The following is a 144,179-nucleotide window of genomic DNA, read 5'->3' as shown; positions in this document are numbered from 1 at the left end:
GTGATTTGGAGTAATAGATTGTTAAATTTGGTTAACCCCTGAGCTACCCTCACTTTTCTCATGGGCAGGGATTTTCAACACTTTGTCATGTTAGAACACTTTTCATCCCATCCAGTCTGGCACTAAGGGTCAGAACAGAGAAAGTAGCAAAAGGAAATGTTTATGTTGATGGGTGTGTCCTCGGGTCATTCGCCCCAGCTTATTTCTTTCTGTCCTCTGACCCAGCTGTTCTCTGTATGTTTACTTACAGAGTCAGAGCTAGAGTTTAGTATAAATAAAATATATGACAACATTATCAAATAATGTAATGGGGCATGTTAATGGGATATTCTAGCACTTGTATGTGTCTGGCATTGAGGAAAATAATAAGAACTCTGTATACACATGAAATTGATGGACCGTTGAGATCCTGTGCTACTTTTTAAAGCAGAAAGCAATCTGGGCAAGTAATTTTTACCAGCAGGTGAGATCTCAGGTTCAAACACTTAGATTAAATTTTGCAGACATTCACACGCAAACTTCAAAACAGGTACACAGCAAAATCATAGACCAGACTCTGCTCTTAATCCTCCCTACCATATACTTAGGCACACATACATGTTAACACATGAGTTTGTCTGGCAGTACTCAGAGAACATAGGCCAGCTTCTTGAGCTCTTGACTCTTTTCTCGAGTGCTTACTAGCTCACAACCTAACACTTAATTATGCCTAACTTTGAATACATGTGTTTGAAGTTCTCTAATCCAACCAGACTGTAAGATTTTTAATAGCCACACGACATCTTACACTTGGCTTATATTCTCATTTGTGCCTAGTATAAAACTGAACAAGATATGGATAGGTACTAAGTGGATAACATATCAGATAAACAGAGATGATTGTCTTAGGCTGAATCCAAGCAACAACAGAGTCCTTCTTGTCTCAGGTTACCAGCTATATCACCTTCTCAAGGGTTTGACTGGCCCATTGTAGAAGTCTATCTGCTCCCCAGAAGTTGTACTTGTGTTTGTAACTCAAATTATCGTCACATAATGTGAAGGTAATTCTACAAATTTCCACCACTGCCAGAGTAGGGCCAACTGCCTATATCCTTTAGCAGAATCCAATTCATTTGAAAATGGGGATGGAAAGACACTTTCCTTGGGGTGATGGGCATACAAAGCAGTATGAAATGCGGTTTTATTTAATTGTACACTTGAAACCTGTATGGTTTTGTAAACCAATGTAACCCTAATAAATTCAATTTAAAAATCCAGTTTATTTCAACAAATTTTGTTATCACTTGGGCCAGCTGCCAATGGTGCCAACTGAAAGCCAGGCCTAACCATGAGGATTAAGTCAACTCAAGTATTGTCCAGTACGTCTCTTTATCTGAAAGGCCCATGAACAGTGTGAGGGTGAGAAAGCCAGCACTAGAGATCCTTATTAGTCTCAGGATCAAAAACTAATGCCTCATAATATTCTAGCTTATTATAACCAGAATCAGAGAATGGATGTTGCCTTTCAAGCTGAAGAAGCTTACACCTACCTGTCCAGCCTCATCCTAATTCCTGAAAATAATACCTACTATTTGCTGAGCATTTAACTATATGTGCTAGTGCTTGTCATGCTTATCTCATTGAAACTTCCTAAGCTTTATGTTTTAGATACTGCTTTTAGTTAGTCTCATTTACCAAGGAAGAAATAGATGCAAAGATCAATTAATAACATTCTGAGGGTCACATGGCTGGTTAGTGATGGAGTTGGATTCACACCCAGGCAGTCTGATTCTATGGCTAGCCCTCCTAACAGATTTTTGCCTCCTTGGTCACCTACCTCCAGTGAATATAAGGGACTTTCATTTACAAGATATTGTATGTGGGCTTAGAATTATTAAGGATATAAAAAGGGCCCCTGAAAATGGGCTCCTGCCCTCAAGTATATACAGCCTTGCAAAAACAAGACTCTTCAAACAACTGGAGGACTAGCCAATATATAATCACATGAAAGCATGATATGATTGTCTAAGAGAATGGGAGAATGAATGACATAGTGACATAGGAAAAGAGAAAAATATTGCCAGGTAGCATTAAAAGCCCATTCAAGGTTAGTTATGATATATTCAAAATGAGACCAGTTGACATGGTGACATTTTTCTAGTTACGTTCAGCCATGTGAGTGCAATGGCTCCACAGGCAGAGAGTTGGAAATATACCTGAATTGGGGTTTTGCTAAGCAAGTATTAGAAGTAGGAGTTGAAAGTATATTCAAGGGAGTGGTAATAATATCAGGTATAGAGGGAAGACAAAATGGGGACAGTGAAAATGTATCAATGAATATTAGATCCCAAGGGATACAGGGATTGTTGGAGTCAGGGTATGAGATGGGCAACATGAGTCTTGCAAATATAGGTGCTGTAGAAAATCAGAGGTACAATTCATATGGGACAGAATAGTTGGGGGAGGTTCCTTTGAAGGTGATAAGTAGCATTTAGGCTGAGAATAAAGGACAGAGAAAAACTCAGGTTGATTAGACAAATAATAGCAGATGCTATGTAGTAACATGTGCTATATCATGTGCTATATAGCACCATTTTGGTCAATGATGTAATAACATCATGTGTTCTATAGTAACATTTTGGTCAACAATGGATCATATAAACAATGGTGGTCCCGTAAAGCTATAATGGAGCTGAAAAATTCCTATCACCTAGTGACATCACAGTGCAATGCATTACTCATGTGTTTATTGTGATGCTGGTGTAAACAAACCTACTGTGCTGCCAGCCTTGTGAAATTATAGCACACAAAATTATGTACAGTACATAACACTTGATAATGATAATAAGTGACTGTTACTGACTTACGCATTTACTATACTATACTTTACAGTTATTTTAGAGTGTACTCTCTATGTATTAAAAACGTTTTCTGTAAAACAGTATTCCATGTAATGCTGAAAGCAGCCTCATATATCTCATGTTTACCACATGTCTTGATTGCATAATTTCCTATGTGCTTGACTTAATTTCATGTTGTTTTGTACAATAACATGCTGTACAAGTTTGTGGCCTAGGAGCAATAATCTGTACCATTAGCCTAGGTATGTAGTAGGCTATATCATCTATGTTGGTTAAGTATACTCTATGATATTTGCACAACATGAAATCACCTAATAACGTATTTCTCAGAACGTATCCTCAATGTTAAGCAGCACATGAGTGTATTCCAAATTGGGGGCAAAGTTGAACAAGATCATGGAGCGTGCATTAAAGTTAATGGATTTAGGAAACCAGCCTTACTTGAATATAAAGTTCAGGTTGGGGAATGGTAGGGCATACATTTTGATATGTATTTCTAGATGATGACTCAGGGACAGGGAGGATAAGAACTATTTCCATTTAACAAATGTTCCAAAACAAACCTGTAATCTTTATTCCTTTGTTTGCCGGTGACTATGAATAAGACTTCTGCAATTTAATTTGACAATATCACCCCTGTTTGAAAACCTTGCCACATTTTATCAGTAACTTCCCCCTCTGTTTTTAACTCATTTTTTGGCCCCATATGGTGAATATATGTGTTTGCCTTACAATGTTCTGTGTTGAATAATTTAGTGCAGCTACAGTTGACTGAAGCAGAGATTTAATAGGCATTTCAAAGCCTCTAAAAATTTAAACAAAAATGTCCAACTGAGTAGATTTACACGATGACTGAGAGATGGTCATTGCCATTGCCCATTAAAAACAACCAAACACAAGCAATTAAACTTTATATAACCAAAACCAGTTTTCCATGTTTCTCTACATTATTCAGTCACTCCTTCAGTCAGTCAACATTTGAGCACCAACTGTAAGCCAAGAACCATGGTAGGTATTGGGACTTAGAAATAGAAATGAAAGGAATATCCTTTCCCAGGTTAGTGGACAAGACAAACAAATAAAAAAGATAGTAACAATAATAATAACATAAGTACTCCAATGAGATAATACAGGGAGCAAATAGGAAAGGTTCTTTGCCTGGACCCAGATGGGAATCCAGGAAAGGTGTTTGAGAGGCACTGACATCTGAGCTAAGTTTTGAAATCCCAGCAGTAGTTACCTAACCAGCTGCAAAGTGGCAGGGTGTGCTTCTGGTGGAGGAAGGAGCAAATACGAAGGCTCAAATGAGAAAGGCTGACATAAGAGAGTAAGAGAGCTTTAGGGTAATTTAGCATCTTGGGATATCAAGTGGAGATAGTGAGAAAATTGAGGCAGGAGAAATTAGCAGGGAAACACACACACACACACACTCACATACACACACACGCTCACACACACACACATAAAACCTGTATGTGTTCTGCAATGGATGCAACTTGGAGCCATTGATAAACATTAAGCCAAGGAGGGACACTGTAGAATATAAACTAAAAAGATCATTCTTGTGGCAGGGTAGAAGATTGAAGCAAGGAAATTACTTAAGAGACTTTTGCAGTCATTCAAGTGAGAAATGATAAGGCCTTGAGCAAATGGGGATGTAGAGGAGCAAACCAATACCACAATCATCTGGGAAGTAGAGTCCATTAGGTTGGAGACTGATTATACAAGAACTGATGGAGGAAAGGAAACAAGTGATGTTTTCCATCTTTCAAAGATCTCACTGGGATACAATATCAATTTATTCCTTAGATCACTGCAGAAGTGTGAAGTTTGAGTACTAAGTTGAGTTATGAAGCTTCTTTTATCCAAGGGAGAATGAATTTCTCTAGATTTGGGCTTTGGCTTTGTAGCCTCCAAAAGAATGTTTGGACAGTCTTAAAAAAGAGAGCCTCAAAGAAGTTGAACCCAAGGAAGCACACACCAAGGCACATCATAATTACATTACCGAATACTAAAAGTAAGGAGAGAATCTTAAAAGCAGCAAGAGAAAAGGAGGCTTTGGCTTTGTAGCCTCCAAAAGAATGTTTGGACAGTCTTAAAAAAGAGAGCCTCAAAGAAGTTGAACCCAAGGAAGCACACACCAAGGCACATCATAATTACATTACCGAATATTAAAAGTAAGGAGAGAATCTTAAAAGCAGCAAGAGAAAAGGAGACGGTTCCCTACAAAGGAGTTCCTTTGAAAAAAAAACCTTGCAGGCAAGAAGGGGCTGGCAAGAGGTATTCAAAGTCATGAAAGCCAAGGACCTACATCCAAGATTACTCTATCCAGCAGAGTTATCATTTAGAATGGAGGAGCAGATAAAGTGCTTCCCGGATAAGGTACAGTTAGAGTTCATCATCAACAAGCCCTTATTATATGAAATGTTCAAGGGACTTATCTAATAAAAAGAAGAAGATCAGAACTATGAACAGTAAAATGACAACAAACTCACAACTATCAACAACTGAACCTAAAACACAAGAACAAAAACAAACTAAGCAAACAACTAGAACAGGAACAGAATCACAGCAATGGAGATCACATGGAGGGTTATTAGTGGGGAGTGGGAGGAAGGAGTATGGAGGAAAAGGTACAGGAAATAAAAAGCATAACTGGTAGGTACAAAATAGACAGGGGCAAAGTAAAAATAGTATAGGAAATGGAGAAGCCAAAGATCTTATATGTACAACCCATGGACATGAACTAAGAGGGAGGAATGCTGGTGGGAGGGAGGGTGCAGCGCAAGAGGTGGATAATAAAGGGGAGAAAAAAATGGGACAACTATAATAGCATAATCAATAACAAATATATGTTTAAAATAGTCTAAATTTATTTTTTGAAGTTATTCCTTTTATAATGTTAAAAATAAATTGGCAGCCATCTTATACAGGTTTATTATCTTTCTGTTTCTCAGACCTTTCAAATGCTATCTGGGTAGAACTATTCCATGTACATAAACTCTATAATATGTTCCTTATCTGATTAACATGAGGTAGAGTAGTAGCTCAGCTGTCTTTGTCAGCTTCAGAGGATGAGGAAATAAGAACGAGCAGAGTTTTCTAACGTGTTTGATACGATGAAATCACATTTGTCCTCAAAACACGGACTATTGTTGGCATTTTTATGGTTTGATTTTTTTTTAACTAAAAATTCATCCATATGTGCTCAGATTCCAAATGACAAAAGCCATTCACTCAACTACTTCAAATGAAATGGAGTCATTGTTTGAAGAAAAGATTACAGGATCATAGCCGGTAAGGCTTTTCCACCAGGAACTCTGTGGCAGTTTAGCAGGGACGGCGTGGCTGTGCCACATGGCTGGGTCGCAGCACACTGCCTCAGTCCAAGGGTGGAGCTGACACGGACTGAGAGGCAGAACTCACCAAAGAAAAAGAGAAATCTGTCATCATAAAGAAAAAAAGAAAGAAAACTTCCCAAACTCCAACTTTTAGATTTAAAGAGACAATGCAAGATGTACAGCTGTGAGGAAAGCTGCTTCATGTCACATTTCTCTTGTGACAGTTGCCATTTGGGTCCTGCCGGTTCAGCTTCTGTCTCGCCTTTCTTTGCAAACCCCAGGCAAAATGCTGCAATGCATGCCTGGGAGAGTGATCTCAGTCCCAATGCCAAATGGATGACTAAAATAAACTTAAAAAAACCAAATCATTGTCTTTGGACTGAAACACCCATTTTGCTCATTTGAGGCTTCTGACTTCCTTTTGGAACCACTTTCTTGAGATGTCCAGATGGGGCCTTCAAAGTCTCTTTCTTGTATGAGTTTTTTTTTAAAAAGTGATACATGCCATATGTTCAAGAGTCAAATAACAGTACTTTCACTGGTTGCAGCTAAAGGATGAATAGAAGTCCAATACAGGACAAGAAGATGAAAACACACACACACTTAGCTGCATCTTTTGAGGAATTGAAGCTGTTTCAAAATCTGTGCTCATAATTCCTTGCCTCATTTTGGGTGGAGTAACTTGAAAGTTTTAGTATCTTTGCCAGCATTTTTCACATGTGGAAAGGAAACAGACTAGTTAAGCAAGACTGCCTTAAAATTTAAAAATATATTAGGGTCCATGGATTTTTTTTTTAATAAACCATTATTGAGCCTTTGATTCTTCCATGGAGTTTTTACTCTAATGTTACTGTGTTTGCTTCATCCCATGATATTAGACTGAGATTATGGTATAAAAGCCTTTCCCAGCTGTTGGGAGAATATAAAAACCATCTAAGATGCAGCCGTATCATTAAAACTGTTTTGGTCACAAGTGACAGAAATTTTCCTCAAGTTGGCTTAAGCAAAAAGGAGAACTTATTGGCTCATATAACCAATAAGCCTAAGAGCATACTAGCTTGAAGCATAACTGGCTCAAGATGCTTAAACAATGATGTATGGAATCTTTTTCTTCTCTAAGTCACTAGATCTGCTTTCCTTTATGTTGGTTTCATTTCTGGTGTGGTGGCAAAATGACCACCAGCAGCCTCAGGCTTGGCAACACCAGTAGAAAGAGATTTTATTTCTTTATAATCCTTTTAGTAATTTTAGATAAGGCTCTCATTGGCCTGACTTAGGTCATGTGCCATCTTTGAGCCAACCACAGTGGTCAGGGGCATGTAATATTGTCAAACACGCTCTCACTGGAACCAAAGGAGGGTCCAGATTCATTCAAAGTGCAAAGATAGTTTGAGGAAATGCATAATTCCTCGAAGGAAAATTGGATTACTGACAGCAAAATGGCAACGGCTGCTGTAGCAGGCAGTGTTGGCTACCTGTCTAAAATCCACTTTCTTCCTTTTCTCTGCTAACTGAAGCCTAGTATGTATAGGTATTTACTCCCTACTCATAGCTCTGGGCTTCAGGTAAGGGTGGGAGTAAGGGTGGATGGGCACAAAGAGTCAGAGTCCAGGCAAATGAAGAAGGTAATCTGTTCACATAACAACACTGACAGCAAGTCAGAGCCTAAGTGTAGTGAGGCAAGCATTCAAGCAAGGAAAAAAGTGGCGATGGCTTATGGGAAATTGGTTACATACAGGGGAATTGATCAAAGAGGTAATATATTACAAATAATTGGAGCCAGATTTCTCACTGTTGGAGAAGGGAATTACAAATATGGAAAAGGAGAAAAGTAGTAAACCGTGTAGTATTGGATTGGAATTGAAGGTACTATTGTGAATTCATGCATTTAATGAATATATATATACATATATATATATATATATGTATATATATATATATAAAATCTGTCCAGAAAGAGTCCAGCCATTGTTAATATGAGAATGGTTTGCGGGACATCAATGTAACCTGGCAGCCAAGGAGAGTGGACTGGAATGTGCATTCATGAACAATGCTGACTTAACAGTACTAGTCAATGGGGGCAGTAGCTGCCATTGAGTGAGCATGTGTACTGTGTGGCCATCACATTCAAAATGACCAAGTAAGTAAAGCAATGAATCTGCATTAAATTTTGCATTAAGCTTGAACATTCCTCTGCAGAAACTACTGGGATGATTCAGAAGGCCACAGCTGTGGGCAACTGGTGTTTGGCAGCTTCATCACAACAATGCGCCTGCTCATGCATCACAGCTCATGCATCACATCTCATGCAGAGTTTTTTGGTAAGACATCAAATCACTCAGGTGATTCAGCCCCCCTACAGCCCAGATTTGGTGCCCTGTGACTTCTGCCTATTCCCAAAACTAAAATCACTTTTGAAAGGAAAGAGATTTCAGACCATTGATGAGATTCAGCAAAATATGACAAGGCAGCTGATGGTGATTGAGAGACCTGTGTGAGGTCCCAAGGTGCCTTCTTTGAAGGGGACTGAGGCATAATTGTCTTATGTACAATGTTTCTTCTATCTTGTATCTTCAGTAAATGTCTCTATTTTTCATATTACATGGCTAGTTACCTCCTGGACAGACCTCATATGTTGAAACATATATATGCAAATACAGGAACAGTAATATCTCACAGCAGAGAACAAACCTAATGCTCAAATGTTATCTAAATACTACTCTACACTAAAGGGAATCAAGGTTTCTTATCAATGGTGAATCCATCTCTGAGTGAAGAAAGTAGAAGATGAGCCAGGGATATTTTGTAGTGCCCCCCAAAAAGAAAGTGTTCAAAAAACGATGAGGGCATCTTGAAGGGACATAGAAACCAATGTTAAGGGATTTCTTAACATTGCCAGTATGGGACAATCTGAGCAACAAAATAAATATTTTAGCAACGAAGCATAACCCATTAACTAAAATAAAAATTTGAGTGCATAATATAAATAAATAAATAAACGAGGAAGGAAAGAAAGCTCTCCCATTTATAGAATTCCAACTAATAACTATAGAAAGAATGGTGAGAATAGAAAATCACCATTTGACAAACACTTTAGTAATAATTATTCAGGCATGAATTATCAATGGATCCTCAAGTTTAAAAAAATATATAATAAGCATTTTGCCTCCATAGTCTCAAAATGTCTCTCCACCAGTTAGTCATTTAGTAACTTTACTTTGGAAAAACCTAGCAAACGCCACCTGAATCAAGTGATTAAATCAACAGTAATGGGAAAAATCGATAACATGTAATTCACATATGATGCAGCAAGGATACCGCATCACAAAACAGACTTTAAAACAAAGACTATAATAAAAGACACATATGAGCATTACATAAAGATAAAGGGATCAATCCAACAAGAAGATATAACATTTGTAAATATGCATGCGTCTAACATAGGAGTGCCTAAATATATAAAGCAAATATTAACAGATCTAAAGGGAGAAGTCAACAGTAATACAATAATAGTAGGGGAGTTTTATACCATGTACATTAATGGGTATAGCATTCAGACAGAAAATCAATAAGGCCTTAAACAACATATAAGACCAGATGGAATTAATAAACATATGTAGAACATTCCACCCAAAAGCAGTCCAACACACATTCTTCTCAAGTGTACATGGAATATCCTCCAGGATAGTTCATATGTTAAGGTACAAAACAAATTAAATAAATACGAAGTGAAATAAAATTTAAAAAGACTAATGAAAATGGAAATACAATATTTAAAAATATAGGCTGCAGCAAAAGCAGTTATAAGAGGAAAGTTCATAGTGATACAGACCTACCTCAAGAAACAAGAAAAATCTCAACTAAAAAATCAAACATTACACCTAAAGGAGCTAGAAAAAGAAGACCAAATAAAGCCCTAAGTGAGTAGAAGTAAGGAAATAATAGATATCATAGCAGAAATAAATAAAATAGAGACCAAGAAAATAATAGAAAGATCAATGAAACTAAAAGCTGGCCCTGGCTGTTGTGGTTCGATTGGTTGGAGCATCACCCCAGAAACCAAAAGGTTGCCAGTTTGATTCCCAGTCATGGCACATACCTAGGTTGTAGGTTCGATTCCCAGTTGGAGTGCATATCGGAGGCAACTAATCAATGTTTCTCTCTTACATCTCTCTCTCTCCTTGTCTCTCTCATTACCTCTCCCTCTTCTCTCTCTAGAAGCAATGAATAAAAAGACCTCAGGGAAGGATAAAAAAAAGAAAGAAACTAAATGCTGGTTATTTGAAAAGATAAAGAAAATTGACAAACCTTTAGCTAAATTTGCCAAGAATAAAAGAGAACTCAAATAAGTAAAATAAAAAAAATGAAGACCAGAAATATTGGGGTGAACACTTTTTAAAGTGTATGACTATCTAACCGCTATGCTATATGCCTGAAAATTATAGAAAATAATATTAAATATAAATTGTAATTGAAAATATTTAAATTTAAAAATTAATTAATAAAAAATGAAGGAGAAATTGTGATACCACAGAAATACAAAAAGATCATAAAATACTACTATGAAAGGTTACACACCAAAATATTGGACAACCTAGAATATATGGGTAAATTCCTAGAAATATGCAATCTTCCAAGACTGAGCAATGAAGAAGTAGAAAAATCTGAATAAACCAATCACCAGTAAGGAGATTTAATCAGTAATAACAAACTTCTCAGCAAACAAATATTCAGGAACAGACAGTTTCATTGGTAAATTCTACCAAACATTTAACGAAGATTTTTTTAAAAATATTATTTATTTATTTTTAAAGAGAGGGGAAGGGAGGAAGAAAGAGAGGGAGAGAAACATCAGTGTGTGGTCACAAATCCCCAACTGGGGACCTGACCCACAACTCACGCATGTGTCCTGACTGGAAATCAAACCAGCAATCCTTTGGTTCACAGGCTGGCGCTCAATCAACTGAGCCATACCAGCCAGGGTATCAAAGAAAGTTTAATACCTAGCCTTCTTATACTGTTTCAAAAAATTGAGGAGGAGGAAACATTTCAAAACTCATTTTCTGAAGCCAGAAAGGATACCACAAAAAAAGAATATTACATATCAATATTCCTGATGAACATAGATACAAAAAAATTTTTTAAACAATCCTAAAATTTCATCAAAAATCAAAACAAATCTAAAAAAGAAGAATGCTGAAGGCATCATGCTCCTTGACTTCAAACTAAATTAGAAAGATATAGTAGTAAAACAGTATAACAGATTGATAGAACAGAATAGAAAGCCCAGAAACAAACTCATACATATACGGACAATTAACTAACAACAAGAGCCAAAACAATACAATGGGGAAAAGATAGTCTCTTCAATAAATGCTGTTGGGACAACTGGACAGGCACATGCAAAATAATGACACTAGGCCATTTTCGTACACCACACACAAAAATCAACTCAAAATGGTTTAAAGACCTGAATGTAAGATCTGAAACTATAAAAGTCCTAGAAGAAGACATAGGCAGTAAATTCATTGACATTGGTGTTAGCAGTGTTTTTTTAAAGATTGGAGTACAAAGTCAAGGGACACAAAAGCGAGATTACGTCAAACTGAAAAGCTTCTGGGCAGTAAAAGTAACCTTCAACAAAATGAAAAGACAACTTACAGAATTGGATAAAATATTTGCAAATTGTATATCCATTACAGAGTTAATATACAAAGTATATAAAGAACCCACAGAACTCAACAACAACAACAAAAAAACAATTAAAAATGGGCAGAAGACTGAATAGACATTTTTCCAAAGAGGACACGTAGATGACCAACAGCCACATGAGAAGATGCACAATGTCACTAATCATCAGAGAAATGCAAATCAAGACCACAGTGCAATATCACCTTGCACCTGTTACAGTGGCTATCATCAATAAATCAGTAAACAACAAATGCTGGTAAGGTTGTGGAGAAAAGGGAAACTTAATGCACTGTTTGTGGCAATGCAGATTGGTGTCGCCAGTATAGAAAACAGTATGAAGATTCCTCAAAAAATTAAGAATAGAACTACCATATGATTCAGCTCTTCCACTTCTGGGTATTTATCGCAAGACTGAAAACACTCATTTGAAAAGATATATGTACCCCTGTGTACTTGTAGCATATTTACAATAGCCATGATAAGGAAACAACCTAAGTGTCCATTGATAGATAAATGGATAAAGATGTGGTACATATATACAATAGAATATTACCCAGCCAAAAAAGAATGAAATTTTGTCATTTGCAACAACATAAATGGACCTTGAGTGTATTATAATAAATGAAATAAGTCAGACAAGGCAGAGAAAGGAAAATACTGTAAGGTTTCTCTTATATTCGGACTCTCAAAAAAAGCAAAACAAGCAAACAAAATAAAATTTTTAAAAAAGTCTTAGATACAGAGAACAGATTGATGGTTACCAGAGGGAAACGGTTTGTGGGGAGGGCGGAAGGGGTGAAGGGGATCAATTGTATGGGAATGGATGGTAACTAGAATTATAGTGGTGATCACTTTGTAGTAGATACAAATATTGAATTATAATGTTGTACAACTAAAATTTATATAATGTTATATCCCAATTTTACCTCCATAAAAAGTTAATTTTATGTTTCTTTTTTAATTTTTTAAACATGATTATTAGAAAATTTCAAATTACAAATGTGGATCTCATAATTATCTTTATTTTTGGCTCTCATTACATATTTTTTGACCAACACTAATCTAGATCTAGATGTCCTCCTGGTGCTCTGGGTCACTCACTCACTCACTCACTGTGAACAGCCTCCTAGTTAACCTTCGGACTGCAATGACCTGGAGCCCACACTAGTGAATACACTCAGGGGACTTTTACTGAGCCTCGCGGAATGGCAGTCCTAGAGTGGGGTCAATAGGATGGTACACCTCTGAGAACTGATTCTTGCTGACTGGCCCTTGGAGTTCTCTATCCCCTTTGTTGTGGTTATGCTTATTACACTCATCTAGGAAAAGGATGAGATATCGGTGAGACACGCCACCCCAAACCTGAAGTCAGATGACTGGGACTCTCATTCATTTGTCTCATCTGTTTGTCCCAGCCAGTACTACCACAGTAAAGTAAGGAGTCTTAGACAATAGTTAAACAGTTGTTAAAACAGAGTCCTAGGAGCTTGAGTTCTACCAAGCTGTCTGGAGCAAGGAGGTAGTTCAACCTGGTTTTGTTTTATTTTTTTTCCAGAAAAGGAAAGCATTGCTGGTATACTTCAAATAATGTGCCAGCATTCACTGGGTTAACATTCTTTTTTGTGCCTTTGGAGAATACACTCTCCATGGTATGTCTGAAAGCCAAACTGTTGTAATCTTTAGGAGAAAAAAAAAAGCACTTTCTAGATTTTATCATCTTGACAGGTAAAGCACATCTGCTGTAATCAACTATTTTTTTAGGATGTTAGTCTCACCACGCAGATTTAGAAACATGCCTTCCTTCTTTTTAAGTGAATTTATTGGGTCTAATGTCAGTTTACTGAACAAAGATCCTGGCAATGTCCATGAAATGCTCTAACATTCTTACATAAATAGGTAGTTTTGGAGGCAAAAAACCCCCCACTGGTCTAGCTGCTTAGCTGGCAACACTTGCAGAAAATCCCTTTATGCCATATTGATGTAGCCTTTGTATACAGAAGCTAAAGGAGCAGCTGGAGTAAATAAGTATATTTCTTGTCATGCTGGTTATGTCACCCTTCATATGCATTCGTACAGGTCAATTAAAAAATATCCACTACAATGATTTTTGTATAAAGAACAAAATTTATTTTAGAAGAATCCCCAAATTATAACATTCATTAAAGATCTCAGTTTGCCCGAGTCTTCCTATGTTGGGAAGAGCAGTGTGTTAACATGCCAGGGCATTAGGGATATAAAGAAAGGTGCAACTTGCCTTTCTTGAGTTTCTCGATTGTTATAGGGATGGAGGGAATGTGCATGTGGAAAGAGCTGGTAAATCCCCCCCAAAACAAAGAATGACCAGTAAATATATTACAAAGGAAAAAGGGAAGCCTAGATTTAGAAAAGATTTTCAAATTCTTTTGATATTTATACCCTTACCCCTGGAGACTGCTATTTTTATCATTAAAAAGTATTCATAAATATTTGTTGAATTTATGGTCCTATTCAAGTTTGCTTCTACATCTAAGTGACATTTGAACCATATGTATTGCAAATGCTTGATGAGCTTAGCTGGAAAAAAGCAAAAACAAGACAGTCACAAACTGGAGAGTTTTTGATTATTAATAGAGATGTATCTTCAGTGTTACCTTCATACCTGAATATTATGATTGAGTTGAATGGCCCTGTTCTCAATTTGGTTATCTGATGAAAGGCTTTGGACTATATTAAAGTATTATGTCATGGGCTGCATAATATCCAACCTCTTATACCTAGATCTCTTCTGGACAGAGCAGGAAAACCATTTGTGGTTTTCATTTGGGCTTCTTCAAAAATCCCCTTACCCAGATTTGGAAGCTGATGATGATGATAATGAGTCTTGGAATTCATTAGGCATTTACTTTTCTACTTGCACCTAAATCTACAGTGTTTATGCATTCCTGTTGGTCAAATCCTGGGCAGAAATTTCTCAGAGAAATTTCTCCTATCTTTGCACTCTAATAAAAACCTATCTATCTTATAATCTTACTGCAACAATAAAAGGAAACCTCTTCTCATTGCAGCAGTCAAGAGTGTCTCCTCTGGTTGTTCGAATCTGGAGAGGCCTGCTCCCGGGCTTTCTGTCCTTATTTCTTTGGCACCGTGGGTACAGAATGCCCTAGAACCATGACCGCCAGACCTCCCTAGGAACCTGGAATGAGTTGCTGGCTGGGTTCAGCAGTAATGGAAGCTCCAAGCAGAGCAAAGTCACAGGGCCAGGGCCCCTCAGGCAAAGTTCATACACTTAAAGCCACTGTGTAAACAAACCTCATTTGGCTCAGACGTTATGGAATTGATCAGTTTCTTTTTTGTGTGTTTCTTTATAACTAGAATCTATATAATCTGGTAAAATCCAAAGAGAAAATTTTGCCTAGTGAGATTTCTTTTAAATGATGTTTGCTGGGAGGTGTGCCAGACAGAAGTCCTTTCTTCCACGGTGGATTCAGTGCAGGCAGCAGCAAGCTGACCTTTCCCACCCTTTTCATTCACACAGTTCTAAGGAGAGAACCTACTTTTGTGCCCGGTGCTCATTCAGCCCTCAGCCTCTCTGCTGAGCCTACCAATTAGTGCTAATAATTGTGGCCAGAGTTTGAGGTCTGGACTTGGGAACACAGCTGAGAAGATGGATTCGTTTCAGGAGCTAGACTACTAAGAAGGCATGAGATGGAACATGGAGGAAGCAGTTCACGAGGCTTAAATAATAGCCTGGGGAAATCAGGGTTTCAGGTTTGGAAACTTTCTCTATCAAAGCTCTTTCATGTTACACCCAATCAACTCATTTTTGATCAAATCAATTTGCCTCACATCTTATTGGCTACAATTGGGATAGTATAACAAAGCCAGGCATTTGTTTATAAATTTTCAATAACTTACAAATTTACCTTAAAATATCAAAAAGATATTCACAGACATTTAAAATTCTATACGTGGAATCAGGGTAATATTTTTGAGAAGCTCAAAGTCCATTTTGTTTGTTCTCACCCTACCATTGGGATGTGTTTAGGAAAGAATAGCTATAAATCTATAATCTTTTAAAGAAGGTAACTTTAAGACCCAGTAACATGAAATAATTTGCTGTAGGTTACGTGAGCAGCGGGATAGATGTCAGGCTCCGTGAGCTCAGCCTGCACAGGGAATGCGGTGGAGTAATGAAGTGCCTGAGCTGTAGCACCAGGCTTGCCTCAGTTCAAGTGTCAGTTGGCTGACCTTAGGCAACCTACTTAACTTCTCTGTGCCTCAGTTTCCCTCCTCTAAAACAGGGCTAGTAGGAGTTTCTCACCTGCAGGTTTGCTATGAGAACTAATTGAGCTAATGTGCATCAAGTACCTCCAACAATTTCAGATATGCGCTATTTCAGTGTTTATTAAACATAAAATGCAATGGAATGGTGAAGTCCTTCTGTTTTGCTCCTTAACTACTCACATGATCTTTAAAAAAATGTTTCTTAGAAACTAATTTGTACAACATTCCTGGGATGTTGAGTGATTACAGAAGACCCAGGGTAGGATCTGGCTGCCTGTCAGACAGAGCTATGGTGGAGTTGTGACTTGTAAAGCTCGTTGCACAGTTTCCTGTGTCCACCGCCAGAACTTATTGCTCACTGTAATTAAAACAGGCTTTTCATCACCCAGTGTTAATGAGTATCATTGCATCCTTTGATCACTGTTCTTGCCTCCAAAGATGGATTCGTATTTCTGAAATTTTAATTCAAAAGAACATAAACTCTTTGTCTATTGAGCATATATATTATGTAGTTGTGACAACTCTAGAGCTATAAAGAAGCACACACACATGTTTAATGTGCAAATTACATGTGAGAAGTAGCTCAAAGGCAACACACAGGGGTCCAAACTTCCAGTTTTGGAACTCATAACAGAAACCAATGAAATATTTATGGCAAGAAAGTCAGTCACAGATGTCATATGTACAGATGTATATTCCACCATGAACAGACAATTTATGCATACATTCACACACACATATTCACATACCTGCATATAAAACCTATGATATTTATTCCTACTTCATTTGTCCTGTTCAATAACAAGTAGCCCTTCAAATGAAACATCACAGGAAAAAAATTCTGGAATTGCTAGGTCATAGTTGGCATATAATCAGGCTCTGTATCAATTCCCTAAATTCCAAGTTGTACTTATACTTATCTTTCTACTTCATTTATATAGCTGTAGTTTTGTTTGGAAATTATAATGGCATATTTGAAACAATATGAAGAAAGATCAGAGGTGGGCGAGGATACTTATACATGTGCATGAGTCAGAAACTCTGACATGCCACTGCAGTTCACCAACAGCTTACTTCGCAGTGATAGGTGTGAATGTCAGAGTTCTTCCTTCCCAACATCCTTGGGGCACAGGGTGGGGGATTTCCTAGTGCTCAATAAGGAAAAACACATATTGCCCTATTTTCATATTTCCCATGGAGAGATGAGTAGACAACAAATGTCTTCAGCCTCCCTCCAGCCCTCACCTCTCTACCTCCTGAAAGAGAGGACAAGTTTGAAGGGCATGTCAGCTGGCCTGGGCTTGCCTCTTCTGGGATTTCCTGAGCCAGTCTGGCCATGTGATTCTCCCATTCTGGTTTGTTCTCCATGATGTGATAGCCTTAGCAGGCACATTTCTGCGAGGGAAAGTTTAACCTCTGAGGAGGTGAGGAGGCGTGGGGTTGTTAGCAATCTCTTTGGCTGCAGTTCTAAAGCTAGAGCTGCAAATCAGTAATAAAGCTGACATTCTATAGTAAAGCTGACATTTTCATCTTCATCTGTTTATCTCTGTGCCTTCATTCTTACATAGTCTGAACTCAGCAATCTCAGTTTGGACCCATAAAATGCTCAGCATTGCAGAATGATGAGTTAGGATCATGAAACGTGCACATTAGCTGCCTCCTTCAGCCCCTAATAATTCTGTCACATAGCACCTCTAAGAGTTCTTGGGTTAAGTAGGGAGGGAAATATAGAACCAATAGAGGAATCTCAAGAAACAGAAGGCCACTGATTCATGGTTAGGAGCAGAGAGATAATTTCGGCGGGGGGGTGGGGGACTTGACCAAAATACAGTGGTGAAAAGATCCATAAGATTTTGAGGAAACTAAATCCCTTTGGGGAGGCCAATAAAAAATCTGTAACAGATGTCGATGGAAACACTCTCCCAAGTAAACCAGAGATCTATCACACCTTAAGGATAAGTCGTAAGCTTCATATCACTGCAGTATCAAGGTCAACACTCAACAATAATGACAAGGTCATATTCTGAGACAAGGGCAGCAGAAGCAGTTGCTAATCAAAGTTACCAGATGGCAGAAAGCAACATTAATAGTTGAAGCAGGAAAACTTGAATATCTGGGAATCAGCCAATGGGTGAGAGAAAACTTGGAAAGCTACTGCTGTTAGCATTAGAAATCTTAAGAATATCCTTGAGAGTCTTCCTTTAGCTGGGGTAGCCTGAAGGGAACACAGTTATATGTTTAGCTTCTGTGGTACCTATTCTCCAAAAATGGTCTCCCAGTGAGGTATGGTTTCCAGTACACATGCCCTTATGTGTTCCCTTCTCTTGAAGTCTATGTGTTATCACATAATAGGATACAGTGCAATTGATACTGCATCCAAGGCTAGGTCAGAAAGCTTGCAGCTTCCACTCTGGTCTCTTAGAATGCTTACTCTAGGAAAAAACAGCCATTGTATGAGGATTTTGACTAGGTTGAAACTTCTATGCTATAATGAAGCTCAAGCTAGCTGTATGGAGAAGCCATGTGGATTGACATGTCCAAGAAGCCCCTAGCCATTCAAACAATCTCAGCCTAGGCACCAAGTGTAAGTGAAAAAACTGTCAGACATCTAGTAGAGTCCTCAATTACTCCATCCCTAGCCAAAATAGAACTTCAACTGCATGAGAGACCTCAAACTAGAATCACCCAGCTGAGCCCAGTAAGCACACAGATTTAGAAGAGATAAGAATAAGTTACTTAAAAATCATCAATTGTGTTGTCATCTATAGCAGCAGGTAATTGGAACAGCCTTCACAACATGGGATATAAAAGTGTTTATAGTACAATAATATCCCTGGACTGCAACAGCCAGGGAAGATTCCAGGTGGAATTGCAATAAAGTGTCCTCCATGTTTTACCCAATGGGAGGGGGATCCATTTTCAGTTTGGATTCCAGTCATGAAGTTGCTCTTCTAAAAGAAGCAAAAACAAACAAACAAACCAGAAAAAATCAACCTTCCCAGGCGTTGCTCAGAAAACAAAAGGCTTTAATGATTGACCAGCAAATAGAGTAATTCCTGGGAGACTAAGCAACTTGTAGAAGGTATTTCCAGGGAATCTTTGAGAGTTTAACCTTTTTAAAAATAAATAAGTATATACATAGATAAACAAACAAACAAACAAATAAATGTTTTGCCCTGGTTGGAGCATCATCCCATAACCGAAAGGTTGTGGGTTTGATTCCCTGTCAGGGCACATACGCAGGTTGTGGGTTCAGTCCCCAGTCCTGACAGGTACAATCCCGAGTCTGGGTATGTACGGGACGTAACCAATTGATGCTTCTCTTTTGCATTGATGTTTCTCTCTCTCCCTCTCTTCCTATCTCTTTAAAGCAATGAAAAAATGTCTTCAGGTGAGGATAAAAAAAATTATATATACATATATATTTGTATGTTTAAATCCAATACATAAAATGCATTTGGCACAATTGCAGATGGAAACTGAAAGTCATGCAAAAAGTAATAAAGTTCTGGCATAAGAAAAGAATACCCAACATAGACCACACTGGAACAGGAAACAAGCAAAATGCAGATGAGGAAAATTACATTGAGCTCAAGAGCTTAAGGTTTGGAATTATAGGTCCAGTTTGAGTCTTGTTACTGCCACTTATTAGTAGTGTGATTTTGGTCTAGTAACTTAACTTCCTTGAGTTTATAATGGATAATCTTCGTACCTAAGTACAGAACCATAAATGAGTATTAAATGTGGTGATAAATGCAAAATATGTATTACCATGCCTAGAACATAGTAGGTCATTAATATAAAGTAGCAATTATATTACACTTTAATGATTTCAGTAGTTTTGTGTATTTTTACTTGAATAATTTAAGGACATATTCACCTAAGGATTTTCCCAATTTCTTAACTGTAGGAACTTTACATCTCACTGTGTGTTTGTAGACTGTTGTATGAAATTATAAGTAAAGTATATTAGTTACTACCATTGAAATTAAAAAACCCTGAAGTTTCAGGAAATTAATGTAATATTTTATTTCTTGCTCACTCAGCATCCAAAATGGGTACTGCTTGTTTGTGGTAGGCAACTCTCCTTCAAGGGACAATTCAGGACCTGACCTTATTACACTTTGTCATTTTGCCATCCTGAATGTGACTTCCATATTCACTTAGATTTAACTGTACAGAGAAAGATCATAGAATTTTATTACATATGGAAGACTTTTTGGAACCAGGCTTGGAGGGGCCAACATCATTTCCAATCACATTTCATTGACTAGAAATTAGACACATAGCCAAATCTAACTTCAAGGGATTTTGAAGTTTAGATAAGAGCTCAGGAAATTTGGTAACAGACAGCAGTTTCTGCCTCATAAGCTATATAAACCAAATGACAAATAAGTGACACTAACAACCACAAAAAAGGAAGAATATATTGTATAGCAAAGAGTATATATACTTTTTCCCCTCTGTTGAGTATTCAACCATGCTCTACTACTCGTAGTATTTTTATTTTCAGTGTAAAAAACCCTCTAGATCAAGATGTAGATTTGCATTCCTTAGCTGGCTATCATTATCAAGATTCTGGTGTGCAGAGCAGGAAGAAAGAGATGTGATATTTTTAAAAGATGGTTGTTATAAAAAATTACTTTCTCTGCAAGTGTCTTATACAAGATGGGGCAAAAGTTGGTTTACAGTTCTGAGTATATGAGTGCAGAACTAATTACTGTGTTATTATTTACTATTGTATTATTTTCCATGCAAACAACTGTAAACCTACTTTTCTGCCACCATGTTACATTGTACAAATACATAAATTAAGAGCTAGCTAAGTTTATTTTAAATTATATTTTATTGCTTATGCTATTACAGTTGTCTCAAATTTCCCCCCCCGCCCCCCTCCAACCAACATCCCCCACTCCCTCAGGTAATCCCCACACCATTGTTCATGTCCATGGGTCATGCATATGCATATAAGTTCTTTGGTTCTTTCCTATACTGTACTTCACATCCTCATCGCTATTCTGTAACTACATATTTGTGCTTATTTTTTAAAAAAAAATATTGTACTTATTTATTTTTAGAGAGAGGAGAAGGGAGGGAGAAAAAGAGGAAGAGAAACATCAATGTGTGGTTGCCTCTCACACATCTCCCTCTGGGGACATGGCCACAACACAGGCATGTGCCCTGACTAGGAACTGAACCAGCAACCCTTTGGTTGCAGGTTGGGACTCAATTCACTGAACCACACAAGCCACAGCTATACTTCTTAATCTCCTCACCTCTTGATCCATTTCCCCACACCTCCCTCCTGTCTGGCAACCATTAAAACACTCTGTATCCATAAACTGTTCTTCTTGTTTGGTTAGTTTGTTTTTTAGATTCAATTGTTAATAGGTATGTATTTTTGCCATTATACTGTTCATAGTTTTGATCTTTTTGTTAAATAAGTCCCTTTAACATTTCATATAATAATGGTTTGGTGATGATGAACCCCTTTAGTTTTTCTTGTCTGGGAAACTCTTTATCTGCCTTTTGATTCTAAATGATAACTCTGCTGGGTAGAGCAATCTTGGCTGTTAAGTCCCTGCTTTTCATGATTTTGAGTATTTTTTCCCAATGCCTTCTAGCCTGCAATGTTTCTTTTCAGAAATCAGCCAACAGTCTTATGAGAACACCTCTGTAGGTAATTCACTTCTTTTTTCTTGCTGCTTTTAAGATTCTTTCTTTATCTTTAACCTTCGGCATTTTAATTATGATATGTCTTGAGATGAGTCTCTTTGCATTCATCTTGTCTGGGACTCTCTGTGCTCCCTGGACTTGCATGTCTATGTTCTTCACCAAGTTAGGGAAGTTTCCTTTCATTATTTTTTCAAATAGATTTCCAATTTCTTCCTCTTTCTCTTCTTCTGACACCCCTATGAGGCCAATGTTGGACACTTGACATTGTCCCAGAGGCTGCTTATACTATCCTCATTTTCTTTGGATTCTTTTTTCTTCTTGTTTTTCTGATTGGGTTTTTTTTCTTTCTTATGTTCCAAATCATTGATTTGATTCTCAGCTTCATCTACTCTACTGCTGTTTCCCTGTAAATTGTTCTTTATTTCAGTTAGTGAATCTTTTGTTTCTGGCTGGATCTTTTTACACTGTTAAGGTCCTAAATTCCTTGAGCATCTTATAACCAATGTTTTGAATTCTGCATCTGATAGATTGCTTATCTCCATTTCATTTGGCTCTTTTTTCTAGAGTTTTGATCTGTACTTTCATGTGGGCCATGTTTCTTTGTCTCCTCATTTTGGCAGCTCCCTGTGTTTGTTTCTATGTATTAGGTAGAGCTTTTTTTGACTTCGTGTCTTGGTAGTGTGGCCTAATGCAGTAGGTGGCTTATAGGGTCCAGTGACACAGATTCCCCTATCACCCAAGCTGTGTACTTGAGGTGCACTCTGCGTGTGGGCTGAGTACACCCTCCTCCTCTAGTTGAGCCTTGGTTGCTGTTGGCAGATCAATAGAGGGATTTACTCAGGCCAGTCAGCTGTAAGGACTGGCTGTGAACACTTGCCACCAGGCTCTGCCCTCCGTGGAGGATCAGTTGTGTAGGGGCACGGTCGTGGTGTTCCAACATGGTCAGTAGCTGTCCATTGGGTGTGCAGGCTCTGCAGTTTCCTGGGTGGTGCAGGCCAAGATCAGCCCCCACCTGTGTTTTGCCCTGGGGCCACCCTGCCTGAGTTAGAAAGCAGTCTGAGATGGCTGCTACTAGTGCTGAGCTTGGAGATTTTCAGGTGAAGCCAAGCTGTGACCTAGGCTGCTTGCTGCTAGTGCCTGGCCTGGGGAGCAATATGGCCAGCTATTGCTTGCTTGAGAGGATTTAGGAAGTTCTGCAGTATAAGCCAAGACCAGCCATTCATATGGAAAAGAAGCCTGAGTATGCACATTGGCTGGGTGGGGCAGAGTCTCTGATGATCTCCAAAGCAGGTCCAACAGTGTTAGCCAGGCTGATGGAATCTCAAATATGACACTAGCCTGCAGGCTCTGTGGCTCTGCAGGGGGAGGGCTCAGAAAAGCGACAATGGCCTCTGCTTACCCTGACATCAGACACTTTAGCCTCTCCCAGTGTGCCACTGATGTCTTCTGGCTGCCATGCTGGCACTGGAGCTCAGGGGTATGAGTCTGAGTAGATGAGTCCATGTGTGTGTTCTTTAAGAGGAATTGCTTGCAGTTCCAGCAGTTTCTTCCACAGACCCAATCCCTGCTGATTTTTTCAGTTGTGGGGACTTATCTTCCTGGCACTGGAATCCTGGGCTGGGTAGTCTGGTGCGGGGCTGGGACATCTCACCCCCAAGATCTCTCTCTCAAATTTTTATCCAGCACACATGGATGTGGGACCAGCCCATTCCACATCTGTGCCCCTCCCTCCAATCTGGATGGATGTGGTTTCTTTAATTCCATAGTTGTCATACTTCCATTCAGCTTGATTTCTGACAGTTCTGAGTGATGGTTGTTGTATATTTTAATTGTAATTTTGATGTGGTTGTGTGAACAGTTGAGACGTGCCTGCCTATGCTGCCATTCTGACTGGAAGTATTCAGTTATATATTTTAAAATTCTTCTTAAAAGCTTAAAGCCAGGAATTTGACCAACTGCTTTTCTCTATCACCCCAGACTGGAGGGGAGTGCATAGAAAATAGTCTTGATGCTGTTTAAATGATCAGGAAATGATCAGGGTAAATTAGACTTTTTTCAAATACATGACTAAATATCAATTTTTTTCTGCTGCTGAAATCTAAAAGGTTAATTCATTTAAATAAGTTACTTTTACTTAAAACGGTGAAATTAGAATTGTTCTGGAAAATCCCAGTTGTATAGCAGCCATTAATAGCATTGTACAAATGATAAAATTTGAGGGAATTCACTGTTTAGTAAAGGGCACCAGAGGTCAGAAAGCTATGTGATTAGCCTCCCAGTTACTGCCAGCATGTAGTTGTGCCAATGTACAGATGGGCCTTTGTGTTCTCTTTAAATTCCAAAAGGCAATACATGTGTATGTGTGTTAAGTAACATTCCACTAGTATTGAATTGATGGTTCTCACATTTACTGCTCAAAACAATCATTCAGAGAACTTGTTTAAAAATGCATCTAATTAAAGAATGCAGGCTCCTGAACTGATCTCCAGAGATTGATTGAGTAAGCCAGGGTGGGACCCACTGAGCAGTTTTAACAGACACCAAAAGGATCTCAATTCAGGTGGTCCTGAGACCACAGCTTTAGAAACATCTCAGATCAGGATTGGGAAAGGTTCATTAACCCAGTTGCCTTGTTCCACAACAAGACTGCTGTAACTCAACATCATCAATCACCACCCACAAGCATGGCAATGATTCTATGGCTTGCCAGGGTTCATTTAGAGATCCTACCTGCTGGGACATGTGGGTGCCCACCCACAGTATCCCATGCAGAATCAGCATCTCTACCCTACTTGTGATTCAAGGACTTGCTCAGCATTTTGGCCATCTGGACCCAAATTCACACAGCAGATGGTGATGGGATTGCCAACTAAATTTCCTATACAGCAACAAGTTTTCCTTTAGTAATTGGCCAGCTTTTGTTCCTTGACAATAAGTTATCATTTTTAGAGACCCAGTTTTTTTTCCCTATAGTAAGATACTGTCTCTTAATTCTCTATAAAATTAGCTATTATATGTGAAATATTCTTGTTGCTATCAAAACACCCTGAAGATTACACTCACTTTATTAGAATAAGAGGTATGATAGGAAGATAATATTTGTCTTCATGAACAAAAGCAGGACAAGTGAAGCCACTGATGATTTATTGTTAAGATTTGGTGTTGTTGCTGCTGCTGCATTGCTGCTAGAATTTTTAAAGGGTCAGAATTCACAAGAACAATCTCATTTCTGAGCATGTATGAAAACATGAAATACATACTTTTTTCCTCATTTACAATACCAATAGCTCCAAAGATTTTCAAAGGGTGTTTTATTTATTCTAAAGGTGCTAGCTACATTTCCAAACATTCATCTAGGTGAAACAGTCAGCATTGTGCTGACTCAGATTGGTTGTAATAATTGCACCAAGAGAGCTGGTAGGTAAAATATTGGACTGGAACAAAATAGAAAATTTTACAGAGCTTTGTGAAAATACAGTTGTGCTTATTTCAAAAGTGCCTTACTGGGAGAGAAATTATTTACTATCATGAGTTACAAGCAATGAGGTGAAATGAAATAAAATGGTAATATGCAGGAAGCCTATCTGACTTCCTGGTAGAGAGACATTTAACGGTGAGGTATGTTCTGCCAAGAAAAAAAAAAATTCACATCAAATGAAGCGTTGAAAACCAGCCTAGACAATGCACTAGAAAATAGATGGTAAAACCCTTTCCAGACAAAGGGGAAATCAATGGACTAACCAAACTTACCATACCCTTCGTGCTCCATCTCATTCACCCTTTTTCAGCACTTTAGGGTCTAATGTTCCTAAAGAAATTGTTTCTTCTGATGCATATGTCAGCACAGGAAATTATTAAATCCAAAAGTCTGCAGAAATTAATTTTAAAATTGCTAGGATACATAGTGAAAATGGAGGTAATAGACAATATCCAAGCAATAGACTCAATAGGCAGCCCATAAAGAATTGCTGGGCTTTGCCACTGTTAAACTCTATCTACTTCATTTTCCACTGCTTTCTTCCCTCAGCTTTCCATAGCCTGGTCCACAATTTCTTTCAGCCTTGTCCCAGTCCTTAGGTAATTCAAATACATGGCCTTATCACTTTTTCTCCTGTCTCCAGAAGAGAAGATTTAAATATTAAGTCCATATTCAGGCTAGGGCTCTGGAGACTCAGTGATGACTGTTGCATCCATGGGTTCCTTGTTCAGAATCTTGAATCCCTGCTCATATTTCCTTATTGCCATGAGTAGACAACCATCATGATCAGGCAGGTTTATGCCTAGGCCCTACGTAATGACTACTTTTGCTGGTACTTCCTACTGGTGTTACCCATGCATGGCTCCTGGGCCTTATATTTATGTGCTAAGGTGTTAAGCCCTTTCCTAGTGTCTCCCATAGTCCTTCTTAAAAAACAATGTACCACTCGTTTGCAAGAACACCACCTTACTATGAGGCTGAGTGTCTATTAGGATACATTCCAAAATATAGGTCCAAATTTGTCCACATGAGTAAGATTTTAGTGGACCATGGTTTTAGATACGTATGCCCAATCCTTTCAATTCAAACCTTTTTAGATTTAGGCTGTTTGTTTTTTGTGTTTTATTTTTTGTTTTTTCCTATCCAACAAATCTGTCTCTGCTTAAGCTCACCTGGCCACTGAAAAAATAGTTGCTCTACCAAGTTCTTAAGAATCTGTCAAGTCCTGGCTAACATGGCTCAGTGGACTGAGTGCTAGCCTGCGAATCAAAAGGTTGCCAGTTCAAATCCTGGTCAGGACAAATGCCCGGGTTGCAGGTTTGGTTCTGGTCAGGATGCCTATGGAAGGCAATTAATTGACGTTTCTCTCTCACATTGATGTTTCTGTCTTTCTCCTTTCTTTCCACTCTCTATAAAAGTAAATATATAAATTCCTTTTTAAAATTTTTAAAAAGAGTCTGTCAAAACCTCAAGTACATTTTGTCCAACATTTTTGCACCATCAGTTTCTATGTTGCCTCTAATCTTTTCACCGACTGTGCTCCATTCTAACTTTCTTTCATTCCTTTCTCTGATTCTCCTCTTAACTTATCTCCTCATTTGAAGGCCCACAACCCACGGGTCTTTCACTGGCACCTGATCTCTCCTGGCTGTATAGACTATGACAGCCAAAATAGCATATAGTAGCACAGAAATTCCCAGACAAGACTATGAGGTATGCAGTGCACCACACACAAGCTGTAGACTTAGATGGGAGGGAGACATTCCCAAAATAAACAAATTTAATTCAGGCCATAAAAAGACTAATATGGACCTAAATTTAATATAATTGGATTTGTCTCAAATGTAGGCATTCAAAAAGAAAAATGGGAATAGCCATTCAAGAGAGTGGTACAATTAAATAGAATGCCAACACATAGGACTGATGGGGATGAAGGAAAACAAATGCTTTCATGTATGCTTAATAGAAATGGAAAGCAGCATGAATTTTGGAAAATATATTTAGCAATATCCATTGAAATGTAAAAAGGTGCATGCCTTTGAAATGCAAATCAAAACTACAATGAGATACTGCCTCACACCTATTAGAATGGCTATTTTTAATAAGGCAAAAAACAAAACAAAACAAAACAAAAAAAAGAAGTGTGAGTGAGGATATGGAGAAATGGAAGCCCTTATACCCTGCTAATGGGACTATAAACTGGTGCAGCCACTATGGAAAACAGTATGGAGCTTGCTCAAAAAAATTAAAAATAGAGCTACCTTATGAGCCCATGGTTCCTCTTCTCGACATCTACCTGAAAATATTGAAAGCATTTATTCATAAAGATATATTCTCCCCTATGCTTATCACAGCCTTTTGCTTGGTGGCCAAGATATGAAAACCATGGAGTCCTTTATGGATGATTGGATGAAGAAGATATGGTTCATAGATTGTACTGAGTGGATCTTGTTCAGAACCTGACCTCTCTTCCAAATAACTTTCAAATTTAAAAACAGAGTATTAAATGGTACCAAGAAATAGTGGTAAGAGTGGCATTGTAAATATAAGAAAGTTAATATTTTTAGAGATGCATACTGAAGTACATAGAGATGATCAATGGGATTTGCGTGAAGACATTTCAGAAAAAAAAATAAAGGGATATCCTTGGCTGGTGTGGTTCAGTGGATTGAGCACCAGCCTGCAAACTGAAAGGTTGCAAGTTTGATTCCCAGTCAGAGCACATGTCTGGGTTGCAGGCCAGGTCCCCAATTGGGAACCTGTGGGAGGCAACTAATCAATGTGTATCTTGTGCATCAATGTTTATCTCCTTTTCTTTCTCCCTTATTTCCCTTCTCTCTAAAAATAAATAAATTAAATCTTTTTAAAAATAAAATAAAACGATATAAATAAATGCACATTTGAACTTCCAGTCAAGATGGAGGCATAGGTAAACATGCTTCGCCTCCTTGCCCAACTAGAAAAAATTACAATTAGACTACAAAACAAATATCACCCAACTATTAGAAAATCAAGCTGTATGGAAGTTCAGCAACCAAGGATTTAAAGAAGCCACATTCATCCAGGCTGGTAGGAGGGGCAGAGGTGCAGAAAGAGATGGAGAAGCAAGGAACTGCAGGAGTGGTGCAGAGAGGTGATGCAATGGGGAGGCCCACATTCATGAGTGGTGGATAAAAATTGTGAGGGATGCCTCAGGAGCAAGGAATTCCAGCCCCAAACCAGACCAACCAGCAGCCCAAGGTTCCAGTGCCAGGAAAATAAATCTCCACAGTTCCTGGCTGTAAAGACCAGTGTGGGTGGGGACAGCAGAAGAGACTGCTGGATTATCAGGAGATTCCTCTGGGAGGGCCCGCATGGACTGAGGAATTACAAAGACCCACCCTCTCTGGGATTTAGCACCAGAGCAACAGCTGAAAGGGCACACAAGGCATACAGGGAGAAAGTGAAAGGATTGGAAACAGGGCCAGTGCCAGGAAACACCTTCCTCCTGGGAAAACCTCCTGAAGGAAGGCAGCAGCATTGTCCTCTCTCTGAGACCTCCCTCTACACATAGCCACAAAGCAGTGAAATGGGTTCCCCCACCCTGGTGATCACCTAAGTCTCTGCTCCACACAATTTACAATTCTGGTCTTCTACATTAGGCCACCCTACTAAGATAGTGAGTCAAAACACCTCTACCTAATACACAGAAACAAATATAGGGAGGCTGCCAAAATGAGGAGACAAAAAAATAGGAGGCCCAGTTGAAAGAACAAAACAAAACTCCAGAAGAAGAATTAAACAAAACAGAGATAAAAAACCTATCAGATGCAGAGTTCAAAACACTGATTATCAGGATGCTCAAAGAACTCACTGAGTATGGCAACAGCATAAAAAAGGCCCAGGCAAAAATGAAATTTACATTAAGTGAAATAAAGAAAAACCTACAGGGAACCAATAGTGGAGAGGATGAAAATGAGAATCAAATCAATGATCTAGAACATAAGGAATAAAAAAAAATAAGAACAGCAAGAAGGAAAAAGAATTTTTTTAAAAGAAGATAGAAAAAGAAGCCTCAGGGGGCATTTCCAAATGTACCAACATCTGAATCATAGGGATCCAAGAAGAAGAGGAAGAGCAAGAAATTGAAAACTTACTTGAAAAAATAATGAAAGAGAACCTCCTTAATTTGGTGAAGGACATAAACATACAAGTCCAGGAAGCACAGAGAATCCCAAACAAGTTGGACCCAAAGAGGACCATATCAAGACACAGCATAACTTAAATGTCAAAGATTAAAGATAAAGAGAGAATCTTAAAAGCAGCAAGAGAAAAGCAGAGATTTACCTACAAAGGAGTTTCCATGAGACTCTCAGCTGATTTCTCAAAAGAAACTTTGCAGGCAAGAAGGGACTGGCAAGAAGTATTCAAAGTGATGAAAAGCAAGGACCTACACCCTAAGTTAGTCTATCCAGCAAAACTATCATTTAGAATGGAAAGACAGATAAAGTGCTTCCCAGACAAGATAAAGCTAAAGGAGTTCATCATTACCAAGCCATTATTATATGAAATGTTAAAGGAGCTTAAGAAAAAGAAGAAGATCAAAACTATGAACATTAAAGTGGGAACAAATTCACAACTATCAACAACTGAATCTAAAAAAACAAACCAAGCAAACTGCCAGAACAGGAACAAATCACATATACAGATATTATTTGGAGGGTTATCAACAAGGAAGGGAAGGGGGAAAATGGGGGAAAAGGTGCAGGGATTAGGAAGCATAAATTGGCAGGTACAAAACAGAGAGGGGGATGTTAAAAATAGTATAGGAAATGTTCAATCCATGGACATGAACTAACGTGGGGAAATTGCTGGAGGGAATGGGGGTGCAGGGCAAAGGGCGACAAAGGGAGAAATGGGGACAACTGTAATAGCATAATCAATAAAATATATCTTAAAAAATAAATGCAAAATTTTGATACTTGTTAAATCTGAGTGATGTGTGTAGAAGTTTATTTTATGACTCTATTTTTATGTGTTTCAAGTTTTTCAGAATAATTTTCTTTAATTTTATCCCCTCTGTTTCTTCAGAAAGTGTCTCAATTTCCATTTAATTAGATGTTAAATAGAACCATGACAGGGCTTGCTTACCTAGGTCAAGGTCCATTAATTTCCCAGTCTAACCCATTACAGAAACAGGATTTCAATGAACTCACTGGTACCTAAAAAAGAAAAAAAATAGACATGGTTCATATATATATAGTGGAATACTACTAAGCCATAAGAAAGGATGAAATACTGCCATTTGTTACAGGATGAATCTTGAGAGTATCATGCTGAGTAAAATGGGTCAGATGGAGGGATAAGATTTTACTCAAATGTGGGATATAAACAGAGAGCAACAAGTGAACAAGCAAGGCAGACAAGAAAAACACATAGACACAGAAAAGAGTATGTTGGTTACCAGAGGGGAAGATGGATGGGGGAGGTTGAAGAGGGTAGAGGATATCAAATATATGGTAATGGAATGAGACCAGACTTTGGATGGTGAGCATACAGTGCAATATACAGATGATGTGTCATAGAATTGTACAATTGAAACGTATGTAATATTATTAACATGTCACCCCAATAAATTTAATTTTTTAAAAACGATTCACTTCTTTGATCCAAAACTCATCTGTGTTAGGAACTACAAAAACCATATTGAACAAAACAGAGAGGTCCTAACTCTCATGGAGCAAATATTCATAAAGGAGGCAAATTAATCAAATCACCAAGGTTATTAATGTAACTAAACTACAACTGTGATGTATGCTATAAAAGAAAGGTACATGATGCACACATATGGGGGACCTGATCACATCTGCAGGGTCAGGAAAGACCTCCCCCAGAAGTGAGATAAAAAATGAGCAGATATATGCTGGGTACAGAGGAAGGAAAATATTCCTGTTTCCTGGGATAGTGGTAGCAAGAATTAGTTGACTAATTAGGAGACAGGGAGATGTATGCTGGGTAGAGAGAGGGTAGAGAGGAAGGACAGAACAGCATGTACAAGCATTTCCTTAATCTATTCATTTGTCACCACATCCACCCTTACCACTGTGGTCCAATAAGCCACGATCACTCCCATGTTAGGGCCTTTGCATTATTTGTTCCCTTTGCCTGGAAATCTCTTTTCCATAATCTCTGCATGGTTGACTATGTTTTCATTCAAATCCCAAATATAAGAGAGGCTCCTACAGGACAGTCTTCCCTGACCACCCAATAAGGAGGATCCAGTTACTAATTCTCTCTTCTACCAGATTCAACTTATTCTTAGTATAGCAGTTAATAATTACCACTCTCTGATATTTGTCTTATTTTTTTTACTTTTTAAAAAAGATTATATTTATATATTTTTAGAGAGGGGAAGGAAGGGAGAAAGAGAGGGAGAGAAGCATCAATGTGTGAGAGAAACATTAATTGCACACCTCCAGCTGGAGACTGACCTACAACCCAGGCATGTGCTCTGACCAGGAATCAAGCCATCAATCTGCTGCTTCACAGGCTGGCACTCAACCACTGAGCCACACTAGCCAGGGCTTGTGTTTGCTTTTTCTGTCTCTTTTCCCACTTATTCTTCTAGAATGTAAGATCTTTTAGAAGAATAAACCTTGTCTGTCTTTTCACTGATACAACCGTAAAGTCTCAAAGTAAACAAATAAAAATGTACTTCAGATGGAGGGAGCATGGAAGAACACTGGAGAAAATGAAAGAAAGTTGGTGTGGCTGAAAGGCAGCCAATGAGGAGGGAAGTCAATCTGACAATAAATGGGAATGTGATTAGAGTAGGGCAAGAATAGATAGCAAAACTCAATCAGAAGATATTATAGTGATTAGAGATAGTGGTAGCAAAAATTAGTTGACTAATTAGGAGACAGGGAGAAATGGATAGATTGAAAAAATATTTACAAAAAAGACAAGATGTCAGAGGAGTGAATGGAAGTCACAGTGACCTCCTCCCAGGACCAGTCTGGTATTACAACTAAATTGTGGAGAAATCGCCCGGAACAAACAACTGAACAACAGCAAGAGAGAAGCCTTATAACCTCGAACAGAAGAATCAGCATTAGCACAACCCAACTGGTAAGGAGTGCAGTAGAGGATCAAGAAGGTGAACTGGGAACCCATAGGCAGCAGCGCCAGAGGGATATTTAAGCAACCAGTTGGATCCCCCTGAGAAGAGTGGGGTCTAAACCATAAGCAGGGATCCCCAGCCTACAGCACCAGAGCCCAAAAAGTACACATTTAACAGCCAGCTGTGAAAAGCAGCAGGGTTGCTCTTGGCAGAGATGGGCAGCTGGAGACGCAAATAGCCATTTTAAGGGCTAATGTCTAAATTTTTATTTGCAGCCACTTACCCTGGGCTCTGAAAAAGGCAGGGGCAGATTGAGCTAGAGACACTTGAGAAGGGTCTTGAGACAGAGGCTTTGGCGAGAGAAAAGAGAGAGTAGCCAAAGTGATCCTGGTGCTGACTCCTCTCGCATATGGCAGCAGCCATCTTGCTCAGACAGACCACTCCCCTGAGTGGCAACAGTGTGGAAGGATACAATAGCCCCACCTCCAGGAGGGTCTCTATCCTGGCCCTGTGATGTTTCAGCCTGACTGCTGAGTACAGAGTGTCAACCACAGAGAGTAGATCCCTGGCTAACAGGGGCACAGAGTAGTCTAGAGGCACTTGAGGAGAGACTGGAGATAGGTTTTGGGGAAAAATCTGAGAGAGTAGCCACCAGGATCCCAGTGCTGAGACATCCCTCATATGGCAGCAGCCATCTGGCTCATGTAGATCATGCCCCTGAGCAGCAGCAGCATCAGAGGAAACAATAGACCTGTCCCCAGGAGGGACTCTGCCCCACCATGTGGTACATAAGCCTGAATGCTGAGTGCAAAATGACTGAATTAACAATTGAAGGAAACAGCCATAGGCACTAGATTCCTGGAAGTCTCGAGCAGACTGCCTAAGGTCAGACATCACCAGGGGCAGATCCAGAAAGAAAAAAACAGCGGTAAATACTAGAGGCCACTGAGAAGAAATCAACTGTGGTCTTCTCCAAGATTTGAGATATTTTCTTTACTACATAGCTTTTCAACATTCATTTCAGGTCCATCAAGTTTGCACATATTAAGTCATTAGATTTTATACTAATAGTTTATTTCTCTCCTTCCTTATAATAGTCTTAATCTCTTTAAAGCCTTATTAAGACTGGTTCATTTGCTGTTGATAGTGGGATCAGAGGGGGTAGTTATTTTCGTGGGGGTGGGTTTATTTCCTGGACTTTGTGGTTTTGTTCTAGAGGCACCTACACAAAAACACACAAGACATGGTGGGCAGACTGACCCTCAGTCACCCAGCTGGAGGGTAGGACCCACCAAAAAACAACCAAGCAACAATCAAAACCCATTTACTTCCAGAGCGCCAATATATACTGCATAAAAGGCATCCAAAGAACATTAAGCTCAGGAGATCAAGGAGACTGCACCACTGAATTTCACAGGTCTCCTACCATAGACATTTACACCACAAAGTCAGAAAGTTAAGACAGATCAATTTAAGAAGCAGAAGCAAAAATAAGAGTCTCACAAATAATGGGAAGACAAAGAAACACGCCCCCCCACCCCCCTTTGAAAGGAGAGGAGGAATTCCCAGAAAGAGAACTAAATGAAATAGAGGCAAGTAAACTATCAGATATTGAGTTCAAAACAATGGTTCTAAGGAAGCTCAATGAGCTCAGTGAGCTCAGAGAGAATACAAAATACTGCAGGGAAACTGCAAGGAACTTACTGCAAACTTAATCCGCATGAAAAAGGACATAGAAATTATCAACAAGAAGCAGAAGAAATGAAGAATACAATTTCTGAAATGAAGAACACAGTAGAAGGAATCAAAAGCAGGCTACATGAAGAGGAGGGTCAAATCAGTGATCTGGGGGACAAGGTATAAAAAAACTTCCAGAAAGAACAAGAAAATGAAAAAGGACTCAAAGAGAATGAAGAGGCATTTAGGGAAATGCAGGACAACCTGAAATGAAATAATATCTGTATAATAGGAATAACAGAAGGAGAATAAGAGGAGGAATGGATAGAGAACATGCTTGAAAAAAGTAATGATGGAAAACTTCCCTATTTTGCAGAGGGAAAAAACCACACAAGTCCACAAAGCACAGAGAATCGCATTCAAGAGGAAACCAAAGAGGCCCACTCCAAGACACATAATTAAGGTGGCAAATATCAAAGACAAACAGAATCCTAAAGGCAGCAAGGGAAATAAAGGTAATAACATACAAGGGAGCCCCAATACGGCCAGCAGCTGACTTCTCAACAGAAACACCAAAAGCCAGGGGGGAATGGCAAGAAATATTCCAAGTCATGAAAAGCAAATGCCTGCAACCAAGACTACTCTATCCAGCAAGGCTCTAAATGAAAATGGAAGGCGAAATAAGGAGTTTCCCAGACAATAGAAGCTAAAGAATACACCTCCACCAAACCAGCACTGCAAGATATACTAAAGAGACTGATTTAAAAAGATGAAGAAAACGAGTGAGAAAGAGAAGAACACAGGTACAACAGGAAAACATGAGTAAGTACCTATCAATAATAACTTTAAATGTAAATGGACTAAATGCTCCAATCAAAAGACATAGGGTAGCTGAATGGATAAGAAAACATGACCCACACATATGCTGCCTACAAGAGACACACCTCAGAACAAAGGATCTACACAGACTGAAAATAAAGGGATGGGGAAAAAAAATAATCCAAGAAAATGGACAGGAAAAAAAGCCAGGGTAACAATTCTTATATCAGACAAAATAGATTTCAAAACAGAAGCCATAAAAAGAGACCCAGAAAGGCATTTCATAATCCTCAAAGGAAGAATCAATCAAAAAGACATAAACATTGTAAACTTATATGCACCCAACATGGGCGCACCCAAGTATATAAGGAAAATCTTGGAGGACTTCAAGAAAGAAATAGACAGTAACACACTGATAGGAGGGGTTTTTAACACCCCACTGTCAACAATGGATAGATCATCCAAACAAAACATCAACAAAGATATTGTCAAACTGAACAACGCATTAGATCAAATGGACTTAACTGATATATATAGAACCTTTTGTCCCAAAGAAGCAAAATATACATTCTTTGCAAATGCACATGGAACATTCTCAAAAATAGACATGATAGGCCACAAAACATGCCTTAAAAATTCCAGAAAATTGAAATCATAACAAGCATTTTCTCAGACCACAAAGGCTTGAAACTAGAAACCAACCTTAAGGGAAAACTCAAAAACATTCAAACTCATGGAGACCAAATAGTATGCTAGTAACGAATAAATGGGTCAATATTGAAAACAAAGAAGAACTCAAAAAGTTTCTGGAAACAAATGAACATAAACACACAAGAGTCCAAAACCTATGGGACACAGCAAAGGCAGTTTTGAGAGGGAAGTTCATAGCAATACGGGCCTACCTAAAAAAGATAGAAACATTTCAAATAAACAACCAAACCCTACATCTTCAAGAACTGAAGGAACAACAACAAACAAAGCCCAGAGCAAGTATAAGGAAGGAAATAATCACAATCAGAGCAGAATTGAATGAAATAGAGACTAAAAGAACAATTCAAAGGACCAATAAATCCAGGAGCTCCTTCTTTGAAAAGATAAACAAAATTGACAAGCCTTTAAGCAGACTCATCAAGAAAAAAAGGGAGAGGACCCAGATAAGTAATTTCAGAAATAAAAGAAGAAAAGTAACAACTGATACCACAGATATACAAAGGATTATAAGAAATTACTATGAACAATTATATGCCAAGAAATTTGAAAACCTGGGTGAAATGGACAAATTTCTAGAAAAATATAACCTTCCAACACTGAATGAAGAAGCAGAAAGACTGAACGGACCAATAACAGCTGGTGAAATTGAAGCAGTAATCAAAAAACTCCCAGCACACAAAAGCCCTGGGCCAGATGGTTTCACAAGAAAAATTTACAAAACATTTAAGGAAGAGCTAACCCCTGTCTTTCTTAGACTATTCCAAAAAATCCAAGAAGAGCGAATACTCCTAAACTCTTTTTATGAGGCCAGCATTATCCTAATCCCAAAACCAAGTAAAGACACAACCAAGAAAGAAAACTACAGGCCAATATTTCTGATGAACATAGACGCTAAAATCCTCAACAAAATATTGGCAAGATGGATCCAGCAATACATTAAAAAAATCATCCACCTTGATCAAGTGGGATTGATCCCAGGGAGGCAAGGATGGTTCAATATTTGCAAATCAATAAACATAATACATCACATAAATAAAAGAAAAGACAAAAACCACATGATCATATCAATACATGTGGAGAAAGCATTTGATAAGGTACAGTACCCATTTATGATAAAGACACTCAGCAAAGTGGGAGTAAGGGGGGCATATCTCAACATAATAAAGGTCATATATGAAAAACGTGCAGCCAACATCATACTCAACAGGCAAAAACTAAAATCTTTCCCATTAAGATTGGGAACAAGACAAGGATGTCCACTATTACCACTTCTATTCAACATAGTATTGAAAGTCCTAGCCACAGCAATCAGACAAGAAAAAGAAATAAAAGCCATGCAAATTGGAAAGGAGGAAGTAACATTGTCCTTGTACGCAGATGACATGATAGTGTACATAGAAAACCCTATAGACTCCACCAAAAACGACTTGACCTAATAAGTGAATTTGGCAAAACAGTAGGATACATAGTCCATATTCAGAAATCAAAGGCATTTTTGTACACCAACAATGAAATATCAGAGTCAGAAATCAGGAAAAAAACCCCACCCATTTTCTATAGCAACAAGAAAAATAAAGTACCTAGGAATCAACTTAACCAAGGAGGTAAAAGACCTGTACTCAGAAAATTACACAACACTGAAGAAAGAAATTAAGGAAGACACAAATAAATGGAAGTTATACCATGTTCATGGATTGGAAGAATCAACATCATCAAAATGTCCATACTACCCAAAGCAATTATAGATTTAATGCAATTCGTATTACAATACCAATGACATATTTCACAGGTATGGAACATTATAATTTAAAAAAATATATTTTTATAATTTGTAAAGAAATTATAAAATTTATAATTTCTAAAATATTTATATGGAACCATAAATGACCCTGAATAACTACAGCAACTTTGAGAAAGAAGAACAAAGTAGGAGAGATAACAATACCTGACATCAAACTGTATTACAAGCCCACTGTAATCAAAAGAGTCTGGTACTGGCATAAGAACAGACACATAGATCAATGGAACAGAACAGAGAGCCCAGAAATAAACCCATGTCTCTATGGTCAATTAATATTCAACAAAGGGGCAGAAGCATAAAACAGTAAAAATAGCTTCTTCAACAAATGGTGTTGGGAGATCTGGATAGATAGCTACATGCAAAAAAATGAAACTCAACCACCAACTTACACCATATACAAAAATAAACTCAAGATGGATAAAAGACTTAAATATAAGTCGCGACACCATAGAAGTCCTAGAGGAGAACACAGGCAGGAAACTCTCAGACATTCCACTCAGCAATATATTCACCAATATGTTCACTGGAGAAAGGGACATAAAGGAAAGAATAAACAAATGGGACTTCATCAAAATAAGAAGTTTCTGTATGGCTAAAGAAAACATCAGCAAAATGAAAAAGGAACCAACCATATGGGAAAATATATTTGCCAATGATAACCCAGATTTTGATCTCCAAAATATATAAAGAACTCACACAACTCCACTCCAGGAAGAAAAATGATCCAATTAAAAAATGGGCAAAGGATCTGAAAAGACACTTTTCCAAAAAAGACATACAGAGGCCCCAGAGATATATGAAAGGATGCTCAGCATCACTATTCATCAGAAAGATGCAAATTAAAACCACAGTGAGCTACTCTTCACACCAGTCAGAATGGCCATCATAAACAAATCAACAAACAAGTGCTGGCAAGGTTGTGGAGAAAAGGGAACTCTAGTGCACTGTTGGTGGGAATGCAGACTGGTGCAGCCACTGTGGAAAACAGTTTGAAAATTCCTCAAAAAGCTAAAGATGGGAATGCCTCTTGACACAGGAATTCCACTCCTGGGGTTATATCCTAAGAATCTTGAAACACGAATTCAAAAGGACCTATGCACCCCAATGTTTGTAGCAGCAGAATTTACAATAGCCGGTGCTGGAAGCAACCTAAGTGCCCATCACTAAATGAGTGGATCAAAAACCCATGGTTGGTACATTTACACAATGAAATACTACGCAGCAGAAAGAAAGAAAGAACTACTACCCTTCGCAGCAGCATGGATGGACCTGGAGAGCATTATGCTAAGTGAAATAAGCCAGGCAGTGAAAGACAATACCATATGATCTCACTTTCAAGTGGAGCCTAATCAACAAAACAAGCAAGGAAGAAAAATATAACCAGCAACGTTGAAAGGAAAAACAAACCAACAGTAACAAGAGGGGAGGAGAGAGGGGGGTAAAGGGGAAAAGAAGGGAAAGGATCAGGTCAAGGAATATGTATAATGGACCCATGGACAAAGCCAAAGGGGGAAGAATTGAGGGTGGGAGGTGGGGGTGGGTGGGGCAGGGGAAAGTGGTGGCAGAAAAATGGAGACAATTGTATTTGAACAGTAAAAAAATATTAAAAAATATTTTCAAAGTAACACTGTATGGCAATGAATTGTATATGGGTAGTTATTTCTACTGTGCAACTATTTGAATGACAGTATCATTCACTAAGATAAAAAATACTGGAGAGAATTGAATTTGATGGAGTTATGAGTTCGGTTTTAGATAAAATGAGTTTGTGGCAGTAGGGTTTATGGGTCTTAGGTTACGAAGAGAGGTGTGAGGTAGGAAAATAAATCAGAATTTAAAAATAAAAAATGTGTTCCAATCTGCATGGTTCTGGAATCGAGAGGTCTGTGGTAAAGACATAAATATAGATACCATTCTTGTATGCTTGCTAATTAAAGCATTGGTTATTGATGAGGTTGTTTAGAGACAGAACATAACGTGCAAAGAGAAGAGCACCTAGACTGAACTTGAGAAGGGTGCATTGAAGGAGAGGTGGTGGCAAAATAGATTGAGAAACAGCAGCAAAAGAGGTCGGAAAAAAGCAGAGAGCCTTCTACAGAACAGAGAGGATGCTAAAGAAATGTTTCATTAACTCTAACATCATACGGGTTATGGTGACTTTAGTAAGAACTGGTCTGTGGAGAAATGTATTTTACATAAGTGCTATACAAGCACATAAAGCTACATGATGATCCCTGAAATAGTGTCTGTAGTGGCATAAACGAAAAACATCTACCTGAAAACAATTTAAACCTCAGCGGGGAATCCCTGCATAGATTATAATACACCCATACACTAGAATGCATGCAATCATTGAAAGTGAGGAAATCTATTTATGATGATATAGATAGATGTTCGGATTTATAAATAAAGGGGGAAGTACATTACAGATAAGTATGGCTGTCCTGATCCTTTTTTTTTTTTTTTTCAAAACCTGTATATATTGATACAGCAGTAAGAAAGGAGAAATTAAAAAGAATTTGTAGCATTAAATTCTTAACACTGGGCTCTTTTTGAAAGTATAGCTAAATAGCAGGAATATAGGGATGGGGTGAAACTTAAATGGTGAGATCATAAATACTTTAACTTTTTATGTATTTTAGATATTTAAAAAGCTGGTTATGGTGTAAAAAAAAACACTGTTTAAAATCCTTACCCAATGTAAAAGCTGAATCTTTAAAAAATCACTACTTCCCAAAGTATGTCAGGCAAATGGATAATGTCACAACCAAGAAAGTTCAGCTGTCACATTTACTAAGTAGAACTTCTTTTGGGGTACCAAACAATTATTTTATGATTTTAAGTCAAATGCTATACATACCCAAAGCGGTAGCCTTCCTTAATAAATACTTTTTTAAAAAAGATTTTATTTATTAATTTTAGAGAGGTGTATGGAGGGAGAGAAACATCAATGTGTGGTGGCATCTTGCGTGCCCCCTACCGGGGACCTCACCTGCAACCCAGGCATATGTCCTGCACTGGGAATCAAACCAGTGACCCTCTGGATCACAGGCCGGTGCTCAATCCACTGAGCCACACCAGCCAGGGCAATAAGTACTTTTTATCCAATTAAATTCCCAAATCGTATACCTTCTTATCAGAGATCTATGCTTAGCAAGCATTTTCTTGGATTAAGTGGTTTTATTTAGTCTATTTTAAAAATTAATTAATAGATTCTATTTTAAAGCAAGCAATGATGAAGAACAATCCAGTATTTACGGACTTATTAATTTTCCTTTACTTTGGCATATGTCTGGTGTGTGTATATCTGCATGGGGGCAGTGGGAAAAAACAAGGTATTTAAAATTCCTTTTTCTCAGGAACTCCTTTTCTAAGGTAAACTAGAAAGAAACAGTAAAAGAGGACTAAAAGGAGTTTAAAACATTTCTTTTTAAATAAAAAAAATATGGATATTCTCTTAGGGAATTTTACTGTCCTGAGTCAATTACGAGTGTTGGCTTGAGCTGGAAGCTCAGCCTGAGCGAACTGCACTCCGGAAGGCGCTTTCTTCCCCGAGGGTGAACGGGCTCACAGTTGCTAGGGACACCCAAAGTGCTCTACGGGGCAGAATCCGAAGGGAAGGTGGCTCCGAGTTCACAGCTCTCGCTTGGGTGGGCTCAAGCATCTGCCCTCTTAGAGGCTTTTCCAGCCTATTTTGGTCTCCCCTTTCTTTACTGTAAACCCCAAGGTCTTATAAGAAGCAAACAAGGGAAAGCACTCTGCATGTGTAAAGCGGTATAGAATTTTAATGTCTTTGTTGTTCATTACCATCCCCAGGTTTACCCCCAACCGTTCATCTTCCCTTTCTGCACCCCTCCTTCTACCACCACACTTGTACACTTACAAACCCTGGAATTTCAGATTATTTCTAGAGGGCCCTGTTCTGTACCAATCAGATAAACAAACCCAGCAAACCCAATTACCATTTATTATCACATTAATATATCACCACTGTTACATTTGCATTTTAAAAGGAACTTTCTGCAGATAAAAATCTTATACAAGTACTTTGGTGAGCCAGGGGACAAGGTAATTTTTGTTCAGAAAGTTAGGTCTCATTAATAGTTTACTCATGACAATGAGAAAGTAAGGAAAGAAATCATTACCTTTGTAAAAAGCATTTATTTCTCCATGGAAAATGCTAGTATGCTGGTTGGTAAATTTAGAGTGCATTTATTCCTTTTCAGCCTCTAGTGCACTGTTTAATCCCTGTTATTCTTACTTCTGTGTTAAAGAAAGTGAAGTTAGTTATATCATTCTAAGTGCTAATAAAATTGATGCTGAAAATCTGACAAAACAGATGGGTTTTTTCCCTCCAAAGATCCATCAAATCTCTGTCTGCAGCCAGGCCTTGTTTCCTGGATCCTATATGTTTTATTGTTGGATGCAATTGAAGACATATCATGGACACAATGAAAATGGCCAGATTGATTTTTTTTTTCTGGGAGGGCATTCTCTCACACTCATGTTACTTGTTTGTTACATTTCAGGACAGTCAGAGGACAAATTTCTGAGCTACAGAACAGTAGACTATCTCAATTCTATCCCAAGATTTACCATCACAAACTCCAGGGCAAACCACCTGATTTTTCTTAATGCAGATTCTAATTCAGTAGTTTTAAGTTGGGGCCTGTGATTCTGCGTTTCTAACATACTCCTTTGATGATGGTGCTGGTTCTCAGATCACAGAATAGTAAGACCAAAGATTCCTAACTCACGTGTGTAAATAACTATTGTACTTGCTACACAGTGCAACTGTGTACCGTAACAGTTGAGAAAAGATTTGGAAATTAAAAACCTATGTAAATAGGAAGTTTGTTACTTAAGATATTTTAGCACCTTGCTTTTGAAACAAACCCAATGCAAAAATCTAACTTTGCAAAATAGATCAATAATTAAGAAATAACTTACCTTTCTTGATGATTCTGTGCTTTATAGGAGATGCCATGGTGATTTTTTTTCTAATTATTGAGATCTCTTAATGTATTTAAGGTGACTCAACATTAAAATTACACTTAATTCATGGCTGTTTGTGAGTACAACCATTTCATAACTCTGCATGCCTATAATTTATCATAAACTTAAATGATATCTACAGCCAGATTCTATTTAATACGCAGATGATCATTCTGTTTCTGTCTATCTGATCTAAAGTCTTAATGGAACTCAATTCAAAGAACTAATTTGACTGTTTTTCCCCACTGAGTGGATGAAGGTCAGCTGCAACACTTTGTGTATTTGAAGAGAACGTGCATTTATTATTGGATTGAAGAAATCAACTCTGGCCAGAGCAGTAAATGCACCACCCTAGAAAGAATGAAGTCTATTATTTCAGAAAAATAGATTTGAGAGACTCACAAAGGCAATATTTCTTCATTAGTTTGTAAAATTTCTTTATATCATTTAAAGCCTATACCTAGCTCAATCCAGGATTTATGATGAGATATTAAAAATAAATAGTTCTGAATTGGTAAAGTATATGAAACCAAAATCTTTCAGTTTATGAAGAGAATAAGAAAGAGGGCACTGAGTGTATGTGTGTGTTAATGTGAGAACTAGTTTTTGCCAACTACTATAGTTCTTACAAATTTACATTGAGCCAGTGAACCTAAGAATGAAAACAGGACATGGATCATTAGGGACTGCTTAAGCAGAGAAACGAATAAAACCACAGATGTCTTGGATATGTGGATCAGGAGTTGGCATGAGGTATTTATTAAGCTGTATCTAAAAATTATAGCATCAGTTCGAGTGATTTTGCAATTTGGCCTCTGAACAGAAAAACAAATATAAAAGTAAAAAACCTAGTTCTTTTAAAAGTCATAATTTAAAGAAGAAAAAATACTTCTTTGCTGCCCTAATTGATCTGAGTAGCAATAGCCTGGCACTTCCATCTTATTCCCCTTTAAGCTGAGTAGGTAATTGATCCATTGGAAATATTTTGTAAAATGTAGCCTTTTCTTTTTTGATGTTAATAGCTCTTTGTTTATATGACTGTATATGGTATTGATTATAAAGACATTTGTTGGATTCTAGTTTTATACTTATACATTTATAGGAACACAGCAAGGATTAGGAGAGACTTGATTATTTTCTCAATTTATTGAGTAGTAAAACCAGGAACAAAGAAATAAGAGAAGTCAGAGATTAGATGGCAATGTACTGACTTTGATTGAATCCAGTACAGGAAGACAGTTAACTGCTTCCAAAAGTATTTATAAAAGTCTTGGCCATAAACTGTATATTTGAGCCATATTTGACTAGATACTAAAAGCTGTTTGATGTACACACGTTCTTAACAGCACTAGTTACAATAGCCAAAAATGGAAACTGCCTAAATGTCCACCAATAGATGAATGAATGGAGAAACAAATTGTGACATATACAATATTCTATTATATGTTATATATAATATTATGGTATATATTATATATAATATCTTCTAGGTAATATATATCATAAATATAATGGAACATTATTCAGACAGAAAAAGGAATGAAATGCTAATACCTGCTGCAACATGGATAAATCTGAAAGCATTATGCTGAGTAAAGAAGCCAGACCAAAAAAAAAAGAAAAAGGGTCACTTATTGTATGATCTTATTTTTCTAAAATATCCAGAGGCGGTAAAGCCATAGACACAGAAAACAAATTGGTGGTTAACAGGGGCTTAGAGAGGGGACAAGAGGACTGATGGTTTACCAGGTATGAGGTTTCTCTCTGGAGTGGTGAGGACGTTTCAGAACTAAGAGAGTGGTTGTACAGCACTGTGGATATAAGTACTGAATGCACTAAATTTCGCCTCAATAAAAACTGTTTGAGAACAAACAAATATAAGTGCAATTAATGAACACTTAATGCATAATTAGCATAATGCCTGGACAATAGTAGGTATTCAATAAACATTCACTGAGTAATGAATGAATAATAAGATCAGAGTTCTCTTGCTACATGGTCTTTTTTCAGAAAGACAGCTTTCAGATTTTTGGATGATTACCCCTTAAAGAAACAGCAGTCCCCGAGCATTATTAAAATCACAGGATTTAGAAGGGGAAGAAATGTCAGATGACAAAGAGTCTAACCTCACTACTTCACAAGGCCCTCAGATGTGACTGGCCTTGATTAGATAACACTGCCATTTAGTCTCATTAGTAGACTAGAATAGGAGGCTCCAGATTTCTAGCTCTCTTTGCTACTCCCCACTCTTCAGCCATGACCCAAGATCCCTGAGAAGGGTGGAGCCTGGTGGAGGAGGGAAGAGTTGGCCAGACAATGGCTGTAATAAAGTTAGTTTACTCTTGTGATCAGGACCCAGGTCATATTCGGGTGTGGAGGGAACACAGCTCTCCTAAGAAGAGGAAAAACAAAGTGGGTGGTAAATAAATTATGAAAAGTGTAAAATGCAAATATCCCAATGGTGGATGCAATTCTATTCCCAAGAGGAAAATATTTAGAATTCTTAACTCTTATTCATAAGAGAAGTTAATTTTGCTTGAAAGGAGAAAGATGGAGGTTGGTCCCACGTAAAGCCAAGGAAAATAAATACATGTACACCTCATACAAATTTATTAAAATTATTTAAAATTTGATAGAATATTACAATAAAGGTCTATTTCAGAGGAAATTTGGCTAACAGTAGGATTTATACTCCTGTATTTTGTAATAATGCAATTTTCTTGAAGGTGAGTTCATTTTTGATTTCTTATCCTTAAAGATATTACTTTAGAATTTCCATTTTAGAAAATCCATCACAGGGAGGCTTTTCCTATAATAAGATTCAATGACAAGAGATCAAAGTTAACATAAAAGGAATATTAGAGTATTTCTTCTCCTTCTCCTTCTTTCTTCTTTCTTCCTTCCTTCTTCTTGTTTATTAATCCTCATCTGAGGATATGTTTATTGATTTGAGAGAGAGAGAGACATCAATGTGAGAGAGTAACATCGATCTGCTGCCTCCAGTATGTGCCTGGGGATTGAACCCACAACCTAGGTATGCACCCTGACTAGATCAAACCCACAGCCTTTTGGTGTACAGGGGGACGCTCCAACCAACTGAGCCACCCTGCCAAGGCTCTTCTTTATTTTTATGAATGCCAAAACAAATGTGAGCTGAGCTTTTAAAGTGTGTGTGTGTGTTAAAGTTCACTGCTGATGGAAATGGGCCAAGGACTGTAGTGCTAAGAACTGGCTCTTTGCCAAGTGCCTTTGGTCTTAGAGAAGGCGAGCGGGAGACTGCAGAGAGTGCTCTCAGCACTGGTGGGAGGTTGTTTGAAGTTGAAGGGGTCAGCCTATTTGATGCCCAGGAGCGGAAAGGAACAATGGTTCTCTGATAATTAGGACAGTGATCCCAGCAGGGGAGCCCATCAGCTTTGTTTTCCCTCAGACGGCAGTGTCTCCCAGCTAGCTTAATCTTGCCAGGACTCTAACTTTGAGGCTCATGATATCTTTGTAGGCTTCAAATTGATTCTGCGTGCTAACTTAGCAAACTTTTTCTTCCATAAGCAGACGTTATAGAAGGTGAAGTTTTATGACTTGATCCTTGTTCAAAGCATTTTGTAAACCATAGCAGCAATAACACTGCTAAATCACTAAGATAAATGCACAATTCTTGTCAGCCTACTTATATATGTTTAATTCTCTTTTCTGTCCTTCATTCCTTTCTCTTTTGATATCTTTCTCTTTTTATATAATGCCAATAGATTCTGTTTTCCTTTTCCCCAGGCCCTTCTTCCCTCTGTATTCTCATTATTAAAATACTTTACCAGCTCTGGCTCAGTGGCTCAGTTGGTTATAATGTCGTCTGGAAATGTCAAGGTTGAGGGTTCAATCCCTGGTCAGTGCACACACAAGAATCAACCAATGAATGCATAAATGAATGAATAACAAACCTCTCTCTCTCTCACCAATAAATACAAGAAAAAATTAAAATACTTTCACTGGCTTGATCCTTAGTTGTACATAAAATGATTCTTATTATCCTAGAACTTCCTAATCTTAAATTTTCAAGTCAAACGTGAAGTCCCACTTCTAGGATTTCTTATCATGCCATATGTACTCATAGGGTCCAAATCTGGCCTATGCTGTTTTTTTCTTTATCTATATCATTTATAGTCATATTTCTGTGATTTTCTTTATTGATCTGACCCTTCAATATCATCTTTTTCATTGAGAAAAGTTCAGTTTTTACGTTAAATATTCTTTTGACAGAGACCGTAACACTCACATCTTAGTGATTTACATATATTCCAATTTAGTGGTATTGTTTGAATTGATCTATTTTTAACATTTAGTTTACCTCCTATTTCTGCAAGTTTAGCTCTTACATAGAGCTATATCCTGTTATTGCTGAGGCAGCAGTCGCCTAAGTCTTTGGACAAAATAGAACAAACACTTTGAAGCCAGTTAGCAGATGCTCATGTCTAGATTTTGCTCCTAGAATTTCCTTGGTACTTCATCAGAGCCTGAAACCCCAAGTGTGATAAGCTAAGTTCTCCATTACAGATGCTTTTCTGACTCACAGTAAACAACAAAATGTTGGGTGGAAAGATGCCACCACAGCAGAAACAAATGTTAATGGGGGAATACTGAAAAGCAGCCTCTTACATGCAACAAGTTCAGGAAACAGTGAACAGTAGGATGGCGGACACCACACACTCACTCTGCTTAGAGACGCTGATGGGTTCTGCACATACTTTGCATTTAGGGGAAAAAAATTTAGATATGAGTATTCCATGAAGGATAATAAAAATACTTTAAATTTGCAGAAATCCTTTTCTCCCAAGAGATCACATTACTCTATTACACCTTAAAGCCAAGGACAGATTATTAAAAGGAAAATTGAAAAGCTTAGAAAAGTTGAGTTGACAAAGCAAGTCAGCGGCCAAAACGTAACTGAAATTTAGGTCTTTACTTATTTTAGAGAGTTGACAATTACTCAGTGATTTTAGGAAATATAGACAAACAATAAAATGTCCCTTTTTCCCTAGATCATTCTGACTAGCAACTGGGGCCTTAAACTATGCACATAAAATTAACTGGCTAGACAGAGATTCAAAACAAATGCACAAAACCTTGCCACTGCTTAATCTTTACAATATAGGGAAAATATGACATTTCATGAATATTTTGTTACTAAGGTTTTTATTAAAAAAGATTTTATTAAAGCATGATTGCATTAAAAAAGAGAGAAAAGCTCATAAAGCATAAGAACCTATGTATGTTTGAGAAACAAATGTGTCATAGTGGTTGTTATATCATTTTATGCAAAGTTTATGCAGCTTGCTGAAGCCAAGAGAATCCTATGTGTTTTTAATACCTATTTAACTTTTAAGTTGAAGATTCTCCCAATTACTGTACAATAAAAGTATACCAATGAAAGTGACAACATTATATGGAATTACTCTAAGAGGCTAATAGTGGAAACGAATTTAAACTTAAGCTAACAATAACATTTATAGAGAAGCAAATAAGACATTTATGTCATTCTGTAAATGTATAACATAAGAATCTTTCCTTAATTAACATAAATGGCAGACTGAGCAAATTACTAATTCAGTGTAAATGAGCTGGCTGTATAACTGGTTACTTGACATTCAGTTATTTTGCACATTTAATTCCATTTTATTTTGAGTTAAGAATAAAATGCATAAAATTAAACATTTAAAAAATCCTTTGGGAAACAATTGGCTTCTTAGAAATTATAACGAAAAGGTAAAATAGCTATAAATGAAAGTTAAAACCCTAAATAAATTCCAGTTACTCAAATTTTGATTACCAAAAATGGGGCTGTGTCTTCTGAAGTATATATTTCATTAAAATTTCTCTTGTTCAGTCAAATTTCCAATTATTAAATGAACTCAATCTCCTTTCCTTGACCTATGATTAGCTGGGAAACTATTTACTTTTTTATTAGACTTTTAGTGATTACCATAATTATTATGACATTTGTGATTTACCAAAATGTGATATTTATTTGTACTTGCACCATCTTTCCAGAAAGTGCTACGATCTTAGGACACTTTAACAATGTTTATCTCTCCTAAAATACTATCGTTCTTTATTTCTCTCTATATTTTAAAGACCAAAAGTCATTATTGCTGTTTACACAGTAAGTACTCACTTAGATTTACTCTAATGTTTAGATCTCATTGTTTTCACCGCTATACACATCTCCAATTGGGATCATTTTCTTTTTCTACCTAAAGAATACGCAATAGTATCCCCTTTAGTGGGATACGAATGTGACTAATTCTTTCCGTTTTTGTTTGCATAAAAATGTCTTTATTTCCCCTTCATTATTGAAGAATATTTTCACTGTGCATGAATTTCTGGTTTTACTGTTATTTTCTTTCAGTGCCTTGAAGTTATTGTACCATTGTCTTCTGGCTTCCATTGTTTCTGTTGAGAAGTTAGTTGTTGGCGTTTAGTCTAAATATTGCTCCCTTTGACAGCAATCTCTTTTTTTCCTTTGGCTGCTTCTTTCATATCCTTGGTGGATTTTTCTCTTTATCTCTCCTTTTCACAAATTTTTCTGTAATAATCTGAGTGTGAATCTCTTCTGTTTATCCTCTTTAGAGTTTATAGGAATTCTTGAATTTTAAACTTAATCTTTCATACATTTTGGGACAATTCGCAGCTATTATCTCTTTAGGTAGGTCTCTTCTTAGTCTCTCTCTTCTTCTTAGATTCAATTATATCTATGTTTGCTTTTTACAATTTATCCTGTATGACTCTTACACTTTTGCCTATAATTTCCACCCTTTTGATTCTTGTTGCTTCATCCTTAATATACCTTTTGTACTAATGTGTCTAACCTGAGTTTTAATTCCAGCTATTAATTTTTTTTATTTCTTTGATTCTATTTGAAACATTTTCAAGTATTTCATTTTCTATATCTCCCAAAACTTTTCATCTTACCTCTTACCTTCTTAAACATGGTAAACATACTTATTTTAAAGTTCATTTCTGGTAACTATAATGGATCCTGAGGACCTGACCCTGTTGTCTACTATTTCTGCTGGTTCTGAATTATGTTGTCATATCCTTTGGGGTACCTGGTTATTTTTTATTGTATGCCAGACATTGCATTTGAAAATTCTTATGCAAATAATTTGATGTTTACAATAATATTATCATACTGCATAGGAAATTCATTTTTCTTCTGCCACGATCTGGGATACTAGCAATCTTGAATAATCTTAATCAAATTCTAGGGATTAAGGTAACACAAAACCTTGTCCCTGAGAAATGATTTATATTCTGTTCACTAGTTTTCCCAGGGTTCAGCCCTTTGAGATTCCAACACAAACATGGAGAGTGGTTTACTATGGCTACTCCTCCCTCGCAGATCCTTCCAGATCTTGGTCTCCAACTTTTGTCATCCTAATTCCATGAGGATATTAAAAGTACTGATCAGACACTTGATTTTTCTTCTTTAATTGGCAAATGTTTCCAGAGGGAAAGTAACTATGGATAATAACCTTACTTTGGATTTTAAGCTTTTCTCACATATTGCCCTTGAAGTCTTTATTTGAATTTGGTGTTTTCAAACAAATTTATTCTGGAGTTTTGTTTTATTTATTTATTTTTCTTTGTTTGGTTTTTAGCATTTTCCTAGCATTTAAACTTATACTCAGTGAGAGACTTGGTCCAAATTACTTAGTTTCTAATTACTACAGGCAGAACTTAATCTTGTAGTTAAACACTTTAGACACAGTCAGCTAAAAATAAATATGTGAATTCAAAGACCCCTAAGCATCACCTCATTCTCAATCTAATGCATTTTCCTAGAGACTCCTAGTTACTTAAGAATGCAAGTTGATTTAAGACCAATTAAGAACTTTGGTTTTGCTCTAGAATTCACACATTGTAGGTAGAATGTCAGTTCTCATGATCACTATAGAACTGGGTATTTTGAAGTGTCTGTCTATATATTTGGTGTCTTCCGTGTTAAAATTGTCTTCTAGAAATGCATATAGACTTTGCCCTAGGTATTTGCTTCATAAAATTAAATCTAAGTTGATTATATATTTACACAGGGGTTTCTCTGATAAATAAATGAATTCAAAACAAATCAAAGACCTAAATGCCATAGCTAAAATAATAAAAACTTAGAAGAAAAGATAGGAGTAAATCATGACCTTGGATTCAGCAATGCTGTCTTAGATATGACACCAAAAGCATGAGCAGCAACAGTAACAAAATAGATAAATTTAACTTTATCAAATATAAGAACATTTGTATGTCCAACCACACTATCAAGTATGTGAAACAACAACTCACAGAATAGGAGGAATTTTTAGCACTCTATGTATTGAAAAAGGACTTTTATTTAGAGTATATAAAGTACTCCTACCACTCAATAATAAAAAGACAAATAAGCCAGTGGGTTGGGCACTGTCCAGCAGACCAGAAAGTCACTGGTTCAATTCCTGGCCAGGGCACATGCTTGGGTTGCAGGTTTGGTCACCGGCTGAGGGCATGCAGGAGTCAAGTGATTGATGTTTCTCTCACACATCAATGATTCTCTCCCTCTCGGTCTCCTTCCCTTCCCCTCTCAGAATAAATAAATAAAATCTCTGAAAAATTGATCAAAAGATCTGAATAAATGTGACCTTAAAAAAGATATATAAATAGCCAATAGCACGTAAACAGATTCTCAACATCATCAGAGAAATGCAAATTAAAACCACAAAGAGATATCGCTTCACACCCATTAGAATGGCTATAGTAAAAAAGATAATGAAAAGTGTTGGTAAAGTTGGGCAAAGGACCTGAACAGACACTCCTCCAAGGAGGACATACACAAGGCCCAAAGACATATGAAAAGATGCTCAGCATCACTAGCCATCAGAGAGATACAAATTAAAACCACAGTAAGATACCACGTCACACCTGTCAGAATAGCCGTCATAAACAAATCAACAAACAACAAGTGCTGGCGAGGCTGTGGAGAAAAGGGAACCCCAGTACACTCTTGGTAGGAATGCAGACTGGTGCAGCCACTGTGGGAAAGAGTTTGCAATTTCCTCAAAAAGCTAAAAATGGAACTTCCTTTTGACCCAGCAATTCCACTGCTGGGATTATACCCTAAGAATTCCAAAACACTAACTCATAAGAACCTATGCACCCCAATGTTCATAGAGCACAGTTTAAAACAGCCAAGTGCTGGAAGCAACCTAAGTGCCCATCAATAAATGAGTGGATGAAAAAACCATGGTACATTTACACAATGGAATACTATGCAGCAGGAAGAAAGAAAGAGCTACTACCCTTTGCAGCAGCATGGATGGAACTGGAGAGCATTATGCTAAGTAAAATAAGCCAGGCAGTGAAAGACAAATACCATATGATGTCATCTATAAGTGGAACCTAATCAACAAAACAAACAAGCAAGAAAAATAGAACCAGCAACATTGAAAGAAAAAACAAATGGAAAGTAACCAGAGGGAAGGAGAGAGGGGGGTAACAGGGAAAAGAAAGGGAGGGGTCAAATCAAGGAACATGCATAAAGGACCCATGGACAAAACCAAAGTGGGGAAAGATGAAAGATGGGAGATGGTGGTGGGGTAGGGGAAAGTGGTGGCAGGAAAACGGAGATAAATGTATTTGAACAAAAAAGAAAAGAAAGAAAAAAAAGTATTGGTAAAGATATGAAGAAATCAGAACCCTCATACTGTTGATAACAATGTATAATGTACAGTTATTTTGAAAACAGCCTGACAATATCTCAAAAGTTAAACATGGAGATGAACCTTGAGTCTGGCCAAGATGGAGGTGTAGGTAGATATGATTTGCCTCCTTGCACAACCAAAAGAAGGATAACAACCAATTTAAAAAGAAAAAACAGCCAGAACTTCTAGAAAATTAAACTGTATGGAAGTCTGACAACCAAGGAGTTAAAGAAGAAACATTCATCCAGACTGGTAAGTAGGAGGAGCTGAGATGGGCAGCCAGGGCTGAGAAGACACATGTGTGGCAGTGGCTGGGGGACCGGGAGTTCCTAAGTTCACATGCAGATAAAAACTGGGAGGAACACCTGAGAAGCAAGCAATCCCAGCCCAGGACAGACTAAGCAACCCAGGGTTCCAGTGCCAGGAAAATAAACCTCATAACTTCTGGCTATAAAACCTGTGGGGGTTGCAGTGGTGGAAGAAACTGCCAGTCTCTCGGGAGAGTCTGACAGACCCACAGAGTCCTAGAATGTACACAAGCCCACCCACCCAGGAATCAGCACTAGAGCAGCAACTGGAAGGGTGCCAGTTGCTTGCAGAAGCAGGGTAAGTGACTGAAAGTGGGGTGAGAGTCAAGCAAGCGGCATTCTTCCCTCTCTGACCCCTCCCCCACATACAGCACCACAACACAGTAAAGTGGGTTGCCGTACCCTGACAAATACCTAAGGCTCTGCTCCTTACAACATAACAGGTATGCTGCGATGAAGAAATATGGCCTAAATGAAAGAACAGATCAAAACTCCAGAAAAAGAACTAAGCAATGAGGAGAAAGCCAACCTATCAGATGCAGAGATCAAAACACTGGTAATCACAATCCTCAGAGAAACAATTGAGTATGGCAGTAAAATAAAGGAAGAAGTGAAAGCTATACAAAGTGAAATAAAGAAAAATATACAGGGAACCAACAGTGAAGGGAAGGAAACCAAGACTCAAATAAAGAATTTGGAACAAAAGGAAAAATAAACATTCAACCAGAATGAAGAAAAAAAGAATTCAAATAATTGAGGAGAGGATATGGAACCTCTGGGACAACTTTAAATGTACCAACATCTGAGTGATAAAGATGCCAGAAAGAGGACAAGAAGAGCAAGAAATCGAAAACTCATTTGAAAAAAAATTAAAGAAAACTTCTCCCATCTGGCGACAGAAGTAGACATATAAGTGCAGGAAGCTCAGAGAGTTCCAAACAAGTTGGACCCAAATAGGGCCACACCAAGACACATCATACCTAAAATGTCAAAGGTGAAAAACAAAGAGAGAATCTTAAAAGCAGCAAGAGAAAAGGAGACAGTTACTTACGAAGGAGTTTCCATAAGACTATCAGCTGATTTCTCAAAAGAAACCTTGCAGGCAAGAAGGGGCTGGAAAAAAGTATTCAAAGTCATGAAAAGCAAGGACCTACATCTAAGATTACTCTGTTCAGCAAAGCTATCATTTAGAATGGAAAGGCAGATAAAGTGCTTCCCAGACAAGGTAAAGCTAAAGGAGTTCATCATCACCAAGCCCTTATTTTATGAAATGTTAAAGAGACTTATCTGAGAAAAAGAAGATCAAAGACATGAACAGGACAATGACAACAAACTTGCAACTATCAGTTAGGTTGCAATAACTGAACCTAAAAAAAAACAAAACAAACTAAGCAGACAAGCAGAACAGAAACAGAATCATAGAAATGGAGATCACATGGAGGGTTATCAGTGGGGAGGGGAAAGGGAGAAAAGATACAGGGAATAAGAACATGATTTGTAGGTACAAAATGGGTAGAGGGAGGTTAAGATAAGGTAGGAAATGGAGAAACCAAAAAACTTATATGTACAGACCGTGGACATGAGCTAAGGGGGGGATTGCTGGAGGGAATGAGTGTACTGGGTAGAGGGGGACAAAGGGGAGAATAAAGATGGGACAACTGTAATAGCACAATCAATAAAATATACTTTAAAAAAGTAAACACAGAGCAATTCCACTTCTATATATATACTACCCCCAGAAATGAAAACATGCCCATACAAAAAACATGTACATGAATAGTTATAGCAACATTATTCATAATAGCCAAAAGGTGGAAACATCCCAAATGTCCATCACATGTGGCATAGCCATACAACAGAATATTCTTTGGCCATAAAAATAAATACTAATACATGTTACAACAGAGATAAACCTTGACAACACTATGCTAAGTTAAAGAAGGAAGTCACAAAAGAGAACATATTATATGATTTCATTGATATGAAATGTCTAGAATTGTCAAGTCTATAGAAGCGAAAAGTAGATTAGTGATTGCCTAGGGTTGGGTAAGGGGTGGGAAGATTGAGGGGTGGGGACTAATCGGGACAGAATTTCTTTATAGGATGATGATAAGTTTCTAAAATTGATTGTGATGATGGTTGCATATATCTGTGATACTAAAAGCCATTAATTGCATGCTTTAAATAGATTAATTGTATGTGAGTATATTTTAATAAATCTTAATAAAGCTGTTACCAAAAATTTAGATGATAAAAGGTGGCCCTTTTTCATACTGACATACCATAGTCATCGCAATAACTTTTGTGCAGAAACTGATAGTAGTAAATGTAACACGTCTTGAAAGTTAGTCTAAATAATGCAAAATCTGGAAAAATAAGGTGAGGGAAATCTGTACTTAATTTGACATTGCAGTTAAGGGAAGAATACATTAAGTCCTTACTTAAGGTCACCATTAGGGTCTGTGACCTTAAGTGAAACACATAATGAAACCAATTTTGCCATAATTAATATAAACAAGGGTTTATATTACCAAATCTCATTAATGTTATAATGAATCAATGTTGAACAAAATGATATTATTTGAAGACATTATATACAAGTAATTTCAGTTAAAAAGAGCCCTAATTTAACTTATTTTATTGCCTACATGCTTTAGTAATTTTTTCTACAGTTACTCTAGCTGAATATATCATGCACATCTAATTCAGAAAATAAGATGTTCCCAGAAGTTTGGAAACATGTGATGTCCCTTTAACTGAGTCACAACCACCTTGAATAGGTATGAACACTGCAAGACAGCCTCTTCTTAATGTTTGCAAACTTTATACCAATGTAACTATAAAACTTGCCTAAAATTCTGAAACTTATGTGTTCAATATTGTGAGTTGCTATGGATAGGTCAAATCATAAGCCTTGCATTTTTTAAATTTTGAATGCAATGTAAAAATGGATTTGAATGCTTCTTTGAAAATGGCAGATGGCTTAACTTTGATTCATTGGTGTATTTTATGAAACAAATGCAGTACTTCAGTAGCACTTTTTATAAGACCCTGATCTGATTTTTCACATCCAGCTGTGTGATGTTGGTTTGATCATTTAAACAAAATTGTGAAATGGAAATATGTCAATTCACTTACCACATGGAAAACATAAGTATATATGAAGAAAGTGACTTCTTCAGGAGTCAGAACAGAAAACCAGCCTGGGCAGGGATTTGGAGGCTACAGTTAGGATTCCTTGATCTGCCAGAAATAATCTCTTTCAAGGGACATGAGCCAAGGTTCTTTGTTAAGGTCTTGGTGTATCATCACATGGGCATATCACTGCAGTCATTATCTGGTATCCAAAATTGTTCACTGCTTCATACTGAGTCCTTTATATTAGAAGATTTCTTCATAGAAGAAAATTTAGATAGTTTTTGGCTAATAAAGACCAAGAATTGTTGTCATTGAGGACACTGGTAGGATACATGATTAAACGTAAAATATCAAAATTTTGCAAAGTAATAGTGCCTGGAGATTCCTATATGTATACTGGCAACCCATATCTATTTTCATAAGTGAAATTACCATTAAATGTAACTGATTTCATCTGGAATATTTTCAGGGCGATTATTAGGAGAGAACAGGTGGAACCTGAAAACAGGATTTGACAGTGGGGCTCAGCAAATTGTGAAGCTCGTGCTCTGCTATGGTTTCCACAGTTAACTTTCTGATTCCCTTTCTCTCCTTTTATTGCCTAAATATCCTTCCCAGTTGTCCACTTGAGACTTCAGGCTGTCCTTTGTTTCTGTTTTGGGGGAGAATCTCTGATAAAAGAATTCACTTTAAGATGCCAGCAGCCTGAAGCTGTCCCTCTAGAAATCTTTGTATGTTTGAAAAAGCAGTCCCCTCCCAAGGAAAAAAGTAGGAATTCAGACTTATGTGGGGTCCCTAGTTCAAGAAAAATCTTGGCATGTAATTTCTTTCTTCTTCAGAAGTCAATTAGTTTGTTGCCCAGCATAATAAAAAAATCACAATTCATCAATACACCTAACTTTATGAAATCCTTATTTTGATATTTAAACTGTTAAGTGCTTAAATACGAAAGTACCATCAGCCTAAAAATAAATACACCACAGAGATAGATAAAGGTAGAATGAAGAAGGTCATCATGGTGCATTGGCAACACTTTTTCCTCCACATACTAATCAAAAGCAGGATAAAGACAGGAAAAGTAGCATATTTATTATATGCAGAGTTTCTTCCCACTTATTTATAATGAAGAGAATTGAAGATATTGTTGAATTTCTAGTGAAGATCAAAGTGGTAGACTCATAGCAGTAGATCTGGGGAGGAAACAGATTAGGTTAGTCATCTGTGTTTTCCAATCTGGCATGTGATTTCATGCTCTGTTCATTTTGAATGTCTGCAATTACTGGAAAAAAAGTTTGAACAATTTTTCATATGTTTATGAGCCATTTCTGCTTCATCTTAGCAAAATTTCTGGTTATTTCTGTTAACCATCTTTCTATTGGAGCATCTGTATTTTTCTTATTGAGTCACAGAAATTCTTTGTACGTTTTGGACTAATTCTTTGTTGGTTATATTTGTTTCAATGATCTTCTTTTCACTCTTTTTTTGATACTGTCTTTTGATGAACAAAAGTTCTAAACTTTAATGTAATTGGTTCATTTTTTTGTGTGTGATTTTTGGCATTTTTTTTTTAGCTGAATATGATTTGTTTAGGGGTTTTGCGTTTCAATTCATGAATGACATTGGCTTGACCAGAAATTGAGCCCACAACCTTTTGGTGTATGGGATGGTGCTCCAAGCAAATAAGCCAGCCCTTTGGGGCAAATGTGGTTAGTTTTTATATTTTATCTGGTTGTGTAACAAGTAGAAAATTGTAACCCATCCCACCATTCTTTTGACATTGTTTCTGTAAGTGCTGACTCTGGCTAATCCGTAGCTTGTAGATGAACAGCATGTTTGTATAAGAATCCTAGGAACTAACTTTGAAAAATACAGACACGGACCTTCAGGCGTCCCAGCTCCAAGAGATTTGCTGACCTTAATGGAGTCAGGATGATAAAAAACCAGAATGCTGTGGAGCCAGGTTGGCTAAAACAGGGTGATGCACACTGGACCATCACTTGCCGTACTGGAATGGACTATGCTTGTCTGTATGTAGAGAACATTGCAGCCGCCTTCTTTGATCTTAGTTCTGTTCCCCTCTCACTCCTTATAGAAACCTCTGCTTCCACTGAGCGGGGGAGATGGACTTTGAGATGTGAGTTCCCATCTTTCCAGGATAGAGGCTTTGAGACACGAATCCCCTATCTTCCCAGGAGATGGGCTTTGAGACAAGAGTCCCCCATCTTCCAGGTGGCCAGCACCTGAAAATAAACCACTTTCCTTTACATTAGCACCTGCCTCTCAAGTATTGGCTTTCATAGCAATAGGCAGTCAGACCTGCGTTTGGTTACATTTGGAATTTCAATCTGTTGGGAGTTTATTCCTCTATGCTGGGAAAGAAATTTTTCCATATCTTAAGTTACAAAATCATATTTTAAGAAGAGATGTTCGCTCAGTAGACTCTTAAAACCTAGTGATAATTGAGGGGTGTAAAATGAGCCCCAGTACGACACATTTAGTGATGAGAGAGAGTACTTTTGCCCATTGCAGCAATGCCACAGTGGCCACCCCACTCAAAGGCTTCTTAGGGTTGTTCCTAAAGGCAAGAAGGACTATGAATAAGCTGGGGTAATTCTGTCATAAGCCTTTCAGATGTGTCTCGCAGCATGGCTTATTGTGACTCACTGACCTTCAGCGTGGAGAACTAACCCCTCGGAGACAGCTCACAACTTCTGGCTTTCTCATGATCATCGCAGTCACCAACGGATTAATAATGTTGCAGTAACAATTTCCTAGAGCAGACATCACTTAAAGAGTGCTTTTTTAGGTGGCAGAGGTCATTTACTTCAGAGACATTTTAAAAGCATTCATTACTGTATTTTTGTTTTGAAGGATGGAAGGGTGAATTGCCTGAAGGCTGTACAAATCACTGTGGTTAATGTTCAGAGGGATAACCATGGCCCCCAGGAGTACTAATAGCATGTTAGAAGGCATATAATGATACATTGTACAGGATGTTGGACATCTATAAACACTAAACTTGTCAGAAACATTATTTTTTCATTGTTCTCATGTTTACTAAGGAAATAATCTCGAAAAAAACTTGGCAAGTCTAGCAATAGGACTCCTGGTCAAGATGGAGGCATAGGTAAACATGGCTCACCTCCTCACACAACCACAGCAAAAATTACAACTACAAAACAATTATCACCAAGAATCATCAGAAAATTGAATTGTATGGAAGTCCAACAACCAAGGAATTAAAGAAACCACATTCATCCAGACAGGTGGGGAGGTAGACATGGAGACATGCAGAGAGGAGTGGAGATGTGGAAATGTGGAATGGGTGGTCCCACATCCATGTGTGGTGGATAGAAATTGGGAGGGATACCTTGGGTTTGGGGGATCCCTGCCCCAGTCCAGATCACCCAGCCCAGGGTTCCAGTGCCAGGAAGATAAGTCCCCACAACTTCTGCCTATAAAATCAGTGGGGGTTGAGGCAGCAGAAGGAACTGTGGAATTCTCGAGTCTCCTCTTAAAGGGCTTAGGACATACACAGACTCACTCCCTCTGGGCTCCAGCACTAGGGCAAGCACAGGAAGGGCACCAGTGGCATACGGGGAGAAACTGAAGTGTCTGGCAACAGGGCGAGTGCTGGGAGACAGCTTCCTCCTGGACAAAACTCCAGAGGCCAGGCAGCAACATTGTCCCTTCTCTGAGCACCCCCCACCCCTTGCGCACAGAGCCACAGAGCAATGACAAGGGTTGCCCCACCCTGGAAATTAACTAACGCTCCACCCCACCCAACTTACCAGTGCACTCTTCTACAACAGGCCATGATACTAAGCAGAGGGTCAAAGCAGCTCTACCTAACAGACAGAAACAAACACAGGGAGACTGCCAAATTGAGAAGACAAAAAAATGTAGCTCAGATGAAAGAAAAGAACAAAATTTCAGAAAAAGAACTAAACAAAATGGAGATAAGCAATCAGATACAGAGTTCAAAACACTGGTTATTAGGATGCTCAAGGAACTCACTGCATACTTCAACAGCATAAAAAAGACCCAGGCAGAAATCAAAGTTGCACTAAGTGAAGTAAAGAAAAATTTACAGGGAATCAACAGTGGAGTGGATGAAGCTGAGAATCAAATCAATTGTTTGGAACATAAAGAAGAAAAAACATTTAATCAAAACAGCAAGAAGAAAAAAGAATTTTAAAAAATGAGGATAGTATAAGTAGCCTCTGGAACATCTTTAAATGTACCAACATTCAAATCATACAGGTGCCAGAAGAAGAAGAGAAAGAGCAAGAAATTGAAAATTTACTTGAAAAAATAATGAAAGAAAGCCTACCTAATTTGGCGACGGAAATAGACATGCGTCTAGGAAGCACAGAGGGTCCCAAACAAGATAAACCCAAAGAGGGCCACACCAAGACACATCATAATTAAAATGCCAAAAGTTAAAGATAAAGATGGAATCTTTTTTAAAAAATATTTTATTTATTTATTCTTAGAGAGAGGGGAAGGGAAGAAGAGAGGGACAGAAACAGCAATGTGTGGTTACCTCTCGCGCGTCTCCCACCAGGGACCCGGCCTGCAACCCAGGCATGTGCCCCTACTAGGAATCGAACTGGTGACAGTTTGGTTCACAGGCCAGCACTCAGTCCACTGAGCCACACCAGCCAGGGCAAGATAAAAAGAGAATCTTAAAAGCAGCAAAACAAAAACATAGAGTTACCTACAAAGGAGTTCCCGTAAGACTCTCAAAAGAAACTTTGCAGGCAAGAAGGGACTGGCAAGAAATAGTCACAGTCATGAAAAGCAAGGACCTACAACCTAGATTACTCTATCCAGCAAAGCTATCATTTAAGATGTAAGGACAGATAAAGTGCTTCCCAGATAAGGTAAAACTAAAGGAGTTCATCATCACCAAGCTCTTATTATATGAAATGTTAAAGAGACTTACCTAAGAAAAAGATCAAAAGTATGAACATTAAAATGGCAAAAAATTCACAACTATCAACAACTGAATCTAAAACACAAACTAAGCAAACAAGCAGACTAGAAACAGAATCATAGATATGGAGATCATTTGGAGGGTTATCTGTTGGGAGGGAGGAGGTGGAGAACGGAGGTAATGTGCAGGTATTAAGAAGCATAATTGGTAGGTACAGAATAGACAGGGGGAGGTTAAGAACAGTATAGGAAATGGAGTAGCCAAAGAACTTATACGCATGACCCATGGACATGAACTAAGAGGGGGACTCCTAGAGGGAATGGGGAGTACATTGTGGAGAGTGGCAAAGGAGGAAAATTGGGACAACTGTAATAGCATAATCAGTAAAATATATTTTTAAAAACTTGGCAAATAAAAATGTTCCAAGATCCTTAAATTGGCCTGTATTTCTTATAATGATAGTTATGAGTAAAAGATAATGTTCATGATTGTGGGAGAAGATTGTATCCTTTAGATTTCACATCTCGCGTGTACTTTAGTAGGCAGTTTTATATCATGTTTAAATATTTTAAAGCAGTGTTTCTTAAGATGTGGCCCAGTGATATCCTGCATTAAAATCTTCTGTGATATTGCTTAAAAATTCATATTCCTAACCTTGCTTCAGCCCTAGAGAATTAAAATCACAAGCAGGGAGGGTAGGAGAGAAAGGACCCTTCATCTTGCTTTGTCAGCAAGAGAATCCCATGCTCATGAAAGAACTACATAGGCATACCTCTGTTTTATTGTGCTTTGCTTTATTGTGCGTCACAGGTGTTGGTGTTTACAAACTAAAGGCAAGACCTTCCCCCAGCAAACAAGAATACAACTCACTTTATTGCCATATTCACTTTATTAGGGCGGTCTGGAACCAAATCTACAACATCTCTGAGGTATGCCTGTATAGATTCTCAGGAAGATATTTGTCAGCATAAAGATGACTGTAAAATGGTTTAATAGATTCTGAGATTTTTTTCTTGTTATTTAATGCATTTACTGTATATCTTCAAAGTATAGAACGCTGTGCTAGGTACTGGTGGGACATAAAACATGGAAGTTCCAGTACTCAAGGCAATTCTTGTAAGGGGAGAATTGAGTGCCCCTAGTAGCTTGATTAGAAAAAAAAGTACTGAAGGTTCTAATTGGAGTTGTGATTTGGAAAGAATGTGTCTCATGTCAAAATGTTTAATGGGTTTCTCATGGTATCTGACATCAGAAAAAAAAAAGTCAAGTTAATGGGAGACTATATTATAGATCCACCTCAGAGATAGCTGTAATGCCTGAGACCCACAGAAAGAATACAATTCAAAAAGAGGCCCTGGCCAGTTAGCTCAGTTGATCAGAGCACTGTCCTGATACACAAAGGTTGTGCGTTTGAACCTCCATCAGGGCACATGCAAGAATCAACCAAGGAATGCATCAATAAGTGGGATAACAAATTGATGTTTAGATAGATAGATAGATAGATAGATAGATAGATAGATAGATTTTTTAAAACTGTTTAAAAAAAGAATTCCAAAAGATATTTTAAAATAAATTTTCCCGATGCGTCAGTTGGATTCCTAGAAGCAGAGACTAAGGCAGAGATTAATGTACAATTCTTGAGAATGCTTTCTTGAGACACTAAAAGGGAGTGAGGGAATGGGGTCTAGTCTCAGCTTTGCCTGACTTTACAGAGAGCATTCAAGCAAACTGGGAGCAAGAGCAAGGCACTTGACACAGAGGTCGTCGTGCACACCCGTACAGCCACTGACTGTGCGCCACCTCCAGCCTCCCAGGCCTACTAGTCATCTTCCACCAGCCAAGGGCAATCCTCCCCCAAAGGGTGCAGCTGTAAGCCAATAGCAGCCAACACTCCTGGTGACTGGGGATGGATACACTGCCCAGTAAGGGGATCAGGGAGGACACTGAAGGCATCTGTCCCACCCACCCAGTGCCTGAAATGATTCTTCCCTTATGCCGCGCTGATTCTTCTATTCAGGGTGTGTAGGAAGACCCCCTGAGTTCAAACCTCAGCTTCATCCTTCTTTGGCTGTCCTACATTAGCCTCGTTGTACTCCAGCATTCTCACCTTTTAAATGTAATTTATGAAGTTAACTATTAGAAGACAACTGAGAAGATAATCAGGTAATTCACACCAAGTGATTTGCACAGTGCCTGGCATATAGTAAGCACTCAACATATTTTAGCAAATACTAGCTATTATTTCCATTCCCTTACTATACTCCTGATTAAGACCTTGATTACTCTGTGTCAAGACTTTCCATGAGCTTCCTGCCTGGTTTCTCTGCCTCAGACACTGGCCCCTCTCCACGAAAACACACTGAATAGACACACCAAACTGTCTTGCATACATAAACACATATACCAGAGTTCTCTTCCTAGATATTTCCTTTCATAATATTATATCTCTGCTCAAGACTTCATTAGTTCTGTGAAGAAAAATCAGTATTTTAGCCTGCAATCCAAGTTGTTCCACAGTGTGGCTCTCATTGCTTTTCTCGTTTTTCCTGTCACTATTCTTTTGTATCAGTGGTTCTCAAAATTTTGTTCTCATGACCCCTTTTTGTTCTTAAGAACTGTTTCTATCTATTGATATTTATCTTATTTTAAACTATAACTGAGAAACATTGAAAATATTTTATTAATTCATTTAAAAATAACAATAACAGGTTAATGAAAAATGAAACTATTTTCCAAATTAAACAGATTTACTGAAAAGAATATCACTCTCACTTTTTCCAATCTATTTAAGAACTGGCTTAATAGAAGACAGCTGCATTCTGAATTCTGTTTCTGCATTCAATATGTTGTTTTGATTCAAGTATATGAAGAAAACCTGGCCTCATGCAGATATGTAGTTGGAAAAGGGAGATGTATTTTAAAAGCTTTCCAAATAACTGTCAATATTCTTCTGTGATACAATACCAATATTCAGTAAGCGGTAGTCTCAAAGATCAGCTACAATGAGCAGACCTCATAAATGTCATATAACTAAAAACCACAAGATTATGATAGCATATTTAGTAACCATATTTTCCTTTCTTCAGCTTTGACTCAATATCGCAGCTTAATTTGTACTACACTTAGGCTAGATGTAGTCAGTTTCAATGGCCTTTTCCTAGTCTGTTACATTAAAATCCACTGGGCTATTGTACTCCGAGAGAACCTTTTTCTCAAGCGTGATTTTTGCTTTTTAGCATGATTTTTATCTCACTCCAAGATCAACTTCTTTATATTCTCTTTACATTTTGCATCTCTTGTTTTTAAAATATACGTGGGAATTGGTTTTTACTCAGGTGTGGGGAAGCCAACTGATCAACAGATGATTGCCGTTAAAAGGAGTTGGTTACTTACAGTCCCCAGGAAGAGGGCACACCATGTCATGCAGGGCTGCGGAAAGCACCAGCGTAGGTAAGGAGACAGAACAAGTGAGAGGAAAGTGTGGGCAAAAGCCTTTGTTGTGGTTTTCATGGGAAGGAATGCATGAGGCAGGGTAAACTGCTGAACATGTTTAGGATCAGATACTTTGAATAATTTCTCTGAGCTCTGGGCTACAGGTGTGGTTTCTAGTTGTCCAATGCCTGGCCCTGGGATGATTTAGAGCGGGGTGGTAGTGTCCTGGACTTCAGGAGCCTGAAAAAAGGAAATGGAAAGGGGTATGGACACAAGATTTGTTGGTTTGAGTATCAAAGGTATGTTTGTGCTCCAAGCAAGTCATTTGCTGTCTCCTAGAATTAGCTACCCCTTAGAGGGGCAATCCTTTTTTGATATAGCTAATGAGTCTTATTTGAAAGATTGTTATGAAACAAATATTAACACCTCATAAATGTCATATAACTAAAAACCACATGATTATGATGGAGTATTTAGGAACTATATTTTCCTTTCTTCAGCTTTGACTCAATATCACATCTTAATTTGTACTACAGTTAGGCTAGATGTAGTCAATAAACAACAACAACAACAACAAATTAACAGGTATTTTGAGACCAGCAAAAGAAAAAGATGTATTTTCCATTTGTCTCTGATGAAATCTCCAGATCATTTTATGAATATACAAAGATTGTGAACATTTTATTTTCTTGTTGGGGCAAGAATAGGGGACACATGTATTGAGTATAGGAGTGGTAAAATTATTCATTAATTACACTTATGGTTTCATTTTGCCATTTCTCTAATAACTGCTATGCCTGGATTCTGCTAGTGTGCTAATGAATTTGGGAAGCAAAGATCATTTCCTTTTAAGCAGAATGTGGAAGATGTTAATTGTATGAGTAAAGGTTAGTCCTAGAATAGTAATTTGGTACTAGAGTAAGACTCCCATACAAGGTATTTAGAAAAATACAGCAATTTATTTGGATTCATGTGAAAGTCTTTTTGAGCATGTAAGATTTCACTCTTAGACTGTGGGGATGTTTTGTGGAAGAATATTGTCCTCTATTTTCTAAGAACTTATTTTGGATATATCATCTACAAATTGATCTTACTCTTCTTTAGAACCACTTACCTTTGAGGACTTAACCTTACTGAGTTTAAAAAGAAGTTTCAAGTTTATTTTTCAGTGTATAATGGTTTATGATCACTATGTTCATTGTCTTAAATGGCCATCTTACAAACTACAAAGAAATGTCCCTACTTATAATAATACATTAATATTCAGTTAAGAGATATATTATCACTTACCAAATCCCTTCATAGTTTTACATGCTGTTTTTTTTTATTTTTACTTGATCTTTATAGTATTTTTTCCATTACCATTTAGTCACCTTATACTTCCCTCCCCCAGCAATAACCACATTGTTGTCCATGTCTATGGGTCCTTTTTCTTTTTTGCTCATTCCCTCTACTCCCTACCCATCCCCCAACTTGTTGTCATCTGCTCTCCATCTATGTGTGTCTCTGTTTTGCTTATTAGTTCAGTTTGTTCATTAGATTCCTCAGATGAATGAAATCATGTGGTATCTGTCTTTTCTGCCTGGCTTATTTCACTTAGCATAATGTTCTTCAGGTCCATCCATACTTTTGCAAAGGGTAAAATTTTCTCCTTTTTAATTGCCAAGTAGACTTCCATTGCATAAATGTCTCATAGTTGTTTTATCCACTCATCTACTAATGGACACTTGGGCTCCTTCCATATCTTGGCAATTGTAAGTAACACTGCAATGAACATATATTTCATTATAGGGGTGCTTATATTCTTTCAAATTAGCATTTTGGGTTTCTTTGGATATATCCCCAGAAGTGAGATCCCTGGGTCAAAGGGCAGATCTGTTTTTAGTTTTTTGAGGTATCTCCATACTGCTTTCCACAGGTGTTGCTCCAATCTGCATTCCCACCAACAGTGCAAAAAGGTTCCAATTCTCCACATTCTTACCAGCACTTGTTTGTTGATTTATTGATGATAGCCATTCTGACAGGTGTGAGATGGTTTCTCACTATGGTTGTTAATTTACATTTCTCTAATGACTAGTGACGTTGAGCATCTTTTCATGTGTCTATCGGCCATTCATATGTCCTCTTTGGAGAAGTGTCTATTCAGGTCCTCTGCCCATTTTTTAATTGGCATTGTTTGCTTTTTAGGTGTTGAGTTTTGTAAGTATTTTATAAATTTTGGATATTAACACCTATCAGATATATAGGCAAATATGTTCTCCCATTCTGAGGCTTGTCTTTTTATTTTTCTGTGCAAAAGCTTTTTAGTTTGATGTAGTCCCATTTGTTTATTTTTTTCTTTTGTTTCCCTTGCCTGGGAGATGTATCTGATAAAAATTTCTATGAGCACTGTCTGAGATTTTGCTGCCTATGTTTTCTTCTAAGATGTTTATGTCTTGGCTTTAACATTTAAGGCTTTAATTCATTTTGAATATATTCTCGTGTGTGGTGTAAGAAGGTGGTCTAGTTTCATTTTTCTGCACATATATGTCCAATTTTACCAACACCACTTATTGAATAAACCATCTTTAGCCCATTGTATATGCTAGCTTTCTCTGTTGAATATTAATTGACTATAAAGGTGTGGGTTTATTTCTGAGCTCTTTATTCTCTTCCATTGATCTATGTGTCTGTTTTAATCCCAGTACCAGGCTCTTTTGATTACTATGGCCTTGTAGTATAGTTTGATATTTGGTAGCATGATTCCTCCAACTTTGTTCTTTCTCAGGATCACTGTTGCTATGTGGGGGCCTTTTTAGCTCCATATAAATTTTTGATATATTTGTTCCAGTTGTGTGAAATATGTCATTGGAATCTTGATAGAAATTGCATTGAATTCATTGATTGCTTTGGGTAGTATGGACATTTTAATGATGTTAATTATTCCTATCCATGAACATGGTATGTTCTTCCACTTCTTTGTATCTTCTCCAATTTCTTTCTTCAGTGTCTTATACTTTCTGAGTACAAGTCTTTTACATCCTTGGTTAGGTTTATTCATAGGTATTTTATTCTTTTTGAAGCAATAGTGAAAGGAATTGTTTCTTAATTTCCCTTTTCATTAATTCATTATTGGCATATAAAAATGAAACTGATTTATGGATGTTAATTTTGTATCCTGCTATTTTGCTGAATTCATCAGTTCTAGTAGTTTCTTGGTGGAATCTTCGGGGTTCTCTATGTACATTTTCATGTCATCTGCAAATAAAGACAGTTTTACCTCTTCTTTTCCAATTTGGATGCCTTTTATTTCTTCTTCTTGTCTGAGTGCTGTGGCTAGGCCTACCAGTGCTATGTTGAATAAGAGGTGAAAGTGGGCATCCCTGTCTTATTCCTGATCTTAAGGGGAACACTTGTAGTTTTTGCCCATTTAGTATGATGCTGGCAGTGGGTTTGTCATATATGGCCTTTATCATATTTTGGTATGTTACCTCTATTCCCATGTTGCTGAGAGCTTTTATCTTAAATGGGTGCTGGATTTCTTCGTCAATTAATATGATCATGTGGTTTTTAACCTTCATTTGGTTTATGTGGTAAATCACATTTATTGATCTGTGAATGTTGTACCAACGTTGCATTCCTAGAATAAATCCCACTTAATCATGGTGTATGATCTTTTTAATGCATTGCTGTATTCAGTTTGCTAATATTTTGTTGAGGATTTTAGCATCTATGTTCATCAGGGATGTTGACCTATAATATTCTTTTTTTGTAGTATCTTGATCTGGTTTTGGAATTAGGATAATGCTGGCCTCATAAAATGAGTTTGGAAGCCTCCCATCCTCTTGATTTCATGAAAGAGTCTGAGAAGTAGAGGTGTTAGTTCTTGGAATGTTTGGGAAAATTCAACTGTGAAGCCATCTGGTCCAGGGCTTTTGTTTGTTTCTAATTTTTTGATTACTAATTCAATTTCATTGGGTGTAATCTGCCTATTCAAATTCTCTGACTCTTCCTCATTTATTTTTGGGAGATAGTATGTTTCAAAGAATTTATCCATTTCATCCAGGTTGTCCAGTTTGTTGGCATATGATTGTTCATAATATTTTCCTATAATCCTTTGTATTTCTTTGGTGTCAGTTGCTATTTCTCCTCTTTTATTCCTGATTTTATTTATTTGGGTCTTTTCTCTTTTTTTCTTGATGAGTCTGGTCAAAGGCTTGTCAATCTTGTTTATCTTGTCAAAGGAACAGCTCTTGGATTCGCTAATCTTTTGTATCATATTTTTAGACTCCATTTAATATTTGTGTTCTAATCTTTATTATTGCCTTCCTTCTACTCACTTTGGGCTTTGTTTTTTGTTCTTTTTCAAGTTCTTGTTTTGTTTTGTTTTGTTTTTGTTTTTGAGACAGACCTGTAATGTTAATGAATTTCCCTGTTAGGATTGCTTTCCCAGTGTTCCACAGATTTTGGATTGTTTGTGTTCTCATTTTCATTTGTTTCAAGGTATCTTTTGATTTCTTCCTTGATCTCATTGTTAACCCATTCATCATTTAATAACATTTTATTTAGTTTCCATGTCTTTGCATATTTTTCAGTGTTCTTTTTGTGGTTGATGTCTAGTTTCATAGCATTGTGATCAGGGAAGATGCTTGATATGGTTTCAATCTTCTTATATTTATTGAGACCTCTTTTGTGTCCTAGCATGTGGTCTATTCTAGAAAACATTCCATGTGCACTTGAAAAGTCTGTATATTCTCTGCTTTGGGGTGAAATCCTCTGAAGGTACCAATTAAATCCATTTGATTTAGTGGATCATTTAAGGCTGCTTTCTCCTTGTTGATTTTCTGCCTGAAAGATCTACCTATTGAAATCAATAGGGTGTTAAAATCCCCAACTATGACTGTATTTCTGTCTCTCTCTCCCCTTATGTCCATCAAGATATGCTTTATGTATTTATGTGCTCCTATGTTGAGTGAGTAAATGTTTACTAAGGTCATATCCTCTTTACCATCATGTAGTGTCTTCCTTTGTCTCTTACTATAGCCTTGATTTTAAAGTCTATTTTGTCAGATATAAGTATGCTACCCCACCTTTTTTTGTCTTTTCCATTTGCATGAAATATCTTTTTCTAACACTTTACTTTTAGTCTTTATGTATCTTTTGATCTGAGATGGGTCTCTTGGAGGCAGCATATATGTGGGTTTTGTTTTCTTATCCATTCAGTTACCCTCTGTCTTTTGGTTAGAGCATTTAAACCATTTACATTTAAGGTGATTATCGATAGATAGGTATGTAGTGACATTTTATTGTTAGACTGTTCTTCTCTGTTTTTTTTTTTTCTTTTTCTTTTTCTTCTTCTCCATAAAGCAAGCCATTTAATACTTGTTGCAGTACTGGTTTGGTCTTAACAAATTCCTTTAGCTTTTTCTTGTCTAGGAAGCTCCTTATTTCTCTTTTGATTTTAAATTATATGCTTGCTGGGTAAAATAGCCTTAGTTGTAGGTCCTTGTTTTTCATCACCATGAATATTTCATGCCATTCTCTTTTGGCATGAAATGTTTCTGTTGAGAAATCACGTGCCAGTGTAATGGTGTTCTCTTGTAGATAACTCCCTGCTTTTCTCTTGTGTCTTTTAGGATTCTCTCCTTGTCTTTAAGCCTTATCTTTTTAATTATGATGTGTCTTGGTGTAGATCTCTTTGGGTCCAAATTGCTTAGGACTCTCTGAGCTTCCTGGATTTGTGTGACTTTTTCCTTCACCAGGTTAGGGAAGTTTTGGTCATTATTTCTTCAAATAGCTTCTTGATCCTCTGCTCACTCTCTTCTCCTTCAGGTATTCACATGATGCAGATGTTATTATGCTTCATGTCCAAAATGTTTCTTAAGATTTCCTCATTTTTTCAATTTTTTTTTCTTTTTGCTGCTCCGCCTGGTGTTTTTTTCCTACCTTGTCTTCCAAATCACTAATTCGATACTCCGCTTAATTCAACCTAGTATTTATTCCTCCCAGTCTATTATTTATTTCAGATATGGCATTCTTTATTTCTGACTGGTCCTTTTTAATAGTTTCTATGTCTTTTTGTATACTGTTGAATAGTCTTATAATCATTACTCTAAACTCCCTGTCTGATAAATTGCTTGCCTCCATTTCATCTAGTTCTTCTTGAAAATTCACTTGTTCTTTCATTTGGGGTTAAGTCTTTGTCCTCTCATTTTGGCTGCTTTGTATTTTCAGCCTAAGTTGTTAATCAGTAGCTGAACTGGTCAGCTGTTAATCTAATCATGCTGTAATCAGCAGCCTCCCTTAAACTCCACAGGGACTGCAGGCGGGGGTATTGCTTCCCCTCAGGCTGATGCTGTTCAGAGAGGAGTGCTCTGCCTGAGAGAGATGGCAGTATGGGGGATGACTCAGTACAGGGATCCTGTTAGCTGTTCTTCTGTTTTCTCCCCAGAGCCACCAACCCCAGACTCTCCTCAAGTATCTCTAGTGTACTCTGCCTTCCCTCTGCCCGAACTCAGGGTAAGTGGCTGCAAATGAAATTTTGTGTTTTGGCCTTTAAGAGGCTCTCTGCATATCCACCTATCTCTCCCTGGCAGACAGAAACCCTCCTGCTTTTCACAGCTGGATGTTATCTGGTTTCCTTTCTGGCTCTGGTGCTGTAGGGAACCCAGCTTGGGGTTTAGACCCCATACTTCTCAGGGGGAACCCTTGCAGCTGCTGAAATAGCCTTCTGGAATGTCAGTGGCTGCTCATGGGAGCCCAGCCAGCCCTTTGTGCCTTCTACACACTCGCTACCAGTCTTGTGGTGGTGAAGTGGTTTCTTCTGTCTACCATTGGTTATAAGGCGTCTCTCCAGCTAGTGTTCAGTTGGATATTCAGGATGATTTCTCTACAATATAGTAGCAATTCCAGATTGGTCCTGGGAGGAGGTTAATGTAGTTTCCACTTATTCCTCTGCCCTCTTGGATCCAATCTACATGCTGTTTATTTTTAAAATGAAGATTATAATGCTTAATTTTTACTAAATTTTTATGAACAAATGAAATAATTGTGACAGTGTTTTGAAAAATAGTGCCATATATGTATGAGCTACAGTTTAAAAACTCTGATCATACATCTTAACATCTGTCTTTTTTAATCATTTGGCTTGTTTTCAGATGGGAGGAACCCCATATAATTTATCATTCTGATCTCTTTCTGGATTTTTTTTAAAGTCATTATAGTCTTCTTTAGGTATCCTATAACAAGAACATAAAGAATATTTCTACAGCTTTTAGACTATGGTTTTATAGAAAAGTGAAATGTTTTCTGCATTACTTCTGAATGTCTTCTCTATTTGAAAAATATAAAATATATTTCAAAAATCATAAATATTTTACTGTGGAGAGTGATCCACCACTACAGTTGCTTGTTTTGCAGTTCAGCAATGTAACTTGCTACTTATGGCAATTCCAGTTTAGCATCCAATCATGTTTAAATTATTTTTCAACTTATTGAATGAAGCAATTTAACCTTGTACAGTTAAAAAGTGGAAATAATACAATGTCCCTGTCCCACCTAAAAAAAATTCCTTGTAATTTTTGTCCCTCATCTTTTCTTATAGCTATTGCACTTTTATCTCAGGATTGCACTGTTATCTCTTGGATGTGCCCTCCTTTATTATGTTGGATCTATGATAATTCCAAGTTCTTCCCTTATTGTTTTTTAAATTAGGCCCATCATAATTATAGATTTCCCTTCTACTTTTAGTGCACATTTTTCAGCATTAATAAACTGTTATACATTGTTTAAAATGTTCTAGTTCATTTTTGCATTTACACATTTCCCCTGAATTGTCCTGAGTTCCCCAAAAAGGAGTTTGATGAGCTAGGGCTGAGTTATTGTGTGAGGGTAAGAGAACTTGATGTCTGGCAAGATAGAAAACACAGACCTGACCAGGCAAACTGGAACAAGCCTGGTGAGAGTCAAACTGGTAAGAATGTTGAATTTGTTTTTTGGCAACTGAAGTTGTAATTACAAGGGGCACAGCAGAGAGGAGGATGCTGGAAATGATGTGTAGGCTGGGAATCAGAGACACTGAGTAGAATAAGAGAAAGCAGGAGGAAGAGGCCTAGAAAGATTCCACATGGGACTTGAGGATCGTCACAGGGGCTTCCAATAGGGCATCAGAGGCCTGCCTGTTGATGGAATTGTAAGGGTTACAAACACCAAGACTGTTAAGATGCATTCATTCGTATGTTCAGTGAACAGTTTGCATATCCACGAGACAGGTGCAGGTAATACAAAGAATACTAAGTCATAGATTTTGGTACAATAGAGAGTTATTATTTGATATTACATATATTTTTTTGACACAAACAAAACTTAATGCTTCTTTAGGACATCTTGTCTTCATTTTTAATCTGAGACCTATAAAATATCCTATTAAAAGCATGGATATACTTATGGAGAATATGATGAATCCCTGCAACAAATGTGGTTTCTTATTTGTATAAATCTTTAAAATGGTTTTCAAATTGACAATTGTCCTTAACTATAAAAAATAAACTTCAACTAAAGTTAATAAGAAGATAAGACACTTGGGAAAGAACAACCTACGCTGCATGAATGCTGAGTTAGAAGGCACATGTTAATTATGAATTAGACATTTGAAATTAGTTTCCTAAAGGAATTAATTAGTTCATGCTCAATATCTTCAAGAAATTATTGGAAACTAAGAATTGAAATATAATACTACCTGGTATAAAACCATGTTACATCTCTACTTGAAATATTTCACTTCAAGTAATACTGCAGTGATAATGAAAAGGATCAAAAGGAAACCCAAACTGGACAGGAGATGAAGACCGTTATTTTCTGAAATAATTCTCTGTATTTTAGAAAAAGAAAGATTTTAAAAGGTAAGATCATAGGAAGATATAGCTGAATATAAATATTGAATAAATCCTGATTACTAAAATTAGGTTGTACCCTTTAAAGCTAAAGGAGGTAAACTTCAGGACAACTAAAAGTAACTACTCCATAGCATGTGTAAATATGTCCATTTATTGCCTTAAAGCAACACTTTAAATCTCAAATGTGTGTTGATATTACCTGTTTTAGTGCCCTGCCTGGAAAGCTGCTCTTCTGATTGTACATTTGCAGAGATTCATGGAGTTCTGGTCATCATAGGCATAATAAACATTGCTATTATGAAGGACCAGCACACAGGAATTATGTAGAAATAAATACTATATTTACATTAAAACTTAATAGGAGACAATTTATTAAATACTCATGATAAAAATTAAGTGAATATTAATTTTAAAATAGCAATGCCAGTTTATTGACATTCATTGGTAACATGAATGTCAACAAACACTATAATATCAATATAGAATATGTAAAAACTTGGTATTTTTTTTTGAGAAAGTTTATTTAGAAAGTCACAGAAAATACCCTGATTGTTGTGGCTCAGTGGATTGGGCATGATCCCACAGACTAAAAGGTCTCTAGTTCAATTTGGATCCCAGCACATGCCTGGCTTGCAGGCCAGGTCCCCAGTTGGGGGCATGTGAGAGGTAGCAGACTGATGTTCCTCTCCCTCTCCTTCTCCCTTCCTTCCTCTCTCTCTAAATATACATAAACAAAGTCTGAGAGAAAGAGAAAGAGAAAGAAAGAAAGAAAGAAAGAAAGAAAGAAAGAAAGAAAGAAAGAAAGAAAGAAAGAAAGAAAGAGAGAGAAAGAAAGAGAGAGAGAGAGAGAGAGAGAGAGAAAGAGAGAGAGAGAGAGAGAGAGAGAGAGAGAGAGAGAGAGAGAGAGAGAGAGAGAGAGAGAAAGAGAGAGAGAGAGAAAGAAAGGGAGAGAGAAAGAAAGGGAGAAAGAAAGGGAGAGAGAAAGAGAGAGAGAAATAAATAAATAAACCCCAGAGGTAAAGGTGAGCCATAGGAGAAATGGACTTTAGGAAACAAGTTACAGCAAAAGAAGGGCCCTTGGAGTTTAGAAGGAGAGAGACACAGAAAAGGCACCAAGGGGAAAGGGGAAGGGGAAAGGCATGGGTGTGCTCCTTAGAGAGAGTCACCAATATTTGGTACAGTATAATGAGGTATTATTCATATGACTTTTTAAGGTAGATAGAAAGGACAATGTCTTTTATTGTGGCCAAATTAGGTGTCTGAAGTGTTTTTGAAAGTTTGCTTCTACGTTTCACAGCTAAGTCCATGCCAGTTGATTCTGAGAGTGAAGCAATGTCGCCACCTACTGTGAGGAGTCCGACAATGACGACGATAAAGGGAAAAATAAATCTGTTATAAATAAATTATAAAGAATTATGCTAAATTTTAGTGCAATTACATTACACCATTTTCAGTTGCATTTCCAGTAAACAGAATTACTGAATAGAATCAGCTAATTCTTCTAGGAGTCCTGTGAAGCAAGCTTTTTAGTCATGGGCTTTTAAGAACCTTCATCTCAGTAATTTTCTTTAAAACACATGTAAACATATGCACACACACAATTCCCTGAATTTGTGCATCTTTTTTCTTTATAATATAGCCTTTTAATGTTATTGTTACTTCTGTTTATCCTTTACTTTTCCATATCATCTTTTTCTTAAGTTGATTTCCAAAATGATTTTTTTCTGGACTGTCCATACATAATTTCTCTTTTCATTTTGCTAAGGATTCAATCTATTCTATTTATGAGAGTTTAGATTTTATATTACAATAAGAAGCATTTCTAACACCAAATTTTTTGGGCTAGCTATTCTCAACTAGGCAACTAAAATTTTTAAAATGGGTACATACCAATACATCATTGGTCTTTATTCAGTTAGGACTTGGTATTCCCCTTTTACCTAATCTTCCATTAATCATTTTCCTCAGTTTCTCATTCTGAATATAACTTATTATAGGACAACCATTATATAATTTTAATGCCTTCTCCCCGACATCAACCTATGCCCCCGTCATTAGTATTTTGCAAATAGTAAGCACCCAATGCTTACTAAATGGAACATGAAAAGTGTAGTGTATCTGAAAAAAATGTTTTTACTCATTGTGCAAAAGTAGGGAAAATAAAGTAACACAAAGGAAGAAAAAGGAAGAAAAGATAATAAGTATTTTATTGGTTATTCGGATACTTTGTTCTTTCCAACCAACATTTGGAAAATGGTGATGAGTGAAAGACAAGAGGAATAAATCAGAGAAGTAAAGGACATGTAATCAATCTAACATAGGATTATTCAGTGTGTCTTAGTTCACACTGCTACAACCAAGTACCATAGACTGTCTGGTTATAAACAACAGAAATTTATTTCTGACAGTTTTAGAGACTGGAAGCCTGAGATGAAGGCGCCAACATGGCCAGGTTCTGGTCAGATGCTCTTCTAGGCTACAACAATCTTTTGTATTTTCATATGGTAGAAAGAGAGTGAGCTAGCTCTGGCCTCTTCTTATAAGAATACTAATCTCATTAATGAGGTCTCTACTCTTATGATATAATTACCTCTCAATGGACCCACCTCCAAATATCATTTACATTGAGGGTTAGATTTCAGCATATGAATTTTGGGGGGACACAAATATTCAGTCCATAATGTAGTGTTTGTTGTATTCTAAGTACAGGTTAAATGCCTGGGAGTGGTACAAAATTTAAAAACCACACAGATCCTTGTGCTGTGTTCTTGGGGAGTTAGAGCAATCACACGAGATAGGTCAGAGGAATATTAAGGGCTTGGTAGATCGATGTTGACTCTCTGTTCAATAAAAGTTTCAGAGAAGTGGCAAACGTGGATTGGGACCACTGGAGAATATGCTTCTGGAGAATATGGGTGTTGAATGGAATCTTAAATTTCCATACGTGAAAAATAAAAAGAGGTAAAAGAAGAAGATAGGTAGAAGAAGAAAGCATGTATGTTTGGAAAGTGAAATATCGTTAAGGCACAAGTAATGCAAACAAAAAGCACTTCTATTCTCCTTCAACTGATTTTTACGACGTTGTTTAGTGCTGCACTAATATGCTAGCCACTAGCCACATGTGGCTATTTAAGTTTAAATCAGTTAAAATGCAATAAAATTAAAAATTCAATTCTTTATTTTCACTAGCCAGATCTCAAGTGATCAATAGCCACAGGTGGCCAGTGGCTCATGCATTGAGCAGAACAAATATGAAACACATCCATCCCTGCAAAAAGGTCTTTAGTAAATACTGTAAGTGCCACTGAGCACTTACTATAAGAAAAGCTCTCATGGCCCAATTTAATCTTCACAGCAAACTTACAAAGCATACTTGCAGGTAAGAAAACGGAGGTTCCCAGAACTTAACTATCTTTCCAAAGTCACATAGTCAGTGGCAGAGCTGTGATTTAAAATTTCATCTGACTTCAAAAACTGATGCTGCAAGCCATGGAAAATAAGATTGCTGGGCAGGGAAAAATTAGTTATTTACCAAGACAATGACATCCCAGATTGAGTTTACTGTGGCAGACAAAATCCAATAGGTTCTTGAGTAAGGGAACAAAACCACAAAGGTGGTATTTCAGGATAACTGTGTGTGTGTGCAGGACGGTGCTAGCCCGCATGATGTCTTTAGAAAGAATAAAAAAAAGACTCTCTCTCTTTGAGATAAATGCAACCTTAAGGACCTAAGACTCAGTTAACAGAGCATGTAGATCCCAGCCCCTTCTTAAGTCCTACATAGGTGCCCCTTTCTCATGTGTGATATTTATTTATTCACCATTTTAATAGATGTGTAGTGTTATTTCATTGTGGTTTTAACAAAAATATTTTATTTTCCAACTACAGTTGACATAAAATATATCTGTTTCAAGTGTACAACACAGTGGGTGCCCTTTTGCAAAGGGAAGAAGGAGGAGGCAGGCAGGAAACAAGAACCTGGTATATAATGGAGATGATGCCACAGGGAAGGGAGGAGGGGAGAAGAGCAAAAAGAGAGTTCAAACTAAGAACTAAAAAAATTGTTTTCAAAAAATCGGAAAATTAGAAAAAGAGTTAGAGTTTATTCCAAGGTTTCTGGCACATGGGCCCCAACCATTTGGTATTTATGATAGAAGAGAGGAAAAGAAAGCCAATTTCTGGTTTCTGGTACAGCATCTAAGGAGCTTAGAAGTTGTCACTTCTATCCACACAAAAAGAAAAAAAATGCTGAACTGAAAACCAACAGCTCTTCTTACATCCATCAGAGAACTGAGTTCACAAGGCGAACAGCTGCCCCCAAAACTGTAGGGGCAGGCACACATAGAGGGTCACAGTTTCCTGGAGCAGAAACCACCACTGTAATTGACGAATTGTCTCAGGCTCAGTGTGTACAAGTCTGAGTTTAAAACTTCAGAGGGACCCAGTCATAGGCAGGCCCCTCATTTTTTTCTGAGTTTTACCTCTAGAAGCCCTACCAGATTCTTATAGCGAAGGTTTAGAGAAAATCCCCTTAAAAGCAGGGGGAGGGGGAAAGTAGCCATTTTGAAATAAGCCCAGAGCATTCTGTTCTTAATGAGGCCTGACCTCAGGAGAAATGTTTTACCAGAGTCTGACCAACTAGGGTTTTACTGGAGCCTAACCAGCCTGAGGGAAGGAAAATACCCAAATACAATCCCCTCTAGCCTTCCCATCTCACCTAAGAGGGGAAGGGGTAAGCCTGCAAGACACTTGTGAAACGTGCCAAATTTTGAGAACTAATTCTGTAGCATCAAAATTACTAAGACTGTAGTAAACTGGAGTTGGGTATAGGTAGAAGGGCATGCTGGCCTCTATAATAGCTCAGGCATTTGAGAAGGATGAAGACAATTATAAGGACTGTGAAGTTGGTTGGTTAATTACTACTAATGTACTGCAGGAAGAAAATGACAAGCTCAGGTTAGCCAGCATACTCAAGGAACACTGTGAAAGTTAGAAATATTCTATGGCAGCCTTTGAAGAGACCTTCAGAACCAGGGTTCTTTTGAGAAATGGTTGATTCTAAGACTGGGGCAGAGAATATACAAGATGAGCCTGGACCATCTTGTAGTAAATGAAAGTAGAGATATGCTAAAAAAAAAAAGGGATAGAAATGCATCAAAGGGACAGAGAAGTCAACTGAAAGAGCTTCCAGTTACCAAAGCTGGAACAGTTTGAGCAAAACAACTATGATAACAACAAACACATATTTGGATTACAGCCCAAAGCATAAAATATGAGTTCATACTGATGAGTTCATAAATAATTAAACAAGTAAATAGAAGAGACAAATTTTCTTTACAAAATTCTAGTTTATTTTGATATCCCTCTCTACAGGTAAAGCTTAATTTCCTTGAGGATGGGTAGATTCAATGTTCTGCTTCCTAAGTATAGAGTAAGGAAAGGGAAAAAAATTAACTTTAAAATGGAGGACCTTGGCAAGTGCTACACCTACCAAGTGCTGAAAGTTACCCTCAGCAGATATCATGTACATATCCTAAATACCCGCTATGATGATGTTATAAGGACATTTCACCTCTGTGGAATTCTTTCTAAAACCCTGTAAAACCCTCCTAAGCATGAGACAGCTATGATGCAAACCTAGATTCAGGGACAATATACAAGATATGTGGTCTGCACTTCTCGATTGTCAAGGACATGAAAAACAAGGAGACTAAGAAACTGTTACAAACCAGAGGAGACTTGGGAAACATGAGAACTAAATGGAATGTGGTACTCTGGTATGTAAAGAAGAGTTAATGTAGCAGGCCGGAGACTGCTATCCTTAGCAAGGCCTGGTTGCAAGGTCAGCTCTTGGCTGGCGTCTGGGAACTTAGATTTTAAGAGAGTTACTGTAATTCCCTGGTAAGAATAGCCGATGGTGCCTGAACTATTCGTACAAACAATGTAGTTTATGCTGAATATTTGCTTTTCTTGTGAGAGTCTGGAAATTGGGTGCATGTTAAGGAAGGGGTGCCTGAATGACCAGCCCCTGATAAAACCTTGGGCATTGAATCTACAAAAAGCTTCCCTGGTAGACATTTCACATGTGTTGTGACACCTCATTCCCTGAAGAATTAAGCATGTCCTATATGACTCCACTAAAAAAGACCTTGGGGAAGCTTGTGCCTCCAGATTTCACCCCCCTATGTCATTTCCCTTTGCTGATTTTGTTTTGTTTTCTTCTGTTGTAATAAATCATAGTCAGGAGGCTGACTATACGCTGAATTCTGTTGAATCCTAGCAGATCATTAAACCTGGGACTGGTTGTGGGGACTCCTGACATACCTGGACTGGGTCCTGGGGAAAAAAGACAACATGAATGTAAACATTGGTGAAACCCAAATAAAATCTGGAGTTTAGTTAATAACAAAGAATTGATGTTTGTTTCTTAGTTCTGATAAATGTACCATGGGAATATAAGATTTTAACAATGGGAGAAACAGGGTGAAGGGTAAATGAGAACTGTCGGTACTATCTTCAAATCTAAAATTATCCCAAAATAAAAAGTTTATTAAAAACACTCAAACTCAGTGCTTTGGAAACTCATGAAAAATAACATACCATTCATTCCAAAGAGAGAGAGAGAAATTACCCAAACTGAAACACAAAGAGAAGGATGAGAAAGCAATAAAGAGCAAAAGAGAATATACTTTATTTTCTGTAGCCAAAGGGGCATTGATTGTGGTTTAAAAAAAATAAAACAAAAAAACAAACAAACAAAAAACAGACTCAAGACCTGATTGTGAGAGTAGCAGAATTTAAAAGAAGGTTTAATTAATAACCCAATACATGTCTAATAAGTGAGGGCCCTGAAAGAGAAAGAATGAGACCAAATTCTAGAATGTAGGTATCTGGGTGGATCCTGCTGAGAACTTTGAGCTGTTAAGATTTACCTCAATCCTCTACACCAACAGAAGTGGTGCACTTGCCCTTGCTGTAGGACAGTGGCCTCCTTTTGTGTGAAGACCATGCGGAAATCTCACCTGACGAAGATGCCTTCCAAGGTGCTACTTTCTCAAGATTTGCCACAACTGCCTCCAGTGTTTCTAGACAAATAACTACGGTCACTTTTCATACTGGCAGAACTGAAAGAACATACCTGGGGATGGATCTTGGTGTAGGTTTGGGGAAGTGGTCTGAAGTAAGGATACCAGATTTGTTGAGTGTAAAACCCCAAACCAAGAAAACCCTAAAGGGACAAAATCTAATTAAATTTAAGAGGATTGTTTTCTGTTACCAGGAAGACCAAAGTTCAAGAGATTGTATGACAGAAAAATGAAAAAGTTGCATTCCTTTGCACACAAGAATTTGTGGACTGCCACAGACATACCTTTTAATTTTTCAATAACTTCATTAGATCAAGTGATAATCTTTGCATCCTCTTGTTTCTAACACAGGTCTGGCCCTTAGTGACTTAAAATTTTTTGTTAATGGGAGAAACTCACCAAGAGACTAAGTACACACACAGAAAGGGAGATACCTATAGATTTTTGAGCACACTTGCCATAAAGATGAGGAAGAACTAAAGGAGTTTCTTTAAAATGTGAACACTTTCCTAATCCTCAATCCTTTGCCCTTATCTTAATACAAGCTCCTGTACATGATTTCTTCCTGGCTTTCAAGTGAAGCAATAGCCTCCTAAACTGTTCTGCCTGGGTCTGCTTCTTTATACACATCATGCACTCTGACGTCAGATTAATATCTGGAAACTTTTAAGAAAACTATTCTACTGCTGAAAATCTTTGAGTGATTTAGCCTTCTTTGCTAAAGTTTTGTTAAAAAGTGGCTTGTTCTTAGGGCTCTTCCCAATCTGCTTTCTCTTATCTCTGTCTAACCTTGTTTTCCATTCCAACACTAAACCTTAATCCTAGACAAATCCAACCAGAAAGTCTCCAAACATATTGTGAACATCCTAGGTGCAATGTTTTTTTAAAATTTAATCTTGTTTTTTTCCCATTACCATTTAGCCCCTTTATAATCTCCCCCTCACCAATCACCATAGTTGTCTTTTTTTCCCCCTGCAAACCAGCTCCTTTCACCTGCAAATATTTATTTGTGCATATCTTTATAGTATAAAATGCAACCAACTTCCTGATCTATACCATGTGTGAAGATTCTGTACTCTGTATCAAATCTTTGTACCAGAGGCTGTAAAATGATTTTGTTTGATCCATTGTTAAAATGTTAAAGTAATTCTTAACATTTAAAAATCATTTTAAAATTGGAATCCCTAGTATGGCCCGCACTTCAACAAATAGCTAAAGTTTACTAGTAGCTATTAATCTTCAGATACACATTATTTGGTTAGATAGCCATGGCTACATTTGAAGTGTTTATTGAACACCCCATTACTTGCCAGACTCTGTTTTAGATGCAGGGGATACAGCAATAAACAAAACTGATCATGGAATTTATATTTGCAAGAGGGGAGAGCAAAAAATGTAGTAAGTAAATTATGTATTAGTAAGTGATAATGCTATGGAAAAATAAAGCAGGGTTTAGGAGATGGAGTATTTGGGTGAGAAGGGTGCTTGCACGTTTACATTCATCTAGATACCTAGCTGGATCCTATGGGAATCTGAGACCCCAACTATATAGTAGTTTACCCTTATCTGCGGTTTTGCTTTCCGTGGGTTCAATTATCCGTGGTCAACTGTGGTCTGAAAATATTAAATGAAACGTCCCAGAAAATAATTCGTTAAGTTTTAAATTGCAAGCCATTCTGCAAAGCATGACGGAATCTCCAACCATCCTGCTCCAGCCGGTTGGGACTTGAATCATGTCTTTGGCCAGCATATAGAAGCTGTGTGCGCTGACCCCCATTAGGCACTTGGCAGCCTCCTCCTCATTAGGTTGATCTGTGCTATCATAGTGCTTGTGTTCAACTAACCCTTATATTACTTACGAATGGACTCAAAGCCATTGCAATAACTTTCATTACAGTATATAATACCTTCTATTTTATTGTTAATGATCTGTTACTGTGCCTAATTTATAAATTAAACTTTACCACAGGTATGTATGTGTAGAAAGAAATCGGTAATATCCAAGGCTTCAGGAAGCCAATGGGAGTCTTGGACTGCATCCCCCTCCGATAAGGCGGGAATCAGGACCGTCATATACTGTCATCTATATGCTTTCGTCAGCAACTTAAAGGCAAGGAACGTGCCTCATTCCTCTTTGGACTCCCAGAGTACAGTGGTATTTTTAGGGTGCCAACACGATGGAAGCAAAACGTTAGGGGTCCCCAGAGTCAAAGTTAGAGTCATCACGGCATCCCAGAGTGGTTATTCAGGGGGGCTTTAAGCACTAGGTAGAGTGCAACACCATAAGCTACCCGAGAGAAGAGCCAAACCCCTTGTCCACTCTCAAAGCCACCTCTATGCTGAGGCTCCACCCATTTCTAGGCAACAGGGCCATGACAAGAATGTAACAGCGGGCCCACGGCCACTTGGAGGAACCCAGCCTGCCGCTTTGGAACCAATTATTTAGCCATTTGACCCCACAGTTCCGCACGCAAAACCCGGGACAACTGTGTACCCTACAATGCCGTCGCAGGCACCGTAGCTCCAGGCCTCTGGAGCTGCCCAGTTTTAGGCGCGACAACTTCCGGCCTCCGAAGGTCCCCCCACGCCTTAGCTTGCCGGGGTCCTACAGCAATGGAAAGGCGCCCGCGGCGAACGCCTGACCCATACGGGGCCTAGAACAGGGGCTGTTTCTTCCTCCCGGCAGGCAGCAGGGACAGGGGTGCTGAGGGGGTGCCCACGGCTGGCGGGACCTCGCTGCTGGGGCACAATCGAGGGCGGAGTGTAGATCCGGAGCTGGCGTGTCAGGCAGGATTGGGGCAGGTGCGGTGGCGGAAGTAGGTGGACTCCAAGGAAGCTGAGCCATCTAGGAAGGCGCGGCCGCGGGTCAGCTAACCTGGAGCAGCTGTGTCAGCCTGACCGCAGCGACTAGGGCTCGCCTGTCGGCGAAATGCCTCTGTTCGCTGTCAACCCCTTCGAACAAGACGTGGGTAAGTGCTGGTTCCCGGGCCGGGCTGCTGTTTGTGTCGCTGGAAAGTGGAGGTGGCAACTCCCAGAACTGGAATGCCAAAGCAAAGGAAGAGAGAAAGGGGGCGGCGCCGCTGCCTCGCCGGCTGGGAGGGTCACTTCGCCCTGGAGAGTGCTTTCTGCCCCCCGAGATTGGGGATCCCAAAAAAAGGCCATTCCCCTCAGGCTGGGGAAGAAGAACCTGGGGCTTGCTGGAGACTGGGCAAATAAAGCAGTTGGGAAGTTCACGGTATAAACTTTCTGCTCTCCCTAGAGCTGGTTAAGCAATCCCCGCCCTTTTAGGAGATGATGCAGAAGTGGAGACTCTGCTGTCTAGGGCAGCCCAGCACTAGAGACCTTGACTTGCCTCCATTCAGTAGGAGGAACCTATAGACAAATTTACTCAAGCCCTGATAGCATAGCTTCAAGATTTATTTACAGTGGTTGAAGGTGTTACTCTATATCCATGGATGGAGCAAGTGCTGTGAAATGTCTTGGGGTATGAAAACGAAAACCCGAGGGTGTCAAAACAGTCCAGAACAAATAATATTTATTTATTGGAGTTGTAAGAGCGCCTTTGTCTCAGTGACTATTAAGTGAGAAAAGGATGGACGAGATAAGAGAACTTGTTTTTTATTTTTTGTAGTAATAGTTTACAGAACCCTAGGTAGAGTTTTAGGTCTTCGTGGAATGAAAAAATGCATGGCTGAAAAGCACCAGAGGCAAACAGATACTTCACATTCACAGATAATTCACAGACAGTGTCACCTGTTTCATAGTTACAGTTTTCTAATTATAAGGAGACTAGAAAGGGCCCAATTTTGATATATTATGTGATTCCAAAAGCATGTTCAAAAGTTAAATATAATGTATAAGTCGCTTCCATTCCCAGAGAGCAGTCTTCAAATATATATTTCCATAATTTTGCTCAACTTCTTTTTCTTGGTAGCTTAATGCAAATGATTGGCATAAATCTAGGAAGCTTCTGCTTTTCAAACACCTAATGATGGTTTCCTTTATCGCAGCAAGACTTGTATTTTTTTATTGCTGGAGTGACTTTTCATTTTGACCTAGTAAAATAAAATAGAAAGGTAAAATAGAAAAGACAAATGCTTTTCAAATTTAAAACCTGTGGAACTTTTTCTTCAAGGAAAATCTTTACTGGAAGCCCATTGTTTTTTGGTTGAAAACTTGTATAAGTACCCTGAGTTACTCTTCCTGTTTAGCTTTTCTAAACCTTCAGTGGCTTCTGAGATACCTGCCTGGTTTAGTGGATCACAGGTTAGTACCAATGTAGTAAAAGAGGCAGTGCTGTTCAGACTTATAAATACTGCTGTGTGTAGATTATTTCATGGGCAATGTCATTAAACAAAGCTTCAAGTACTTATTTAACTCAAGTATGACTAAGTCAATATCCAACAGGCAGTTTAAAGGTGAAAGAATGAATTTGGTTGAGGTCCATGTGTACCTTCTTTTAGACAAGTGAATGAAATTAGTAGAAAAAGTGGAATGAAATACCCAGGAGTTTAAATTATCCTTTAGCCATTATCACAGAAGGAAAATTATATAGTGCATTTTTCATAACTTAAAGCTCCTTTTTAAAAAAAAGAATACTATTTTTTTTAGAGAGAGGGGAAGGGAGGGAGAAAGGAAGGGAAAGAAACATCAATGTGTGGTTGCCTCTGGTGTGCCTGCCCACAACCCAGGCATGTGCCCTGACTGGGAATTGAACTGGTGACCCTTTGGTTTGCAGGCTGGCACACAATTCACTGAGCCACACCAACCAGGGTTAAAGCTCCTTTTAGTTTGAAATAGTTAAGTCATGCAAGCAAGTCATTATTTAACTTGTGATGTCGCAAGAATGTACCTGTGCCACATCATTGTCTGTGTCACTTATTCTCTTTGATTCAGTCAGATTTTTACTGTTACCTTTTTCTCATATCTTTGTTCACCTTTCATTCAACAAATATGCATTGAATGATTATTGTGTGTCAGACATTGTATTAAGTTCCGGGGACACAAAAGTTCAATAAATGGACTGAATTCCTGCTCTCAGGGAACTCAGTCTAATGGAAGACACATACACACATAAAAAGGAAGTGGTCAAATATTGTGATGAGTATAGTACTAGAAATATATGACACACTTTATTTACATGTTCCTTTATTTAAAACAGGCATTGTCCCTGAAAAGAACTTCCAGGCAGACTCATTCTTTCTGTAAAGGTGTTGACACTCTCCCCCACTTTTTCTCCCCCACTTTTCAGACAGTACTTCTACGTGCAGGAAGTAACTTTACCTCTTATTATAGGTATGATATGGTCATTTTATAGTTAAGGAGCTTTAAAGATGAAACTACATTCCTTTGGTCCATATAGAGTCTCACCTGCGGGTGAGCCGTCTTCCTGACGTCATTTATTTCAGGAAGAAATTCTCTACTCAGATTCAGAGAAAAAGCTGTAGTAGGTCAAAATGCCTAAGAAGGTATTCATAAGTTGATGATGGTATATGACTTGTCAAATGGAAACAGGCCAAAGGCTAGGAAGTTCTTATTTTTTTCAGAGTCAGAACCGACAAACCCAGGTTGGTGTATGCTAGGAATGGAAGCATTAGAACTCTTTAAATTCAATAAACTCAATAAATTATTGGATTTATTTAAGTCTGGATTTATTTTTTGTTAAGTAAAACTCCTTTGAAGCTGCGCTGAGGAAGAAAGAAAAATACACATACCCCAGCATCTTAAAGGGGAATGTAGGGTTCCTGATGTGGAGCCTGGTTGGTGCAGTCTTCTTAGGCCATTCCAAGGCGAAAGTAAAACATGGGGGACAGAGCCACAGTAGGAAGATTTAGTGGTTAGTGTGAAAAGGAATGTCATTTCCTTATATTCTGTACCAATTTTTCTAGTTTTACTACATTGATTCCTCACTTAAAACCTGTCTGTTCTGCTCCCTAACTCCAGTTCTTATTTGCACATCTTATTTTCTCCTTACCTGGTCCAGGCAGTCTTTCTTGCCAGGTTCTGCCTCTGCCATTTAATATTCACTCATAGACTTTTTTTCCCCAGCAACCTTTTTATCTCCTTCCTTAAAGATATGTTTACCTGTGTCCCACAGAGCTGACCTCAAATTCTACCTCTGTAAAATTCTGGCACAGTGGATTGAAGTGTGAACTTTTATCTTAAAAAGAGACTTTCCAAGTGAAATTTGAATGTGTTGTATTGTGTCTTTGTCTTGTGTTCTGTTAGAATTTGACAATGAGGTAGCTTGGGACTTTTATTTCATTTTATTTATTTTACTTTATAAGAAACCTTAATATAAAAATAGGTTTTGATAGCACTTCAGTAATGAAGATTTATTTTACATGTTCAGATTTATAACATTTATGTACTAAAGTCAATTCTTGAACACAGTGAGGTTCTGTCCTATTCATTTGCCTCCCTTCTCAGATTTAAACACTCCAAAAAATGAAAAACTCTATTTTATCATACACCGTTGACCCTTGAACAACATGAGGGTTAGGAAAATTGACCCACGGCACAGTCAAAAATCCTTCTATGACTCACCCTAAACATAAGTACTAATACTCTACTGTTGACCAGAAGCTTGACTGATAACATAGTCAATTAACACATTTTTGTATATGTATTATATACTGTATTTTTACCCTAAAGTAAACTAGAGGGAAAAAGTGTTATTGAGAAAATCATAAGGAGCCGTGACTTCTATGGCTCAGTCATTTGGGCGTTGTCCTGCTAACTGAAAGGTCGTCAGATCCATTCCCGGTCAGGGCACATGCCTGGGTTGTGGGCCTGGTCTCTGGTTGGGGACATGCAAGAGGAACTGATTGATGTTCCTCTCCCTCTCTCTCTCCCTCCTTCCCTTCCCCTCTTTCTAAAAATAAATAAATAAAATCTTTAACCAAAAAAAAAATCATGAGAAAATACATTTACAGTACTGTAAAATGTTTATCAGTACTGTAAGATTATGTCATCTGTTTTAGGCTTTGTGGTTCATCTGCAAGTTCTTTCAAATTGCCAGTGGAAAAAAAAATCTTCATACAAGGGGACCCATGCAGTTCAAACCAATATTGTTCGAGGGTCAACTGAATGTACTCTACATACAAGTATACTACATAGTTTTGCATGTTCTTAAACTTCATAAAAAGTGTTTTGTTTGCATTTCACTTGCAACTTGTCATTCAGCATTTTTTGTGATAGTTTTAGCTCTCCTTCATTAATTTTAAGACCTATGTGGTATTACACTATATGAATATGCCGTATTTTTTATTGACTCCCCTGTTAATGGACATGAAATTTTTTCCAGTGTTTTGCTTCTGCAGACAGTATTGCAGTGAAAATTCTTATCCATGTTTTCTTGTTTGCATGACTGAGAGATTCTCCAAGGATTGTACCTTGAAGATTCCTTATTTCCTTTTTAATAACCTTAATTCCTTATTAAAAGTGTGGATAGTGCAAAGTTGCAAAATACTGATTTTTAGATAGCAGAATTACCCTTTTAAGTGTTTGTAGGAGATTTTAGTCCCACCAGCAGTAGAAGTCCCTGTTAATCGATGTTCTCGTTAACACTGGGCATTGTCAGAGTTTTAAATTATACCAGTGTGATGGGTGTGAAATAGGGCATTGTTTTCATTTTATTTCAACTTCATTGCTAATGAAGTTTAGCATCTTTTCATATATTTCTTGGTCATTCCATTTTCTTTTACTATAAATTGCCTCATTATTTTTACTTTGTAGGATTATTTTTTCTTGATTTTTGGTGTCCCGAATACGTTCTCTACCAATCTTTCATTGGTTATAAAAATTGCTAATATATATCTCAGTTGTTTGTTTCTTTTTACAAGTTTCTGATATCCTTTATTGATAAGAAAACAGTGGTGGGAAAATGGAAACAACTGTACTTGAACAATAAAATTTTTTTTGAAAATGAAATTAAAAAAGGAATTTGTTTTAATTTAGTGATATCATCCTTCTCCCTTGATTTTATTTTCCTTGTTTAGGAATTCTGTCTCTAACATGAATTTATAAGGATTTTGTCATATTTTATTCTGAAAGTTTCATTAAAGTTTTGATTTTCACAGTTAGGTCTTTAATCTACCAGGACTCGGTCTTTATGTAAGGTCCCAGGAAGGATTTGATTTGATAGTCAATTGACAATAGACAGTGATCAGTTTATCTAATCACCATTTACTGAATTGTCTACTTTTTCTCCACTACTTTGGAGGACTCTCCACTTCATACAGCACTTCCTTTTATGAGGCCTGTATCTGTGCTTTCTGTTTTCTACACTGTTCTCTTTAGCTATTGTGTACCAGTACCGCATTCTGATCTCATTGACCTTTATAAGTGGTAGAGCAAGTCCCCTGTCTTGTTTTTCTTCATTTTGATAGTCTTACCTGTTTTTGGCCTTTGTTCTTTCATACCAGTTTTTGATCAGATTGGTCAAATCCTAAAAGGGAATTTCTTTTAGGCTCTTTAGGATTTAAGAGAAAAAATATTATAATTGATATTTTGTTTCATATGAACTGATGTTATTTAAACCATTCATTTTTACTCCTTGATAATAACATTTAATTCTAAGTTTACTTAGATTTTAGTTTGAAAATAAGGCAAGAGAGCAAGAAGATGATTTTTCTACAAGTGAATATATGATATAATAATATGATAGCAGTGTACTTAGGTGGGTACGTCTCTGTGCTGCTTTGTTGTTTGTTTGCTTACATGAAGGGACTTCAGAGGTATTCTTAATGTTAAAAGACTACATCTTTTTTTTAAGTATGTTGACTAGACTATTAAACACCAGTCATTTGATAACTTATATTTCTATCATCTATCACCCAGATATCAAAACAAAACTTAAAGATATATCATTTATCTCCTATTATTTTCCCCCTTCTCAATTGCCTTGTGTGTCCAAATCTAGCCTTCTCCCTCCCCACCTTGGTTTTTATACTTTTCATTTTTTACAAAATTTTCAAAAGTAGTTTTGCTTGCATTTTTTTCCCTATTTTAAACAGCCAGTCAGCAACATTGGTGAGAATATTGTTTCTAGAAACCTGAAGTATTTTGGTATTGCCCAAACATTCTTTTCCTTATCCTTCCTTTTTAGCACTGAGGTTCACACTGGCTTATTGGCATTTTCAGGTCTTCCTTTGGAGTAATGAATACTGTTCCCATCTTCTAGGCTACCCTTATGTCATTTTCTTAATAGACCTATAAATTCCTATGCTTAAGGGGTAAGCACCTCTCTCTTCCTGTGACACCCTGTGGAACACAACATTTTTTACTACTGACACCTGTTTGTGACAGCTATGACCGTTCCATTCAAAAAGGACTTGTTTTAGTTTCCTTTAGTTAAGGAATGTTGAAAATTGAAGAGCCAGGGAAGTAGTTAGAAGCCTAGCTTTTAATGAACCTCAGAAGTTACACTTAATAGGTCTCTTACAAAAGCATAAAGGAAAATGATGAATGATTTTAAAATTTTATTATGTATAATATCCCTATTGTTTAGTATAATTTTTAAATGGTAGCATATAGAATTAAAAAATTGTTACTGAAATTTTTCTGTAACTGAAAACTCACAAACTTTCCCTTAGTAAATACAGTCACATGAAGCACTTGTTTATCAGTTTTAGTTTGCATTTTGAGTAATGTAGTGACTCAATTTTAGTTCATTGAGCTAAAAGGGACTTTTATTATCTGGAGCAGCTTCTTTTGCTCTCATATGTAATAGATGAATTATCTTAACATTCGCTTCTAAAAGCTATGCTTAAATACTTAAAGAGATCTAGCACACTCAGTGTTTTGGTTTTCCTACTAGTACTAAAGTTGAAGGGGTAGATCTTTTTTATTTTAACGTTATTGCCTTTTTAGGCTCTGTTACTTGTGTTAAAAAAAATTCAGCTGAGTAAATTTGAACATTTCATTGGCCTTACTAAACAATTCATCAGTTAGGCAGCATCCCATCTAGCAAAGCACAGAGATACTAAGAGGAGTTATGCAAAATGGAAGACTTATATAGGAAAGGGGGGCAAAAAAGTCACTAGGAAAAGAAAAGTGAAAGTTCATTGGTGGAAAGTAGTTTAGGGTGATGATGGCTTCTTACTGGCAGAATTGTGGTGTTTCCCATTGGCTGGGCTTGTTGAAAATCTCTTGCCAGAGTAGTCAAGTAGAGAAACCTTCCTGTTGGAGGTGGGCTGCTTGTTGGAGGTAATTGACATGAATGGGGGTGTGAGAGCTCCCTCTACAGGTCTTCCGAACCCCAATTTTAGTTGAGATTTCATTTATTACAGTACTGTGCTGTATGTAATGTGCAGTTTTTTGCCCAAATTTTTGAGGAAAAAATAAGGATGGGCTTTATATATGGGTATAATGATTACGTACCATGTGTATAATAATCCCATGTATGGTGCACACAAAAACATGTGTGCACATTATATATGGGAGCACATTAATTTTCACATTTGATAACGAATGCATATTTGTATTTAGTATAGGGATTGAACCTAACAAGGTCAGTGTATCAGACATCACACCCTGAAGATTATTAACATTCTGAACTTATATTTAGCTCGTATTATTTTAGTTTCATTCAGAAATTTGTCAGTATGTGGCGGTACAGTTTTAAGAATTTTAGCCATTTTAGTGGTATCTCATTGTGGTTTTAAAATGTATTTATCTGATTACTGTTGCTGTTGGGCACCACCTTTAAATATATTTATTCACCAAATGAATGTCCTCTTTTCGGAAGATTCTGTTTAGCCTTTCATCCCTTTTTCTTTTCATTTAATTTCTACAACACTTTTAAGCCTGGCAGCCATTGTAGCCTTCATTTTACAAATGAGCACATGGGTTCAGATTTGATTCAGAGCTGAGATGAACTACCTAGAGACCTTAATTTAAGCTAGTAAGTAAATTTCAGAGCTGGGTGTAGAGAACGCAGGTCTTCATTTTTTAATGGGTGATGTGTGTACTCTGCATGTGCTCACAGAGTGTGCATAAGGATTTCAAGTCTATAGAGGTCATGTGATCACCTGCCCAGTCTAACAACTTTTGATTTTCCATCTGTGACATTTTGGCATGGTTATGGGTACTTTGGAGACTCATTTTTCTCCAGCTATGGGTAAATGTCTTACACATGAAGCTTTCTGATAAGTCTGTTTCAGCACAAATTATACCTACTACATTTATGCTTCTGCCTTGTTTTCTACTGTAAGTGTGTTATGAAAATGAGAGGCCGGGTTTGTTTGTTTTTTTGAAGTTGGGAGGGGGTATAACTCTCATGTAACAGGATTATAGCAGGCCTCTTGGAAGTATTAGCCAAGAAGAAAGTGAACTTGCAGGAATATAAGGATGGCCCTAGACCTTTTGCCTTTTAATAGATGATTTACAATATTAAAAGGCAGTAACAGGTAATTTTGTTGTGTTTTTTTTTTTGATCCTGCACCTCCTTCCTATCTATCTCATTTGCCCAACTCTCCGAAAATGTTGGTGGTGACATGTGAAATGAAAAAACAGCTGCAGTCACTCTTCTGTATTCAACCAGAACAAAAGCTCTTAAATATATATGTTTTTAGATGATGTAATAAGTGAAGTTAATCATGGCATTCTGGCTGGTTCTTTCCTTATAAACAAGAGTTGAACTTATATTTATCCTAATCAGTATGTTTAAAATGTTCGTGTATAGGGAAACTGAAAACCAACTTGTTGGGAAGGGTAAATTTAGCAGTTTTGAACAAAAATTGCATCCAAGAGGCAGTTTAATATAGTATTTAAACTTAGGGAATGTACACTGAGACAGACTGCTCAGATTGAAATTCCTGTTTTTACCACTTACTGGCTGTATGACTTTGTGCTATTTACTTTCTGTGTCTCAGTTTCCTGATTTTTAAAATGAGGAATTCTTACTTCATTGGATTGACATTTAGCATATGCAAAATGCTTTGAAGCTGTTAGTTGTTGTTGTTTTAAATTAAACTGTTACCTATAATTCAGTACTCAGAGCTGTAAGTAGGTTTTTATTGTAGGAAATAATGAACAGCATATTTTAAAGTAAAATTTATGTTAAACTGCCTTCCCCAGAGTAAACTGCAGATTTGCAGCAATAAAAATTTACCCAAACAAATCAAAACATTAAATGAGGAGGAGGATTAAATGAGAAATGTGTTAAACCCAACACTCTAGAGTACTAATTATAGTTGTTGTCATTGGACTCAGGGAAGCAGGTGAAAAATATTTTGAATCTATCAGGTTGAGTTATTGGGCATTTAAATATTTTAATCTCAATTTAACTACATAAGAATTGTATGGTGTAGAAATTTAATGTGTATACCATTATTTTAATAGTGTAAACACGTGTGAATTATAAATTAGAAAAAATGGGCTCACCTACATTTTCAAACAATTTTTAGTTTATCATAAATTGGCCCAAAGAAAGAACATTTTTATATTTTTAAGAAAAGCTGTCAGCTGTGGTTTCCTGTTAGATACCACAATGAATTCGACTCATTTACTTGCTTTTCATTTTCTAGCTTATTTCTGTTCTAAAATTTTTTTTGCCAGTTTTCCCAGTTCTCCTGTAATTTTAAGGTGTAAAAATAATTGTTTTCTTCTTATTAATATGTAAAAATTATTTTTCCTTTAAGATCTAAGCATTGCTTTAGTCATATCCCAAGATACTAATATGTAGTATCCTAATTATAATACATTTTTATATTGCCTTCTATCATAGTCTTAATTATATATGTCCTGATCATTAATTTCCATGTGATTGTGTTTTACATTTGGTCTAATAAATATATATTGTATTCAGAGAATATACTGTGTATATTTTCCTAAATTATTTCTAGTGTTTGGTAGTTACATGCACATTTGAAGAAAGATTTAAACTCTGCTTTAACGTACAGGAAGTCTTCACTTAGTACATAATTCCAATATGCATGAGTTTAGTTACCATGTTTTAGTTAATAGCATCAGTCTCCCAGCAACAAGCTTTGTAATACCTTGAGCGTAGAACCCATGCAAGATTTTGAAATACAGAAGTACGAACTAATAGCAGGTGGTGTTTTGAACCACTTAATTTGCAATAATTTGTTATATAGCCAGTTTAAAAAAACGAATAGACTGAGGCTCTGTTCAGTTTTTTAATCTTTATTTCTCTGTTTTTCAAATTTGATTACTTTTATTAACTTCTCTTCATGTTCACTGTTTCTGTAGTCTTGTAATCTGCTTTTAAGCTCATCCAGTGAATATTTTTAGTTTAGATCCTGTCCTTTTCATTTCTATGAATTCCATTTCTCTTCTGAGCATTCACCATCTACTCACTTATTATGACCACCTTTTGCTTTAAGTTCTTGGAAAAATATATAATACCAGCTTTAAAGTACTTTTTTCTAATTCTGACATTTGGGTTATACAGTTATATGTTTTTATCTTGATTGTCGGATACTTTTGTGTATCTAGTAATTTTTTAAATTATACTGGTCATTGTGTTTATTCTTTGTAAGGAGGCTAGTTATGTTGCTTTCCTTTGAAGAGTGTTGAGTTTTGTCAGGTAGTTAAATTATTGGAGAATCTTTTAGGTTTTTGTCAGGCTTGGGTTTGTTTTGTTTTCTTTTTTTGGTTTTTTTTTTTTTTTTTTTTTGTGAGGTAGGCCTATTTTGATATTGAACTAAATTCTAAGGGGCCTTTACTCCTAAGGTGCAGCCTCTTCAGGGTTTCAACAGAATGTCTGAAATGTTCTCTCTACTCTAGTTGGGTATGGAGTATTAGTCTGCTTGGCCTCCCGTAACTAAATACCATATACTCATGGCTTAAAGAACAGAAATTTATTTCCTCACAGCTCTGGAAAGTGGAAGTTCAAGATCAAGGTCGCAGCAGGGTTGGTTTCTAGGTTGCAGATGGCTGCCTTCTCACTGTACGCTCACAGGACCTCTTTGAATGTATGAGAGACAGCTTTCTGGTGTCTCTTCTCAGGACTCTTAATGCTGCTATAGCAGGGCCCCATTCTTATGATCTCATTTTAACTTAATGACTTAGCTGGAGGCCCAGTCTCCAAGTACAGCTACACTTGGGGGTTAGCTATATAAGAATTTTGTGGGGGACAGACATTTTAGTTCAAAACAGGCAGGAATTCCAGAGACTCTCACACTGTGCTACCTTTGAGCCCCGTAGTAGGTGACTTCTGCTAGTCCTCATAGAGCCTCACTCTGTGTGTTTGTGTGTGGCGGGAGAGAGGTAGGAGCAGCCCTTGATCAACAAGGAGCATGTGCTCAGAAATCTAGTCTATCTCCCAGCTGCTCTGCTAGGGCTGGTTTCCTTATGTTAGGACAGGAGAATGTTCCTGGACAGAAAGGTGGGGCTGTTGTGAGGTTCACTTCATATTTTCTTTCCCTTAAACACCTCAGACCTGAACTGTTACTCATTTTTTGAACACAGTTGCCTCATATATTTTGGCCTTTTTTATACATGTTTTTCATAGAATAGCAAATCTGGTACCAGATACTCTGTTATGGTTGGAAGTAGATCAGTTAGGAGTTTTTATTTCCAAACCTAGTTGGAGGAGCTTTAAAGATCTCTTGTGGGCATTCCTGTTCTATATAGTTAATTTTTTTTATTACTTATAGAGCCTATTTTATTAAAAGTTTTATAGGTAAACTTGAATTCCTTTTAAAGCTGTATGTTGAACATACTGGACTATGTGGCGGGGGAGCCTTTTTTGATGGGCTGCTGCTTTATGATAGTTAGAATCTTTCTGAAGTATTTCACTGGGTATATGAGGCTCTCTTTATGCAGTAATCAAAACCTGGTGATGAAATATTGTGACTTACACCCACCAAACCCTGGGAATTTAGCATGTAGACCCCAGGAGAGCTCTTTTAACTCTCTTACCATTCTGTGCATTTGACATCGCATAATGTGAGATAAGGCTCCAAAACTGGGCAAAGTGACACGCTATAAAAGAATGGTCGTTAATTATAATATTTAAACTTTTTCCAGTAGTTTAAAATGCTCATAAGTACATAATTTAACTGTTATTTTGTTCACTTGAAAAATGAAATCCTTTGGCAGGCTATTATAAAGTGTTCAGTTTTTATACTTTTTATAAAGAGTAATCGTGAGCCCTATATTTGTAGGGAGTAGTACTCTGAGTGGTAGAGTATTCAAATCAGGACTTCTAATTTTCACAAGATTAAATCAAGTAAAAATATTCTGTCTAGATAGTTTTGAAATTATTGAAAGGGTTTTGGGGATATTGCATAGGCTTCACATTTAATTGTGTATCACATGACCAAAATTGTGTGTCAGAATTTGGTAATTGATGAGTCTGGTCTGAGATCAAAGAGGAAAGGATATATTCTTAGATGTTGGAATTAATGAAATATTTCATAAAAATACTTTTCCTGCCTCATGCCATATGCTAAACGAAATTCTCGAGTAGATTAAGGGTTTACCCATAAAAGAGAAACTATATATATACACAAAAGAGAACATAGGTAAATATTTAATCTTCAAGTAGTTCTAAACACTGTGCTGGAAGATACTATTTTAAAATAGAATGATAGATCTGTATAGCAAAAACAAAACTCTGTAAGCAAAGAGAAAAGATGAGCATGATGTTGGAAAGTCACATTTAATAGATATGATTTGCTTTTTAGATTCAAGATATAAAATTAGTCACCTGTCTTCTTGTATCACTGTACAAGAAGTCCTTTGCCTCCCTCTTTAAAAAAAAATAAGCAACAGATACTTATTTCTCACAGTCTGGAGGCTGGGAAGTCCAAAATCAAGGTGCTGGCAGATTTGATGTCTGGTGAGAACCAGTTTTGTGATTCATAGATGTCATCATCTTGCGGTGTCCTCACATGGCTCATGTGGCTTCTGAGATAGCTTTCTGGGTCTCTCTTTATTTTTTAATTTATAGGGGTGATATTGGTTAATAACATAATGTCAGTTTTAGGTGTACAGCTTTATAATACAATATTTGTGTACTCTATTGCAGTGATTTTCAACAGATGTGCCACAAGAATTTTTAAAACATGCTCTACCTGAGTGTTAAGTCAGGGGCACTGACCTCTTTGCCACCTAGATTGTCAAATTAAAAAATGACAACAGCCAACACAGTAGTTTTCCCATGTATATGAATCAAAATTATTCCTATTTTTTTGGCCAGATAAGCAAAATATTTTTTGGTGTGCCACAGAATTTTAGTAATTAGTTATGTGTGCCTTGAGAAGAAAAAGGTTGATTTCTATGGCTAGGGACTTCCAGTACTACATCAAGTAAGAGAGGTAAAAGTGGACATTCCTGTCTTTTTCTAATCTTGCTGGGGAATAGAGGGACCATACCTAAACACTATAAAGGCAATATATGACAAACCCACTGCCAGCATCATACTCACTCAGAAAATGTTTGAAAATTGCTGCTCTACTGTGTGCCCACCACTCAAAGTCTGGTCTCCTTCCATCACCCTGTATTTGACCCCCTGTGCCCTCTGTGTCCTCCCCTTGCCACCCCTCTTCTCTGGTAAACCACCGTCTGTTGTCTGTATCTATGAATTGGTTAAATTTTGTTTGTTCATTTGTTGCTTTTTGTTTTATATTGCACACATGGGTGAAATCAGTTCTTGTCCTTTTCTGTCTGACTTACTTCATTCACTTAGACTAATTCCCTTAAGGTCCATCCATGTTGTCACAAATGGCAATATTTATGTTTTTTATGCCTGAGTAGTATTCCATCGTGTGTGTGTGTGTGTGTGTGTGTGTATGTATATACATATATGTATATGTATATATACATATATACATATACATACACACACACATATATACACATATATATATAGCACATCTTTATCTAGTCATCCATCAAAGGACACTTGGGTTTTTTCCATGTCTTGCTTTGCCTTTTGAGGCACTTCCTTCTGCATTTACCCTACCTCCCTGTGAGACTCCAAAGGTATCGTCATTCCTCTTTAGTAAAACAAGAAGAGAACTGGGGTCTCATAAAGTGCACTAGTGCTTTTGCCTTTTGTAGTCACACGGTGTTGCTATTGCAGGTTAATCCTGTGCAGTGCCTTGGATGTTTCTCTGCTCAGCAGTGAAGCTCTTGCTGGTCCAGAACTTTGCACACACAGGGCATCATAAAAGCTCTTATAGTTCATATACTTGGAAACTCTATTATTGTTTTCCACATTGCAATATTGTGCCAGGGAGATAGGACATGGACTATGGTAGATAGCAACCAGCATCATTCATTCTTTGAATAAGTACTTAGCGAGCACTTTGTGCCCTGATACTGTTGCATCTACTTGAAATAAAAATAGTGAATAAAACAAAACAAAAAATTCCTGCCATAATGGAGCACATTCATGTTGAGGGTTGGAGTGGGGGAGAGACGTGGTGGCAGAGATAGACAATAGACAAGATAAAGTATTTATGCTATGAAACATCTATAGAAAGGCCTAAGCATGAAATCCTGACATTTTTAAATAATTTTGAATTTCTTCTATGTGGAGTATCAATACAATTTTAGTGAATGTAACAAAGAAGAGAGACTGGGTACCTGATAGATTTAAAACCATAGTTTGCTGATAACCTTCTTACTAGATTGTATTAGCACTGTGGCCACTGTATGTAATGGTACATTATTTAGCTATTAAAAATAGTGGTATAGAAATATATTTATGAATATGGAGAGATTTTTGTGGTAAGTGGAAATGCAGGTTAGGAAATGATACATTTCATATGATCACACTATTAGTGGGAAATACATTTTCTTTTCTCCTGAGGTTTCCTTCCTGGAGAGGGAGTTCCATTAGTGTCATCTGACTTCCCCTGCTCCTGTATCCATTCCATTCATGATGGAATGATGTTTCTGATGGGGAAGCTTGCAGTTCACTGGCCCTATTGATGCTCTTTGTCCATGTAGGAGCTCACTAGTCTGTCCACAGCCACTGAGTGATCTCATCTACTTCTTGATGGAGTAAGGTGTGCAGGGGCTCCCCGCTGCAGGGTGCGGGGTGCCCCTGTGTAGTGCTAAGGCAGGCCCACCTCTGGGTTCGCTCTCAGCAAGCCCATTTGTCCAGCATACCTGGAGCTTCTGTTAGTAATAACAGCAGTTATTTTACTTTTTTTGGTTTGTTTCTCAACTTACTTGTAATGGGCAGGGAAGAGACTATCAGTTTTGGGACGCTCTCTCTGGACACCTCATACCTATCATCCTATTTTATGTAGTTTTATCATATTTTTATTTTTCCATTTATGTGTATAAAAGAAAGTCTGGAAATAATATGTGTTATGATCTTCAAAGAGGTTGGTAGAATTAGAAGATTTTGTGTGTGTGTGTGTGTGTGTGTGTGTGTGTGTGTACTTTTGAATTCACTAAATTTCTTAGATATGTTGTTAAATAGTTAAACATTTTAAATCTTTAGGGGGGAAAAAAATACATCCTGGTCTGACTTTACAGGTAGAGGAATTAGTCATCTCTGTACAAGGGAAGAAGCTGGACCTGAGTAGATAATGTTTCTACCTGCATAACTTGGGGCTTGAGTTTAGAACTTAGCGCAGGGCAAAAATCTATTACTTTTCTAAAACCTTCGGCTTGTCATTTCTTCACATATGTCAAAATAATTGTTTTCTATCCATAGTGTTAGGCAATTTGCATGGCTTTTAAAAGTGAGTTCCAACATTTAACTGAGGTAAACTAGATTCTGTGTTTTTCTTTCCTACCTGACAAATATAGCTGTTTGCTTAAGCCTGTTTATTTTTTGGCTGCTTTTACCATTTATTGCCTTTAAAAAAAGGAAGTACTTTAGATTCTTACCACTGTTATAAGCTTGTATGTATGTAAAACCAGATTTGGCTATATTTGAAATTATAGGATATAAAGGGGAAAAATATAAAAAGTTTCTAAAGTATAGTTTTTATATCCTCATGTCTTACACTAGCAGAAAAAAATGGTATCTCTCGATATTGAAATTTTTTAAAAAGAGTAAAAATACTACTTAATTCAGTCATTATATTCTAGTCATGCTCTTAAAAATTTACTTTAAAATTTTCATTTTGATCATAAATTATTTCAGACCACAAAAAGATACTGAGAATAATTTCTGGACACTTACTTTAGAACTTAAAAAACAAAACTTTATAAATATCATTAAGTCCTTATTTACCCCATTTTGATCCTCCATCTTAAATTTGATGTTTTTCATTCTCATACATATGTTATTTTTAGTACTTGTGTACTTATATCTCAAAATAGAGTGTATTTTTGAGTGTTTTAAAACTTTACATGAAACATTCATATATTGCTGGTGGAATGTAAAATGGTACAGATGCTTCGGAAATTGCCAGATCCTAAAAAAATTGCTGTGAGACTAGCAGTTCTCCTAGGTATATACCAAAGAGGTATAAAAACATATGTTCACACAAAAATTTGTACACAAGTGTTCGTAACAGCATTGCATTATTAATTTAACCAAAAAGTTAAAAGAAATACCCAAATGTTCATCAACTGATGGAGAAATTAAATGAGTTATATCTGTACAGTGGAATAATAATTCAGCAATGAAAAGAAATGAAGTACTCATACGTGCTTCAGCATGGATGAACCTTGAAAACATTATACTAAATAAAAGAAGCTAGTGACGACAGACCATATGTTGCCTGATTCTAGTTATATGAAAAGTTCAGAATAGGAATCTATAGAGACACAAAGTAGATTAGTGGTTTTCTAGGGTAGAAAGTATGGAGGGAGAATGGACTGTGACTACCAATGGGTATAGGTTTCTTTTTAGGTTAATGAAAATTCTCTAAAATTAGATAGCAGTGATGGTTGCACAAGTCGCTATACTAAAAACATTGAGTTGTATACTGTAAGTGGGCACATTGTATTGGAACATGAATTATATTTCAGTAAAGCTGTTTAAAAGGTTCATGTAAATGTTACATATTCTATTAGTTTTTTAAACTCAGCATAAGCCAAACAAATCATTGTATTTTGAGATTTACACATTTTCGTACATTTAGTTCTGTAGGACTCATTTTTACATTCCATTGTATGAAGTTTTTATATTTTAAGAATCTTATTTTTCTTTTTGCTTTTAAAAGCAATGACTCAGTATATAGTTTAATTCATATTTCCTTATATGACAACACATTTTAAAGGTTTTCTTCCAAATTAGAATTTGATAGCATTATTGATAGTTTCTAATTTATTGTTGACTAAATTTATAAGACATTTTATTGGTGTAACGTAGAACATTTAATTCATTTATTTATACAATTTAAAATTGAAATGAGCTAAAGTACTCTCTCTTCTGAAGTTTTTTCATAGTTCTTTTATATTTAGCAAAAGCAAAGGTAGGGCTGCTTCTGTGCCTTTCTTGTTATCGTAGTGTTACAAAAGATGTGTCCTAATTTTTGTGTATGCTAATATCTTATAGAAAAAGCCACAAATGAGTACAATACTACGGAAGATTGGAGCCTTATTATGGACATATGTGACAAAGTTGGAAGCACTCCTAACGGGTAAGATGCCTTATCATCCTCAGTAAGTGTCTAAGGACATAAGAACCTGTGTCTCTTTTCTTGATGTAAATTTGAAAAGTTACTCTTTACTTTGGGGGGAATAAAAACAAAGAGATCGTAGTGGTGCAATTTATGGGAATAACCTTATTCTGAAAGAACAAATGGAAAAAGTTCAACCGAAAACCTGAGATAAGTTAAAATACATAAAGCCTTGGCACAATAGAGACACATGTTAACAATGAATAGACTAGTCGTTTAGGAAATTCTCTTGTAACTTAGACATTTATGGGAGTCTTTTAATAGGGTAAATAAATACAATAATTTAATAGATAATAATGCTGAAAAGCATTTCAGTAATCAGTAGGTAAATATAGTAACGTCATAATGAAAAAAGTGAATATAAAAAAGAGGTGCTTTGGGGGAGAGATGCAGCAATTAAGCTGAACTGATTATACTTTAGAAGTTGAGAAGACTGAAGAAAGCATTTGTTTTAACATTACAACTTCTAAAGTACATTCATGCATGTTTATACTTAAACCTTTTAAGACTATATATACTGCTCTTTTTTCCCGAAAGATAAGAATTTGCTGTCCAAAAGCTAAGTCTCTCTTGAACAAATGAAAAGATATTTTTTATATGATAACAGTTCTCTTGTTTCAACTGACTTTTTTTGAAATCACCTTTTTTATATGATACAGTTCTCATTTTGACTGACCTTTTACCTCTTGATTTTGGAATATACAACCTTTGCAATATTTGCTTTTTTTTTTTTTAACTTCTACAAGTCTATGAACAAAAGAGTGTGTAAAATTATTTTAGGTAATAAGTTTACAGGATTTCATTTTTAGATTTAAAGTTACTTGGTAGTAATATACCTCATATTTTTAACATGTGATTTGAAATTCTGAATATTTACTTAACCTTCTTCATTTTTTTCTTAGAGCAAAAGATTGCCTAAAAGCCATAATGAAAAGGGTACATCATAAGGTTCCTCATGTTGCTCTGCAGGCATTAACTGTAAGTAAAAGTCATGTTATTATTTGATCCAAATTTTAAGTGTATATTTATTTTAGTAAGTTAATATCTCAACATATGTATATTGATTTTTATTTTAATTAATAGCTTCTTGGGGCTTGTGTGGCAAACTGTGGAAAGATATTTCATTTAGAAGTATGTTCCCGTGATTTTGCAACAGAAGTACGTGCTCTGATAAAAAATAAGGTAAATTTTTAAAAGAGAAGAAATATGTTATTAAAAAATATGTACTCTATGTCTTTTTAACTATATATATAGCATTGATAAAGTTGTATTATAAATGAAATCATTTTTAGACAAATTTGAAATGAAATAAAACTTCCTGTTCTAAAATTTGATGTTTTTATTTGTAGCACCAAAAACTGTTTTCCTCCCCAAGGCATATATGCTAGTGATAATAGCTAATCTTTACTGCTGGTTAGTTACCAGTCACTGCTTTAAGCATTTTACACTCTCTTGTTTAATGCTCTTAACAACACTTAGATTCTCTTGTCATTTTATAGATGCAGAAATTGATGTTTAGATGTTAAGTAACTTGTCCAAGTTAATGCCAGCCAGTAAGTAGCATAGCTCTGGTTCAGATGCAGGTTTCTGTAACTCCAGTGTCCAAAATAACCACCGTTTTATACTGATTCCCATAAGAGATGGAGAGCAAAACGGGCCTTTATCCTAAAGCAGGGTAGCTGGGTCTTCACTCTAGGGATGTTGTTTCTTTTAAGATGGAAACTGAAGCACCATTCTCATGCTATTAGTGGCAGAAATACCAGAATTGTAGTTTAGTTGACATAAACAGCTTATAAGAAAACATTAAAGAAATAACCTCTGAATATAAAAAGCTTGTAATTATATTAAAACGTAGAAATTGATGTTCAAAAAGGGTAATTTTGCAAGAAATAATTATATCTTAAAAATAAATAGGTATTTATCAAGTACTTGACTAGGCTAGGTATTGTTGGACTTCTGTTGACATTCATATCATTAAAGGAAATTTGGGTGGTAATTCTCTTTGTTGTTAAATAATTCAAGTACTTATTTTAACCAGCTCTTTTTCTTTGCCTTTTCTTTAAAAGGCTCATCCTAAAGTATGTGAAAAACTGAAATCTTTAATGGTGGAGTGGTCAGAAGAATTTCAAAAGGACCCCCAGTTTAGTTTAATATCTGCAACTATTAAATCTATGAAAGAAGAAGGAATTACTTTTCCTTCAGCAGGTTCTCAGGTAAGAGATTCACTCAAACCCATGGTTGACCCTTACAATTTTGAGGGTATGTATCTTACGTAAAATCTGGGCCAGGTGTATTTTAATCATCACCCACCTCCACTCTGCATGTGCCTATCTGGCATAGTGTCTTATATTTAGCAGGTATGCTAGTTGTAGTTAATTTCTTCTACATATCAGAACTTTCCAAAGTGACTCAGCCATAAATAATCTGTTTAATGCTACTCTAGAGTCATGCAGAAGGCAAAGGTGGATGAGAGAGCCTTATGATCAAGAAATGTATAGTAAATTTGAAGGGTAGCTATGTACATGTGAAAAATAAGTAAATTATAAGTGAGAAATATGGATGAGGGGTACAAGTGCTAGCATAGAGAGGTAACTACAGACTGGGCTGGTGAAAGTGAAGACATAGAATTTTGGGATTGGAATGTATTCAAGAGGTAGAGAAAGCTTAAGACCTGTTTGTTAAAGAATGAATATGCCTGCAAGGAATGGTTTATATATAGGGCGGGTGGAACTATAAGACGAAGTTTATTTGGGGAGATAGGGGATAGCTTTAGTATGATGGAGTGGAAGGCAGATGTCATGAATCACTGTGTGGACTGTTTAGGTCTGTGAGGGAAAAACATTGTATCGTAGGTTTTGCTCTCAGCCTCTATTGCTCTCCAGTTAATATCATTATATGGGTTAGGGAAAGAGACTGGGGGGTGGGGGAAGGGGGGAGAGAGAGAGTTTTAATTTTATTGTAGACTCTAGACTAAAGAAACAAAAAGAATCTTTACAGCTGACCAGGCCAAAGGACTCTAGGTAGATTTTGGGGATAGAAGTCTTTTAAGTAATAAAAAGCAAGCATTGTCCTGCTCTGTCCTTTCTGCATGTCATTCTCAGAAATCTGTGTGACAGAACTGGTTGATGATTCAGAATCCTGGGCATCTCTGTCTTCCATGCCCTTAAATTTAAGCATGACCTTCCTTAATCCTCTGCTATGCCTGAAGAGCCACCACCATTCAAACACAATGAGTAGTAAAAGAGGGCTTAACTTGCATTCCTGGTCTTCACCCCTTGTTGTCTCTGTCCTCCTTCCTCTTCAGTAGAAAAGTCATCATGGCTTTTTGCTGCCGCTTCCCTTATAACTATACGCCTGCAACAAAATAGCGTTTCTCACTGAGTTGAGAGACCTTGGACTATGTAGATAAGGAAGTGCAATCAGGGAAGATGCCTATTTAAGTACTTTCTGTATGCCAACTTCTGTGTCAGATACTAAGATTTATGTACTGTATAAGCCAGTTCGTGTCTTTTTTGAGTTTATAATGTTTTCTTGAAAATTCTCATGTTTTATTTTAATATTTGAAAACAACTACTTAAACTTATCGTAAAGGACTTCACTTTTAAATGAAATTCATTAGTTATTACCAGTTTTATTTTAAATTAGATGTGTGAGTAATTATAGAGCTTGTGTTTTCTTTGAAAGGGTAGTTGTGTTTATTTTACTTATACATTTACAGACTGTCTCAGCTGCTGCCAAGAATGGTACATCATCAAACAAAAACAAAGAAGATGAAGACATAGCTAAAGGTAAATCATCAAATGTGTAATTTAGTGTTACTGGAAACACCCTTGACAGAACAATTTATTGCAATAAAAATTATAATAAAATTGGGTATACTTTTACTATTTTACCTCACATATAGACACTAGTAGTGTCTGAAAATTAAGTAAAACAATTGACAAGAAAACAAGATTAATTCATTATCTTTGTCAATTATATATATTTAAAGTCATACCTTTGAAAAACTTACATTTCACCTTTTCTTTAATGCCAAAGTTATGAGTCAAGCACAGAAATATATGTTCCCAGCTTGTCCTATATGGAAAGCTACTCATATTAAAATGTCACAATCTGTTTGCTATAAAAATAATAGCTGCTGTATATGACAGACTGTTATAATCAGGAATGAGCAAAAACTTTATTTTAAAAAGTGTCATGATTCTCTGCCCCTCTAGAAAGTTAACTGCTTAGTGTTTATGTGGACAAATAAAATACTCACTTGATTTATCCTCATTAAATATTACATTAACATCTCTTTTTAAACTTTAAAAAAATCAATTAATTCTGGCTACTTTTTTTTGCATTTTAATTTTTCAAACTAGCTATTGAATTATCGTTGCAAGAGCAGAAGCAGCAGCACACAGAAACAAAGTCCTTATATCCATCTGCAGATGTTCAGTTAAATAATAAAGTTGCAAGGAAAGTGAGAGCTTTATATGATTTTGAAGCCGTTGAGGACAATGAACTTACCTTTAAACATGGTGAAATTATTATTGTTTTGGATGACAGGTATGTTTTAAATCTTTATTTCTGGAATACTTTAAAGTTAAAGGTAATATCCTTAATTTAAAATCCTGGATATCCATATCCTTGACTTTATATATCACAGAACGTTTTCATATCTTAATTACTTGTTTTCTAAAACAAAACATAAAAGACACTAGGTAATGTGATTTTCTTAATTGTCATCTTGAAGTTGGTTTTACTTTTTATCTTAGATAAAATATATATTAGATGACTGATTATCACAATCGGGAAACATAAATATTCAGTCATCTGAATATTTACTTTGGCAATTTTGTATACCAAAATTACTAACAAATAAACTTTAGCAAGAAATACAGCTATATTATCTTGATCAAAGCAACTGAAAGGTATGCTCGGCTCCTCCGTAATTCTTAATTTGTTACTCAACTCTCCCTCAAAATTTCTCTATCATTTAAAGTTGTAATAAAGACTACATGTATCTATATTGGGTGTAATTCCAGCCTTTACTTTGCTTTTAGACGAAGTTGATGAAATTTAACAAGAGCGAGACCTAACAGCTTGTTGCCATGAACAAAGCTTGCAGATGTATCTGGTATTCATTATAAATAGCTTAGTAAAGATAGCATATTTTTAAATGGATAAATACACAAAAATGGTTGTACTGAGCTGTGGTAAATATTGAGAAACTGTTATGTAATAGGCTCTGTTTATAATAAAAAGTGAATGACATAGTTCTGTCTTCTAAAACCTAAAATAAAGTATGGGAGTTAAAATTACTATATAGGTAATTGTGTGAAATGCAGAATATGAATGCCATAAAAGAGGTAATGTTGGGATCCAAAGAGAGCAGAGTAGCATATGGTGCAAGCATCTGGGAAAGAAGGCCTGTCCAGGGTCCATTTCAGGTGAACTTTGATTGATTTTGACAGGACAGCAAGAATTTTGCAATAACCTAGAATATGAAAAGAAAGCTCTCTTAGACAGTCAAGGTAACACTATGTTCACAGAAGCTTTGTGCTTTTTACTAAATAACCATTTGTAATGGAGCACCTGACCCTGAAAGAGAGTAAATAGATGTGAAGGTGAAGAGGTAGTGTGGGCCTTGAACACTGACAGTCTGACAGGTCAGGCTTCTGAGTGTAGTTTTAGTTAGAATATTTACAGAATCACTTACACTTCTGTTAACTGTTATGCAACTATAAATTTAAACACATTTGTAAAATAAATAGAAACAGAACTAAAATGGATTAGTTTTTGCCCTGAGATTCAAGTTTTGAGAATTACTTTAGTAACAAATTTTTCTAAAATTAATTGCTGTTCACATGGTAAATACTGATAAAAGGCACAGGTACTTCATTGCTCTCTCTAGCAGGTGTTTGTATTACCCTGTGTTAGGGCAACTGAATCTCTTGAGTTTTTCTTTAGTAACTGTGTGAATCCTTCATACATGTTGTATCTCTTGATGTCACTTGGTGTTTGTGCAGCATTATATACCTGTTAATAGGCTACAGGTTTGCAGTGAGTAAAGGGTTATGTTATGGTGCTGCATGTGTTATTTTCACTGGTGTCTAATTAAAGCACAAATTCATTAAGTAACTTAGATGCATACAAAGCAATTTTCAGTTGAGACTTACTGCTGCAAAAAAGAGAACTTTTTTCTTTGTAATTACTGAGAGAATGCAACATCGATATGATGGAATGTGTAAGTTGATTGCCCTCAGTTTGAAGATAGGACACCCAGTCTTAAAATTTCCATAGACATGCTCATCAACATGTATAGGTTAAATGTTGTCATTCTGGGTGATTGGTAATCACTATGAGATTTTAAACAGAAAAGCAAACTTGGTTACTAAAGTCAAGTGGCAATGTTAGGTTAAATGGAGGTCATCTAGATGATCCAGAATATGACTGTATTCCTTGTATTTTCATTGCTGTGAAAATGAAAATATAAAATTAAAAATTTCACATGTAGAACTTGAAAGGAGTCCTTGAAAATACAGTGTTCTTGGACTTCAACTTAAGAAACATGGAGTTGATAGAAAAAGCAAGCATTTCTTATTAACAGTATACCCAAAAAACTTTTTACTTTCTCCATTTTTAGCTTTATCTCACCACTCCTTGTTTGTTCTGTATGTGCCATTTCAAATAATTAAGTGGAATTCTTGCAGTTCCAGAAATGTCATGTTGTGATTAGACTTTTGTGGCATTGTACATTTGGTTCTCTCTGCCTAGAAAGCCCTGTCAGAGAAGCAAGTGCATTTAGAAAAGAAAAGGAACTTTATTTGGAACGAAGGTTTGCAAGGGAGTCCAGGCCAAGGATTTGTTCCCCAAATTAAAAAATAAAACAGATAATTTAAGGAAAAGACCCCCACAGCATTACCAAGTTTCCAGGTTTACTATTTGTATGTTTGTTGTAGAAATAGCACTTTTCTCACATGATTGTCATATCAGTAAAGGCCTCACCGTCTTCAGCCATTGTCATTGTAAAAGTCAGCAAGTCAGTTATTTTGGTTAAGAAGTCAGAGACTAGATTTTCGTCTATTTTGAGACCTAAAATGAGACAAGATAACTTTGTTTTTTGTTTACCTCAGTGTGCAAAGTATTTTATTTCTTTGTACTTTTTATTTTCTTGCTTATCCATAATGGAGAAGGGCATTTTTATTTCCACAGCCCTCATTTCCTTTTCCTCCTGGTGAGTGCCTACTTAACCTTCAAAACCCATGTCAGATTTTTTATCCCCTTAGAAGCCTTTAAACCCTTCTCTGCCTTTACCTGTAAATGAGGAGTTCGATCTTGGTGCTGCTATAGCTCCCTGAATATAAGCGATAGCATTTCTCATATTGTATTGTCCTTACTTCTTCACATATGTCTCCTGCTAGAAGAATTGATTCTAAAGAGGGTCAGCACTTCCCTGGGTGGGAGGAAAGGGGAAGGAGAAAACAAACCCCAGAAGACAGAGCAAGGTAACATGTCTTAGGTGGTAGGGAGGGTTGAAAAATATGGTACTAAAGTTTAAATTTCTTGAGGGCAGAAATTGTGTCTTAATTATCTATGTAACTTCAATTGCTTCAGTGCTATGTAACCCAGCGTCTATCCCCTCCTTGGTGGGCTTTCGTAAAGGGTAGCTGAACAGTCAGTTTGTTGAAGGTAAAGTTTATGTCTTTTACACTTGCATCATTTTTCACTTAACTGTGACTGACTTTCTTTCTTAACATAAAAATCTGTAAATGCTGTTATTTTCCTTAATTTTCAAATGGTTTCTGTGAAACTACAGTGCCAAATTACCTTAATTTAGGAATTTATATATTTTGTGCCATTAACATTCCATGGAATCAACTGATTGTCAATGGAGAGAATATAGAGCTGGATTACGGATGGGAAGGAATCATCATGCTTTGACATGGCATTTGGTTGTTTTGCCTACTTCTGTATTTCATCAAGGCGTTTGCAGTAGTGGTTGATGGGGGGCGGGGGGCGGATTATCCTACATTAGTAGAACCACTAAGGAAGACTACAGATAAAATTGTTGATAGGTTCAAGTAAAATCCATGCATCAATTTCACAGGTTTGTGTTCTTTGGTTTTATCTAAAAATTCCTTTAAGTTCAACTTTCCTTTTTAAAGTGGAAAGTTCAGCTTAGGAAAGTATGTGAGAATAAGGGAAAGTGTCTCATCCTACAGATATGATACCTTAGAACTGTCAATATATCAGTTATTTTCAGGCTTTAAGAATTTGGGTAATAGCTCTTTGTAGCACTTTTTTTTTTTTTTTTTACATCAGAGCTAAATTTTATTAAAATCAAAGCATTAGTGGGCCCTGTAAGATTAAACAAGTTCTTGTCTCAAATTTCCTTCTCAATAAGCATAACTTACATATAAAAAGAAATCCTGGCTAGCATTATTCTCAGGAGATGAACCATCAGCCTGTGAATTATGACTTAGTAAATTCCCTGTTGTACTTTTTAAATGAAATAATGCTTCAGAATCATAGAAATTAATTAATCCTTAAGTTTCATCTTTAAGAATGCCTGCTCAGTAAGTCAAATTTTATATAAACTTACCATTATTTCTAGATTTTATGATTGTCTGTAGAGACAACTTTATGAATCATTGTTCAAGAGAATCAATGGACAACTATTAAAACTGGTGAGAATTCATCAAGGTTGTTGGATACGAGCTCAACAGATAAAATCAGTGGTATACTTTACTGTAATCACAACTACTTAGAAAATGTAAGAGCAAAACATGTCATTCTCAATAGTTTCAAAAATTATAATCAAAACTAAATAAACCTAACAAAGGCGTATTTTTCCTTTATGGAAAAAATTATATAGAATTTGTTGAAAGATATAAAGGACTATAACTATGATATTTACATAAATATAAATGGAGGGAGATACTGGCTTCATGGTAAAGAAACAGTATTATAGATTTAATTTTTCCCAATGAATGCATAAATTCAGTGTAATTCCAATTAAAATCCCAACACAAGTTCTCTTTCATAGAGAACTTGAAAACACTTTAACACTAATGTAGAAATGTGAAGGTATACAACAGCCAGGAGGGTCCTTGCCCTGCCAGGAATCAAGGCATATTAATAAGTTCAAGTACAAAATATATAGACTATAGTAACAGAACAGAGTCCAGAAATAGGTTCATGAACAGATAGCAGCTTGCTGTTTGAAAGATATGATAAATCAGTAAAAAATGAATGACATTATTCAGTAAATTTTGCTGAGGTGAATGGCACTTTATACAATGCAAATAAAATTTGATTCAGATTTACACAGTACATAAAGTTTCATTCCAGATGAATTAAAAGATCTAAACGTGAGAATGGAATAAAAAAGAAAACTAAAGCTATTAAATACAAATATATAGAAGAGATTTAAGAATTCAATGATAAAGATTTCTCTTAAAAAAGTGTAAGTTGTAAAAAAAAAGAGATTGTTAAATTTGATAACATGGAACAAAAAACACAATTAAAAAAACCCATTAAACATGTTAAAAGACAAGTTTGAGAAAAGGTATTTTCTTAATGAAATTCAGACAGACAATTGCTATCCAGAATGTGGAAAGAACATCTATAGATCCATGAAAAAAGACAAAAGACCCAGTGGGAGTCAAAAATGTACAGAAGGCATGAACAAGGCAGTTTACAGAAGAGGCGATCGGAAAGGCCGACAATCATGTGGATACTCGGGAATGCCAATGAGACATGATTTCTCTCCTGTCTGATACCCACTGTTGTTTGGACAGTTAACACGCATGAGGGGAAATGACATTCTGAAGGGCTGCTTAGGGAAGAAGGATAGTGAACTGCCATGACCCCTTTAGGGAACATTTGACAATATCTAGTAAAATGAGAAATGCTTATATCCTGTGGCCCAGCAAGTCCATGTTTATATATAAACCTAGAGAATTATTGCACGTGTGTCCCAGAATCTAGAGTGATCATTATCCCAATCCTTATAATGGTGAAAGACTGGAAATTCCTAAATGTCCATGTATATAGGAATGGATAAATCAAATATGCTGTATTTGTGTGATGGAACTTTGATTTAAAAAGGATAAACCTCTGAATCAGAGACCTCAAAATATTAACATAAAATTAAAAAGATCTATAATGATTAACATCTAAATCTATAGAGTAGGCTTAAAGATACTTGTAAACAAAAAATACACTGGCAGGAAGGCTACACAGGAGGTGCTGTTGTTGATAAAGGGGACTTCAGTGTTATCTATAATCTTTTTATTATTTTGAAAGCCTAGAATAAAATGTGACCAATTGCTAATTGGTTCTAAATATAAGTATGGGAATATGGATTTGTTTTATTTGTGCTTTTCTATATCTTTTATTAAATTTAAGAACCACTTTTAAATATAGTTGCATATGAACTAGTATTTTTCAAAGTAGGCTAAATTTAATTTTTAATTCATCTTGACACAAATGCACTAAAATGTATAGGAACAAATGACATTTTTGCACTGTATTTTCAGTGACGCCAACTGGTGGAAAGGAGAAAATCACAGAGGAGTGGGACTCTTCCCATCTAATTTTGTAACAACTAATTTAAACATGGAGTCTGAGGCAGGTAAGTTAAATCTTACAAGAGGTTAAGTTTATTAAAGTTTTTTGCACTTGAATTTATGGTTTAATTTTGACTATAAAGTAAATTGGCATTTAACTCCTGTTTTAAAACATTTATGGGCAACAATTTAACCTACTTCTTAATGAGATTAAGGGGTTAATTTATCCAGGTCAATTCCAAGAATTATTTCCTTATCATAATATTTTAAATCCTTTGACAGTTAACATACAGTCACGTATAAGGCATAAAATAATCTGTGATCATGTAAATATTTAAATCAACCTAGTTATGATTTAAGAGGCCATTTGTGTCTGATCAGTACAAAGAATACTGGTTTTATTCATCACGGAACCACAGTATGGAAGGAGGGGTGGTGCCGGTAAAGTCTGGTTGACAAATGCTGCGCCAAATATGGTTGCAGGGTTAGAAGTACTCCTAAGTTTTAGACTTCTCCCTACCTTGATTTGATGTTAGGGCACTCCAGGTAATATTAAAGTAATGTAATCAAGATAGTAGGTACCCTCACTTGGTTTTGTAGCTACAGACAGTTCCCCTCACATACTGTCAACCATGCAGAGAAAGCTTCCATTTGTAACCATGCAGAGAAAGCTTCCATTTGTTATGCAGGCAGGGAGGTGACCAGAGCTGAGTGTAAAGAACAGCTAGTAATACAAGTAATTGTGGTGATCAGAAATAAAAGTTCGGTGGTGTTTGAGCAGTCATGTATCACGCATTTTACTAAATCCTTTGCTTACACTATTTATATAATCCTCACAAGTCTGTGAGAATAGGTACTTTTGTTACCCCATTTTACAGGTAAGGAAACAGGCTGAGAGGTTATGTGGCTACTGGGTGATAGAGCTGGGATTCTGAAGTTAGCCAGTCTGTCTTTATGCTGACTCATTGCAGGACATGTTGGTGATAATCCTTACAGTTCTAGAGGACTTAAATCAAAAGCTCTATGCATTGTATATAACAGTAATTTTCAACCTTTTTAATCTCATAGCACACATAAACTAATGACTAAAATTCTGTGGCACACACAAAATATATTTTTTGCCAATCTGACCAAAAAATAATTGGTATAATTTATTTTCTTAATTTTTAAAAATTTTATTGATTACTCTATTACAGTTCTACTTTTTCCCCACATTCTCCCTTCCACTCAGCACCCCCCACTCCCTCAGGCAATCCCCACACCATTGTCCATGTCCATGGGTCATGTATATAAGTTCTTTGGCTACTCCATTTCCTACACTGTACTTTACATCCCCATGGCTATTCTGTAATTATCTATTTGTACTTCTTAATCCCTTCACCTCTTCACTCATTCCTCTATACCCCGCTCTGATCTGGCAACCATCAAAATGCTCTCCTTATCCATGCTTCTGTCTTTGTTCTTGTTTGCTTAGTTTGTTTTTTAGATTCCATTGTTGATAGATATGTATTTATTGCCATTTTATCGTTCACAGTTTTGATCTCCTTCTTCTTAAGTAAGTCCCTGTAACATTTCATACAATAATGGTTTGGTGATGAAGGACTCCTTTAGTTTTTTCTTGTCCGGTAAGCTCTATATCTCCCCTCTAATTATAAATGATAGCTTTGCTGGGTAGAGCAGTATTAGCTGTAGGTCCTTGCTTTTCATGACTTTGGATAGTTCTTGCTAATCCCTTCTAACTTGCAAAGTTTCTTTGGAGAAATCTGCTGACAACCTAGTGGGAACTTCCCTGTAGGTAACTAACTGCTTTTCTCTTGCTGCATTTAAGATTCTCTCTTTATCTTTAAGCTTTGGCATTTTAATTATGATGTGTCTTGGAGTGGGCCTCTTTGCATTCACCTTGTTTGGGACTCTGTGCTTCCTGGACTTGCATGTCTATTTCCCTTCACCATATTAAGGGAGTTTTCTTTCATTTTTTCAAATAGATTTCCAATTTTTTTCTCTTTTTCTTTTCCTTCTAGCCATCTCTATGATGCAAATTTTGAAATGCTTGAAGTTGTCCCAGAAGCAGTTTATATTACCCTCATTTTTTTGGATTCTTTTTTCTTCTGGTTCTGATTGGTGGTTTTTTGTTTTCCCATGTTCCAAATCATTGATTTGATTCTTGGCTTCATCCATTCCACTGTTGTTTCCCTGTAAATTGTTCTTTAATTCAGTTAGTGTATCCTTCCTTTTTAACTGAATCTTTCATATGCTGTTGAGGTCCTCACTAAGTTCCTTGAGCATCCATATAACTAATGTTTTGAACTCTGGCTTCTGATAGATTGCTTATCGCCATTTTGTTTAGTTCTTTCTCTGGAGATTTAATCTGTCCTTTCACTTGGGCCATGTTTCTTTGTTTCCTCATTTTGGTGGTCTCCCTGTGTTTCTTTCTGTGTATTAGGTGGAGCTGCTATGACTCCCTGTCTTGGTAGCATGGCCTAATGTAGTGGATGTCCTATAGGGTTCAGTAACATGGCCTCCCCGTCACCCAAGCTGGGTATTTGAGGTGCGCCCTTCGTGTGGGCTGATACACCCTTCTCTTATAGTTGAGCCTTGATTACTGTTGGCAGGTCAATGGGAGAGATTTACTCAGGCCAGTCAACTTCTAGGACTGGCTGTGACCACTGACCACCAACCATGACCCTCCATGGAGGATCAGCTGTGCAGGGGCAGGGTGGTGGTCCTCTGATTTGGTCTATAGCTGTCCCCTGGGAGTGCAAGCTTTTAGGTTGCCTGGGTGGTGCAGGCCAAGGTCAGCCCCCACCTGTGTACTGCCTGAGGCCACTCTTCCTGAGCTATAAAGCAATCTGAGATGGCTGCTACTCGTGCTGCGCTTGGAGGTTCCCAGGCAAAGACAAGCTGTGAATCTAGGCTGGCTGCTGCTAGTGCTGGGCCTGGGCCCACTCAGCAAGAGGTATGGCAGCTGGGGGCTCACTGAGGTCGGCTTTTGCTTGTTTGAGAAGATTCAGGAAGTTGTGAAGCATGAGACAAGACCAGCCATTCATGTGGAAAAGTCACTGTTAACAGCTTGAGTGGGCCTGTAATTTGGGTGGGATGGAGCCTCAGGAGATCTCTTGGGTGGGGCAAACAGTGTTAGCCAGGTTGATGGAATCTCAGATAGAGCTCCCACTTGCCAGCTCAGTGGCTATGTGTGGGGCAGGATCAGAAAAGGGACAGTGGCCTCTTCCTGTCTTTTTGTCTGCGGGAAAGCTGTCCCCTAGCTCTCATCTTGATTCCAAACACTCAGTTCCTCTCTCTATGCCGCTGGTGCCTTTCAAGCTGCTACCCTAATGGTGGAGCTCAGAGGGAGTGAGTTTGAGTAAGTCCATGTGTGGGTTCTTTAAAAGGAACTGTTTGGGACTCCAGCTGTTTCCTTTCACCAACTCATTCCATGCTGGTTTTTGCAACCAGAAGTTAAAGGAGCTTATCTTCCTGGCGCTGGAACCCTGGGCTGGGAGGCCAGGTATGGGTCTGGGACTCCTCAGTCCCGAGATATCCCTCCCAATTTTTATCCACTGTGCGTAGGTATGGGACTAGCCCATTCCACAGCTCTGCTCCTCCTACCAGTCTGGATGGATATGTTTTCTTTAATTCCATAGTTTTTGGGTTTCTGATGGTTTCTGAGAGATGGTTGTTCAGTTTAGTTGTAATTTTGATTTGGTTGTGTGAGGAGGAGGAGAGCTGTGTTTACCTATGCCTCCATCTTGACCAGAAGTTGCCATTTATGTCTTTTACAAGTTTCTGGTAATGACATTTGGGAGAGGACACCTTTTGGAACCAGCAACGCAGCACTAGACACCATCCTCCTGCCTGGTACTTGATACATTAATAGGCATCTTATGATTGTTTAGACACTTGTGAATCCATCCAACTATCCCAGTCTGTATTTTTCCATCTTGTGACTAACTCTGTTAAGTGGCTTGATGAATTCCACCTAGTTTTGTTTTGTTTGTTGTTTTTTTTTGTGGTCATAGCAGAAAAGAAGAGCATTGGCTTCATGGTGGATACTTTATTGACCAGCATCCATACCATGCTCAGGGTTACTTCTTGGTTTCCCTGTTTTGTTTTGTTTTTTAATTCTTTCTGCATAAAAGCTCTCTCTCTTTTTCTCTTTTTTTCCTCCTTTTACTTATATTCATAGTACTCTTTCATGGCCAGAACAGTTCTGCCTCCCCCAAGAAGCCAGCACCCACCTTGTCTCCATCAGTTCCAGGCATTGATATTTGCTATAGAAGGCAGTTTGGCCCTTAACTTTCAGGTGTTTGGTGTATTACCTGTATAGCCAGAATGAAACAGAAACTTGGGAAATACTGTTGGGGGAGTGAAGGTTAGTCTTTGTCTTGATCAGACCATAACTATAAGCTTTTTGAGGGGAGCTGCTAGCCTAACAATCTTCTTTTTTATTGAGGTAAGATTAATATAACATAAAATGAACTGCTTTAAAGTGAACAGTCAGTGCTTACAGTTCTTTTTAACTCACACACAATGCATGGCACAAAGCTGGGCATACAGGCATGCTCAAATAGGCGTTTGCTAACAATAACCTGATATAACAGTCTATCATTTTCCTCCATAATCATGCTAATGACCAATTATCCAGATCCTTTGAAATGGATTTTTAAACATAGCCAGTGTTTTATTTTTGGAAACTCTTAAGTTGTGGACTAAAGGAAGCTTTATTCTGACAATATTAGAGTCTCCCATGCTCTTATTTAGGGGACAAAGAATTTTTCTGGATGAGCAAGTAGCACTTAGAAAATAGATTTCAGCCTTCTCTATGTGAAACTTCTTTTGTGTTGCTTTACCTACTATCAAAGTTCAGTTTCAATCAACTCTATTTTTTCTTCATATAGAAAATACATTTTTATAGCAAGGGAAAGACTGTAGAAGGAACTCAGACATAACTGGAATTAGCTAACTAGATAATACTCTATTCTCTTCTATATTTTTTTCACCCTAATGGAAATACTCCCTTTTCCAGAAAATGCCTGTAATAACTTCTCATTAACATTGCTTGCTTGTTCCATCAGAATGTAAGTTCTATCAGGGCAGGTGTTCTTGTCTGTTTTACTCACTGGTCTATTTCCAATGTGTAGAACAGTGCTTGGCACATTGTCAGGGCTAAATGAATATTTGTGGCATGAATGGTTGAACTTATGTAATGTTATTGATTATGAAATGTGATGACTATAATATTTAAAGGGTTTCCTTTTTTTCTTATGGATGCTCACGGACTATTTAGAAATTAGTGACTAAAATATCAAAGGAAATGCTGAGGAATTTAAAGTTTACTTTGTTTTTATAGCAGCTGTGGACAATTTGAATGTGATTGATGATGAGGAGGAAGAAATTAAGAAATCAGAGCCTGAGCCTGTATATATAGATGAGGTAGAGTCCTTCTTTTGCTTAATAGTTAAATTATTGAGACTTTATAATATACTATCTTTAAATGCTTGGAAAGTGTAATTTCTATATTCATTGAAATTAAAACTCTAGTGAGTTTTTAAAGTGTCTTACCATTTTTTTAGGAGAAGATGGATAGAGCCCTTCAGGTACTTCAGAGTATAGATCCAACTGATTCAAAACCAGACTCCCAAGACCTTTTGGACTTAGAAGGTACTTAGTGAATATTAGGGATTACTTTAATGTCCTTTAATACTTTAGCTGTTTATAGTGCCTTAAATTTCTTCTGCCGTATGTTTGCTTATAGAGATTAGAAATACCTGGTGGGAAACAGACTAGTGATGTAATGAACATATTACCTGGAAATTGTTGTTATAAACCTGCCTATCCTGTTCAAGAAGGAAGTCTTTGTATTTCTGTAAGACCGCTAAAGAAATTGGCTGAAGAGATTTGCAGTCCAAAAAAGGACAGAATTAGAAATAATAGCCTATTAAATTAATTGAGTTGAAATGTTAGCAATTCTTACTCCTGTTTCAGTTCTTCTATCGTAATTTTAAAGGTCAAAATAATACATGATCTGTGTTAACTTAGTAATATAGTCATTTGATGCATGCTGGTGTGTTTTTTAGATCCCAAGATATGTGAAACAAATAAAACAAACTTTTTAAAGAAAAAATCCTTTGGGAAAAAAATCGGTGATAAATGGATAAATCTTCTTAAATCTTTTACTAGAAGAAAGTTTAGTTATGAATATGGAATAGTGTAGTGTTAATTGTATCAGTGTTTATATTTGAAAATACATGTGCGTAATTTTGAAGTGGCTTAAGTAAACAAAAATGTTCATATCTCATCTGTATATAATTACATATTTTATATACTGACTCAAGTTCATTTTACTTAGCTAATAAGATTTTGAGGTAACTCCAAATTTCACAGCCCATAAAACTTCGTACTTTCAGAGAACAAAGTGAGGTTTCTGTTTTTTAACTTTGGTCACATTGATATTGGTGCTCAATAGTATTAAAATTAGGTCTTTTATAGTCCTTTCTCTAGCATAATGTTCTCTTTGTATTATTCATGATGTTGCATAGTGGTTTTCTGTTATTAAAAATTGTTGACATTTACTTAAACTGGTTTAAGTTTAAAGATTTTAAAATATTCTTGTATTTACAGATATCTGCCAACAGATGGGTCCAATGATAGATGAAAAACTTGAAGAGATTGATAGGTGAGTTTGTGCAGGCAGTAAAAAGTATAGGTTTCCTGTGTTTACTTGTTTTGGGCAGAATTTTAAACTAGTGTTTATGAATCTGTTAAGTCTCTTGAAGTTATTTATCAGGTTCCCAAACTCTTACAAAGTAATAAGAAGGTGGTACTTTTTATTTTGGTATCATATTTTTTTTTCATGGCAGTAGAGTATATGTAGAACCATGGACCGTTGCTCTTATGGTGCCAGTCTTCATTTTCTTACCTGGGCTGGAATTGAGGAATAATGAGTAACGAAGAATAAATTTGTATAGAGTACAACATGAAAACAGACATCTTAAGCAAGCAAACATTGTCTTGTTATGTGGCGAGAGTTAGTATTTGTAAGACTTTCAAATGAAATTTGCCCTTTATTTATGAAGCTAAATCCAATGCACATACCCTTGTTTTTCTTCCTTGTATTTCTGCTGCTTTTAATTTCATTATCCCACCTAGTCTTACTCTTAAAAATAGTAACAGCACTGTAGGATAGACTAACAGGATTTTGAGCTTTTTACTTAGTTTTGCTCCTTCTCCTATTCCTCAGAATTGTCTATCTGAAGTCAGAAAGAGAAGCCATTGTGAATGGAAAACAAGAATAAGGCATTAGCATGCTGTAGTCACCACTTTCTAGTTTCTGTTTATTGAATTATTATATATAACAGCACACAGAGAACAGGAGCTACTTATCTACCTTTACCAGAGAAGGGTAGTAACAGGAAGATTTTTTCTAGCCACTGAAGGTTATACTTTTTGTCCCATTGGTCATTTTAAATAAATTCTTTGTATTTTCTACCAAAATGTAAAATAAATATCTCTTGCACTTAAATGATGGTGGTAGTTTCATCACACTTTATTGTTCTTATTTTGGAGAAGGCATTAACTATCTACTTACACATCTGCTACTTTGGTTTCAGTGCAGAGGTATTAATGGTCAGTGGATAATCAAACTGGAAAAGAAGCATATGGTTAATTCTTATTCACACTTTTGTTAGCATGGACACTAATTTCTGAAGCTTCCTGTGTGTTTGACAACGGGCATTTCTGAAAATAGAGTTTGACCTGCTTCATACAGTCACATGTGCAAGAGAGGAAACAGCATATTTTGTTGTTTTTTTTTTCAGATACAACATTCTAATACAGGAAGGGTGACAAGTCTCAATAAGTCTCAGTCCAGATCTTTTATTTGATAGCCCTGTGTATAGTTGCCTACCTCCTCCTCTCGTCTCTTAAGCCTCTTGCATATATAGAAAGAGCTACATTTAATAAATGGGCTTCTTGGATGCCTTAGGTCAGAAAAAGTGGTCGTTGAACTTTCATGAATATGTCATTTGCAAAGGGTGTTCTTTATTACTCTCAGGGGAACAGACAAAAGTGTACCAAGCCAGGAGGATTTGCCCTGGAGTTCCTTGGGCAAATTTGAAAATACTCTTACTTGGATATGTTTTTATATAACAAGGTATCTTGTTTTACTCAGTTTCTCAAAAGAAATCAGCCAATAAAAGCAGTAGATACTAGTTTATATAGACATTTTCATTTTCAAGGATATTATTAAACATTTTTTTCGGTTGATCCTTTCATGAACGTAACCAAATAAAAATAAATGTGATTTTGTTTGTGAATACGTTTTTTTTTCAGTCATAAGTATATTTCATAGCAGGCTCTGGGCCTTGCCCGAGTACTTTCTTCTACTAAGATGTTTAATTAAGGTCTGGACTCTTCCTAAATTGAGAATTTTTTCTTCTTTGTAATTGAGTTTCCAACAGAAATCTATAACATATGTAACATAATTTTCCTAGTACCAGAATTATGAATTGATTGTATTTTGTGAGGTGTGGCCTTTCCCTAACTTTATGAAGTCATATTATCTAGTTGTTATAAGAATTAAATAATTCCTCCTGTTTCCCCTTTATGAATATTCTCATTGGACAAGGGGGGGGGAACTAGGTTTACAGTAGTGAGTACACAAAATACAGACCTTGTTCTTGTATTAATAATTATTAATTATTGTTTTCCATATGAACAACTGCAAACCTGTTTTGCCCTACTCTGTAAAGAACCATTTAAAATATGAATAGAAAATGTGTTAAATTTAAAAAATAATTTGTGTTGCTAATGTATTTGAACAATAAAAAGATAAAAATAAACAACTTTAAAGAGGATTAAAGTGCTTTTCTCCTGTACCAGGAAACATTCAGAATTGTCTGAATTGAATGTAAAAGTCATGGAGGCTCTGGAACTATATAACAAATTGGTGAATGAAGCACCAGTGTATTCAGTTTATTCAAAGCTCCATCCTCCAGCACATTATCCACCTTCACCAGCTGGGGTTCCAATGCAGGTGAGCATGTTTTCTGAGAACATTTTTCAAAATTAAAAAAATTAATTACCGGTAAACAAAGTTTTAAAGTATAGTATTAAAATTTCTATGTTTCTAAAACTCATTTTTGATATTCAAAAAAATAATGACTAGGCCTGGCCCATGTGGCTCAGGCGCATTCCCTTGTAAACTGAAAGGTTGTGGATTTGATTCCTGGTCAGGGCACATACCGAGGTTGGATCTGGCCCCCAGTCAGGGCATATATGAGAGGCAGCTGATCGATGTTTGTCTCCCTTTCTCTCTCCCTCCCTTCCCCTTTCTCTAGAAATCAATAATTTTGTCCTCAGGTGAGGATATATATGACAAACAATTAGTGCTTACCAGGACAAATTAGATATTGATATTGCCCAAATACATTTTAGTTCATTTTTAACATTAATAAAGTGATCACTAAATACACTTGGGGACTTCTGGTTCTTTATATATGCTTTTGTAAATATAAAGCATAAATCCTTTTAAGTAAATATAAAAAGTAAATATACTTTTTATTAGTGTAAATCCTTCGATTTAGTATACTGTCTGATGTATCTGGTGCTGTTCCTGTTACTCAATAAGCATGATTTAACATTTCTGTTAAGAGCTTAATTATTAAAAGGCTTAGTTAATGAACATTTGTTCTCAGATCATGTTTTCTATTTTCTTAGATGCATGACTTAAATTGTTAAAAATCCATGTATGATGAGGATATGATGCAGATCCACTGATACAGGTTCAATAAGCTATTTATGAACAGCATCTCTCCCCAAGACTTTACATCTTATCTGTCATTCCCAGGAGAAGTAGATACATATTTATTAGTGTCCAGTATTCTGAGGCCTTTTTGAAATTTCAGTCAGCGATTGAATTTAAAAGGAGCTCTGATGAACAAAATTTATGTTAATTTATGAGAACTGGTATGTAAAAGAGTGTGTGAAAGAGATACCAAGGCAAGAAGATAGAATGTGGGTGCATATTCTTGATGACTTGACATAACATAATTGTTAAGTAGAAAAAGAATAGTTACCATGGTAACTGTCACATCGGACAAGAAGCATTTATCAAAAATGCCATGCCCTGAACTTTTGAAAATAATAAAAGAGTCATTAGAGTTGAGGGTAGAAAGAGTTTCTGGGTGCAAAAGACATCTTGAGTTTATTCAATATTGCTTCTTTTTCAAAGAGTTATTTGCTGCTGCTGTGAAAATGGAACAAAATAGAAATGTCTGTACCATTGTATAATAGAATTGTATGTTATATTTGTTTCTTTGTATGTCTTTAAAGGGTTGTCATTCTTATGCCAGGTTTTTGTGTTTAGTTGCATACTAGTTACAATCTATATTTTGCTAAGCACAACTCATTTACTTAAAAAGTTAACTTTCTGTCATTTTGATTCCTATCTACACTATTCATTCATAACAGCATTTGACATACTCAAAGTTTCTATTATAATTTGAAAAAAAAGTTTCTGTACTAAAGAAAACTTGGAGTAGCACACCATTAGCTGTGTCTCTGAAGGCCACCAGAAACTAATGCAGAAGAGGCCCGTTCCCATTGTCTCAGCCTATTGTCAGTGAGTTGTTACATGTCTGCTTAGGAAGTGATATGATCACACTTATTCTAGTTGATTTGCCATTTCTAGCATTCTACATTTTCATGTCACTGGTTTTTGCTTAAAAAATAGCTTAGTTTACTGGAGTGATGATAGTTACTATATGATATTTATTAAACATGCGCTTTTTGTTTTGAATGCTGTATTTGGTAGGCAAATGGTAGATCCTGTCCTTAAGGAGATGTTACCCTGAAAATTAAGTAGGGCACATATAAATATCTGAAGAGACTTAGACCATTTTGCTATTTCATGATGTATCTTCTCCTTTACCCACAAAATTATTCTTTTCTTTTGTCCTGTCTACCCTAAAGGCAGGAAGTAAAGGAGACATTGCCAGGGAGGACCTGCACCCTGCTCTGATACCATTTCTTCTTCAACTTACTGTCCTAATAAGCTTCATTCCTAGGGAGGATTTGAATAAGTCATCCTGGGATGAGTGCAAAGAAGGTCGTCATTCTGATGGCTGCCCTTCAAGGGAGTATTTAGTTTTCTGTGGCTCTATAGCTGCACACATCACTGAGTAATGGACAACCTGGATGAATTCCAAACTGCTACTTAAAAATACACTACCTCCCTTCCTTTCAACCCCCTGCAAAATAAAAGAACAACCAAATAAATAATAAATTTCCATAGATTCGGCACTATGATTTGGAAGCTCTCCGCTTTTTGTACTAGGGTGAATGGATCAGTGAAGCCATTTGTTCTCCTAAGAACTATAACATTTTATTTCATTTAAGTCCTTTAAAGTTTTAAATATATTGTTAGGCAGATGTTTGGGAGTTCAGTGAGTCAACTTTTTCTCTTTGGTTAATAGACATATCCAGTTCAATCACATGGTGGAAATTATATGGGTCAAAGTGTGCACCAAGTTACTGTCACCCAAAGCTACAGCCTAGGACCAGATCAGATTGGTCCACTGAGATCTCTGCCTCCAAATGTGAATTCCTCAGTGACTACACAGCCTGCCCAAGCTCCATATTTAAGGTAAGTTTTTTGGAGCTGTGTTAATTTTGTAATTGTATACGTTAAATATTCACAGACTTTCAGAATGAGAATAAATAGGCCCTTCTGTTTGTAGTAATATTGCTATCTTTTACCATTGAGATGAATTTATAGCACTGCCCATTTATAATCCCATGAAGTAAAACTTGTGCTCCTCTTAGTTTTGCTACCCAGACTGAGATGGTTGTCCACGGCTTATAGTCTGGGTCCCTGGAACAAAATAAAGGTAACTGTCCCTTACAGGAACTAAGCCCGTGATATATTCTAACATACATATACTGTAGCATTGTGCTATAATCAGCCCAGCAAAGGAGTCCTAGACATATTTATCTGTATGCACACCTAAAAATCAGAAAACTGTTGTTATTTTGACTCTTCAAAGAAGTGTGAGTTGTGGAATTTGTGGCCTAATTTTTTATACTAATACTTTTATTCTGAAAATCAAATTTAAATCTTGCCTTCTATTAACTTTGCTTAGGCATACAATGTTCATTCAATATAGTCATGTGTAGATGATATCTAAGGTCTCTCCCCACTCTTAAATTCCATCAGTGTAACTTTTAGATATCTGAAAATTAAATAAACTTGTTCATATTGGTGTTCAGATAAAATGTAAAATTTTATCTTTGATGAGGCTAAGAATTCTGGAGAAGAAACAAGTAATGTAAACATTAATCCTCCTATAATGGAAGCAGTGTATTTTGTGTAATATAAAATAATATATCTTTTAAAATAAATGTATGCAGTTAACAGGAACAAACAAGTCCTGCAATTAGGTATGGTTTTTCAACTTTTTTTTTTTAAAACACTCTAAATAAGTAAACTATAGGTCAGAACTATCTTGAAGGTAGATTAAGGATCCTATGTGGAGTACACCATTCTCGTTGCCTTCATTAATTTTATGTAGAGATTTAAATTAGGCTATTAGGGCAGCTTTGAAAGTGCCCTACCAAAGGAAAGTCTAAAGAATATGTGTGGCAAAGAGGTGGTCTCCTTTGTCCTGGATTGAGAGATGGGGGCAGGGAGAATATGGGCTGAAGGTCTACTTGTGCTGCGGTTTGTTCTCATTGAAGTTTGCTCAGGATACAGCTGTCAGAAACAATCAGCATCTCCTCCAAAGACTTTTAAATGATTAAATGGGCCATATAATCTTATATTTTTTATTGCTTGAATATCTTCTTCTTACAAAATATAAAAAATACATTAACAGTGTTGGGTAGCTGGAGTGAGTAAATCATTATCAGAATAGCACAGCAAATAAACTTAAAAAGATAGAAAAGGCATTTTTTATTTTCTCAGGATGATTGATCTCTAACCATAACCTAGATAATGCAAAGTAAACATGGTTTTCTTTTTAAAAATTTGTTTGTAGCACTGGACAGGACACTCCTTCCAATCCAGCTTACATGAACCAGAACTCTACCCTTCAGTCAGCTGCTGGCACAGCTGCATACCCACAGCAGATGGGGCTCTCTGCGGACCTGTCATCTTACCAGAACACTGCGTCCAGCTTGCCACAGCTGGCAGGCTTTCCGGTGGCAGTTCCAGCTCATGCAGTTGCACAGCAGCAAACAAATTACCATCAGCGGCCTCTCCTTTAGAAACACACCAAGCATTTTGTTGAAAGCCTTCATATGTGTATTATTCAACCATTACGATTCAAATCTGAAAATATTGAAAGAAAAAATTTTTTTTCTTAACTCAACATAGACCATGAATGAATAAAGCACAAAATCTTCTTACTCTACTAGGCCATAAAGGGATTTTTTTTTTTCACTCGAGTTTGTTTGAAGTCAAACTTCTGAACAGAGGCAGCTCCAGGTTTTTTCCAGTTGATTTTGTCTTAATTGCAAGTTTCCCTGCACAAATCTGGACACCCCGTGGGTAGCCTTATGACACTAACCAGCATGAGATATGTAAATTTTATAAAGAAACCACCCTTTACTCCTATAATAGCGTGTTGATAAGGAGAGCACTGAAACATTTAGATACATTTTGTCTGCATATTTTTTTCAGTATCCCACATACCATTATTTTAAAAGGCAACCATCTTTTTGTGCAAGCATTTAGCTTGCCATCATAATTCCTTTTGGCTCCTTAAATTACAGTTGTAATGCTTTCAGTTTTGCCTTCATTGTATGTTGAGTAATAATTAGCATATAGTTGTCTGCAGAAGCGAGCAATTTGGAAGGAACAAAAACGTTTTCTGTTATTAATAGTGAAGACCATGCAAGTGCAAATGTGTAAAAAAGTATTTAGCTAGTCCTCCAGTCATGCCAGCAGTGGGCTAAGAAATGCCTCATAAAACATTTCCATTACCTGGAGAACATTTATTTTCCTACAAGGGTCCCTGGTATTTAGAATTGCCACTATGTAGGCCTTTCAGATGACTTTGGTCATTCTGTAATGAAGGTATGATCTTTTTCCTTCATACAGTACAGTGTGCAGAGATGCTATATTCCCTTTTTATGGATGACATGTGAATTTGAGCCATGAGACCTGACAATTTGATGTGATGTATGCCAAGCATGGATGTTAAGTGTGTGTTTATTGATAATGTTGCTTCTTTACAGAGGTGACTCGAGTACCATTGCTATGCCAGGCTGCCGAAAAAAATCAGCCATTCTGTTCAGGAGTAATTCTGAGCCTGTGGAATAACAGCAGGCAATGGATTGGTAGGAAAGTTAGCAAGACAGTTTTTCTGAAGCATACGTTTCAAATTAGTTTATAGTACTAATAGGATTCCATTATAGGAGTCAGTAACTCATAAGGGACTATTTTCTCTCCTAAAAATTTGCACACTACTGCATTATCTACCACTTTTTTAGATAACAAAAATTAGAAAATGCAAATAAAGCCATAGTAGAAGCAGTAGCTATATGTTACAGAAACACAAAAGCCCCCCCCCCCCGCCATGTTATTTACAGGAACAATTGATGTTAAAACTATATTTGGATTAAGATTTAAGAATTTTTAATAGGTATTTGAACTATTCAAGTTTATTTGTATAAAAGAGGCTAGCATCAAGAGTTCTAACTTACTCATACAGAAGTCTATTACATTTATGTCCTAAAAAAAAGAATGCGAATACATATGCTTACAGATACATAACAGACTAGAAGAAACCATGGATATGAGTTTGTTTTTTATAATGTTAATTGTATGGAAGCAAGATTTCTGTGTTGTTTTTTTTTACAGAAATCTGTAGTAGAAAGATTAAGGATAATCTTTCTATGGGTAATCTTTCTACTAAGAATCCATGTGAACACAGTGCTCTGGAAATTTTTTGTCATTTACTGTTTAAAGAAATTTGGTTCTAAGTACATTGCTTTTTTTCAAAGAAATTGTATCCTAGAACAAAATTATATACTACTTGGACTACATTTAAAGGAAAAAACAAGCAGTATCTGAAAACCCAATTTCTGTCATTCTTTTATTTCATATGATACAGGTGACAGTAAAAAAAGTTTTAACCTTTAATGCTTTGTGTTCTGTTTTTCATCCTATATTTCTTTTCTTTCTATGTGAATTCAATTATATACTTACAAAAAATTCTAAAATGGCACCTTACTTTTTGGAAACAAATCTATTTAAAGACTACAAAGCATAAAAAACATTTACAAAGCTGCTCTTAATAATAATGTTTGCATATATATGGAAAATCCTTTTTCTCCCAAACAATATTTAATAAACAGTTATTTTAATATTTGTGTAAATATTTGATGTATAATTGTGATTGGAATTGTAAAAGCTTAATTATGCTTAAGTCTTGAACTAGTATGAATACTGCATACCCACTAAATTGGGATCAGTCAGTTGAGTTCACCTAATGTAGTTTTTGAATAATGTAATATGCAACATGTACATAAATAGTGTATATTGGCATTTATCTGTGAAATTTTATATATTCAGAAGTTTTGTCTCCCTCTTAAATTAAAAATAATTTTATTTTTGCCATACTGCAGTGAAGTTTGTGTTTCAGGTTGTTGATAGTATAAAAATCTTATTAAATCTGTGTAGTGAGATTTAGTGTTAAGAAATACAGCATTGTTATTTTTCTTTCTTTTCCATGATCTAATGGATTGTATTTATTTTCAAACCTGTTTATAATTAAATGTTTTCTGCCAAAGGAACTAACATCAGATTTCTACATTGGGTTCATACTTACTGTTTTTATAAAAAAATAAAAATAAGTTCTGCTTTTTCACATGAAATCTTGGTACATGAGAAAATTCCTGAAAATTAAAATAAAGTTTTCATTAATGTAGAAGGCTTTCACTTGGGTGTTAAAATACATGAAGTGGGATATGTTTTTACAGTGTGGAAAATGTAGTCTGCCAACATTGTCTTGGAATTTGGTGATTTGTTTATAAAATTACCTGAATATGAAATAATTAGGATTTGAAATTACCTGCAGATACATTGTCATCATATGCTGTTTCAATAGTTGATTTTTTAAAAAATGTTTTAAAGACACTTAAAATTATTTTTTAAAATTTATTATAAAATAAATATTTAGGGGGAGGGAGGGAGAAAGAGAGGGAGAGAAACATCAATGTGTGGTTGCCTCTTGTGTGCCCCTACTGGGACCTGGCCCGCAACCCAGACATGTGCCCTGACTGAGAATCAAACCAGCAACCCCTTTGGATTGCAGGCTGGTGCTCAATCCACTGAGCCACACCAGCCAGAGCAGTTTTTTAAATTTTTATTTTTAGAAAGGGGAAGGGAGGGAGAAAGGGAGAGAAATATCAATGTATGGTTGCTTTTTGAGCACCCCCTACTGGGGACCTAGCCTGCAACCTAGGCGTGTACCTTGAGTGGGAATCGAACCGGCGACCTTTCAGTCTATTAGACCATTCAGTCTAATGCTCCAATCAACTGAGCCGCGCTGGTCAGGGTGTTATTTTCTATTTTTTAACATTATAGCCATCCTAGTGGATGTTGAAGTGGTACTTCATTGTGGTTTTAATTTGCATTTTACTAATGACTAGTAATGTTGAGCACCTTTTCACGTTACTTGTTGGCCATTTGTATACGAGGGGGGACCTTAAAAAAAACCTGAATTATCTTTTGGAGGGTGGGCCCCTTGTAGTACAGGCTTCCCCCACTAGCTGAGTGTTTTAGGAACCCATCTGTATCAGTGTACCAGCTAGTGTCGTGAGAGGCTAAGTTCAGCTTAAGTGAATTTTTTTTGAAGGCTCAGTGGTTTGTCCATTCATGATGGGTGACTTACAAGCATACCTGCCCACACCATGCTGTGTTAACGAAAAATGGAATGATTCCCATGCCCCACCCTCCCTATTCATCCGATCTCACCCCAAATGACTTTTTTTCCCCTCCTGATAACAAAAGTCCTCAAAGGGAAATATTCTGCTCTTGTAGAAGAGGTGAAACAAAAAATAGCAGAAGCACTAAAAGGCATCAAAATTGACGAGTTCAAAAACTTGAGCAGTGCACAAAATATCTCGATAGCTGTATTGCATCAAATGGAGAGTACTTTGACAGTGCTGGAAGTTTAAACATGTAAGACTAAATACACAATTTTTAATAAATTCCAATTTTTAGGGTTCCCCCTTGTATCTTCGGAGAATTACCTGTGTAAGTCCTTTGCCCATTTTTTCAATTGTCTTTTTGTTACTGAGTTGTTACTGCTCTTTATAAATATTCCGGATTTTAGGCCCTTATTAGATACATGATTTGCAAATATTTTCTTCCGTTCTGTAGGTTGTCTTATCTCTCTGCTGATGATGTTCTTTCATACACAAAAATATTTAATTTTGATGAAGTCCAATTTATTTTTTCTTTTGTTCCTTATGCTTTTGGTATCGTAACTAAGAGTCCATTGCCAAATCCAGGGTCATGAAGATTTTCTGTTGTTCTAAGAGTTTTATGGTTTTGGCTCTTATAATTAGGTCTTTGATCCATTTTGAGTTAATTTTTGTACATGGTGTGAGGGAGGAATCCAGCTTCATTCTTTTGCATGAGGTAGTTGTCCCAACACCATTTGTTGAAGAGACTGTTCTTTCACTTGCCACTTTTTGACACTGGTATACCCTAGTGGTAGTCCATTCCAGGACCTAAGTTTTACAACTGTGATGGATCAACCCTGTAGCTGTATAGTTTACAGTTTTAAGAGGTGACAGCCTTGTCCTTATCTGATCACTTCCGTCACATACCTAAAAGGGAGTCAGTACTATCTTGTTAGGATGTAGCTCACAGTGGTGAAAATCCCATGAATAGATGTGTTAGGTGTCAATGTAGAGATGGTTTTTAGCTGTCACATTTTTTTTTTTTTTTTTGCCTCCAAGTAACTCCAGACAAGTATTTTGAAAAATGTATTGTTTAAAAAGAAAAATGGGGTTTCAAACGCCAGCTGATGATAATCACAATTCTTTCCTGGGAAACCCCCCAGGAAATTTTACCTGCATGCTATTAGTCAAAACTGGGCCAAAAAGCTACTTACTTAGTAGCAAGTGAGTCTGGGAAAGTGAGTATTTTGCTTTCCAGCCTCTATATGTATAGAGAGAAGGCAGAGGAGAAGATTGGGAATGAAAATAGAGTTCCACTATATAGTATCTGTTGTGTCCGAGTTTCCAATGTGGTAAATAAATTCAAAGTCAAATTGCTCTGTTGGTGTTCCATGGTCAAATAAGCTTTTGTTAAGATTCTCTAATACAAGGACTCTCAAACACTGTTTTTAGTCAATAAAGACTAGAATTAATATATTTACATCTGACCTGATTGTTAAAACCGACATTTAAAAAAAAAACTCAGACACAGTAGGCCATGCAAGTGGAGTTGGGGATAAAAGTTTCAAACTGCTGTTTCTTCTATTTCAAAACTGATGAAGAAATTAAAGATTTATTAGCAGTCATTAATTCATTCAACATTATTATATGCTGGGAATACCAAGAACTTGAGTTTCCAAGCCTGAGTTGTATTTATGGCTTCACCATGTACCATCAAGTTGCATAATGGTAGACATTGCAGTTTGACTTGATTGAAAACCATTTTCATACACACTATCATTAAATTCTCATAACACTTGTTAGGGAGAGAGGCAGATAAAGAGATGAATCTTCACAAGCTAGTAAGTGGCAAAGCTGGGGTTCTAAACCAGGCTCTGCCCAGCAAGCATATGCTTTTCCTCACTATACTAGTGTGACTGTTACCTAGAAATAATTGTGTAATAACGTCAAATAATATTCTGTAACAGCTTCCTTTCCCACAAAACACTGAGATCAGTGGGGTCCCAAAGGGCTCACCTGGGTATAAAATGCCTTCAGATGTGAGAATACTCATGTAGGAAGGGCGTAATAGTGGCTGGATCTATTTATGTGTACATTGCAGTACAAATAGCTATCTCACAAGTGGGCTGATGAGACCAGAGCTTGATGTAAACAGACTGGCTCTGCGATTCTGTGAGGAGGAGGGGGTCAAACATCAGAGAAAGCAACTTAAGGAAGCTTATAGAATTCTGTACTTTGTGATTAGAAAAGAGCAAAATTCAGGGAATTGCTCTGAGGAAAACACCCGGTAATAACTAGATGAGGCTGTTTTGAATTAGGAGAGTAGTTTCCAGTTGACGCGATGGGACCTGGGGCTTACACTCATAGCCTGGCTTCTTCAAGAATCAGAGTTGCTGAGAAAAATCATCCAGGCTGAGGTTCTGGTATGATCTGGATTGGACCCAAACTCTTTAGATTACATATTAGTTAAGATCTCCATGATCTCGCCATCGGCAGCCCTTCTAACCCCTTTCACTTTGCTGCATGCATGCTAGATTCCAGTCCCCAAACCTAAAATTCCTTAGGTGCCTATTTTGCTTATTCACACCTGTTTGTTTGGTCCTGTTATTTTTCACTGCCTGAAGTTCTCTTGGCCATCTAACAAATTGTCTTTTTCAAGTTTCAGCCCAAATTTCCCTGATTCTGGCCCCTAGTAACCATGCTGTACTTCCGTAGCATCTTTTAGCTAAAACTTTGAAGAAAAAGGCTTTTGGCTCTTTCCCTTTCTCCTGGCTTAGAAGGCAGGTGCAATGTTAGGAAATAAAGCAATCATTTTGTGACCATGAGGAAAAAAGTTAGGATGGTTCAGGAAGATTAGAAGGACCTGGTTCCTTGATAACAACTTTGATTGGCTGCACCAGTTGTAGACTATCTTCCTCTGCACTTACGTGAAAAAAATAACCCCTTGATCTGTTACCCCTATTTGTCTAGACTACTGTTGGTAGGGTTTTGCAATTTGTATTTGAAAGCATTCCTACCCCCTCTAGGTCTGTAAAATCCTTTAGAATTTGGAGCTGTGCTTAATTCATTGGTGTATCCCTAGGGCCCAGCTTAGGCACGTGAAATGTTTGTGAGATGAAGAATAAAAATGGATTTAACAGCTGCATAGCACCTTACAGTGCCTGGCATTCAATAAATGTGTTTTGTTTGACCCTTTTTTATCCTTGTGCTCGTTTATCATCATTACATTTTAATGTGTCAAATCAGGATGTATTTTACAGTGGATGCACATGTATTGTAAGATTTCATTTTATTCCCTTAAAGCTATTCAATCGATGATACATCTTAAACTTCAAGTTGTCTTAGAATCCAGGGAATATGACATTATTTTAACTACCAAGAGACAAGGAGACTAAGGTCCTAAGTGTCAAAAAGGCCAATGACTCTATTTAAAAAAAAATCATAGTGTTTCCAATGCTCATCAAATAATACTCATGGATGCTTTCCAGAGCAGGATGCTCATTTCTCCTCTCTGAGGCCAGGGATTGCAGCCGAAGCAGAAGCACACTGAACATTTCTTTCTGCCTCTTGGCAGGAAACTGTCCATCACCGACCCTTGCTGTGGGCTGGGGGAGGGGAACTGGTTATGGAAAACACTCAATAAAGGGGTTGCCTAGAACGTTGAAAGGTCATAGATACTCAGGCAGGTGACACTAGCAAGAGGCATCGCAGGAAGACATGGGGATAAGGGCAAAGCAAATTCTATGTAGTGGTCCTGACGATACTGAATAGCTTGACTTTTATGTCCCACATGTTTATTACATTGGTTGGGAGCCACTAATATAGATTTATTCAAGTTCTCCAACTTTGCATCTCTATAAGCCTTGTTCACTGGGCACAGAGAAATAGAAAAACTAGAATTTGAACATTACTTGGAATTGAATGTACATCATTCGGCAACTTAGAACTTCTAGAATACTTCCTTTAAATGTTGTAGAAAGAATTAACATAATTTATGACAACCATGAAAAATGGCAGAATGAAGGTAAAGGACAGAGGAGATCAGATTTTATAACTGTCTAGTTAAATAAGCTATCCTTCATGTCAGGATTGTATTGTTTGTATTTTTTTTTACTCTTCTCCTTTCCTCCAAGAGGATTGTACATATCTGCCCATGCCCTTGACTCCTGGAGTAGCGTGCTCCCATGCAGTGATTTTGGTCCTGGTTGAATGTCATGTGTTGCCAATGGATATGAGCAGTTGCAACAGAGAAGCCCACACCTAAGCAGAGGCTTAAAGAGGCACCATGAAATCCTCAGCGCTCTGGCTTTTTCCTCTTCAGAGTGGGGCTGCTTCTTCAACCTGGGCTTGGGAGTAGAAAGGGGAACTGAGCAACAGCCTGGACCAGAACCAAGGGCTTACCTGATGTTTTAATCCACTGGGATTTTAGCATTGTCTCTTACCAAAGCAAAGATGACTAACATGCCAGATAAAAGAAATAGAGCATAAAAAATTTAAATTAGCTAATAGGTAGCATCTGAATTCTCTATTTACAATATGTCTATGAGTCATCTTAATAGTAATTATACTTAAAACTTAGATTTTAAAAATTTACTTCCATAGTCATCTGAATGATTTGTACCCTTTAGAATTGTACTCACATAATAGCCTTTTCACTGGGTAAAACAATTTAGTATATAAATTGTTTTAGGCTAAGAAAGTAAAGTTTTTTTCATTTGATTTCCAAAAATATTATAATAGACTTTAATATCCAAAGGTTGCATGGGTTATGTGCGTTTTGAACAGATTGTCAGTGTTTGGACCACAGAACTGGGAGACAGTGGAAGGGGGAGAGATAATTCTGGAAAAATTCTTTAGAACAAGAGAAAATAGATCCCCCCAAAAAACAATTCAGAAAATTTTTACTAGCGTTGTTTGGACATAAGTGTAAAAGGTTAATTCCACAAACCCATAATATGCAATTAAACACATGTGCCACTATAGTGATTTTGTATGTTCCTAGCTTAAAAATACAAACAGTATTCTCCTAGATGCATAAACTCTAGACAAAATATTATGATTTTATTTTTAAATATGAAATGCACTGTCATGATTATGACCTCTGAGAGTTCTGTAAATCATGTCTTTTTATTTTTTTAACAGCATTTTGGACAGGATTTCCTCTGTAGGAAGCACTTAAAAAATATTAAGTGACAGAATAAAGTGTATGAAGAGAGTATTTCTTGCTGACAAAGTGATTCAACAGTGTTCACTGTTTTAGGAAAGAAAACAGGGTATAAAAGTGGTCACCTGTTCCTGACCAATTCATTCTCTTCAGAGCAGGTTCCTTCCTAATTTGCTAAATGTGGGGTTTGCTATAGATCTAGACAGTTACATTTCCTTCCAGATATAAAATTTTAAATTTTACTACATTTCCTTTCAGATATAAAGTTTTAAATTTTTAAAAAATAAAAATATGAAATAAAGTTTATTTTGGGGTATTTTTAGATTTACAAAAAAATTGTGAAGATAGTACAGAAGTGTGCACCTAGTTTCCCCTATTATAAATATTTTACCTTCCTATGGTACATTTGACACAGTTTTTAAAAATATTTTTTAATTTATTTTTAGAGATTGGGGAAAGGAGGGAGAAAGAGAGGGACAGAAACATCAATTGTGATTGGTTGCCTCTGGCATGCGCCCCAACCCAGTGGCAGAATCAGAACCCAGTCAGGGGCTCTGACTGGGAATTGAATTGGCGACTTTTTGCTTTGCATAACAATGTGCAACCAACTGAGCCACACGAGTCAGGGCCATTTGTTACAATTTTTAAACTAATGTTGATATTTTACCAAAGTCCATACTTTATTCGATTTCCTTAGATTTTACCTAATGCCCTTTTTCTGTTCCAGGATCCCATCCAAGATATCACACATTTAGTCATCAAGTTCCATTAGGCTCCTTTTGGCTGTGACAGTTTCTCAGACTTTCCTTGTTTTTGATGACTTTCACAGTTTTGAGGATTGCCAGTCACCACTACATTTGTAGACTGTCCCTCAGTCGGGATTTGTGTGACATTTTCCGCATGATGGATGAGACTGGGGTTATGGGTTTCAGGAGGGAGAAAACCACAAAGGTTAAGTGCCTCTTGTAATACCAAGAGTAAGTACCACCACCCCGCCATCGCCGTTAATGCTGATTGTGATCGCCTGGCTGAGGCAGTGTTTGTCACCTTTCTCCACTTCCCCCTTTCTCCATTGCACTCTTTAGAAGGAAGTCACTAATTCCCAGTCCATACTTAAGGAGGGGAATACTTTTTTTTTTTTTAAGTACTTCTTTACTTTCTGGCACAATAAGATGTTCCAGGCTTATCTTACATATTTCCTGCCCCAGTCCTAGAATAAGCTATTTCTTCGAGGTGTCCTGGTTTCCTTCATTTGATGATGGTATTAGAAACCAAGACCTGGGTACTAGATGTGTTTGTTACTATTGAGATGTTATTTCTAGGACTTCAGTTGAAAGTAAGAAAATAAGCATTTGTAGACTAACCTTTGTATATATACAGGTCTACAAATATTTCATTATATAGCTATCAATGTATATATTAAGCTACACTTGTGCTCATATGGATGTCTCTGACTTGAATCCATTACCACATTGATAATCCTAGCCCTCTCCCTTTGCTTATCTGTAACCATCCACTCCAACTATGCAAAACCTGCCTCTCATCATCTGCTGTTCATATACTTCCTGGTGCTTGTTCAATTCCAGTACATATGTATAGTGATTTTAGCACTGTTGACCTATACTCCTCAAGAAACTTCATGAACAGTTGCCCATGCACAGTTCCTTTTGTATTTAGTCTTAGAGACTCCATTCACTTTCAGAGTTACTTGGAAGTGAAGTTGTTTCATATAATTGTAATACAGTTACGTACTTTTGTCACATTCTGCATTCTATCCTGGAATCTCCCAACTTCCTAAATGATGTTTTGAAAATCGCACACATTAAGATTCACTCTTTGTGCTATAAATTTCTATAGGTTGGCAGATGCATAGTGTCATGTAGCCACCATTACAGTATCAAACAGAATAGCTTTAGTTTTAGGATTTGATCACCCCCCAAAAATGCCCAGTGCTTCCCCTAGTCTACCCTCCTCCTCCTGAATCACTCACTTTTTATAGTCTTTATAGCTTTGCCTTTTCCAGAATCTCATATAACTGTGATTATATGGTATATAGCCCCAGACTAGCTTCCTTCAGTTAGCAAAATGCATTTAAGGTTTATCCACATCTTTTTATGGCTTTTAGCTTATTCCTTTTTATCAATGAATAGTATTCCATTGTATGATGGTACCACTTCTTTATCCAGTCACCTATTGTAGGACATCTTGGTTGCTTCCAGTTTGGGGTAATTATGAATAAAGCTATTATAAATATTTATGTGCTGTTTTAGAGTGGACTCAAGTTTTCAAATCAATTGCTTAAATACCTAGGAGTATCATGATTGCTATATTTTATGGTAAGACTATGTTTAACTTATTAAGAAACTAGCAAACTATCTCATAGAGTGGCTGTACCATATAGTATTCCCGTCACCAATGAATGAGAATTCCTCAGTTATAGAAAAAAATTAGCCATTATGATAGGTGTACAGGTATTATATTGTTGTTTTAAGTTGCATTTACCTAATGACAAGTATCTTTTCATATGCTCATTTGCTATCTATATATCTTCTTTGTTAAGGTGTCTGCACAATTTTTGTCCATTTTTAAAACTGGGGTGTTTGTTTACTTATTGTTGAGTTTTGAGTTATTTACATATTTTGTTTACAAGTTCTTTATGAGATTTGTGTCTTGCCAATATTTTCTCCCAGTCTATAACCTGTCTTTTCATTCATTTAACAGTCTTTCACACAACAGAAATTTGTAATTTTAATAAAGTCCAATATATCAATTTTTACTTTCTTGGATCATACTATTTATGGTGGCATTTATCTAAAACTTCAGTATTAAACCCAAAGTCTTGAAGATTTGCTCCTAGAAATTTTGTAGTTTTGCATTTTACACTAGGATCTATAATCTATTTTGAGTTAATTTTTATGAGGTCTGAAGACTTTTAAAAATAACAGCTTTATTGAGATCATTCACATACCATGCAAATTTATCTACATTTAAAGTGTAGACTTCAGTGGTTTTTACTGTGTTCACAGGAATGTGCAATAATTACTACCATCAATTTTGAAACATTTTCTTCACCTCAAAAAGCCCTGTCCCTTTAGCTGCCACCTGACTACCCCAGCCTCCTAGCCCTAAGCAACCACTAATTTAATTTTAGTCTTTGTAGATTTCCCTACTCAGGACATTTTATGTAAATGAAATCATACAATATGTGACCTTTCTGATTAATTTCTTTTACTTAGCATATTTTCAAAGCTCATCCATGTTGTAGCATGTACAATACTAGTACCTCACTCATATTTAATGCAGAAGGGTATTTCATTGTATAGATATACCACATTTTATTCATCCATTCATCAGTTGATTGACATTTAGGTTGTTTCCACTTTTGCCTACTATGAATAATATTGCTATGAGCATTCTTGTACAAGTTTTTACATGGACATATGCTTTCATTTATCTTGCATATATACCTAGGAATGGAATTGCTGGGTCATATGGTAACTCCATGTTTAATTTTTTGAGGAACTGCCAAAATGTTTTCTACATTGGCTGGACCATTTTACAATCCTATCAGCAGTGTACTATGGTTCCAATTTCTCCATATCCTTATCAACACTTGTTGTTATCTGACTTTTTGATTATGGCTATCTCATTGTGGTTTTGATTTGCCTTCCCCTGATGACATCAAGCACCTTTTTCATGGATTTATTGACCATTTATGTATCTTTTTTTTGAGAAATGTCTATTCAGACTTTTTGTTTAACTTTCAAATTGGGTTGTCTTTTTATTGAATCGTAAAGTTTCTTTTTCTATATACTGTAGTAGGAGCTCCTTATTAAATATATGCTTTGCAAATATTTTCTCCCATTCTGTAGGTTGTGCTTTCACTTTCTTGATAGTGCCCTTTGAAGTACAAAAGTTTATAATTTTGATAAAGTCCAATTTGTTTATTTTTTATTCTGTTGCTTATGCTTTTGGTGTCATATCTAAGAATCCATTGTCAGTGTTTTCCCCTAATAGTTTTACACTGTCAGCTCGTTCAGTTAGGTCTTTTGTCTATTTTGAGTTAATTTTTGTATGGATCCAACTTCATTCTTCAAGTTCTGGTGCTGGGTGCAGGGACAGCGGTGCAGCTCTCTCTCACTGACATTTCCACGGCAGGACCCGAGTGCATGGTAGAGAGAGGCCATAGTCCCAAGGTCCTCTGGTGTGCCTCTCCAGGAGCAGTTGGGACCCCAGTATTCTCAGAGGTGCTGTGCCCACACTAGCACCTCCATCCCATGAGTGGGTGGGGCTGGGCTAAAGAAGGGAGCTACCACCCCCCTCTGCCCTATTTGATGGGAACTTAGCCTCAGCAAGAGGGATCTAGGGGCAGGATGATAAATGCTGATGTCCCTTATCTCCCAGAAAGATGACGGTCCCAATGGGAGCTGAGGGGAGAGGGAGGCCTGTATTCTAGGCTGCACGAGTGTGGTGTGGCATTTGCTTCTCACTGAACCGACTTTGAAAGCAGAGAGGGAGGTATCTGTTTCAAATACCACAGACTCTCACTTATCTTATTGACCTTTAGTGAACGGTCTTGAATAAATGTTTCTTCATTTGCCGAGTATCCTTTGGGCCACTTCCAGAGAATTAAATAATTAAAAAATAATAGTTTTCACCAGTTTTGCTGTGGGGTAGGTGCAGAGAGGGCCTCACTGTCACATTGCTATAGATTCTTTTTTTGATAACTCAGAGTGAGTACGACTGTGGGCAATGGAAACTCAGAAAACTCAACTTCGGGTGCCCACATAATAATTCATTCTATAGATATTGACTGAATATAGATACTGACCTATGAAAATAGCTCACAACTAAAAATGGATTAAGCTGACCGTAACCAAAGCAGGGAGTTCTGTATTGGCAGACACACCATTATCCATAAACTTCATGATATATCTACTATATGTGAGGTAGAAGAAAAGAAGATGAAGAGCTAAAAATCTATTTTAGAAAATAGGAGATTTTCACAAGAAGAGAAGTAATAAACCAAGGCAGCCTATATTAAATGCCCAGAAAATAAATGCTTCCATTTTTCAGGGGCACGAGAAATGATCCAGGACTGGCGAGGTCGGTCTTGGAGGAAGAATGAGCTCAGCCAAGTTTGGAAGAAGAGTAGGAATCAGCGGGGGGCGTGTGTGTGTGTGTGTGTGTGTGTGTGTGTGTGTGTGTGTGTGTTTTGGGATAGGGTGTATTCTAGGCCAGAAGTGCTGAAGTGAGATGGTATTTGGTACACTGAAGCAATCATGTGCAGACCTGCCTACTTGCCAAAAGGTCTGTATAGAGAGATTACGTTGGAGAAATGAAGTGGTGACCAGGAAAGCAGAGAAGAGGAGCGCTTGATTGTTGGGACCAAGTAATTTGGTCTCTATCTTGCGAAGTGTTAACAGCAGTAAGTGCCTTTTAAAGAAGAGTGACTTGGACAAAGAAGTTTTAGGAAAATAGCTTTGACTGTAAGAATGATCTATGTGTGTGTGCATGCACAAGCGCACACACCATGCTTATGCCTGGAGGCAAAGAGACTAGTTATCAGACTGTTAGAAAGAAATGAAGGTCTGGATTGAGTGAAGGGGGTAGGAATGGAAATAAGTGTCTGGTGAATGGTAAAGTATAGTCAGGACTTCAGTAATGCCAACCAATTTTTAAAACAAACAGGGCAGTTTCCATAAAAAAGAAATCCTGGAATGCAACGTGACATGATTTAACGATTTAAGATTAGCGATTTAAGATACTATGCATATTTTAAAGATGGATTTCTCATGCAGTAACTATAGTTAAATGGTTCTTTTTATATGTGAAATCGAATGTATTTTTCTTCCCTCTCCTTATTACTTTAAATTTCACCACTCCACAATTTGCTTAATTTGGTCTCAAATTAATCTCTTGTATGTATTTGCAGAAGGAAACCCAGAATTGCAAAAACGGCAAAGATTGTGTACGGTTTTATGGATGAGTTTCCTTCCTTGAAAACAGCTATCCACGTAGAAATGGAAGGCACGCGGCCAACTCTTGCTTTTTTAGCAGGTCTAACGTGACCTTCAAAACTCCTTAGGACAAGCTGCTCTCTTGCGGGGCTGCATCTCCCGTCAGACTCAGGCTGACAGGGTCTCCGCGGCTGCCTGGATGTCTATGGTTCGCGGTTCTGAGGCCAGAGTTGGCAAAAACAATACAAAAACATGAACAACAAAAAAAAACAAACTACAAAACCCTTTGCCTTACCACTGTGGGCTGATGAGTGAAGTCGCGGAAGGAAGGTTCTGCTCTTGCCCTTTTAAAATTCCAATGCAGCAAACACACACACACACACACATACACACACACGCACACGCACACACACAGACACACACGCACACGCACACACGCGCCGGTCGGCTCTTCCCACTCTGCCACGCTGCACCAGCGTCCCTCCCCAAGTCCTGATTCATGAACCGTGCCACCTTTGTCTCATTTTAAACTGTGCAGACTATTTTAATCCTCCCACCCCCACCGCAGATTTCCCCCTCCCTTCATCCTCTGGAAAGCTCTGATGTAAGGCACTCGCTAGGTGAGAGCGCGCTTCTCCCCATCGCTCTGGTGGGCGAGATCCGGAGAAGCCCATCCGCGGGACCTCCGCCTGTGGGTCCGCTGCGGGCGCGGGGGAAGCGCCTCGGGCCCTTTAAGGTGTCTCGCTCTCCGAAGTGCAGGCAGGGAGCCGCGAGCCGGCGCGGTCCCATAGTCGGGTGGGGAAGTCCTGCCGCCCTCCCCTCCCCCGCTTCCGAGCCCTCGGGGGCCTGCGGGCCCTCTGCCCACCGCGCTCGGGCGGGCCATGCACCTGTGAACCATGTCTTCCTCCTACGCCAAGAACGGGACCGCGGACGGGCCGCACTCGCCCCCCTCGCAGGTACCGCCCCTCCTCCGCCTCCCCCCTCCTCAGCGGCCCGGGAGTGCCCCGCCCTCGTGCCCGGCGCTCGGGGCCCCCGGTCCTGGGAGTCGGCGGCCTCTCTCTCCCACCCTCCTCCGCGTCCCTTTCTCCTCCCGCTCCTCCTCTTTCTCCTCCTCCTCTTTTTCCTCCTCCTCACCTCATCGGGTCCCTGCGCTCCCCCTCCGGAGCTCGCAGCCTACCCCAGCAGATGCCGGGGACTCGGACCCCGTGCCCCGAGACTCTTTGTTAATGGATGTGGTGGGTGCTCGTGGGCTGCTCCTCTCGGGCATCTTTTCGGCTGTCGAGGATTGGAATGGGGGTGGGGTGGGGGTGGGGGCTGAGTCTGGGGTCCGCCGAGGAGACTTGGGTGCGGGCTCTGGGGGACCCCGGGAGCTGGTCGACTGTAGCCGGGGGTAGCTGCCCGGGTCCTCACCCGATTCTCTCTGGCCCCCGTGTGTCGAGTCCAGGTGGCCCGAGGCACCACGACCCGGAGGAGCAGGTTGAAAAGATCCGATGGCAGCACCACTTCGACCAGCTTCATTCTCAGACAGGTAGGAGGCGGGCGCGGGACGGAAGCGGGGGAGCAGGTTGGGCAGGAGACTGAGCGCAGCCCCCGCGTGTTGGGTCCGTGGGTCGCGTCTCTGTGCGCGCCTCTTTCCGACCCCGGCAGGCGCCTGGACTGCGTCCTTCTCGTTCTGCACCCTGTTCGCAAAGTCCGGGTCTGGGCGCCTCCTCACTGCCCTAGGAAGTTAGTTTGTGCGTGTCGATGCAAGTCGGCGGGGACTGAGTTTAGCGCAGGGACGTTGAATTTAAGACTGGAATATTTCTGGTTGCATTTTCAGTGCATGGGAAACGTCTGTAAGTCGTGTAACTTGACTTTGGGTAACCAAAGCCCGTGGGGCCGGGCACCTGGTTGGTTTGGCTGAGAAGTAGAGGGTCTCTTTCATTTTGAATACTCTTCTTTGTCTAGGACTTGGGAGGAGATTCTCTAGCTCTAGTCAAAAGGATACTTTGAGCAGAAAGTTTGGTCTCCCTTTGGAACTGCTTCTTTGGTTCTCTAAATTAGAGAAAGTGTGCCCGATCTGTTTAAGTCGAAATAAGCGAGGGTCCGCATTCAGTTCCCCGGGGGTCTGTGGGGTAATACGCTTAGTGTTTGTTTCTTAGTGATTGTTTTATTCTGCATGGTTCCTGTGCGGGTTGTGTGTGCTGAAGAGTGCAGGTTACACGGACTACTTAGGTGCCTTTTACCTTGACCCAAGAAATTAGTCCTTAATTTTCGTTCTGTGCATGTGTTGTAAATGAAATTACCCCTACATTGCTGCTGGGTGCTAGGAAGATCATGAAAAAAAAAAAAAAAAAGTGAGTCACCTTGATCTCTTTTTGGAACAGAAACTGTCAAGGTGTGTGCGTTAGGGAGGACGTTGGTCATTGCACCAAGATGCTGTTATCCCAGGCTGCACTGTGGACCGCTGGAGTGACCTTGGCAAGTTTTTATTTTTCCTCTGGGTGACTCGGAGCACTGAGCATTGTGTAATCTGTTTTTAACCTACGATGACAGCTTTGCTGGATTTCTTTAGAGATTATCTCATCAATTTTGAATAGGCTACCCACGACACATGGGCATTAGACTCAAAATTGGACTCACATCTTCCCTAAAGGGTCCATAAAGCATAATTAGATATTTATTATGAAGCTGATCATTTTCTGCAGAGACAAAAGTGATCACTACTTCTCTTTAATTCTTTGAGCGCTACTAAAATGTGCATTATTAACATAAATATATTTTGGATTCTGAATTAATTCTAAAAGTACATTCTATTCCCTTTGCTGTGTTTAGATTATTTATGTGTTTGATAAGGTAAAGACATTCTTCATCTTTAAAAACTTATTTTAGTTATGTGACAGAGCTCTTATTGTTTATTTGGTAGGTACCTATTTGGGTAGTGTTTTATTGTTGCAAAAGTCTTAGAGATACCAATTACACAGCAGTGTTTCACTAAACACTTTTGGTGTCATCTACACCATCACTTTGCTAATGCTTTATTCTTCCAAGTACAAACAAAACAATATTCTTTCTAATATTCTAATTCTGTCCTCAATTTGCTCCAATAAATGATTACATGAGGTAATACATGTGTAAGTGTTTGCTAAGTAGGCTGGTATGTATTTCCATAAAAATATGAAAACTATTGCATGATACAATAAATAATCTTGGGAGCAATTTCAACCAATGCAGATTTTTAGAACAAACATTATTTCATAAGTCTTTATGAAACTTGGATTTGTTAATTTGAAAATGGCCCCATTTAAGTTGTATAATTAGTTGTAATTATATAATATACACAATTTCCTTTTTTCTCCAAAAAATACATATTTTTAAGTATGTGCAGTTCAGTTAATATCTTACACATGATCTCATTTAAATGGCATAATACAGATTTCTATAAAGGCTACAATAAAAATAACGGGGATTTTCATTTCTGTGAGAAGATTTAAAAAATGATTGCAAATGACATTTAACAGTGTATTTTGGAAATAAAATTGAACAGTTTTTACCCAAATATGAAAAATTTTTTAAAGCATAATAGCTCTTTATGTTATTAGAACTTCATTATTCGTTGAATGACCAGTGATTCATTATTTTTGAATTCTTGATGCATTGGAATGCTAGAATTTCTAGGTGATATTTCCTAGTCTGTGTGATGCTTTTGCACATGAAGGAGATAGTGGCAAGACCAATAAAAATAATGCTGCTCATTTCTCTGTCATATTATTTACAAATACATGGGAAGGAAGCTTTCACTAAAAAAAATTGATATGACAAATCAGATTGGTAAGACTGAGCTGGTGGTAGAAAACAGAAGACAGTTGGCAAACTCACTTAATAAAACAATGTCTGTTCTGAGAGCTGGTAAAAATGTCAATGTTTGGGTGTATACATGCACGGATGTATGTATGTGCACAACCTACATGTGCATGCATGTGAGTTGGCCTGAAAACAAGCAGAGTGAGAAAGAGAGCCTGCCTCTACTCTGAGGACTGTGCACAAAGTCCCTCAGGCATTCTTGACCTTGTTTCCTGATTTACTAGATTGCTGGCCTCCACAATTTAGGAGAGATGGAGGTTTTGGACAGAATCCAGGAAGCAACTAAGTGGTTTCTTTGAGGAAAGGTGAGAAGATTCAGTATTTTGCCAGCGAAAGGAGAGAGCGGTATAGGTGACCCAGTACTGCTCTTCAAACTAAGGCATTCTTTGGAAATGTGATGGATTGTTCTCCATCTTCACTGAAGGTGAAACTCAAGAATTGGCTACAATTAGAAAGAAACGAAGTTTTGCAGTAAGACTTTCCTAAGAGTGTTGCTGTCATTGGAATGGCTTTCCAAGTGAGGCTATAAAATTTTCTCCCAGGAGATTACTTCTGACAGGCTGTTTAAGAATGGATTATTTCTTCATGTTTTACATTTTAAGGAAACATTTATTAAACATTTGCTATGTGCTTAGCAGTCTGCTAGATGCCATGAAGGAGGAAAGAAAACGATGAATAGGATATAGCCCCCATACCCAAAGGATTTTATAGTCTACTTAAGGAGACATAGATGTATAGAAAGGAGCTATTTATGTGTAGCAACAATATTGCAAGGAATGAGGGCGTGGCCAAAACGCCCGTGTGCACTGACTATTGAAATGCCCATGGGCGTCCCTGCACATCCAGTGTGTATGGTAGAGTAGTGCAGGTTGCTCTCAGTGGCGTTTTCTCCCCACTGGGGTTTAAAGAGAAAATCTGATCAGAGTGGGATTGGTTTGTTGACCTCTCCCTGTTAAGTCTGCCCTTGTGGGGACTGCAAAGTGTTAGAAAACCTGACCCCGACCAGCCTCCTCTTGAGCCCAGATGTCTTAGTTCTGAACAGAGATCTTGAGGACACCACCCTCCCCACTGCCATAGGCATTTTGCACATGCTGAGACCTCTCTGTGGAGGGTCCTCACTCTCCCCTCTGCCTATTTACTTATAATCTCCCTTGAGACGTAACTTTAGTCATCACTTCTTTTTCTAACCTCTTTGATGAGGTCAGTTCCTTCATCATGCACCTCATCCCAGAGTGCATTATGCCAGTTCTCAGTAGTACCACCACTATTACACTTTAACGTGTAATCAGATTTCTC

At 37.2% G+C, this 144,179-nt stretch overlaps 1 protein-coding gene across 3 annotated transcripts; it reads left to right on the top strand.

Moving 5' to 3' along the window:
- The first annotated feature begins 82,659 nt into the window (after window positions 1–82,659).
- STAM2 (signal transducing adaptor molecule 2) lies at window positions 82,660–127,013 on the top strand. Of its 3 annotated transcripts, XM_054562689.1 has the most exons (15): window positions 82,660–82,851; window positions 100,326–100,410; window positions 101,352–101,427; window positions 101,533–101,631; window positions 102,516–102,662; window positions 104,168–104,237; window positions 104,814–105,000; window positions 110,979–111,073; window positions 112,543–112,563; window positions 116,356–116,438; window positions 116,579–116,666; window positions 117,627–117,681; window positions 119,886–120,039; window positions 122,480–122,649; window positions 124,040–127,013. In XM_054562689.1, exons 1-15 carry the CDS (start codon window positions 82,812–82,814, stop codon window positions 124,266–124,268), a joined length of 1,599 nt encoding a protein of 532 aa, XP_054418664.1. In that variant the 5' UTR covers window positions 82,660–82,811; the 3' UTR covers window positions 124,269–127,013. The 3 variants fall into 3 exon arrangements, with proteins under 3 accessions (XP_054418664.1, XP_054418666.1, XP_054418665.1); XM_054562691.1 differs by lacking the exon at window positions 112,543–112,563 and having other exon boundaries at window positions 116,359–116,438; XM_054562690.1 differs by lacking the exon at window positions 112,543–112,563.
- The last annotated feature ends 17,166 nt before the right edge of the window (window positions 127,014–144,179 follow it).

This window comes from Pteronotus mesoamericanus, unplaced genomic scaffold, assembly GCF_021234165.1.
Source record: "Pteronotus mesoamericanus isolate MK-2021 breed Mesoamerican mustached bat unplaced genomic scaffold, CSHL_Meso_final scaffold_651, whole genome shotgun sequence".
NCBI lineage: Eukaryota > Metazoa > Chordata > Mammalia > Chiroptera > Mormoopidae > Pteronotus > Pteronotus mesoamericanus.
Note: the sequence above shows the minus strand (reverse complement) of the source record. Positions and strands in the feature narration are given on the sequence as shown.

Coding starts and splice junctions, on each gene's coding strand:
- STAM2 (XM_054562689.1), top strand. CDS start 82,812: ATGCCTCTGTTCGCTGTCAACCCCTTCGAACAAGACGTGG. Junction 102,663..104,167: donor TTCCTTCAGCAGGTTCTCAG/GTAAGAGATTCA, acceptor ATACATTTACAG/ACTGTCTCAGCTGCTGCCAA. Junction 112,564..116,355: donor TTTGATCTCCTTCTTCTTAA/GTAAGTCCCTGT, acceptor TTGTTTTTATAG/CAGCTGTGGACAATTTGAAT.